Raw genomic sequence first — 141,567 nt, 5'->3', positions numbered from 1 at the left:
AAATTCACATCTATTTCTGCAAAGTTGCATGGGACGGCTGGTAAACGTGCCTGGTGGGACTGCTCTTCCCGCAGTCTTAGTGCGCTGCTCTTGAGTTCGGTCCACTGAACTTTTCTTTCCTCCTCATGAGAGCCTGCAACTGACATCGGGACCTTTCTGGATTCTCCCCCTTCCTTAAATTGTAATTTTTGCAGACTTTTAGGTCTCTGCAATATAGTCTATATACCTGAGATATAAAGTCCTGGGACACGTTATAAAAAACAATATTAAAAATACCCTATATGGGAATAGCTAGAATGGTTTAATTCCATTGAGCCCTTTAGAATTTGATTATTTTGTTTCTAAATATTGTAACTGATACCATTCCTTTTATTACTGGTCAAATACATTGAACCAATAAAGATTTTAACTCATGTTCTTACATATGTCATAAATTGCAGAGTGAATCAAAAGTATCTTGTATGCCTTCTTTAAGGCATTCTGTGCAAAGGTACATAGGAATTGTGGTCACTCTGTTATATGCCTTGTTCACACAGACACTTCTTAATTTAAGCCTTTATTGCCTGAAGTTTGAAACCTCCCCTTCTCTCTACCTTATTAAGTAGCAGCGTAGGGGTGCGTGGCTGGCTCGGTCAGTAGAGCATGCAACTTTTGATCGCCAGGTTGTGAGTTCAAGCCCCACATTAGGCGTGGAGCCTACTTTAAAAAAAAAAACAAAAGCGCTTGTCATCTGATTGACATATGAGCCCTCAGCACTTCTAAGCAGAAAGCCAGCATCCAATATGGAAGAATTTTCCATCTCAGAACTTAGAAGCTCTGACAAGTTTCAGATGATTAATTAAGGATTATATTCCAGCATTTAGTCATTATTTCTTATGTTCTAAAAAGAGATACTGCTGATCTAAATTATTGTACATAGAGAAGGAAAATGTGATTCTGTTATATCAATAGATTTTTTATTTTATTTTTATTTTTTAAGATTTTATTTATTTGTCAGCGAGCGAGCGAGTGAGACAAGCAGGGGGAGAGGCAGAGGGAGAAGCAGGCTCCCCACTGAGCAGGGAGCCCGATGCAGGGCTCCATCCCAGGACCCTGGGACCATGACCTGAGCCGAAAGCAGATGCTTAACGACTGAGCCGAAAGCAGATGCTTAACGACTGAGCCACCCAGGCGCCCCTCAATAGGTTTTTTAAAAAGAATCTTTATACACACACATGCACACAGATTTTTGAACTTGTAATATTCATTTTTGGGAAGTCTCTTAAGGAAACTATATTAAATACAGAGAAAAATCTTACGTAGAAGGATATTCATCCCTTTAGTTATAGTCACCAGTAAATGGAGACAGCCACCCATAGGGGAATCGGATATAATAAAGCTGTTTAAAATGATGTTTCTGTAATTTACATAATAGTAAATTTTTAAAAGGATATAAAATTATATAAATTATACACATTATGTTTGCAGCTATGTCAGAAACACATAGGAAAAGTCTAAAAGGAAATACCCTAAGTATTAGTTGCCTTAGGTGATGGGACTCTAGGCCTTTTTTTTTCTTCCTACTTTTATTTTCCTCGTATCTTATAATGAGCATATATTACCTTTTTGACAGTAAAAAAATAATAATAAACTAAAAAGAAAAAAGTCTGCCATAAGATAATTTATTCTAAAATGATATTTTATGTGAGTCATTTTGAAAAAATTATACTTTTGAATTGTGGAAGAATTATTTTTGCTTGAGTTTTGAAATGAACTAGGAAGCAGCTTTATGAAACTATTACTCTGCTTCAGCTTGAGACCTGAAATGACAAACATGGCTCAGTTCTCATACGTATGGAATACAACTAAGATCGTCACACTGTTCTCTGTTCAGGTGCTGTCAGTCAGCTAAGCAGTGACAGGTGTGCCATCCATTATAAATGCGTTCTCATATATAGAGAGCCTGGTTAGTGCAGCTCTTAAATGCACATGCTAACGGCATAAAATAGGTCTCTAAGTAGACTTCCAGGTCTATAGGTGTCTTAAATAACCACTATAAGGTTGATGGAGTCATTGAAGTATATCTTATGAGTTAGTAGTTGCCTTAAGTTTTAAACTGGCTATATCTTCACCATGTGTCTATATTGTTTCTCATATATAAATATGAATTGCGGTTCTGCCTATGGAAGGCTATACTATAGCTTGTGGAAAACAGTCATTACTATCTTGAAATGCAAAAGTAAACTAAGCAATAAAGTCAGAATATATTATTTCATGAATGGTAATACTTGCTTCCAATACAACAAAGGGAGCTGTGTGAAACGGATTCCATACTTGAAAAATATTTATGAGAAATCGTTTTGACTGACTTTAAGGTGATGACAGCTAGCTTTAATCCTAGTCCTTTTCTTCCCCAAATTAAAAAATAAATGTAAAAAAAAACTTTTAAAAATCCTCCATCAGTGAAGATGCATAAAAATCAGAGAGAGACCAAAGCCGAAGCAGAAGCTCTACTGCCCTTTTAGCCTGTGTTCTCACTTTAAATTCTATGCATCTCTATTGATTTGGAGTTACACACTTTGAAACTCTCATCGTAGGTCTCTGATAGTCCATGAGTTTGGAGTGTTGGACTCAATTTTTTGCAGATGTATGTTTACAGTTGTTGGTAGTCTGCAGTCAGAAGCATCAGTACATTTTGTGACTAATAGTTGTTAGCCTCATTTTGAATGAATACCTATGATCACCACCTACCGTCAGGTACTGTTTAGGGACTGGGTTCCAGGGCTTCTCTTAGTGTTTCAGACCTACCAGGACCAGCCTCGCAGGGATATATAGAGAATGTATATAACAGCCTTAGGTTTTCTTGCCTGGTATGTGAGTGTTTTTAAAAAGTACCCATAGATTTTTTTTTTTTTTTGGAAGTTTGGCAATTTGTTACAGAATACATTTATTTTAAATATAGAAAGCACGAGATGCATCATATTAGGGTGGCAACTCAATTTCTGTGTGGGATGTTTAATTGAGAGATGTTATTTTCAGTCCCCTTCTTTTGTGAGCTCTGCTGTGAACTGCAAACTGTGTGCATGTGTATAAAAGGTTAAGAGCCCGGGTAGCTGAGTGGGGTGCCATGCTGTTAGCCAAGGACGAAGGCAGGATTACTCACCAGGTGCACGCCGTCAGCTCTGTAGAAGATTCTATCTTCATGGAGTCATCCCATGGTCCACTTTGTCTTGAAGCCAGGTAACATTTCCCACAACCAGTGGGTTGGCCTTGTTGGGGTTTTTCCAACTGGAAAAACTGAAACCTACGAATTTTCTTCCCTAACTTGAAATAAATCAATCAATAAAACATTGCCTGTTGGAGGAACTAACTCACAAGGTGGCATGAACCTGTGTTATCACTTTGCTTTTGTAAAATAATATGTCAGGAGTGATTTTTTTTTTTCTTTTTCTTTTCTTTTTTTTTTTAGGAACTGGGGAGAATAAGAAATTGGAGTGCTGTGTGTTGTTTTGCCATGGTGATAAGCATGGAGCACTCTGGCTTGTATTATAGACTTGTTTCTAGGATGGGCAGATCGCATTTTGTGATAACTAATCTGATCGTCACTCTATTACTGAGGCGAAGTCGTTTTGTACAATTGATATTCTTGGCTCTTAACTCTTTTGCATATGTCAGTGTCCTGGTCTTTTAACGATGTCTGACTTTTGCTTCAAATCTCTTTGTTTCTTAGTTGTAAAATAACCTGAACTAGACAGTCTAAGCTCTTAATTCTGTAAGTTTTCTACATCTTCTCAATTGTGCTCATTTAACTAAAACTCCAGTGACACTTGAATAAAATATTCCAACTTTTGCTTTCAAGTGTTATCCTCTTTCTGGTAAGCTGTCATACTTGAGACTCTTGAGGGTGCTTAGCAGTGTCATTAACTGAGCATGCTCACAAACTCAGTTTGTGGTACAGGCTGTCCCTGTTCTTGTCATGAATAATATGGCTTCTTTTATGTCATTTACCTTTCAGTCCATCATGTTACATGATGTCCTTTAGTTCGTACCATTGTCACTGCCTGTCTAATATCAGGGTTGGTTTTTGGGGGGTTTTTTTGTTTGTTTTATTTTTAATTTTCTTTCTTTAACCAGCAGTAACCCAATTAATGTGAACTGGTAAATCTTCCCCATACCCTTTGGGATTTTTTTGGTAAATTTTTATGGGGCTCAGTGTTTCCAAAGTTGATTTTAAGCATTGCTCTTAGAAAAGTATGGTCACTTGTCGCTTAACTGCTTACATGATAGCTTTTGATTCCTGGGCACAGGAGATCACATATTAAGTTCCATGAAATGGACTCTCAAGATTGTAAGATCTTGGTTCTACCTCTCAGTTTGAAGGACCGTGGTGGGATTAAAAAGTAATAGGTTGATTTGTCTATGTTCTCCATTTCCCATGTGAAGAAAATGTCTAAAATTTTAGATGTTGATTACTCCCAAGTAGTAGCTAATTATAAAGACATTCGTCTTTATTAATGTCTTCATTATGTCTTAAGATAATGATTATCTAAGCGATGTACATGTGGCTATATTGATAAATGTTTTTGGTAAGCATTACTGTATGCAATTAGCCTGACAAGTGTGCTAATACTTCCCTAAAAGTAGACTGTTAATATAATTGGTATTTTCATACTAATCATGTTTTGAACATTAATTATATTTTCTGACTACAGGCACGTGACACAAGCTGACCTCAAGAGCTCCACGTTTTGGCTTCGAGCAAGTTTTGGTGCTACTGTTTTTGCAGTTTTGGGTTTTGCTATGTACAAAGCATTGTTGAAACAGCGATGATTTAAAAAAAAAATACTGGCCCTACCAAAAACAAATACTTTTATGTATTTATGTATGCTTTAAATTCTGCTAGAAATATTGAGATATTTATACATGCAGAGTTACTTTATTAATATTTGTAATTCATGCATAAGAGTATTTTAATGATAGTTATAACTGCAGTATTGGCTAGCATATGGAAAGAAAGAGCTTAACAGCCAAACTAAAATGGCTAAATTTCAGAGGCCAAAAGGGAATATTTTGTAAATAATGTACATATTCAGGCAAGATATGGTCTCCCAAACTGAATTCTAGAAATGATGTTTCTAGATGTTTCTACGTGGTATTGTTAGTGTTCGGTTGGCTCACTCTCCTAGATCTAAGTCAGCTCAGAGATTGTATTTACTCATGGATCACTTATTTATTTCACATTTTACTCAGAATGATCCTTTGGGTTCTTTAAAGAACACCAGGCACAATTTGCCATTTTCTCTCCATTTTTAAAAACAGATGCGTCCTGGTCAGCTCACACCTCTCTTTCAGTCACTCGTTGGTAGGCCAGCCTCAAAGCTGTCGTGCCGTGTAGGAAGTTGCATAGCTGAGTGAAGTGCTTCTTGAAGGAAGGGAGTGAGTTAAAGGCAGTTAGCTGGGGCATTACCTATATGATTATGTTGCTTCCTTTGTCTGTATGTGGAATTTTATAGCCCTTTCAATCAAATGAGAAAAAAGATTTGTATATTATCAATGTTTTTAGTTTAAATAAACAGTCACCATTACTACTACTGAATTTCCTCCCCCAGTGTACATCATTCGATAACGGCCGTGTCTATTATAGCGTCTTACAGTGGCTGCACGTGTCATAAAGTGTTCTCTGTCTGGCTAGGATAACCCGGAGGCAGCACTTGTTTAAGTGGTAAAATAAATCTAATGAACATAAACTCTCACGATAAACCTATTTTTTTTCCATCATCAACCTTTTCGAGTATTTAAATAAATAACTGCTGTGTACCATGCTCTTGAGTTTTTTGTCTTACAAAGTAAATATTTCTGTACAGGTGTGAATGGAATCCTCTGGTTTCTATCTTTCTTACCTTGAAAATTATTTTTTGTTCAAGCAGATAATACTCATTAGGAAAGAAGACAAGTACGATTTGTATATAGAAGAGGAAGTCTATTTTAAAGTTGTGGGCAAATCTATTCTTCGAGGAGACCAGTTGTTTTCTCTTGCATATACCTAGCTCATGTGGTTTCTGCTGTGACGTACGTGTTTATCCGCTCCTCTAACATGGTTTTTTTTTTCCTTTTTGCTGTTCTGATGGACGTCTAAAGACCACACTCCCTGAGCAGCTGGAAACAGCATACCTTACGAGCTCTACACTGTAAAATAACCTGTGCCGTGTTTAGCTGCATACTTGCCTGTCCCCCCACTTCCCATTTCCATTCTAAATTTGAGGAAAGGGAAAATTAAGCAAAAATCTGGCGACTGCTCGTTTTCATTTTCTCGGAGTCTCCTACTTAGATGTGTCAGTTACACAGCTTCCAATGACAGTCCATTCTTGCCTTCCAAGTTCTTCCCTGTTGAGACTCAAATGGATACACCTTATAGATTGATGTGTTTGTGAGAAACTGAGGAAGGAAGGTAGTTTGCCAAGATGTGAAAAGTGACGTTAATATATGTAGACTTTTCTCTCTTAATCTTTTCATTTGAAGCGCAGGTGTCCGATTGGCAGGAAGGCCGGCAGCCGCCCTGTCTCACCTGCTCTTGACCCCGTGCCCCCTGCTAAGCCTAGCAGCCTTCCTGGACTGTCAGTGAGTGCAGGTGGGGCAGGTTTGCAGGGGGAATGCTTCCTGGTTTCTCCTCTGTAACCTACCGAGTCACACAGATATTTTCTTCATTTCACATTCACTTTAGGGACCAGTTAATGTGGGGAAATACGTGAATAAATAAAGTAATAGCCTTCTGGCTTTTACAGTTTACTCTCAGAAGATGCAAGCTATAAGAGCACTAAGGGGATATGAGGAAAGTAGGGACTTGAGGATTGGAAAGAAAATCTTTCACTTTGCACCAATTGCATTCTCTCTTAAATGGACGGTTCTGAGGCTGCTTGCTACAACATATTTTTTTTTTTTATAAATTTTTTTTTTTAATTTTATTTATTTATTTGAGAGAGAGAATGAGATAGAGAGAGCATGAGAGGGGGGAGGGTCAGAGGGAGAAGCAGACTCCCTGCTGAGCAGGGAGCCCGATGCGGGACTCGATCCCTGGACTCCAGGATCACGACCTGAGCCGAAGGCAGTCGCTTAACCAACTGAGCCACCCAGGCGCCCTACAACATATTTTTTTTGAAGATTTATTTATTTATTGTGGGGGGGCAGAGAGACAGAGAGAGAAAATCTCAAGCAGACTCCGCTGTGTGCGGAGCCCAAAGCAGGGCTCAAACTCACGGCCTGAGCCAAAATCAAGAGTCGGATGCTTAACCGACTGAGCCACCCAGGTGCCCCGGCTTGCTACAATATTTTAATGAATAGTGAGGCAGTCATGTGAAGAAACATCACTTTGAAGGTTTGTGGTCCTACGGCATAATGTAGTAAACTTAACCTTAGCACATCAGGGGTCTATTGCTTCTTGCCATTCATGTCTTTCTCTTTTACATTTGACCAAAAAATGAGTAATGTCCCACATTGCTGGAGCTTATAAATGCTATAGTAGAGTGGGCAGTGGGTGTTAGGAGTTTGGGGGGCACATAACCATTCTGAAATGACCTGTGAAAGAAGAGGTAGGAGGGCTGTGGGTATCTATGCATATCTGTACATCAGGGGAAAGCACCAAGGAGGAGACATACTGATGAGCCAGTCCTGAATGAAATGAGAATTTTTCTGACCTGACGGAAGGCAACTGAATAATGAATAGCAAAGGGAGAACAGAGGTAAGTGCTCAAACTCTGCGTAGAGTATAAATCTTTCCTAAATAGGCCCTGAGAATTCAACTGGTGTTAGCTTTGGTGCCCCTTTTGTCTGAGTTGTACTAGTAAAAATCAACATAAAGGTGTCTTTAAAATATATATACAAACTGGGGCACCTGGGTGGCTCAGTCGGTTAAGCGGCTGCCTTCGGCTCAGGTCATGGTCCCAGGGTCCTGGGATCGAGCCCCGCATCGGGCTCCCTGCTCAGCGGGAAGCCTGCTTCTCCCTCTCCCACTCCCCCTACTTGTGTTCCCTCTCTCGCTGTCTCTCTCTGTCAAATAAATAAAATCTTTAAAAAAATAAAATATATGTACAAATCTTAAAAATGAGTATGTGACCAAGTTGTCATTAACACATTTATTTGGCATCATCCTTTAAATTTTAATAGTCCATGTGTTTTTAGGAAGCTGATTTGGGACTAGGTACTTTTTGGAAAGTAGGACGTCAAGATGCTAAATTTATTTAATGTTTATGGCATGAGAGTGCTCCACGCAGGTAGCCTGGCTGTTCCAAAAACCCCAGTCTCCAGATTTCACAGCCCCACTTGTTAAAACCTCTACACTTGCAAGTAATTCTTGTCTTTTTAACTCTGTTTATCAAAAGTCCATCTGTGAGAATTAATGTCTGTTAACCTGTTTGAACCTCAGCTCTGTTTCCACTTCCGTCTCTGACCTGTGAGGATCAGAGTGACGAATTTGACATCTCTTTAGTGCATCCCAAATTCAAAAACGCCCATGGCACATGCAAACTATTCAAAACCTTTTTCCCCCAAATTTTTGGCTCAGAAAGTATGGACAGCTTTACCAGAAAGCAAGATTTTGACATCATTAGGAAACACTTCCTAACTTCCTAGTACCTTTCCAGTTTCTGGATGTATCTTCCAGTGGTAGTGTTTTGCTCTGTAGATTTTATCTTCTCCTTTAGCATAGACTTGCAGAAGTCAGACAGTGAGGGCTTGCTATTCGTTCTGGGTTTGAAAGCTGTATGTCGGATATAGACCCACAAGGAGGCATTGCCAGTATTATCTTTATACATATACATTGGAAAAATCAAATTCCACATGATCACTTTTTCCTCTTTCAGGATTTTCCTATTCGTGGTTTATATTTAAATCTTTTATAATCAGACAACCCTTGGAAGTTTTTATTAGAATGATGTGGGTGTACATGGGGTAGAATAACTTACGGGTCACAAACTTTTTCTGTAAAGGGCTAGATAGTAAGTGTTTGAAATTTTTGCTGCTCTCCACTCTGTTATAACAGGAGAGCAGCCACAGACAAAACAAATGGGCATGACTGCATCCCTTTATTATTTATTTTTAAAAGATTTTATTCATTTATTTGAGAGGGAGCATGAGTAGGGCTAGGGGCAGAGAGAGACGGAGAAGTAGACTCCCTGCTGAGCATGGAGCCCGACGTGGGGCTCAATCCCAGGACTCTGGGATCATGACCCGAGCCGAAGGCAGATGCTTAACCAACTGAGCCACCCACGTGCCCCGCATGACTGCATCCTTTTAAAAAAAAGAAAAAAAATTTAGAGAGTGAGCGGGGGAGGGGCAGAGGGAGAGGGGAGAATCTCAAGCAGAATCCCCGAGATGAGCGAGGAGCCAGATGCAGGGCTTGATCTCATGACCCTGAGATCATGACCTGAGCTGAAACCAAGAGTCAGACACTTAACCGACTGAGCCACCCAGGCGCCCCACCATGACTGCATTCTATTTTGTGTTTTTAAAGATTTTATTTATTTATTTGACAGAGAGACAGTGAGAGAGGGAACACAAGCAGGGGGAGTGGGAGAGGGAGGAGCAGGCTTCCCGCTGAGCAGGGAGCCCGATGCGGGACTCAATCCCAGGACCCTGGGATCATGACCTGAGCCGAAGGCGGACGCTTAACGACTGAGCCACCCAGGCGCCCCACCGTGACTACATTCTAATAAAACTTTGTTTATAGGCATGGAAATTTGAATTTCATGTCATTTTCATTTGTCACAAAATATATTTTTAAAAATATTTTAACCACTTAAAAACATAGAACCTATCTTAGTCCAAGGGCTGTATAAAAACAGGGCCGTGGGCCAGATCTGACCAACACCTGGTATAACTGATGAAAGTATAGTAATAAATGCATAGCAGCTTTTACTAGTAGTTAAAAAAAAAATTACCTGATTGTTTTGAAATTTGAAAAGGTATAATACTAGAAAGAACTTAAAGTATTGTAGTCCTGTTTTATTTGTAGGGAAAATAAGATTGGATCTGTAGGAGGTGTTTCATTTGTTTCACTTTTGCCGATGGTATTATTCACCAGAACATAATGCTCCGGCAGGGCTGAGGCTCACCTTGGAGGGCAGTGTGGCTTAAGCAGGTAAAGAGAGTATCAGTTTCACTTCCTTTGAGCAACCCCCTGGAGCTATTCTTTTGGTACTTTATCCATGTTTGTTTTCCATTTGTGCAATTGTGTAATTGTACACCTGGAAAGTAAAAGAATCCTACAAGAGGGACGCCTGGGTGGCTCAGTCGGTTAAGTGTCTGCCTTCAGCTCTGGTCATGATCCCAGGGTCCTGGGATCACCTGTGTTGGGCTCATTGCTCAGCGGGGAGTCTGCTTCTCCCTCTCCTTCTGTCCCCCCCCACCCCACCCCGCTTGTATGTTCACACTCTCTCTCTCTCAAAATCTTTAGGAGAAAAAAAAGAATCCCACAAGAGTATTTAGTTTGACCTCTAGTTTTCTGGGTGATCGGCCCCCTTGTGTGCATGACAGTGTGATAATGCTTCTTATTTATTTAGATATTAAAGTCAAAATATCAGAGCTAAAATAGACCAAGATATCATCTGTCCAACACTATACTTTTATAGGATAAACAGCACAAAGAGTAGAAGTGACTTATTCAGAGCCACACTATTAGTCTGTGCCTGAGCTAGGGCTGGAACCCAGGTCCTGACTCCCAGCTCAGTGCTCCTTCTGCTGTAGGAGCCAGCTCTTGACAACTTGACTTGATTTTTTACTTCTGGTAAATTTGCAGTATGTTCCATTTTAAAAGCCAGGCCTAAGAAGAAAGAAAAAACCAATAGCATTTTGACATTTCAATTACTAAGAAGGGTTAAAGTGGGCAAAGCAAATTTTCTGGAAGACTTTCAGTTCCTCTGAGGCATATTGCCTTCACTTCTGGTAGCTGTCACCAGGTAATTGATGGTATCTATTTAGAGGAGTGCAGGTTTTATTTCAGGGATAGATTACTGAGGGAAGTAGGGCTGTAACTACTCTTTTAAAAACCCTGTTTATGATTTTTGTTTAATTGTTCTTAAATTGTTAATTTAAAAAAAAATGCTTTCTCTTTTTATTTATAAGTAGGAAAGTACCTTGGGACAGAGGCTTTACCAGAGGGGAAGCTCCTAAGAATAACATTTTGTCACTGACTTAACTCTTTTGACGTCTGCTTCTCTGATTTGCCTCTGTGGGATTTCTATGAGTCCAGCCTCCTGCATGCACCCCAGCCACTTCTGGGTACTGTCTAGACCTGAAGCGGCTGAGTGTAACACATCCAGTTACTCTTTTTACCGCTTCCCTCTCAGATCTCTTACTCCCTCCCCGGCCCCCCCGCCCCACAGATTCTCGGAAGTATGGTCACAGTGCTTGGGAACTTGTAAGGAATAGTTTTCAGGCCCCACCCGAGACCAGCTGACTCAGAAACTTGGAAGTTGGGGTCCAGCAAAATGGGTGCTCACAAACACTGCCCCCCCATCCCCCACCCCGGGATTCCAATGCATGCTGAAGTCAGAACTGCTCACTGGACATGGGGGCAAAGTAGTTCAACACACAGTTTTTGCCTTCAAAGAGGTTACAGTGTGCTTGGAAAACTAAGTTAACAGTGGTTAAAATTATAGAGTAATTAAATTATGGGTCTGTTAAAAAGGTTAGCAAACTTAGGTCTTTCTTTTCTATTCATGATAACATTCAAATCGCAAAGTGGTTGACAAGGCCCTGCAGATCTGACCCAGACCTTGTTTGCCCCCAAATTTGCACTCTCCCATCTAACTACACCCCAAAGAGATCTTTCCGTTCTAACAGTGCACCTCACTCGCTTTGTTGGATGCTTTGCAGATGCTCCTTCTTTTTTTTTTTTTTTTTTAAATATTTTATTTATTTATTTGAGACAGAGAGAATGAGAGAGACAGAGCACATGAGAGGGGGGAGGGTCAGAGGGAGAAGCAGGCTCCCCGCCGAGCAGGGAGCCCGACGCGGGACTCGATCCAGGGACTCCAGGATCATGACCTGAGCCGAAGGCAGCCGCCCAACCAACTGAGCCACCCAGGCGCCCTGCAGATGCTCCTTCTAAAACCCTGCCCTCACAGCTCCTTATCCTTTAGGTCTCTGGCCAGGCTGCCAGTGTCCAGGATCTGAGTCTTGCTGTTTAGGATACATCTGTCCACTTCACCCCCGTCTTCGCAGCATGGCTCCCCAGCCCTCACCTGTGTTTTGTCCAGAGACCATCTCTTCTACCCTCTGTAGAGGCTCCATTAAAGGGTTTAAGCAGGGGAGGGATGTATTAGGCAGGTGTCTGCAGATTGCCCTTTCCTCTGCCACTGAAGAACTGAACCTGAAGTAGCTGACCGTCTCCGTTCTGCCGGGCTCTGCCTTGCTGGCCGTGCACTGAGTCTCAGATCTTTGCCCCACTTGCCGAGCACCTGCCTACTCTTAGAGTACCCAGGGGGATACCTGTCCATCTCCTGTGTCTAACTTAATTTTCTTGATTTATGCAACCCTTTCCTGAGAAGCAGCTATACTCAGTCACTGCTGTCCTTGCAGAGACACTGACGAGCAGCTCTAGAAACTAAGTGATCTCTTCATGGTATTGGGAATTCACTGGGTTGCAGGTGCAAGAGTATAAAAGCATGGACTTAAGAGGTAAGGCCTGAGTTTGAATCTCAACTTTGCCACGTTCATTGTGCATTACTTGACTTTTCTGGTTCTGTCTTCCCCTCCCTATAAAATGAAGTTTGGGATCATTGTGTACATTCACTGAGATCTGCCCCTGGTTTTTTCACCTTCCTCTTTCCCCAAGAGAATAGTCCCCACAGCAAGCAGCGCTGGGTAGCAAGGCTCTGCTCCTCCTATGCTTGAGCAGAGCTCAACCATTGCATCTGGGAGAGCTGGGGAGGCCTGGGTGACAGCCAATTTGTTTTCCCTGTGTGTATCTGAGAAATGCCTTGACTAAGTTGTCTTGAGTATTGGGCCCAATAGCCCCCTATTGCCTTGGCAGGTGGCACAAATAGCTGACTTTCCTATCTTGCTGGCTACTTTCTCTTTTTCAGTCTGGCTGGCTGTTGGACCTCTGCCGAACCTCTCAAGTGTTAGTGTTCTCCAAGGTTCTGTCCTGAGTTTTCTTATCCTACCTATACTCTGTCTCTAGGTGATCTCATTGAGCTCCTTGACTATATAGATTTTTAACTTTTTTATTTCAAAATAGTTTGAAACATTTTACAAGTTACAAAAATAATAATAGGGTTTGCCTGTTCTGGGCATTTCAAATAAGAGGAGTCATACAATATGTGGTCTTTTGTGACTGGCTCTTTCATGTACAATAACGTTTTCAAGGTCCGTCTACACTGCGACATATATCACCATTTCATTCCCCTTTTTTGGCTGAATAATATTCCATTGTATGGACATACCACATTTTGTTTATGTTCTCAGTTGAAACACTTAGATTGCTTTTATTTTTTTTAAAACAATTTTTATTTTTTTATTTTTAAGTAAACTCTGCATCCAATGGTCTTGAACTCATGATCCCGAAATCAAGAATTGTGTGCTCCAGCTGAGCCAGCCAGGTGCCCTTTACTTTTTGACTAGTATGAGTCATGCTCCTATGAACATTTGTGTACAGTTTTTGTGAGCAGATATGTTTTCACATTCCCTTGGGTATATACCTGGGTGTGGAATTGCTGGGCCTTCTGTAACTCTGTGTTAATATTTTGAGGAACTGCCAAGTAGTCTTCCAAAGTGGCTGCACCATTTTACATCCTCAGCAGCAATATATGAGGGTTCTAGTTTCGACGCATCTTTGCCAACACTTACCTGTTTTTTATTGTAAACATTCTGGTGAGTGTGAAGTGGTATCTCATTGTGATAGTGGCTAATACTGATCTTGCCCAGAATAGTTATACTTGCCACATTTTCGACTTCTATCATTTCTTCTACTTTTATTAATTGGGATTGTACTGTAATAATTTTTTTTTTAAGTAGGCTCCACACCCAGCATGTAGCCCAAAACAGGGCTTGAACTCACAACCTCACGACCTGAGGTGAGATCAAGAGTCGGATGCTTAGGGGCGCCTGGGTGGCTCAGTTGGTTAAGCGACTGCCTTCGGCTCAGGTCATGATCCTGGAGTCCCTGGATCGAGTCCCGCATCGGGCTCCCTGCTCGGCAGGGAGCCTGCTTCTCCCTCTGACCCTCCCCCATCTCATGTGCTCTCTCTCTCTCTCTCATTCTCTCTGTCTCAAATAAATAAATAAAATCTTAAAAAAAAAAAAAAAAAAAAGAGTCGGATGCTTAACCAGCTGAGCCACCCAGGCACCCCCAATTTCATTCTTTTTTTATGGCTGCATAGTATTCTGTTCTCTGTGTGTGTGTGTGTGTGTGTGTGTGTGTGTGTGTACATCTTCTTTATCAGTTTATCTTTTGGACACTTAGGTTGTTTCCATATCTTGGCTATTATAAATAATGCTGCAGCGAACATGGGGGTGAGTGTATCTTTTTGAGTTAGTGTTTTCATTTTCTTCAGATAAATACCCAGAAGTAGAATTGCTGAATCATACAGTAGTTCCATTTTTAATTCTTTGAGAAACCTCCATACTATTTTCCATAGTGGCTGCACCAGTTTTTTTAAGATTTTTATTTTATTTTTAAGTGATCTCTACAGCCAGTGTGGGGCTTGAACTCACCACCCTGAGATCAGGAGTCACACACTCTACCGACTGAACCAGCCAGGCGCCCCTGTGGCTGCACCAATTTAAATTCCCACCAACAATGCATAAGGATTCCCTTTTTTCCTCATCCTCACCAATACTTGTTGTTTCTTGTCTTGTTGATAATAGCCACTCTAACAGGTATGAGGTGATACCTCATTGTGGTTTTGATGTGCATTTCTCTGATGATGAATGATGTTGAGCATTTTTTCATGTGCCTTTTGGCCAACTGGGTGTCTTTGTTGGAAAAATATCTATTCAGATCTTCTGCCCATTTTTTAACTGGATGGGTTTTGTTTTGTTTTGTTTTGTTTTTTGCCATTGGGTTATATGAGTTCTTTATATGTTTTGGATATTAACCCCTTATCAGATATATTATTTGCAAGTATTTTCTCCTGTGGGCTGCCTTTCCATTTCATTGATGGCTTCTTTTGCAGTGCAGAAGCTTTTAGTTTGATGTAGTCCCATTTAGTTTGATGTTGCCTTTACTTTTAGAGTCAGATTCTAAAAATCATTGCCAAGACCAGTGTCAGGGTGTCTTAAATCATCACTGTGTACTCAGGGCCTAGAACGATAGTTGGCACATAGTGCTCAATAAATATGTTTTGAATGAACAAATGAACAGGCAAATAAACAAGCCAGGCGATTTGCCTTAAAACTCTGTGGAAGTCAGTGAAACATTGGACTGAGTGAGGAAATAAAAACTAAAGGGAAACCTAAACGTTTCCTGCTGAGATGGGCTCTGACAACTGAGCTGTGTGGAGGGGCCCCGGCAGAATCAACTACAGGATGGCAGGGACTCAGATACTTTGGATCCAGTGGCCCCAGGGCTCAGAATTGGGGTTTGGGCTTTTCTTCAAGTCACCTAATCAACGAGGCTCCTTAGCCTGAGCTCAGCAATCTCTCTCCTACTGCAGGAGACAACAGACGTTGGTGAGGATGTGGAGAAAGGGGAACCCTCTTGCACTGTTGGTGGGAATGCAAGCTGGTGCAGCCACTCTGGAAAACTGTATGGAGGTTCCTCAAGACGTTAAAAATAGAGCTACCGTCCGACCTAGCAATTGCGCTACTGGGTATTTACCCAAAGATACAAATGTAGTGATTTGAAGGGGAACATGCACCCTGCTGTTTATAGCAGCATTATCAACAATAGCCAAATTATGGAGAGAGCTCAAATGTCCATCAACTGATGAATGGATAAAGATGTGGGGGCACCTGACTGGGTCAGTCAGTAGAACATAAGACTCTTGATCTCGGGGCTCTAAGTTTGAGACCCACATTGGTGTAGAGATTACTTAAAAATAAAATCTTAAAAAAAAAGAAGACGTGAAATCTTGCCATTTGCAATGACATGGATGAAGCTAGAGGGTATTTTGCAAAGCAAAATAAGTCAGAGAAAGACAAATACCATATAATTTCACTCATGTGGAATTTAAGAAACGAAACAGGTAAACATAGGGGCAGGGAGGAAAAAAAAGAGAGAGGCAAACCATAAGAGACTCTGAACTATAGAGAACAAACTGAGGAGTTGATGGAGGGAGGTGGGCAGGGGATGGGCTAAATGGGTGATGGGGATTAAGGAGGGCATTTGTGATGAGCACAGCCTGTTCTATGTAAGTGATGAATCACTGAATTCTACTCCTGAAACTGATATTACACTATATGTTAAGTAACTAGAATTTAAACAAAAACTTGAAACAAAAATAAATAAATAAAAATAAAGTGCAGGGCCGATTGTGTGAGAAATAAAGATGAAAGAGTTATAGTGGTGGGAGGTGCTATATTGGAAGATTTTTATCTTTAAAGAGGTAATGTGTAAATAAGTGTCTATTGCAGGTAGAAAAATAGTAACTATAGGAGGTAAAATCAAGTGCAGTGGGAATTCAAACAAAGGGGGAATTTCCTCAAGTTGAGGAGCTCCCCAAATTTTTATGGAGGAAGTTTTGTTCCACTTGACCTTGAACAACTTATACATAAAAAGTATGTAAGTATGTATGTATTTATTATTATTATTTTCTTTTCATAAGGAGTACTTAGTTTCACTTGGGCTGGAGGAATTCAAGTGCCTGTGTATCTCATATTTCCGGGGCTGGAGATCAGCAATCACCTCTTTGAAGGGGTTTTTCTCTAGCATGGTCTGTAAAAATGTAGACACACACTTCTGTAAAAAATGTCAAAGTAGCAGCTGAATTTGAAAAATATGCTCTGTAATACTGCACTTGGAACAGAATAGGTGTTTATCTCAAGCAGCATGAAAGCTATGTTAATTTGTTAGGAATAAGTGGCAGCTGAAACTTGTACCAGATTATAAGCCAGGTGCATCTTATGTTGCAATCAGGCTTCTGCCACATTTTAGGATTCACATTTGGGGAGTGAGTTACTACTTGCCAGAAATGTCCTTCAAAGCCCAATGAAGAAGCTCTGCCTGCCCAGTAGTTAGTAAGAAAGAAGGGGGTGCCTAGCTGGCTCAGTTGGTAGAGCATGTGACTCTTGATCTCGGGGTTGTGGCTTCAAGCCCCACATTGGGTGTAGAGCTTATTTAAAAAATAAATATATATTTTTTTAAAGAACGAATTAAGAGAAGCATGTCATCTGCCAGAGAGAGCCTTTCTTATGTAGCCAGCTCTGTGGAGATCCCTGGGAAGTTGGCCAAGGAAGTTTGCCTTTGGATGTCTGCTGGCTGGTTTCTCTGTGTCCATGGGGCCACCCATCTTTAGAGCTCCCTGCTGTACACCGCTGAGTTTATATTTATGCTAGATCAAAATTTTAAACTGATTTTCTCTTTGTGAATCACGAATTTTGAACCGAAAATATATGGTTCTGGAAGTTGTGAGAGACAGGGACAGCTGTGTGTTCCTTTACTGGGTGCTTGCTTAGAGAAGGAAGACACTGTCCTCTGTTGTTCACCCCACCCAATAAGTTTCTGGTCTTTAAGCTGCATTCCTATAAGGATTAACCTCTACCTGCTACCTCCAAGGAAGAGTTCAAGTGCTGCTTACATTGCTTTTTTTTTTTTTAAAGATTTTATTTATTTATTTGAGAGAGAGAATGAGATAGAGCATGAGAGGGGAGATGGTCAGAGAGAGAAGCAGACTCCCTGCTGAGCGGGGAGCCCGATGCGGGACTCGATCCCGGGACTCCAGGATCATGATCTGAGCCGAAGGCAGTCGCTTAACCAACTGAGGCACCCAGGCGCCCCTTACATTGCTTTTTTAACTGAAGATCTCAAAAACAAAAGGAAATCCCTAGATTCTGACACTCCAAGCAAACCTCGGTCTGGGAGAATTGACAGACAATGGTTTAGGTGAATAGGCAGTCCACTGTCATCCTGTCTCACCTTACGTCAGCTCACATGAGCAGGGGTGCTTGGTGGGATGGTATCCACTTATTTCCTCTTTGGGTGATATTTTAAGAGGCGCTTACATTAAGGGAGCACCCAATCTGCATATCTTTACCCACTAATTGAAATGGGTGCTTAAATTCCCAGCTAGCAGGTTGGATCCCATTTATTCTGTAGGCAGGATGGCTCTATTTAGGGATGCCCCTTCTCAAAAAGTAGAAACAAAAAAGGCAACAAATCTTTCTGAGAGCCTGCATGGGGTTATAGCAGACCAGGGTAAAATGCCTATCACAAAAGATAACGTATTTTGCTCATCAGTGAGCCATTTGTCCTTTGACTTCTCAAGGTACTGGAGAAACAGGAGTCCAGCCGGCAGTAAGCTGGGGGCACCCCTAGTGCTTCAAGCAGTAGGTAGTTTAGGGTGAGCGACAAGGTAGCACCCTGTCCCTTCTTGGTTAGGAAATGATTTCTGAGCCCTTGTAGGTGGCAGTACAGCATAGGAAATTATAGGCTGCACGATGGAAAGGTCTGTGCCAGCCTGCTTCTGCCTTCAGGTCTGGGGCCCTGAGGAGGGAGGGCTCCCCAAGCACCCTGACCTCTTGCCAGGACAGAAATGGACAAGTGTTAAGAAGCATCAGAATTTGTTAGGTCTCGAGTTTTTCTACTCTGCCTCCCTGCCCCATGCACAGAAGGAAAGAGCAACTTAGCTCCCTTACCAGCAATACTGAAGAATTGTCTCCACCCCTCATCTCAGGATCACCCACCTCCAGCCTATATGGGAACTCTGAACCTTGGAGAAAAACTGCTGCCCAAGGGAATCACCCCACCCCACCTGGCCCCGGTCTCCTAGGATGCAGCCAGGGCAGAGTTTGGACAGAACTAATGGATCCTTTCTTTGGGATGTGTTCTTCCAGCTTCATTTTCCTTCCCTTGTTGCCTTTATTTCTAGAATTCTGGGAGCTGTACTGATCATTGTTTCTACCCATCATTATTAAGGGAGAGATAGGGAAACATTCCCATGGTAACAGTTTCATCTCAAAATATCTGAATGCTATTAGCTGCTTTCCCCTCCAGGGAAAAGACTAGATTCTTTTTTTTTTTTCATCTTCATCGTCAGAGTACAGTTGACAGGTCCTATCTATACTGCTGGGAGGCCTGCCCAGGTCAGGAACAGAGAGAGAAAAGTCCAGAGAACCAGATTTGTTTCTTAGCTGACTTCACTTTCTGAACAAAGTGAAAACATTTAGAAAAAACTTAAAATTTAGGGGTGCCTGGGTGGCTCAGTCGGTTAAGTGTCTGCCTTCAACTCAGGTCATGATCCCAAGGTCCTGGAATCAAGCCCTGTGTCGGGCTTCCTGCTCAGCAGAGAGTCTGCTTCTCCTTCTCCCTCTGCTGCTCCCCCTGCTTGTGCTCTCTCTCTCTCCCTCTCAAATAAATAAATAAAATCTTCAAAAAAATAAAACTTAAAATACATTAGCCCAGGGAATTGCTGGTGGAAACACAGATGAAAATATCAGCTTCTCCCAGGGAAATCATCACATAAAAACACACTAGATGGGCCAGCACAGACATTGTTCAAAGGCCTACATGCCACACTTACTGCAGAGCACTGTGGTTTGAGCAAGTTCAGATGTATATGCTGATCATCATTGGAAAAGCAGGGGGATGATGGCACAAGAAAGCACTATCCTTTATATTCATGACATATTTTATGGCTGCCAAGGGACTTTTCATATATATATATAATTTTTTTTTTTTGAGAGGGAAAGAGAGTGCGTGCTAGCAGGTGGTGGGGGCGGGAAGAGGGAATCCCAAGCAGTCTCCACACCCAGTGCGTAGCCCGATGTGGGGCTCGATCCCATGACCCTGAGATCATGACCTGAGCTGAAATCAAGAGTCAGATGCTCAACTGACTGAGCCACCTAGGCGCCCCATAATTATACACGTTTAAAACAAATGTGTCCCATCTCCTTTATCATCCCATTTCAATATAAAAAGTCCTGGGGGGGCCTGGGTGGCACAGTCGGTTGAGCGTCCAACTCTTGATTTCAGCTCAGGTCATGATCTCAGGGTCGTGTGATCGGGTCCTGCGTCTGGCTCTGTGCTCAGCGCGGAGTCAGCTTGAGATTCCCTCTCCCTCTGCCCCTCCCCTAGCTTTCTCTCTCAAATAAATAAATAAAATTCTTTAAAAAATATGTATAATTGTTATCTCACAGTTTTGGTGGGTCAGACATTTGGGAGCAGTTTAGTTAGGTGGTTCTGGTTCAGGGTCTCTGATTAGGTTACAAGCTGCCAGCTGGGGCTGCAGTCATTTTTTTTTTTTTCCATGCAGAACGTGCCCTCTTTAATACCCATCACCATGCTAACCCATCCGCCCTCCCCTCTAGAACCCTCAGTTTGTTTTTCAGAGTCCATAGTCTCTCATGGTTCGTCTCCCCTCCGATCCCCCCACCTTCATTTTTCCCTTCCTGCTATCTTCTTTTTTTTTTAACATATAATGTATTATTTGTTTCAGAGGTACAGGTCTGTGATTCAACAGTCTTACACAATTCACAGCACTCACCATAGCACATACCCTCCCCAATGTCTATCACCCAGCCACCCCATCCCTCCCACCCCCAACCACTCCAGCCACCCTCAGTTTCCTGAGATTAAGAATTCCTCATATCAGTGAGATCATGTGATACATGTCTTTCTCTGATTGACTTATTTCGCTCAGCATAAGACCCTCCAGTTCCACCCACGTCGTTGCAAATGGCAAGATCTCATTCCTTTTGATGACTGCATAATATTCCATTGTATATATATACCACATCTTCTTTATCCATTCATCTGTTGATGGACATCTTGGCTCTTTCCATAGTTTGGCTATTGTGGACATTGCTGCTATAAACATCGGGGTGCACGTACCCCTTCGGATCCCTACATTTGTATCTTTGGGGTAAATACCCAGTAGTGCAATTGCTGGATCGTATGGTAGCTCTATTTTCAACTTTTTGAGGAACCTCCATACTGTTTTCCAGAGTGGTGGGGCTGCAGTCATTCTGAAGGCTTGAGTAAGACCTCAGGATCCCTTTCCAAAATGGCTCACTCATCTGGCTGTGGGCAGGAAGCCTTAGTTCCTCACGACCCAGTCCTCTCTCCATGTGGCTGCTTGGGTGTCATGGCAGCTCCCTTTACCCCAGAGCAAGTGATTCAAGAGATAGAGAACCAGGGGGACGCTGCATTGTCCTTTATGACCTAGTCTCAGAGGACACACATTGGTTCTGCCATATTTAGTTCATTAGATGTGAGTCACAAAGTCCAGCCCACACTTAGGAATCGAGCTCCACCTCTTGAAGGAAGGAATATCAAAGACTTTGCAAACATATTTTAAAATTGTCGTATCACAGTAGTTATGAAAAAGAATGAGTCAGTGCTATATGTACTGATATGAAACAATCTCCAAGATACATATTCAGTGAAAACAGCAAGATGCAGAACATTAAGTTTGGATACCACTTGCGGTTTTTAAAAGCAATGAGGGATATATATGCAAATATACATACATATGCTTTCATATACATAGATTATCTCTTGGAAGATATACAGTAAACTGGCCTCCAGGAGGAGGAGTGGGGACAGAGGTAGGAGACTGATTTGCTTTCTGTACCTTTTGAATTTTATTTGTGTAAGAATTACTCTTTAATAATAAAATAAAATTTAATCTTAAAAATGGATTAAAATAACAGAAATAAATAACATTGTGGAAAGAACTCAGAGCAAAAGAATGAACAGCTTGGGGTAGAATTAATTTTTAAAAGCTACTAGGGTAAATGATCTGGGGGAGGGAATTAATGCGCTTGCTTGCTTGTTTATTTTCTTTGAAGCCAGTTTGCTTTCTTTGAAGGCATGTGTTGAGACAAGAGGCTATAAGCAAGAGATTCAAGGAAAACAGACTGAGCTCTCTGAAGGAGGGCACTTGGAAGAGTAATTCCTCAAGCTCCCACACCACCGATACCCACCTACCTGCATTTGTATGTATCTGTTGTGCTCTCTCTTTTCTCTTACTACAGATAAACTATCCACACGGCACCCATTACTTCAGCGCTGGATTCCAACCCCTCTCATCTACTCCAGCAGTTCTCTTTCCCTCTTTCTCTCACTTTCCCCTCTCACCCCCTCCCTCCTTCATTATCAACCTTTTTTCCTCCTTCCTCTCTATACAAACATATTGTTATTTCTGCCATCTGGAAACATTATCTTCTTGTCCCCATTCCTCTGTTTCCCTTTATTGCTTGACAGTTTCTCCCATATCTCCTATTCTCTTTTTAAAACCAGAGATAGGGGCGCTTGGGTGGCTCAGTCAGTTGAGCATCCGACTCTTGATTTCAGCTCAGGTCATGGTCTCAGGGTAGTGAGATCAAGCCCCGTGTTGGGCTCTGCGCTCAGTGTGGAGTCTGCTTGTCCCTCTCCCTCGCTCCTACCCCTGCTTGCACACTCCCTCCCTCTCTCAAATAAATAAATAAACAATCTTTAAAAAAAAAACCCTTGAGATGTAATTCACACACCATAAAATTCACCTGTTTAAAGTGTATGATCCTAATATATATCGGTGGTGTCTAATAGATTCACAAAATTGTAAAACTGTCACTATGACCTAACTTGAGAGCATTTCGTCACCCCAAAAAGAAACCCCATACACATTAGCAGTCACTGCCCCCCAGCCCCTGGCAAACGCTAGTCTACTTTCTGTCTCCATGAATTTGCCTAGTCTGGATCTTTCATATAGATGGAATCATACAGTATGTGACCTTCTGTGTCTAGCTTCTTTCGTTTAGTGTGATTTCATGGTATATCCATGTTACAGTATATATCAGTATTTCATTCCTTTTTATGGCCAAATAATATTCCATTGCATGGATATACTGCATTTCGTTTATCCATTCATCAATTGATGGATTTGGGGGTTATTTCCACCTTTTGGTTATTACAAATAATACTACTGTGAACATTTGTATACAAGTTTTTGGGTAGACATATATTTTCAATGTTCTTGAGTATATATCTAAGATTGGAATTGCTGGGTCATGGTTTAACTCATGTTTAACATTCTGAGTAACTGCCAGACTATTTTCCAAAGTGGCTGCAACATTTTACATTCTCACCGTTCTTTCCCACTGTTCACACTTGTGATTGTCCATCTTTTTTACCATAGCCATCCCAGTAAGTATGAAGTGGTTTTGATTTGCATTTCCCTATTGGCTAGGGATGTTAAGCATCTTTTCAGGTGCTTATTGGTCATTTGTATGTCCACTTTAGAGATTTGTCTATTTGAATCCTTTGCCTATTTAAAAACTATCTTTTTATTAAGTTATAAGTGTTTGTTACATATTCTGATACTAGTCCTTTATCACATATATGATTTTCAAGTATTCTCTCCCATTCTGTGAATTGTCTTTTCATTTTCTTTTCTTTTCTTTTTTTCTTTTTTAAAGATTTTATTTATTTATTTGACAGAGAGATAGAGAGAGAGCACAAGTAGGCAGAGTGGTAGGCAGAGGGAGAGGGAGAAGCAGGCTCTCCGCCGAGCAGGGAGCCGGACGTGGGGCTCGATCCCAGGACCCCAGGATCATGACCCGAGCCGAAGGCAGCCGCTTAACCCACTGAGCCACCCAGGCGCCCCTCATTTTCTTGATAGTAAATTTTGAAGCATATGTTTCTCTTTTTAAGTAATCTCTATGTTCAATATGGGGCTCAAACTCAAGACCTTGAGATCAAGAATCACTGCTCTACTGACAGAGCCAGCCAGGTGCCCCAGCATTTAAGTTTTTAATCTATTTTTTTTTCTATTGTTGCTTATGCTTTTGGTATCATATCCTATCAAGATAACCATTGCCTGGGGCGCCTGGGTGGCTCAGTCGTTAAGCATCTGCCTTCAGCTTGGGTCATGGTCCCAGGGTCCTGGGATCGAGTCCTGCATTGGGCTCCCTGCTCAGCAGGAAGCATGCTTCTCCCTCCCCCACTCCCCCTGCTTGTGTTCCCTCTCTCGCTGTGTCTCTCTCTGTCAAATAAATAAAAAATCTTAAAAAAAAAAAAAAAAGATAACCATTGCCTAACTCAAAGTCACCAAGATTTACATCTGTGTTTTTTTTCTAAGAGTTTTAGCTCTTACATTTAGGTCTTTGGTCCATTTTGAGTTAATTTTATAAGTTCTGTGAGCTAGGGGGCCAACTATATTCTTTTTTTTTTTTTTTTTTTTTTAAAGATTTTTTTTATTTTTTTGAGAGAGAGAATGAGAGAGAGCACATGAGAGGGGGGAGGTCAGAGGGAGAAGCAGACTCCCCGCTGAGCAGGGAGCCCGATGCGGGACTCGATCCCGGGACTCCAGGATCGTGACCTGAGCCGAAGGCAGTCGCTTAACCAACTGAGCCACCCAGGCGCCCCGGGGGCCAACTATATTCTTTTGCAAGTGGATATTCAGTTGTCACAGCACCATTTGTTGAAAAGACTATCTTTCCCCTACTGAATAGTCTTGGCACCCTTGTCAAAAATCAATTGGCCATAAATGTAAGGGTTTATTTTTCAATTCTATTTTATTGATCTATGTGTTTATCCTTATGCCAGTACCCCACAGTCTTTATTACTGTAGCACACAGTAAGTTTTGAAATCTGGAAGTGTGAGTCCTCCAACTTTGTTCTTTTTTTTTTTTTTTTTCCAAGATTATTTTGGCTATTCTGGATCCTTTGCATTTCCATATGAATTTTAGGATCAGCATGTCATATTCTGGGGAGTGAGGGTTGGGAGAAGGCCAGCTGGGATTTTGTTATGGATGGCATTAAATATGTTTATCAACTTGGGATTATTGTCATCTCAGTAATGCTAAATCTTGTAATCAATGAACATGGGATGTCTTTCCATTTATTTAGGCCCTCTTTAGTTTCTTTAACAATATTTTGTACTGGGGCACCTGGGTGGCTCAATTGGTTAGGTGTCTGCCTTCAGCTCAGGTCATGATCTCAGGGTCCTGGGATCGAGCCCCAGTCAGGCTCTCTGCTTTGCAGGGAGTCTGCTTCTCCCTCTCCCTCTGTGCTCTCTCTCTCTCTCAAATAAATAAATAAAATCTTAAAAAAAACCAAAACACCAAAACAATGTTTTGTGCTTTTTAGTGTACAGGTCTTTTACCTCCTTGGTTAAATTTATTTCTAAGTATTTTACTTTTTTTGATGCTATTGTAAATCGTTTTTTTTTTTTTTTTAATTTTCTTTTTAAGTAAACTCTACACTCAATGTGGGGCTTGAACTCACAACCCTGAGATCAAGAGTTTCATGCTCCACCAACTGAGCCAGCCAGGTGCCCCCGGGAATTGTTTTCTTAATTTCATTTTCAGACCATTCACTATTAATGTATAGACATGCAATTGATTTTTATATGTTAATCTTATATCCTATTAGCTCTAATAGTGTGTGTGTGTGTGTGTTCCTTAAGATCTTCTATATATAAGATCATGTCATCTGTGTATAGAGATAGTTTTACTTCTTCCTTTTCAACCTAGATTTCTTCCATTTATTTTTCTTTCTTAATTGTCCTGGCTAGAACCCCAGTACAATATATATTTTTTTTTTTAAGATTTTATTTATTTATTTGAGAAAGAGAGAATGAGAGACAGAGAGCACGAGAGGGAAGAGGGTCAGAGGGAGAAGCAGACCCCCCGCTGAGCAGGGAGCCCGATGTGGGACTCGATCCCGGGACTCCAGGATCATGACCTGAGCCGAAGGCAGTCGCTTAACCAACTGAGCCACCCAGGCGCCCCACCCCAGTACAATATTAAATAAAAATGATGAGAATGGACATCTTTGTCTTATTCCTGGCCTTAGGGGGAAAATATTCCATCCTTTCAGCATTAAGTAAGTTGTTAGCTATGGGTTCTTTATAGATGTCCTTTATCAGATTAAGTAAATTCCCTTCTATTCTTGTTTGTTGAGTGTTTTCATTATGAAAAGGTGTTGGGTTTTGTCAAGTGCTTTTTTCTTATCTATTAAATGATCTCTTTATCCTAAAAAGGTTTTTATCCTTTATTCTGTTAATATGATGTATTACATTGTTTTTGTAGGTTGAACCAATCTTGCAATTCTGGGATAAATCCCACTTGTTTCTGGTGAGATTTGTATATAAAAAGGACTTTAGGATGGATTCAGTTTGCTAGTATTTTGTTGAGGGTGTTTGTATCAATAGCATAAAGCATTATTGATCAGTAGTTTTCTTACAATGTCTTTGTCTGGTTTTAGTACCAGAGTAATACTGGCCTCATAGAATAATTTGGAAAGTGTTCCCTCCTGTATTATTTTTTGGAACACTTTGTGAAGGATTGGTTTCCTAGTTTGTCTTGAACCCACTCTAATCAGGCTTTTTGCCTGTGCTATTATGCTGAAACTGCTCTTGACAAGATTTCCAGTGACCTCCACATTGCCAGTTCAATGGTCCATTCTCAGCCATCATCTTATACTCATCAGCAGCATTTGACACAATATTTTCTTCCTTCTTGAATCTTTTCTTGGCTTCCACACTTTCCTGGTTTTCTTTCTGCTTCATTCACCACTCTTCATGAATCTCCTTTGCTGGACTTTCCTCCTTTAGCAGATCTTTTAATAAAAGGGCCACAGCCTGGGGTGCCTGGGTGGCTCAGTCGGTTAAGCATCTGCCTCAAGCTCAGGTCATGATCCAGGGTTCTGGGGTCAGGCTCCCTGCTCAGTGGGGAGTCTGCTTCTCCCTCTCCCTCTGCCCCTCCCCCTGCTTGTGCCCTCTCTTCCTGTCTCTCTCAAATAAATAAATAAAATCTCTAAAAATAAAGGGCCACAGGCCTTGACATTTTTTTCTATCTTTTCTCAGACTTTTGGTGATTTCATCTGCTCTACTGAATTTAAACACCAATCATATGCTGAAGACTCCCAAATTTGGAGCCCATATGTGATATCTCTCTGTCTCTGGATTTATAGGTCTACTGCCTAGTAGACATCTTAATATGGATTTGAACATACATCTCAAACTTACCACATCCAAAATAAAACTTTTGATTTGTCCTACCAAAACCACCAAACCCCACCATCTTCCCCATCACTGTTCACTGCAAGTTTATCCTTCCTGTTGATCAGACCAAAAATCTTGGAGTCATCCTTCTTGGTTCCTTTCTTTCTCTTACTCCCTACCCATTCCATTAGCAAATCCTGTTTGGACTACCTTCAGAATAACCAGAGTCTGACCACCACCTCTCACTACCTCTGTGATTAGATTATCACCCTGGTCTTTCTCCAGCTGGGATTGTTGTAATAGACTTCTAAATGGTTTCCCTGCTTCTTCCTTTGCTCATCTTCAGTCTGTTCTCAACATAGAAACCACCCCAAGAGTTTTTATCATGAAGAGATGTTGAATTTTGTCAGATGATTTTCTGCATCAATTGAGATTATCGTTGTGTTGTTGTTGTCTGAGTTTTTTGTTTTGTTTTGTTTTGGGGGGTCTGTTAATGTGGTAAATTACATTGATTTTCAAATGTTAAACCAACTTTGCATTCCTAAGATTAACCCCATTTGGTCATGGTGTATTGTCCTTTACATATATGTTGCAGTTGATTTGCCAAAATTGTAAAAAGGTTTGAGTCTATGTTCGTAATGGATATGGGTGTGTTATTTCCTTTCCTTATAATGTCTTTTTTTGGTTTTGGTGTCTGGGTACTGCTGGCCTCATAGAATTAGTTGAAGAGCGTTCCCTCCTCTTAAGTTATCTGGAAAAATTGTGCAGAATCAGTATTTACTTGTAACCTATCTTTTATTTAAAGTAAGTTTCTTGTAGATAGCCTATAATTAGATTGTGATTTTTTTATCCAATTTAGCAATAACTTTAGTGCTTGCTTTAGAATTTATAGTATATATCTTTAGCTTATCTCCATCTACCTTCAAGTGATATTATACCACTTTACATACTCTATTAAAATCTTGTGGATGAGGGGCGCCTGGGTGGCTCAGTCGTTAAGCGTCTGCCTTCAGCTTACATGATCCCGGGGTCCTGGGATCGAGCCCTGCATCAGGCTCCTTGCTCAGCGGGAAGCCTGCTTCTCCCTCTCCCACTCCCCCCTGCTTGTGTTCCCTCTCTCGCTATCTCTCTCTCTGTCAAATAAATAAATAAAATCTTTAAAAATAAATAAATAAAATAAAATCTTGTGGATGAAATAGTTAAAGGGGATTAAGAAGTACTAACTTCCTGGTATAAATAAGTCACAGCGATGATAAATACAGCATAGGGAATATAGTGAATAAGATTGTAGAAACAACGTGACAGATGATGACTGCACTTACCATGGTGAGCACTGAGTAATGTACAGAATTGTTGAATGTTGTACACCTGAAACTAATAGAACACTCTGTTAATTATACTTCAATACTAAAAAAAAGAAACAACAAAAAAAACCTTGTAACTGTATACTTCCGTTTCTCCTGTCCTGGCCTTAGGGTTACCATTGTCACATATTTTATTTTCACATATGTTATAAACCCCATGATTCAGTATTACTGTTTTTGCTTTAAGAAATTGATTATCAGGGCACCTAGGTGGCTCAGTCAGTTAAGCATCTGCCTTCAGCTCAGGTCATGATCCCGGGTTCCTGGGATTGAGCCCCAGGACAGGCTCCCTGCTCAGCGGGGAGTCTGCTTCTCCCTCTCCCTATGCCCCTCCCCCTGCTCATGCTCTCCCTCAAATAAATAAATAAAATCTTAGAAAAGAAATTGATTATCTGTGGGGCACATGGGTGGCACAGTTGTTTGGGTGTCAGACTCTTGGTTTTGGCTCGGGTCGAGATCTTAGGGTTGTGAGATCAAGCCCCATGTTGCACTCCATGCTCAGCGCAGAGTCTGCTGAGGTTTCTCTCTCCCCCACCCTCCGCCCCTCCCCACCTCGCTGTCTCTCTCTCTCAAATGACTGAATAAATCTTAAAAAAAAAAAAAAGAAATTGATTATCTCTTAAAGACATTTATTTATTTATTTAAAACATATTTTATTTTTAAGTAATCTCCACACCCAATGTGGGGGCCTGAGCTCACAGCCCGGAGACCAAGCGTCACATGCTCCACCGACTGAGCCAGCCCAGGTGACCCTCTTAAAGACATTTAAATTAAAAAAAAAAAAAAAAAAAAACATAATTCAGTACCCATCTATTTTTTTCTGGTGTTCTTTGTAACTCTGTATAGAGCCAGATTTCTCTTTGATATCATTTTCCTTCTGATTGAAGGTCTTCTTTTAACATATATCCTATAGTGCAAATCTGCTCGTGGTGAATTCTTTCAGCTTTTATGTCTGAACAGTCTTTATTTCACCTTCATTTTTAAAAGACATTTCCACTGGGTAAAGAATTCCAGGGTCACAGTATTTTTCTGTCAGCGTTTTAAAGATCTTGCTCCACTGCCTTCTGGCTTGCATTGTGGGTGGCAATAAATATGCTGTCATCTTATCTTTGTTTCCATGTGTATAATGGGTCTTTTCCCTCAGGCTGCTTTTATGATTTTTCTCGTTATCACTGGTTTTAATCAATTTGATTAGGAAGTGCTTTTGCGTATTTTCTTCATATTTCTTGCACTTGGGGTTCATTGAGGTTCTTGTATCTGTGCGTTTATAGATTTCATCAAATTGATGACCATTATTCCTTCAAATATTTTTTTCTGCTCCCTGCTTTTCCTGGGACTTCAAACACACATTAGCATAAACATATTAGGCTGCTTGATGTTGTCCCACTGCTCACTGATACTCCATTAATTTTTTAGTCCTTTTTCTCTCTATGTATCTAATTTTAGTAGATCCTATTACTGTGTCTTCAAGTTCACTAATCTTTTCTTTTCCTTCTGTTAATTTTATCCAGTGTATTATTCATCTAGACATGCCTGGGATTTTTAATCTCTACACATTCAATTTTGGTCTTTTTTATATCTTCAAAGCTTCCCTGCTTCTACCTTTGCCTGTCTTCAGGCTTTTGTCAACATGTTAAAATGTTAACATTGCTACCCGTTGGCTCAGAACTTTCCAGTGGCTTCCCATCTTATTCAGATAAGAAGTCATAATTTTTAAAATGACTGACAAGGTCCTACATGACTTAATCTGACTTCATCCATTACCTCTCTGACTTTGTCTCCTTCCCTCACTCCTCTCCATCTGCTCTGCAATATATGAGCCATGCTTCTACCCCAGGGTTTTTGCACTTGCTTTTAACTCTGCCAGAAATGCTTATCTCCCATATGTCCACATACCTTTTCCCTCACCTCCTTCAGGGTCCTACTCAAATGTCACCTCAGTAAGATCTTCCCCTCCACCCCATTTTAAAAACTTCAGTGTCTGCTCATATAGGCATTTCCTGAATCCTTGCTTTGCTCTTCTCTATAGCTCTTATCAACATCTTACATACTGTACTCTTTTATCTAATTAATTTTGCTAGTCCCCCCACTGTTAGCTCTGAGGGGGCAGAATTTTCATCTGTTTTGTTCACTGGTTCACTCTCAGCTCCTAGCACCGTAGGACCTGGCACATAGCGAACACTCAGATATCTGTTAAGTGAATGAAATGAGATTTGTTAAGTGAATAAATGAGAGCCTGTTGGCACAGGGGGTCAAGGGAGCGTTTAATAAAAAAGGTGGAAAAATTAACATATATTATGGAGCTTTTTCCAAAGTCCTTTTTCCATATCATTTAATTCTCATAACCAAGAGGCATAGTCCCCATTATAAATATACCAGAACTGCCACTAAAGGAGTTTGAATCACCAGTCTCAGACCAGCTAAGTAGCAGGACTGGGACTTGAACCAGCGCCCTCTGCCAGGTGCCATGATTGAGGTGAGTACCCAGTTAGCAACAGCCTTAAGGGAAAGGTCTTAAGCTCCTTTCAACTTTGATAGTCCTTTCCCCAAAGAAGGACTAGAGCTTCTACCCCAGACTTGGTAGAAGCAATTCCCTGTTTCTGAGTTACAGCAACCCAGGAAAACTCCAGCATGGCAGAGCGAGCACACCACCTGCGGATACCCATGAGAGCCTGGGACTTATTTTTAGCCCGAATAGGAAAAGTGCCGAATGTCTTCTAGGAGAATTGGCAGCTGACAGGCTGCTGATACAGCTGTGTTGATGTAAGCTGATGGCAGAGGGGAGGATGAGGGTTAGCGAGAAGGCAGGAGGTGCTGGATCCGCCCGTACACTCGCTGATGCTCTGATGTCCAGTTCCTTGTGTTGGAAAGCTGTGGGTCAAAAGTTACTGCGAGGGAGAGAGGGTCACGTAGATCATCTGGAGATTGCAGAGAGCGTGGGAGCGCGTGGCTCCCCCAAGTCAGAGCACTGGTTGAAGCGTCCCCGGGTTCTTGGCCTCTTCCTACTCTATTACCCAGGAGTAAATAAAAGAACAGAAGTGCATCTAGAAAGCATGGCATCTGATTTGGACCGTAGTGCTCAGACATGCCAGGTGAAAGCAATCTCTAACACCTCATGATACAGAAGTTGTCAAATAACGGGCTCCTGTTTTCTCAGAGAGGCAGCAGAATAAAGCTTTTAAAGGAGTCACCTGTGGACTCTTTTTTAAAAGACTTTATTTATTGGGGTGCTTGGGTGGCTCAGTCATTAAGCATTTGCCTTCGGCTCAGGTCATGATCCCAGCATCCTGGGAGCGAGGCACCCGTCCCTGCTCAGCGGGAAGCCCGCTTCTCCCTCTCCCACTCCCCCTGCTTGTGTTCCCTCTCTCGCTGTGTCTCTCTGTCAAATAAGAGCGCCCCACCTGTGGACTCTCTTGAGGAGAATCAAGGTTGAAATGTTTTCTAGTAGGGTTTTTTTTTACGTTTAGTTATGAAAATTTTCACATATAAACAAAAGTAAAGCAAACAGTGTAATGAACCCTCGTGTACCCCTCACCCAGCTTTAGCAGTTAACATGGCCACAGCCTTGTTTCATCTCTTCCCCCACCCACTCCGAAATTATTTCCAACAAATCCCAGACAGCACATCATTTCATCTGAAAATATTTCAGTGTATACCTCTAAAATATAGGGAATCTTGGAACGCCTGGGTGGCTCAGTCGGTTAAGCATCTGCCTTCAGCTCGGGTCATGATCTCGGGGTCCTGGGATCAAGTCCCTCCTCGGGCTCCCTACTCAGCAAGGAGTCTTCCTTTCTCTCTCTCTACCTGCTGCTCCCCCTGCTTGTGCTTTCTCTCTCTCTGGCAAATAAATAAATAAAATATTAAAAAAATAAAATAAAATATAGGGAATCTATAAAAAATGAACAACCACAATTCTATCTTCATACTTTAAAAACAATGAACAATTTCTTAAGATCAACTATACAGGGCGCCTGGGTGGCTCAGTTGTTAAGTGTCTGCCTTCGGCTCAGGTCATTGTCCCAAGGTCCTGGGATCGAGTCCCACATAGGGCTCCCTGCTCAGCAGGAAGCCTGCTTCTCCCTCTCCCACTCCACCCTGCTTACGTTCCCTCTCTCACTGTGTCTCTCTCTGTGAAATAAATAAATAAAATCTTTAAAAAAAAAAAAAGATCAACTATACAGTGTTCAGGTTTCCCAAATTGTCTGAACAAGCTTCCCCCCCTTCACTTTGTTTAAATCAAGATCTCAAAAAAGGTTCATCTCTTTCTGCTCCTCTTTGCAATTTATTGCTGAGGAAAGCAGGTCATTTTTCCTGTACAGTCTTCCACAGTCTGGATTTTTCTGATCGCATTTCCCATGGTGCCGTTCAACATATTCCTCTGTAAATTTATTAATTTGTTAACTGCCAATTTGTTTCCTGTAAATTGGTGGTTAGATCTAGAGACTTGATCAGGTTCAGGTTCAATTCTTTTTTTCTTTTCTTTTTCTTTTTTGTTCTTGAGAGAGAGAGTGCACACCAGCAGTGGGGGAGGGACACGAGGAGAGGGAGAGAGAGAATCTTAAGCAGACTCCCTGCTGAGCCTGGAGCCTGACACTGGGCTCGATCTCACGACCCTGAGACCATGATTGGAGCCGAATCAGGAGTCAGATGCTTAACTGATTGAGCCACCCAGGTGCCCCGGCTCAGGTTCAATTCTGTGGCAAAACATATATCATAGGTTGGTGCGCCTGGCTGGCTCAGTTGGTAGAGCTTGCATCTCTTGATCTCGGGGTTGTGAGTTTGAGCAACATGTTGGGTGTATAGATTACTTTTTTTTTTTAAGATTTTATTTATTTGAGGGGCACCTGGGTGGCTCAGTCATTGAGCGTCTGCCTTCGGCTCAGGTCATGATCCCAGGGTCCTGGAATCGAGCCCCACATTGGGCTCCCCGCTCAGTGGGAAGCCTGCTTCTCCCTCTCCCACTCCCCCTGCTTGTGTTCCTGCTCTTGCTATCTTTCTCTGTCAAATAAATAAAATCTTTAAAAAAAAAAACAAAACCCAAGATTTTGTTTATTTGAGAGAGAACGAGCACGCACATGCATGACTGGGGGGAGGGTCAGAGAGAGAGGGAGAAGCAAACTCTCTGCTGAGCAGGGAGCCTGGTGTGGGGCTTGATCGCAGGACCCCGGGATCACGATCTGAGCCCAAGGCAGACACCCAACCCACTGAGCCACCTGGGCACCCCTAGAGACTACTTTTAAAAATACGTCAAAGACGATGCTATGTACTTCCATTGGAGGCAGCAAATGTCTGGTTTCTTTTTGTGATGTTAGCAGCCTAGAATCATTGCCTAGACCCCCCTAATTGATGCCTAATGAATTTTAAGGGACAAATGTGGCTGTGATGGCTGTCTCTGAGTAATGCGTTCAGGAGAGCATTTCCTGGAGAATGTGTTGTTTGCTATTTCCGAGTCATGAAGCCAGCCTGGAAGCCTGTCCTGGTGGCTGCACTATGGGGCTGGCTGATCCTGGGCCCTTTAGGGAACCTGGGGCTTCGTGTGTCTGGGTCAGCCCTGTGGGGGGGGTGTTATGACGGTCTTCCCCACTAGAGGACACTGTGGCTCCATGTGGTTCCCAGTCAGTGTTGCAACTTGGAGGCCTCTCAGAAGACCGAACCTTTGGTGTGCATTTATTAGGCACCAACTGTGTGCCTGTTGTGTCAAAGGGAGAGATGAAAGAGGTCAGACACAAAGTCCTGTGGCATTGTTTCTCAAGGCAGGTTCGTTGTATTTTCCTTTTAAAAAGAAACAGAGGTATTTCTACCTCTGTCGGAAACCACTTTCGCCCCCCACAGGGGTAGCTGCCTTGGGCTGTAAACTGCAAACCAAATTTGGTTACTTGGTGTTGGATTTTTTTTTTTTTTTAACAACTGCGATCTATGGGCTTTTTGGAATGTGAATGTATCCAAGAAAGATGCCAAAGTGTATTTATCTCCGAAATAATTTATTCATTGATTCAACACCATGTATTGAGTATCCAGGGGGAAAAGGGAGGGAGAAATGACGCTTGCTTACTGAAAGCTCCTTCATGCCAGGCACTGCCCCATCCTTTTTATCTACATCCTAGCAAGATGTGTCACATTAGCCTCGTTTAAATCCAAGGCAACTGAGTCCCGTTGAGCCTCGTGAACTCACTTGGCGAAGGTTATCCTGCCAGGCGCAAATGGAGGTCTGTGAATAAGTATGTCTGTATTCCACTAACCCCCTAGACGCCAGGCTGACAGCATGATTACTAGAGGACAGAGAAATCATGGCAATTACAAAGGCATCCTGTCCTTATGGAGGTCATGATGTAACACGGATGTTACGGCAAACAGACACATGATCACAGGTCCCCTACCACATAGGCATCCTCACCACAGGGATGCTGTCCTTCTGCAGGGAGGAGCCCACTGACCACCAGCGATAGGGCATCCCCGGGGCTCTGCAGGACGGCTACCTTCGTGGTGACTGCCCACTTGCCCTCACCCCATCTGCCCTGTGACCCAGGCTTTGGGGGGGCATCTGCGTGACTCAGACCAGGACCACCAGCCCACCTGGAATGTTTAGCAAAACCAAGACAGAGATGGCTTCTACTGCTCACGGAGGGGGGCACAGGGAGACATATGCATGATCAAGCAAAAGCAAGGGTTCTTGAAAATTCTGTGCTAATGTAGCAAATAATTTAAGATGCCCTTCCCGTTCTTCATATTTTCAAACCCACTTAACCATTCCCCAGCCTTGTCACTATGGCCTCACAGTTCGGCCCTGGCAGCACCACTGAACTCACATCATAAGAGCCCAAGCTGTGGAATTGACTAAATGCAGTCAGATACATTAAGGAGAGAGGATGACAGCCGGCCGCTGGGAAAACGAACTAACGGGCTTCAGCTGGGAAAGAAGATACAGGTGGCAGGTGTCTAAAGAAACACAGGAGTGCTTGGAGAGGCCCAATCCCGATCGCCACTTCAACCTCAGGCAATCACAGCTGCATGGTTCTGGGGAGAGGACAAGCGTGGGTGTGCTTTAAGCCAGCACCCTCCTCCGAACGAGCCCCAGGATAATGAATGAGCCATCAGCCGGCGCCTTTGCTCTCCGAGGAAAGGACCTCCCTCTGCAGACCGTCCCTCTGCAAAAACAATTGTGCCTCAGGAACCATCTGGCAAATGTGTCCGTTCCTTCAGCGGTTCTGGTATTTCCCTGACTTGCAGCCCCTTTTTCTTGGCTATAAATTGTTGCAGCAAGCCAAGCCAGCAGAATGCTTACAGTGCCTCATAGGCTTTCCCCGAGCCTGGTTAACCCCATGGTTCGCAGCCTAGGAGGCTGCTCACAGCTAATGGATGTCTTGGAGGCATGCATTTTCCTCCTCGCTGTTCTTATGTATTGTGGAGTATGCAGAGCAGGCACGTGAGCCGCAGACCATAGCTGCAGCAACCAGACTGAGCGCATTTCCGTTGCAGGACGTCCTTCATGGAGAAGGGACAGGTTAACTCCAGCTCTCTGCAGAGGACTTGGACAGCTCCCCAAGGAGCCACAACAGGCTGCCACAGCGGTAGGACCGATCACGTGCTCTGGCCACACACGGGAGGACGCCCAGCAACCCTGACTGCCAGCCGCCGGGCCCCATTTTGCACAGAGCCACGTTCCTCTTCTGACCCGGCCTGATGGTGTGCGAAGCTGGAAAATTTTGGGTCACCTTGGACCATCCCCCTATTTCCAGCCTGCTTCACTGCTTCTAGTTCAGAGAACAGATAAAGGCAGGAGATGGAAGGGGAGACTCTTGTTAGTCTCTCATATCCTTGGGTGATGTGCCTCATGGACCGGGGGGCCAAGGTGAGCCATCAATCATAAGCCCCCTCTCCCCAACTCGGGGAGTACTGGATTGTTCTAACGCGGTGGGAGAGAAAGCAGTCAGTGCTAAGACTCCCAGAATGTCCCCATCACCTAACAACGAGTAGGCAGTTTCTATGTGGATTTACACCTTCCTGTCTTAGTACATGCAGTTCCCTCTGTCTTGAACGCATCAAGCCCTCATCCACTTGGCAAACTGCTACTTGGTCTTTTAAGATCCAGCTCTAGCATCACCTCCTTGGACCCCCTTTCTGCCACCCCATGCTTTGCATACATCTCTACTCAGCACCGATAGCATTGTGCCGGAAGGATTTTTTAGCATGTCGTCTCTACCTGTCCTAGAGCTCACGGTAGGCAGAAGCTTGGTCTCATTCATCTCCGTGTCCAGAGCCTTAGTCTGCAAAGGTGTTTATAGGCACTGTTTTGGAATGGAAAGTCAGAGATTGTGGGATTTTGAGATGGATTCTTCTACTGCAATCTCTTAGTCCCCAGGGTCGCATGGCTAAAGAGTGACAGGGCTTGGACCAGAACGCAGGTCTGCTGACTCCTGGGCCTGCTCGCAAGTACTAAGGAATCACATCCTGATCTGTATTTCCCCCATCCGGCCTGGGTGGGAGGGGTGATGGGAAGTGAACAGGCTTCTGGGCAAGCAGCAGGAGGGAGAAGGGTCCAAGGGACCCAGCTGTGTTTCAGGGCCAGGGGAGAGGTCACAGCCCATCTAGTCTGATGTCTACGTTTACCGATGAGAAAATGGAGGCTCACGGGGTTTAGGTGCTTTGGTCAAGGTCACACAGCAAGCTGATGGCAGAGTGTGGAGAAGAATGTGTGCCTTCTAATCCCCCGAAGAGTTGAGATGGCCCAGCCCTCCTGACCAGCTGCTCTCCGAGGGGCAGGTCCCTGGAGTCCTCGACTCTTCTGGGCTTTTCTTTCCCTCTCCTGGTGGCACAAGCACTTAAGTAGGGTGCGTTCTGCATAAATAATAAAGAACGCTCTCCTTCCAGGGAGGAAGGCTGCGTCTCGGCAGGCAGCATGACAGATGGTATTTACAACGTGCGCCGAGAAGTTCTCACACCGCCTCACTTGGGCCGCAGCTGAGAGATGGAGGAAGCAGATCTGAGTGCCCACCGTCTCACTCCCCTGCCCGCCGTTCGCAGGCGGCTGTGTCCCCATCATCAGAAAGCCTGCCTCATGGGCCCCGAGGCATTCTTCACTGCAGCCCCTCACCAGAGTAGGTGTGGGATGGATGACATTCTTTCCCAGAGGAGGCCCAGAAAGCCCTCTGAGGCCAGATGCCGGGCAGACTTCCTAGGAATTCTGACCTCTGGGATGCCTTCCTTCGGCCTGGAGAAGTAGCAATGGGGCAGGTTTATTCCTGAGCAAAGACTTTTTGAGAGCTTTCTAGGTGCCAGGAATTGTTCCCGGGTTCACGGCCACTGTTGTAAGTCCTTGTTCTCATGGAGTGTATAGTCAGTGGAAAGGCTGACCCTGGGCCTCGGGGCCGGGTCCCTTCCTCACAGCTGGCCGGACACCCTCATCGGGGCCCGCACTGTGCAGGGGTGAATGAAGGCAAACCGTCCCCCTCCTTCTGGGAGGAGACTACACAGGCAGCTTAAGAGAAACAAAGCAGAGGGGCACCTGGTCGGCTCAGTCATTAAGCATTTGTCTTCGGCTCAGGTCGTGATCCCAGCGTCCTGGGATCGAGCCCCGCATCGGGCTCCCTGCTGGACGGGAAGCCTGCTTCTCCCTCTCCCTCTCCCCCTACTTGTGTTCCCTCTCTCGCTGTCTCTCTCTCTGTCAAATAAATAAAATCTTTAAAAATAAAAGAGAGAAACAGACCGATGGCTTTTTCCCTAAAGCTGAAGCCATCCCCTGGCACATACCAGCCTGGGACGGGACGAGCCGGCGCTTGGGCACCCTGATGTAGCTCTGCCTGGTTGCCCTGGGGGAAGCTCGGTAGTTGGGGCCAAGGGCACTTACCACATCACTTCCACCCCCTCACCCCCACATCCCCCCGCTTTCACTCTTAAAATAAGAAATTTGGTGAGAGGAATGGAGACTCAGACCTCCTCTGGGCCCAGGGGTTTGTGTGTCCCCATTAGTAAAATGGAGGCAACTGGACTCATTCTGCTTACCTCAAAAAAGCCAGCTTTGGGGTGACGACATGGAATGACAGACCTAGAAGCGCTTTGACACAAAGACAGCAGGCATACAATTGTATTTTTATTATGCAGAAGGATCTTTTCTCCGTAACATCAAACTCGGTTGCTTGTTGGGGGCTGAGAGTAATAACTCTGTAATTAGACTTCATGTCCTATCAACAGCCATGCTCTGTTTTTCATTAACCAGACATTTGCTCGGCTCCTACGGTGCGCAGCGTTGCATATTGTGATGGATGCAAAACCGAACAGGCCATAATATCCTCTCCTTCAAGGCACAGACAATCTTGGATAAAGAAGATAAAACTTGGCTAGAGGAAGGCATGGTCCGTTTGGGCCAGAGGGTTAAGGGAAGGCTGTGGGAAGGAGGGGCGTGCTCAGAGAGGTGCATGTGATCCCACGAGGAGACACGACCTACCTCTTGCATAACCAAAGGTCCCACAGAGTATTGGAGGCCCAAAGAGAGTCCAGAAGTGGCACCCTGGGGACCAGCCACGCCCCAAGGAGATGGCAGAGAAGGAAGCCGAGAGCCAGCAAAGCAGCTGACCATTGCCCAGAACGTGTGGCTGGCTACATTTTGGAACTGGGAGAGTCTCCTCTGTGCCCTTCTGAGATCCGCTTTTGGGAGCCCACGCCTCTCTTTGAAAGGGCTTGGTGTCTGTGAACCTAGACATCCTTCCGTAATGATTTAAGTGTCTCGGCAAATTGGGGGCCCTGGAGGGAGTGAGAAAGGAAGAGACGAAAGCAAAGCAGCGTTGGGCCTTGTGCCGTTTGATCTCCAAGACAGCGGGCAATAAGAGAAGAATGTGGGAGCTGGGACAGAGGGTGGTTGGATTCCAAGTGGCAGTCTCCTCCCTGAGCGGCGTCCGCTGTTCGGACTTGCAGGCTTCAAACATGACTGGGGGATTCCTGGAAGACAAAAGAATTCAGGGCTGGGGCTTGGATCTCAGTCAAAAATAACTCATGTCTTCATCTCAGGCAGATCCACGGTGGGCCGCTCGGGGCTGTTTGTAGGTTTCTCAGAATATCGGAGCTCCACGTGGTGAGAGGGGCCTGTAAGGGTCAGTTTGGGTTTGCTTTAGGGAGAGAAAGGGCCTTGAGGGGCTCATGCCTGACCGAAGGAGACCTCAGAATGGGAAGCTATTGTTGGAAAAGAGGCCCAAGCCGGAGAAGTTCTGGAGAAAATCACCCCCCCCCTTCACCCCCTGCTCTGCCCTGCCATTTGCTTTGGGCGGTAATTATAGCCCTTAATGTTCCTTCCCTGGCTTCTCATTAGCTCATGTGGTCCACAAACTCCTTGGCTCCCCTCACTCCGCTTCCCCCTCCCAGGGGCTCCCCCTGGCTTTCCCGGCTCACCACTGGCCAGTGTTTTAGCCTCCAGGTTCAGAGCATCAGATCCTTAAGAACTCCGCCCTCTCTTGGCCCCCAAACAGCTCTTCCTCTTCCCTCCTTCCTTTTCTCCCTGAGCTGTAATCAGAGGATTATCTGATTTTCTCCCGGGAGGCCAGGGCCTGGGTCTTACTCTCTTTGCATTCTCAGCACCTCGGCCAGGGTCTGGTGAATAATGGACACTTGCAATAGTGTTCTTTGAATTGCACTCTTGAGCTGGGGCCAACTTGATCTTCCTAAAATGCTGCTCAAGTTAGAAGCTATCCCTGCTTCTCCATCGCCCCCTGAGCAAGGTCCCACCTCCTCAGCCTGGCACTCAAGGACTTTCGAGACATGGTTCTCACCACCTGGCCACTTGGAGCTCACCCTCTGAGCTGCTCTCAACGCCGTCAGTGGCTTTCCTACCTCTGTGCCTTTGCTGCGGTGGTTCCTTCCACCCAGACACCCTTCCACGTGGTCTCCCCTAAAGCTGCCCCAACTTTCGAGGCTCATCTCTGAACTGAGTGTGACTCTTCGGAGCTCAAACTGCTCTCCCCCCAGGCTCTGATCCTGTGCTGCAGCCGCTAAGAGCCTCTTGTTAGGAACTTTAAGAGAGATCATGGGTGTGGAGCACTGACAAAATGAAGAGCACGATATCAGTCAAAGCCAATCAGCCCGTGTTTGCTGTCACCTCCCAGCAGACCTAGGGTTCTCTGAGGACTGGGCCCGTGTACAGTCGTCTAACAAGTGCCTGACCCACGGCAGCCACTCGGTGAAAGTGAGCAGGCACCAACGCCCATTCCCTCCTCTGTCCCCAGTGTGGCACTGAATGTGCCAGTCCTCAGGTCATCCTAGTCTGGAGTGGCCTGAAAGCTACCAGACAGCCTGGCCACTCCCATTCCTCAGAGGGGTCCCACTGCCTGCTGGGGGGCGCGGTATCCTGAGCTGCCGATTGCCTGGGTCCGAGGGGTGAAACAGGCTGGCTGGTGAGGCAGAGGCTACCCTGAAGGCTAATGGAGGTTCACGGAGGAGGTTGGATAAGGCCAGACGGCCATTCTCCTTCCAGCGAGGGCCAGGGAAAGGAAGCTTTGGTGAGCGGTTGGGAATTCTTTCCTAGGATGCTTTTGGTGCAGGTGAAATGTTCCTAGGGCAGACAGAAAAAAGATGCCCTCCTGGAGACTTCTCGGATCCTCCCTCTCCCCTAATTGCTGCTGAGCTCACGACCTCTTCCTTGGATGGCATCTCCCATCTTCCTATGCTCAGGCCAACCTCCTCCTGTCTATTTTCCATATTACAGCCGAAGGATTTTTTTTTAAAGATTTATTTATTTATTTATTTGAGAGAGAGCGAGAGCGAGAGAGAGAGCGCAAGAGTGAGCACGCAGGGGGGAGGGGCAGAGGGGGGAGGGAGAATATTAAGCAGATTCCCAGCTGAGCACAGAGGCCAACACAAGGCTGATCCGGGGACCCTGAGATCATGACCTGAGCCGAAACCAAGAGTTGGTTGCTCAACTGATTGTGCCATCCAGGTGCCCCTGGAAGGATCTTTTTATTATTTATAGTTGAGAGAGACAGAGAGAGCGCATGCGCTCGAGTGGGGGAGGAGCAGAAAGAGAGGGAAAGAGAATCTTAAGCAACATGCGGCTGGATCTCATGACCTAAGCCACAATCAAGAGCCAGACACCTAACCGACTGAGCCACCCACGTGCCCCCAGAAGGATCTTTTTAAATATTACTCTGCTGCTCACAGTCCTTCGATGCCTCCCCAATGGCCTTCGGTAAAGTTGAAGCTCCTTTCTCAGGAAACTCACAGCCCTTCAAACCGTCGCTTGCAGGCTGAGCTCTTCACGGGAAGCAGCCTGCTCCCATGGGCAGCCATGCCAGGTTGCTCGTAGCTCCCTGCCATACCATACTGTTTCCCATGCCTGGCCTCTGCCTGTGCTGGAAGTTCCCTCTGCCTAAAATGCCTTCCCTTCAGGTTTCTCACTTTGCCTGGTTCTGGGGGCATACCCTTTACGAAGCCTTCTTGGACCCTCAAGAACCCTGTCCTTTGGGTTTCTATGCCCCCTGGACTTCCCTGGCTGTCTCCAGTTGAACAGTTTCTGGAGGGCAGGGTCCAGATCCTATTTATCTCTGTATTCCCAAAGCTCTGTCACACGCACTCAGTAGGAGCTCAGTGTTCAGAGAACTGAGCCTGCTGGGGCTCCTTCTACCTGAGGGGATGACAGAGTTGGACTGTTGATAAGAGATGTGCTGGGCTAAAGAAACCAAAGGGCAGCTGGGGTCAGAACACCGCCCAGGGCTGCTGGGCATCACGGCAGAGTGGCTGATGCCTCTCTGAGCCCTTCTTCCCCTCACCCCACTCCAGGCTTCCTGGACGACTGGTCCAGTCCCAGAGATCTGAGTCTCCCACAGCCAGCACCAAGACAGGTCAAGTAAATGATATCGGGAGGGTGGGGAGGAGGCAGTGATACTGACCTCAGGGCCCCATGCTTCCTTTTGTCCTTCCAGGCGGGGCGTCTTTCCACAAAGAAGTAGGCCTCTCTTCTGTCCCCCTGAAGGCTGTTTTCAAAATCACACCCTATGCAGACAGTTTTATTTACAAGGAAATCTTGGCAGGATCTTGACTTGTTAGTAGAGTAGGGATGGGGGAGGGTGGTGAGAAACAAAAATAGTTGAAATGATCACACTTTCTGAAACCGAGATGAAAATTGGTGTCTGTAGCAAACTCACCTAATTAGAACGGAGTTAATTTCCTCCTCTGTGTTTAAGGGGAATAGTCATTGTCGGGTGAGATGGTCACAGGTTGGATTCTGGGGCCGGGGTTGTGTGTCTGCTTTATGATGATGGGACATTAATTGCCAACTTTCACTGTTGGAAAAGTCTCCCTTTCTTTCTTTCTTTCTTTTTTTTTTTTAAGGATTTTATTTATTTATTTGACAGAGAGAGACACAGTGAGAGAGGGAACACAAGCAGGGGGAGTGGGAGAGGGAGAAGCAGACTCCCCGCGGAGCAGGGAGCCCGATGTGAGGCTCTATCCCAGAACCCCGGGATCATGACCTGAGCCGAAGGCAGACGCTTAACTGACTGAGCCACCCAGGCACCCTAAGAGTCTCCCTTTCTGACAGGGAGAGAGAGAGGAGCAAAGACCAGTGAGTGGGTGGGTGTTGGGTGGTGGGAGGAGGACTAGAAGGGTACTGACTGGCCAGGACTGAGTCCCTGGGCCTCTTGGGAGAGGTAGCATTTGTCCCAGCCGACCACTGGGCCAGTTGGCAGGCAGAGCCTCTGCTTCTGGGAGACAATCTCCTGGGAGGGCTTTCCCGCAGGGAAACAACACCCATTTTTTATAAGATCCCCTCTTCCTCTGGTCTAACTTAAGTACTACTTGCTTTAGTTTCTTTACCTCCCTTCTCCCAGTTGGGGCACCTCTCTGGTCTTGCCTCTGTCAACCTGGTCAGATGAAGCCAGGGCACGGTCACATAGCTCTTTTGTGGGGTGGGGGGACAAGATTTAGGATTTGGGGTCCCGACCGTCCCTATCTGACTTCTCCCATCCCTGAATTACTGGGCGTATCTGGACCTCCCAGAATCTGAGACCCAAGGGAAGGGAAGAGAGATAGAAGGGTGTTCAGGATCCTGTCCTCCCAGCATCCCGCCCCCAATTCACTCCCAGTTAACCCCGACGTTGCCAACTTAGGGAAAGCCTCGCCCCTGCCTCCTTCACGCATCGGCAGCCTCCAAGTGAACGTTAACCCGGTGGGTCTCGGGGAGTGGGCACTGCACCCCTCCCCCCCCCCCGGCCCCGAGACCAACCCGGGCCCGGCGTGGAGGCTGGCGGTAACGGGGCCAGGGACAGTGCAGCGCTCCCCTCCGCAGCCCGCCCCCCGCCCCGGGCGGTGCAGCCCCTTCCCCGCCGACCCCGCCGCAGCTCTGCGCCCTCCCCTCCCGGGGCCGCGCGGCTCTGACCGATTTGCCTCTGGTGGTGGCGCCCGGGGGCGGGGGACGGCGGTCCCCGGGAGCAGCCCCGCCCCCGCCCGCGCGCCGCCCCCGAGGAGTCCGCGGGGAGGAGGAGACTCCGGCGCAGAGCGGGGGCCGCGGGAAGCGGGAGGGGAGCGCGGGGAGCCGCGGGGGCCGGGGCCGGCCCAAGGGCGCCCTCGCCTCGGAGCCGAGCGTGGAGGCCGGGGCGCAGGCGGAGGCCGGCGGGGCGGCGAGCGCAGAGAAGTTTGGCGGCGAGGGGCCGGGCGTCCCGGGGCGGCTGGGCGGCGAGGCGGCGGCGGCGCGGGGGCCGGGGCCATGGGGGCGGGCGCGGGCGGCGGGGCTGGCGCGGAGGCGGCGCGGCGCGCACAGAGCCCCCGGAGCTGCGCGGCCGGCGCGGCGCAAAGTTAGCCCGGCGCCCCGGGACGAGCCCCGCAGCCGCCCGCCGGCCCTGGACCCCGCGTCGGCATGGGCGAGCACCCCAGCCCGGGCCCCGCAGTGGCCGCCTGCGCCGAGGCGGAGCGCATCGAGGAGCTGGAACCCGAGGCCGAGGAGCGGCCGCCGGCGGCGCCGGAAGACGTGAGTGCCCCCTCCCCCGCCCGGGCAAACTTTCTGGGGGGCACTAAGGGGGAGCTGCCCCCGTCTCGCCCCCGCGGGGCAACTTCGAGGTTTCAAGGTGACGCGGGAGCGCCCCGGATTGGCCGGGTCCCCGCGGGCGGGAGGGGGCGGAGGGACCGGTCTCCCCCAAACGCGCGCGCGCCACCCCCCGCTCGGGCTCCGCGGCTTCCATGCGGGACGCAGCCCCGCCGCTGCGCTGGGGACTGGTCGGCCGCGGGAGCCCCCTCCCCGCGGCTGGTGCAGTGGCCGGGACACGGCGTTTTCCCGCAGAGGCGGCCGCGTCACAGCCGTGACTACCCCTCCCCTCCCGCTCGCGACCTGCGGGCTCTCTGAGCCCGGGGAAGGAGCGGGCGCCGCAGAGTCCCCGGAACCCGGCCGCGCCGACCGCTCTGGCGACCCCCTTCTTCGCTTCCGGATTAGCTCCCTCCCGGCACCTGCCCTGTCGCCACACTGATTGAAATTCAAGCCGGCCCGGGTCCCTGAACCCGGCCGGAGGAGGGAGAGGCGGAGTGCTGGGAGCAGTGTCGCTTCCAGAAGAGAGCCCAGGAGTCCCAGACCGAGTCGATGCCAGCGACGGTCCCCCGGGCGAGGATGGGGAGGGGCTGCTCCAGAGGGCTTCCCTGCCATCTGCTGCTGGAGTCTCCTTCCCTCTGGTCTGGGGAGCCATCGGCGGAGCGGGCACTGGGGAGTCCTGGGAACTGGGATTTCTTAAGCTACTCCCTCCTGAGGTTAACCTGCATATAGAGGTGAAAAACTGGAGAGACATTCTGCCCTGCCCTAGCCCTCTCTCAGGGTAGGGAAATGGAGAAGCCAGGACCCCTAACCTACCGGGGAATGTGCCCCAGGAGAGCTTAACCACTTCCCTCCCCTTTGGCTCCCTTGGTTAAACCTCTCACCTGCTTCTGGCTCCCAAGCCCTGTACTCACCAGGCTCATGTACTCAGCACTTAGATTCAGCCTTGGAGAGACTGTTTAGATTTCAGTGCATTCCGGAGACCCCTCCTCCCAAACTGCAGCAACGGTTAGTGTTTATTCAGGGCTGAGTTTTCCTGAGTAGGGGGGGGTTCTCTGACCCCCAGCAGGTGGAGACTGTTGCAGCAGGGTGGGTTCCCAGGTGTGGGAGTAGACATGGACATGAGCCTTAGGCAGAAGTTATTAGAGGCCCTTGTATAGAGTTGGATGCCTTTATTTAGTAATTGCTGAGAATCACCCTTGCTCAGCGTATCCCTCCTCCCGCCGGACTCCAAGAGAGGGACAACCCCCCCTCCCCCAACCTGAGTTCCCTGTCTTTGCTTAGTGCAGACTCATTTGGGGAGCTCCCCCCAGGTTTCCCCTGGTGTCTTGTGGCGGGTTCCTGAGTCTGGGCAGCAGCTGGGAAGCTATGTCAGAAATATCAGGGGCTAGAGAGTCCTTGGTGATAAGTGTGTGTTTCTTTCTCTCTCTTCTCTTCCTCCTCTTCTGCATGGCCTCCCTCTCTACCAGCACTGGAAAGTCCTGTTTGATCAGGTATGTGAGCGGTTAAATGACCCCACTTCCTTCCAGCCCTCCCCACAATCAGTCTCCCTGCTTGCGTGGGCTTCCCAAGCTCTGCACTCCTGAGACGGTGCGGTGTGGTGGGGGCGTGGCTTAGTGCATCTCCGAGACTGATCGACAGTGCTCTCCACTGCTCTCCAGGTTTCAGGAGTAGGCGGTGGGCTCGCCTGAGAGATCCTTCGCTCCCTCCTCTTCCCAACTCTGCCTTCTAAATACCATGTAGAAATTGCACAATAGGTATCAAAAGCCTGGGACATTCCCTATATGCGGGGATGGGGGGGGTGATTGCAGTCGGGACTGAGGAGGTGGGGGAAGGGCTTAGATTAATATACCCTCTCCTTTTTTACCTCCACCTTCAAAGATCCATGGCCACCACTGAAGTCAACTCTCTGCTGTCCTTGGAGAGTGACTCACAGTATGGGCTCTTTTGAAAGCTGACTCTAACTTTGCGGCAGGGATGAGAGTTATGGGAAATAGTATGTGATTGTTTGCAACTCCTAGCGTCTAGATGTGGGGAATGGAGTTGGGAATGCCAACTTTGGAATCTCTTGATGGACATTTGACCTTCAGCAAGGAAACAGTTTCTTGGTTGCTTAGTACCGGTGTTGAGAGCTTTTGTGTATTTCCCTCTCTGTCTCCATTCCCGGATGCAGAGGAGAGGAGGCAAGGGATGTTCCAGCGCAGGGGGACTAGTGAGCGCTCTGGTCCTGCAGTAGGCATGATTGTGCCATGAAGTTTGCACAACTTTAAGAGCCCAGTCTGGTTGGGCCAGAGGGAACCTGTTGGGTTGGATGAGGAGATGAAGCTGACAAAGTAGCTTGGACCAGACCTTATCCTGTTGTAGGCAGGGAAAGCCTTTGAAAGTTTTTTCAGCAGGGATCCAAGCAATGCTTTGGAAAGGTCCTGTGTGCTAGTGGGGAGGAGGTAAGGTGGATGGCAGGCATGAGAGAAAGTAGGCAGGGACCTGCTGCAGTGAATGAACATGGAGGATGGCAAGAACAGAAAGGAAGAGGGACGTGGCAATGGGGGAATTGGAAGATGTCACTGGACCCGCGTAGATGAGCGAAATGCATAGATAACTTTGGGATTCTGAACCTGGAAGGAAAAAGGGGAAGTCGGGGTGAGGGGGTGGGGTGTTGGCAAAAATGACAGCTTTGGTGACAGACCAGTTCAATGCGAAGAACCCACCAAATGCAGGTGCCCGAGTGGGACCGAGACCCGGAATTACAGCTGGAAAGTCGTGCTGGCAGGGGTTGGGGGGTGCTTGCGGGCACCCCCCACATTAGAATGAGGCCTGGCTGTGGTTTGGGGAGCATCCGCTGGCTCCCGGCTCCCGTCCCAGCGGGGTGGCGCATCTCTCCCTCTGCTCCCACTCGCCACCCACTCTCCCTTCAGTTCCTGGGAGCACAGCGGCCGCCCTGAGGCAGGAGGGGCCTCCTGCTGCCACCGACACCACGACCAGCAAGCTGTCAGCCCTTCACACCTCCTGCCAGATTTAGAATCAGAACCTAGAACAAAGTGTATCATTCTTTCTCCCTCTGTGTCTGTCTTCCTCATTTGATTAATTTTCTGTGTATGTTTACATTTTAAAAGGAACTATTTGGGTGAATGGAGGAAAACAGTAGGAAGAATTTGGAGCAGAGAGAGGAGAGCAGAGAGAATGTATAGCAACTAATACTCGAGGGTGGTCTGTGAAATCCATTTTCTCCCACCGGAGGGAGGTCCCTCGTGTCACAGGGAGCATCCCCCTGCTTCTGGGAAGGCCCACCCGGAAACAATGCTAGACAGACAAAATTAATTATAGGAAAGAAACTCCCAAAATACTCCGGGCAAACCATTGTTTTCTCACAGTAAGTTCTGCCTTATGCCTATTCCCCGTCCATCACGTGGTGTTAGAAGCCCATTTCTGGGGGCACCTGGGGTGGGGGGCGCAGTCGGTTAAGCATCTGACTCTTGGTTTTGGCTGAGGTCATGATCTTGGGGTCATGGGATCGAGCCCCACGTCTGGCTCTGCTCAGTGAGGAGTCTGCTTGTCCCTCTCCCTCTAAAATAATAAATCTTTTTTTTTTTTAAGAATTTATTTGTCAGAGAGAGAGAGAGAGAGCTTGCACAAGCAGGGGGAGTGGCAGGCAGAGAGAGAAGCAGGCTTCCCGCTGAGCAAGGAACCCGATGCGGGGCTCGATCCCAGGACCCTGGGATCATGACCCCAGCCAAAGGCAGCCACTTAACTGACTGAGCCACCTAGGTCCCCCTAAAATAATAAATCTATAAAAAAAAAAAAGAAGCCCATTTCTGTTACCTTCCTTCCTGTGGGTGATTTGTGTTTAAGGAGAGCTGCTCCTGAGCAGGACTTGACCTCTGGCAGAGATCCAGTCCCTCTGTGTTCCTTGCCCCTACTTCGTGAAGCTGCCCCTGGACCATTCCCCAGTGGCGCTAACTGGAGAATACCTATGAAGCTTCACAAAGGGGTGTACAGCTTCAGGATGTGAGGTTATTCAGAATTTGGAAGGGTTTTCCCCTTTGCCTTTCCTGTGGGCCTGCTTAACGGTAGGACTTGAGGATTGTGGACCTTGGTGCACTTAGGAAAGAGCATTTCACTGGAGGTTGAGGCAGCCCCACCCCCAACCACCTTATCCAGAAATGGACAGCCCTGACCAAACTGTGGTCAGTGGGGGGTTCATGACACCTGTCAGAGTCTCTGCAAGCTGATGTGTTCACCTTCCAGAGGTTGATGGGATGAGAAGCTGGCCAAAGTTGGTCCTCCTTTCCTTTCTTGGTCAAGGGAACACCAGCGATCACCCAGTTTCGAACTGGGACCTGCTGGGACTTCTCCCCCTGGTTTTAGGGATATTTGGCATTGCACCAGTTCCCTCTGTGCTGTCTGGTTCTTTAGCACATGGAGTAGCTTTGACCCAGCATGAAGCTAATTAAACCCCAAGAACTAGAAGCCACGACCTTGGCCTGTTGGTCCTGTGTGGTCACCCCTCAAATAATTGGTCAGGATGCCTTTTGTGGGAGTTGGAAGTGAAGAAAACAGATGACCCCAGTCATCTGGGAATTTGGCTGGCTTGCTCAAGCAGGAGAGTAGCATGCCAGCCCTCCTTACCCCACCCCTGACTTCTTCCCCGTGGGTCCTGGAAGTTATAGTAGGCGGGAAACCAGGAGGTCATCACTTCAACCCCTAGACGGTCCATCATATGTTTTGTTTCTTATTTCCACTTCTGCTTGAGGGAATTATCTTTTCATGTGCCTGGGACCTAAACGGTTTTCCTAAATATTAGATTTTTTTTTAAATTTTTTTATTTTATGTTAATCCCCATACATTACATCATTAGTTTTAGATATAGTGTTCCATGATTCATTGTTTGTGCATAACACCCAGTGCTCCATGCAGAACGTGCCCTCAATACCCATCACCAGGCTAACCCATCCTCCCACCCCCCTCCCCTCTAGAACCCTCAGTTTGTTTTTCAGAGTCCATCGTCTCTCATGGTTCGTCTACCCCTCCGATTTCCCCCCCTTCATTCTTCCCCTCCTGCTACATTCTTCTTCTTTTTTTTTTTCTTTCTTAACATATATTGCATTATTTGTTTCAGAGGTACAGATCTGAGATTCAACAGTCTTGCACAATTCACAGCGCTTACCAGAGCACATACCCTCCCCAGTGTCCATCACCCAGTCACCCCATCCCTCCCACCCCACCCCCCACTCCAGCAACCCTCAGTTTGTTTCCTGAGATTAAGAATTCCTCATATCAGTGAGGTCATATGATACATGTCTTTCTCTGTTTGACTTATTTCGCTCAGCATAATACCCTCCAGTTCCATCCACGTCGTTGCAAATGGCAAGATCTCATTCCTTTTGATGGCTGCATAATATTCCATTGTATATATATACCACATCTTCTTTATCCATTCATCTGTTGATGGACATCTTGGCTCTTTCCACAGTTTGGCTACTAAATATTAGATTTTAAAGTTACCTAAATACGAATCTGTTGTCATAGTGTAGTATTGTGCAAAATGTCTTATTTTTCTGTAGTTGAATCTGTTGAGATTTTCCATCATGATTCCTTCTGTTGCTTTAGACCTGAGACAGTCTTCATCCTTCTTCATTTTTTTTAAAGTTTATTTATTAAGCAATTTCTACACCCCACATGGGGCTCAAACTCACAACCCTGAGACCAAGAGTCGCATGCTCTTCCAACTGAACCTGCCAAGCACCCCAGTCTTCATCCCTCTTTAGATCTTATAAATATGCATTTCTATTTCCTACTACAGTTTCTGTGACTAACGAAATCATCCAGCCCTTTACTCCATCCAGACCTTGTTTCTATCCAGTTATGCCAGCACTTATTAAGAAACACTTCCTTTATTTTTTTTTTTTTAAGATTTTATTTATTTGAGAGGGAGAGAAAGTGCATGAGCACAAGCAGGGGGGAAGGGCAGAGGGGCAGGAAGAGGGAGAAGCAGACTCCCCGCTGAGCAGGGAGCCCGATGCGGGGCTCGATCCCAGGACCCTGAGATCATGACCTGAGCTGAAGGCAGATGCTTAACCGACTGAGCCACCCAGGCGCCCCAAGGAACACTTCCTTTAATGTGTTTAGAAAATTTTATCACTTGGTAAATTTTTATATGTGTGGGGCCAGTTTATTCTTTGTCTCATCTATCGTGCTGATGTTTGTAATTTTGCGCAGGTAATGTGCCCTTCAGTTCTTGCTTTATGTTGTTCCATAGGCTCCTCTTTTTCAGGTTATGTTTCGGCAGTCTCAGGCCCTTCCCGAACTCTAGGGAGGTGCCAACTCTAGGGAGGTGCCGTCAGGGATCCAAGGTCAAAGAGTGGGTCCATGGCAGATACTGGACCCGAATGCACTTAACCCCTAAAGGACTTCCAGGGTGGGAAAGTCATTTCCAGGTTCACCCTTAAAATACCTTCAAGATCTACCTTCAATATATGCAAATGTTTAATGAGCAAAAGTGTTTGGAGCAGAGTTCTGTTGAGTCAACAAAGCACAGTTGCTTTTGAGCTCAGATGAGTGAGAAGGAAAAGGAAGGATTGGAAGTAATTTGGGGTTTTTTCCCCCCTTCCACTGGGAGCATACATTTCTCAGGCCCCCATAAGAGCCCCAACTTTGCTAATCTCCCAGAAGGAGAGCAGACAAGTTGTGGCTGTCCCACCACTGAAATTATAAACGTGCTACAACCAGCACGCAGAGCAACTGAGATGACCTGCTGGGTGCAAGAGCCTGGATTTGGAGTCAGATGGACCTGGCTTCAAGCCTTATGCTTTTGTCACTGGGGCCAAGTGGCATTAGCTCTCTGAGCCTCGATTTCCTCATTTGTAAAACAAGGACAGTGATCTTGAACTCCAGGAACAATAGTAGGAATTAGATGGAAGTGGAGACTCTTTACAATGTCTGATATCCAGTGGACATTCAACAGCTGTCTCTTAACTGGGAATCAGAATTTGCTGGAAGATGCACGGGGCTGCTTCTGAGATCCAGCCCCCCCCCCCCCCAGGGAAGGCAGCGGCCTCTCTAAACCAGCTCCTGCCCAATCCAGGCTCCTGGAAAGAGAGCCACTTCTGAGCCTGGAGGATTTTCCTGCTGGCTTTCCCTAAGTGTCTCCCCTGCTCGGCCCCCTTCTCTCCAGCCTGGGGTCTTCCCTTGGCCTGACCCTGAAGTCATCCTCATTTGCAGTTCTCCCGCAAGCTGCCTTAAGTTCTGGGAGCTGAAAAGAGGTTCATATGGGGCCACCGAATGGATTAGCAAGGGGCCACAGCGAAAACACCTGCCCCGGAGGCAGGGCATTGATGGCGGCCCCCTGGAACACACGATTAGCCGGCAGAAAGAGGTTCCCAGAGAAGGACAAAGCCACGAGTTTGCTCAGGCTCTGCACCTCCAACCCCTTATCAGGTGGCCTCCAGGGCGCTTGAGGCTGTGGACGTGCCTCCACCAGCACAAAGCGAGCTTTCCTATCCTGCTCCTGCCCCAGTGACCTTGGCAGCCATGCTGAATTAACCCTTTTATCCCTGACCTCTCACAGAACTACATTTGGTGGCAGTTGAGCGGTGGGGCCCAGGGACCTGAGACTGCATGCTGCCTGCCCACATAATGGGCACACATGCGTTCAAGCAGACGACACATCAGACTGCAGCCCCGAGTGTGTCGTCGTGGGTCCAAGCATCTCCTCCCCATGCAGGCCCTGACTGGGTGGGGCTGCCTTGTTCACGCCGGCCCCTCCGGGGCTGCTCCCACCTCAAGGACCATAGGTCAGAAGGCTGGTGGAAGCACCTTGTCCGATCTGCTCCTTTTGCCAGGGCGGAAGCAGAGCTCAGCGCCCTCTGAGACCGCTTGGTGCAGTCGTGTCAGAGCTGGGACTCGAGCCCCGTTGTGCTCCCCTCTGACCTGTGTTCCCAGGCGTCCATTTTCTTACTTGGCGTCCTGAGTGACTAGGGCAGCGGTGAGGACAGGTGTGTATCTGGCTCAGGTCCCAGTCTGCTCCCAGCTGTGGGGCAGTGGGCAGGCCAGGGGACCTCTCCAAGCCTCCGTTGTCTCACCTGGGAGCTGCCTAGAACACTTCCCTTCCCTCAGGGTTGGCGTGCGGCCCGGGACGTGGCATGCGGGTAGCACTTGCCACAGCACCAAGTGAGCGCCTGATAAACATGGCCGTCATGTCCTGTCCCTGGAACTTAGGGAAATGGATGCTGTTCTCAGAAGAACCTCTGACACGTAATAGTTCTAGGTGGCGAATCTTAGTGTCCAGATCCCCAGTCTGGGGTTCTTCTGCCCTATCGAGCTGGCTTCTTCCACATGTGTCCTGAACTTTCTGCAGGGAAAGGAGGGAAGCTTTGGGACAAAGGCTGCCTGGGATGGGGGTGGCGCCCAAGTGTCCCCTCTGCTCACTGGCTGCATGCCTGCACGGCTGAGGGTGAAGGGTCCGGCCATCAGGCGACCAGAGCCCGGAGCCAGCCTCCTCTGCCTGGTGTCCCATTGGGCAGTTCCTGGTGGCCTCCCGTGAGAATAGGGCACTCTTCTGTGTTACGGAAATGAGTCCATGTGTATCTTGAGTTGTGAACAACTAGGGGTAGCCACCACCTCTGTCCCGCCAGCTTTTCTGAAGCAAGTTACAGGTTGGAGTCGGGAAATATTTCTTTGAGGGAGCAACTATTGAATGACTACTGCATGCACATAGGTCCTCATCTCATTTTGATCTTTCAACAGCCCTGTGAGGTGAGTGGTGCTATCCCCTCTTTACAGAGGAGGACACTGAGGCCCAAAAGGGAAGGGCTTGCCCAGAGACCCAAAGCAAATAAGGGTCCTCTGCAGAAGGGGCTGTATGTCTTTGTCCACATGGCTTCAGGTGGCTTTTGAAACAGGGTGGAGGGCCCCCAGGAGGTGAAAGTGTTTGGTGACCGTTTATCCTACCTGCCCGGCTCCCACTCCCCTCCTCCCTGGATCTCTCAGCCCTCTCATTTCTGGGGAACAAGGGACCCTTCGGTGGCTTCCAGGAGAAGCAGCGGGAGGAAATGGGTTTAGGCTGAAAGGAGGGATGGGGCAGGTGTCAGCCCCCTGCCCCCTGGTTGCACCCAATCCCACCCCTCCCTGCCAGTGGCTGCCCCCCTGGGCCTGGATGCCTGCCTTCGTGGCTATGACTCAGCTTTGGTCCCCAGGCGGCTGTGATGGTTGTGCCTAGATGAGTCAGCCCGGGCAGTGCGTCTGCTCCTGGGGACCCAAGGGACCTGCCTCTGAGTCACAGCCCCCAGCTGCCCTCTCAGAGTCTTCAAGGCCTTCTTTGGGGGGCTCTGAGAAAAGGAGAAGCAAGGTCTTCCAAGAGGCTGTGAGGCTGGAAAGAGACAAAGCCTGGAGGAAGGAGCCGGCCCCCACCCCTCATTGCCCTCCTAACCCCAGCTTCCTATATGGGGGTGGGTAGTCTGGGAGTTCTTCCCCTCCAGCCCAGGTGTTGAGAGAGTTGGGTGGTTTCTGGAAACATGCCCATTATCCAGCAACTCAGCCTGGATTCAGGCCAGGATGCCCGCTTCTCTGCTGAGGGAAGGGCGTTCTAGCTCCCTAACCAGGCTGCCAACCTCAGAGCCGGGTTCAGCTGTTTGACTTATGGGGAGCAAGGATGCTCAGGAGCCCGTCTTGGGGCTTAAGGGAGAAACCTCCTGAGAGGGACGAGCTGCCTCCCCCCAGACCCCTTCCATGGCAGCTGAAAGAACAGAAATAATACAGCTGGGAATCCTAGAATCACAGAAGCTTCTCCAGCTGTCAGAGGCCTTGGCCTGGCCAAATCCCAGGGGAGCACAAGGGTCCCTCGTGCCTCCATGTGGGGAGACCCAAGGACAGGAGGGTCAGAACCTGGTTTTCAGGAACTGGTCTCTCTTCTGCCCAGGGAGGCTTGAGGTTTGAAAATCCACTCCAGCCCCAGTTTGAGCAAGCCAGATGGTGCCCTGCTCCACTCACTGGGAGGGCCTCTGGGCAAACTGTTCATCTCTGTGAACCTCAGTTTCCATATCTGTTAAACAGGACTAATCACACTCACTCTAGGGTTGGTGTGAGAATAAAAGTAATAAGATATTTGTGAAAAATCAGTATTTCAGAATCAGGGGACTGGCGTGAGGTGGTTTTCTCTATGGGGAGAATTAGCATCCTCATTTGCGAGGAAGGAGAACTGGAAGAGAAAGCTGCTATTCCCATAACCTCACCTCCTGACCTCAGCAGCTGCAGGCCTGGACCTAATTTATGGGGCAGTAAATATCCATAATGGGCCAGAGTTCCCTGGTGGGCTCTGGCTGTTGGGTGGGGACAGCTCTGCTGAGCCCTAAGCCCCTGGGTAGCCTCGTTAATTCATCTCTGTTCAGAAGCCGGGTAATGATGCAAGGACCCAGCAGATGAGGCTTGCTAACCGTCCCCAAAGTGGAGAGGGGCAACTGCCTGTGCTTTGCCCCGCCCCCTGCATGCATGCCATGTGGTCACTTCCCCGGGCTCCTTCTGTCTTGGAGGACAGAGAGAGGACACTGGGGCCAGGGATGGGAGCCTTCCTTAGATCCCAGGTCCCGACCTTCTGGACTGGAGAGGTCTCCACCAGGATGGCACTCCACGTGCTTCCTTCGGGGTCCTTGAAGGTACTCACACCCTTCACTGAGATCCTGGGCCTCTCTACATCCAGGAGAGGGAGAGGGTCAGCCTGGGACAGGAAGGGAGTTCGAGTGTTGGGAACAGGGATCAGACGTGCAATTGTCTTGGAAATGCAGTTTGTCCAATTCACACATACGTAATAGATATAAAATAAGTGTGTTCCTTTCTTCTTTTTCTTATGCTTCACTGCTGCTGGGTAAACTCTGAAGCTTGGCCTGGCTCCCTGGCTGGCGGCAGGAGGGGGCGGGCTGGGGAACATGGCGCCGCTGTCCTGGGTGCTGAGCAGGCAGATCCCGGCTCCCGCAGGGCTGTTCTCTGTGAGCTCAGCCCAGCCTTTCCCTTAGGCCAGTCCCTGATTCTTCAGCCTCTCCGGGGCAGCATCCCCCTCACCCCTTGGGCTGCGGCCTGGGCCCGGCAGATTTCTAACTGTGGCAGGCCTCCAGACAAAGTGTCGATGGACTTGAGGGCCTTTGCCACTCAGGAAATGAAGGTGAAAGGCTGGTTTGGAACCATGGGCAGAGGGGCCGGGTTCCACAAAAGGAAGAAATGACTCTATGGACTCATGCATTTTTCCCAAAGAGTGTTCTATGGCATGTTGCTGTGGAAAGTATGATGCCCAAAGGTCCAATAAGTTTGGAAAATACTGGGCTGAACAAAATCAGACACGTCTCTTCACTGTGAGAACTTGCAGAGCCCTTAGTATGGTTTTATGCATCAGGCCCTTCCAGAAGGGTTTCCCAAACTTATGGGACCTTGGAAACCTTATGTGTGTTTTACACATGGGGAAACTCTGAGCCAGGGGCCATATTTCATACACAAGACAGGACAAAGAAAGACGAGGAAGGGCAAGACTGGGGCAGGTTCCCATGGAGGGACCCAGAACCTTTCCCATCTTGACCACTAACTCGAGCTGTAATCTTGGGCTAGTTTCTTTTGCTCTCTGCACCTGTTGCCCTGTCCAGAAAATGAGGTGCGATGCCTGGCACATGGCCGATCCTTGGTAAATATTTGTGACATGAACAAAGGACTGGATTGGACTGGGGTCTTTCAAACCGTTTTTAGCCACATGGTCCTTATGATAGGAGGGGGCAGGCCGCAGGCCCCTCTGCCTGGATGTGAATCCATCTGCACCGACTGCTGGCTGTTCCAACGTGGCCAACTCAGCTTTCCGGGCCTTGTTTCCCCCCCTGCAAAATGGAGCTCATAATGGCATCTACCTCAGAGTTTTGTTGTGAGGGTTAAATGGGGGACCACCTAATTTATCATCCAACTCGGGACCATTTTTGAGGGGGAAAGGGGTGCTGGTAATAATCATGCTCAGACAGTAGGTCTCCGGCAAACTAGGACATGGGGTGAGCTGAGGTTTCAGTCAGGTAATACCTGAGACCTAGAAGCCATTCTGCATATATGTAGCTTCTATCATGTTGTTCAACTGAGTACTATGCAGAAAGCCAGTACATGAAACAACTCCAGAATGGGGTCTGCTCAGCGACCCCCTCCCACCCTCTCGGGGTGTCAGAGCCCCTAAAACTCTGCAGAGCAGTTTGAGAACCATAGAGATTCCTGTCAGCTCTCCTGGACCATGAATTCCGATTCCCTGGCCTGCTGCCCCTCTTGCCACGGACACCGGATCCCTCTGACAGCACACCCCCGATGCGAGTTGCCTCATCCTGATCCCAAATGTCCCATCAGCCCTTTGACCAAGGAGAGAAGATTGGCTGCCCCCATGGGCTGTATAGGTTGTGGATTTCTTTTTAAAAAGTATTTTATTTATTGGGGCACCTGGGTGGCTTAGTCATTAAGCATCTGCCTTCGGCTCAGGTCATGATCCCGGGGTCCTGGGATCGAGCCCCGCGTCGGGTTCCCTGCTCGGCGGGGAGCCTGCTTCTCCCTCTCCCACTCCCCCTGCTTGTGTTCCCTCTCTCTCAAATAAATAAATAAAATATATTTTTTAAAGATTTTATTTATTTATTTGACAGAGAGAGAGACAGTGAGAGAGGAAACACAAGCAGGGGGAGTGGGGGAGGGAGAAGCAGGCTTCCCGCGGAGCAGGGAGCCCGATGCGGGGCTGGATCCCAGGATCCTGGGACCATGACCCGAGCAAAGGCAGACGCTTAACCAACTGAGCCACCCAGGGGCCCCTTGGTTGTGGATTTCTTTCCCCAACCCCCATTTGCATATGGTGTGCTTGTGTGTGCAGGGATGGGGATGGACACCCTTACATCACCCTGAGAAGGGACAGTTCCTACCATATGATTGGAAGAGAAACCGAGGCAGCGTGGTTAAGCAGCTGGGAGCAGGGTCCCTTCTGAAACCCTCCCACTGCTCCTTGCCCCAGAGAAGGGAAGCAGCCCTAGGTGGCAGCAGTCCGAATGTGGCGGCTTCTTGCCCCAGTCTAGGTCACGAGTGCACCAGGAAGGGGTCCAGGCTGGGAGATGCGGTCCGGGACAGGGCGTTTGTGGGGCCCCAGGCTGGGGAAAACTGGCGACCTGGAGGATTAAGGGGCCAGAGGGCTGGATGGTGCTGGGATTAAACGTCCCTTGAGAGCCTCTGGCAGCTCTTTTCATGGCGGAGGCAGGTGGGCGGGAGCCGAGGGAGGGTCAGCCCTCACTCTGCGTCTTCTCCCCCTGAGGCCAGCATCCTCCGCTCAGGCTGAATGTGGGCTTGGCCTGCCCCCTCCCTCCACAGTGCTGGGCCCTAGTCAGGAGGCAGCTGCGAGGATGCTCCTGACTCCTGGCTCCCCGCTGGGCCCCTGCCTGTGGCCCTTTCACAGCCCACTGTCCCCAACTCCCCCCCCCCCACACACACACCCCAGCCCTCGTCAGGCTGCCTGGAACCCGCCCAGACCTCATCCCAAGAGCGACCCACTGCTAAAACTGGATGAATCCAGGGCTTGGGGGGAGCTTTGGGGCCTTCAGCACATTATTAATGAGGAAAATTGCATTTGTAGGGTTTCTTTTCCCAAAAGCTCCAAACCACGGATCTTATCCCCTATACCTGGCCTCGAAGGAGTCCCAAAGGCAGGAAGTGTGCCCAAAGGGCCAGCCAAGCCCCTGTTACAGGGTTGCTCCCTGCTTTGCTTTGAATGAGGCAAGAAGAGCCGGACACTGAGTCTCCGCCCTGGCCCTGCTGCCCTGCGTTTGCTCTAACCCGCTGCAACCTGAGGGGACGCGAGGCACGCTTGATAGATGAGGCAGTTATGGCTTGAGATGTTTACTCTGAATTATACAAACTCGTTAGTGGCTGAAACAAGAATGGGATTTTGCCTTGCTCCGTGCAGCCTCCTTTTGAAGCTCTCAGTTTTCTTCTGGGGCAAGGGACCTACCTCTGTCCACCTTCTGCTCGCGTCCTCTCTCTCTGATTCTTTCTCCCTTTGTCTCCCTCTGCTCCCCCCCACCCCACCCCGCCGTGCCCCATGCCCACAGTCTGCCTCTGCTCCGGCCCTCATCCTCCCAGGTGGTGGGGGTCCCGGGGGGGTGTAGAAGGCGTCCTGTGTGGAGCCAGCCCCTTCCCTGCCTCTCCCTCCCCGCTAGGCACCCTCCGTCATCCCTGAGGCCTCATTATTAGGGTAGCGATGACCCCCATTGTCTGGCTTGTCTGGCCCTGGCACGAAAGGTAGAGTTTTGGCAGCGAAGGGAGACTTGGCCTGTTCCCAGCTCATTCTCCATAGTCTGGAGCCTGTAATGTGCTGGGGGCAGGACTGGCAGGGGGGTGGGGGGCTCCTGGAGCCACAGGGCAGCCCCTGTCACTAGGACAACAGCAGGGAGCCCTGGAGGGGGGGAGGGAGAGCTGGGGAGCAGGTGGTTCTTTGTCTGGAGCTAGAACAAGGGGAGAGGGGCCCTTGCCTGATCCCAGTCCCCCACCCCACTGCCCTCCCAAGCCTCTGAGGCAGCCCCTGGGAGGGGATTGGTGTCCCTGCTCTTGAATGAGAGGCCACTGGGCTTCCTCCCCCAGACCCGGTCAGAAGAGACTCCGTGCTGCGGGTATATCACTGCCCCCCTGCAGTGCTCATAGGGGGTGGGTGGCATTGGGGGGAAAGTGGATTTCCCCGGGACTCGGGGCTGCTTCTCCATCTCCACCCCTCACCCCCACCCTCAGCCCACCCAGCACAAGGGGCCATGTGAGGCCAGGCCGGTGAGTCAGGGGGACTGTGTCAGCCTGTGGGGATGCAAGGGGGGGTCCCAGGTACCAGGAGACCCTCACTGGCTGTCATTGCCACTTTCCCATCCAGGCCTCACTTTCCTATCTAAGCATCGGGGGGTCAGAACTGTGGCTGTGTGCGGCTCTTTCCCGCTTTCAAAATCTGTGTAGGGTGGGCCCATGAGCCCCCCTCCTCTCCCTCCCCTCGCCTCTTTGATCCTTCACTTTTGCTTCAGAGCCCCAGAGCAGCCCCTGGAGGCTGAAGGTCAGTGGCCACCAGTGCTAAGCCGCCGGGGTGCAGCATGCTGTTTGCCAGGCATGTCCCCTACCTCTCAGTGCTCCTTTCCCTGTGCCTCGATTTCCTCATCTGTAATATGGGGCTAGTTAAATAGGACCTGCTTCTGGAAGTTGTTGTCGGGGGTCAGAGAAATTACAGACATAAAGGGCTTAGAAAAGTGTTTGGCCCCATGAAAACAGCAGATTTTTATTCTTAAAGATCTTTACGGTGCAGGGAGTCACTGCGTTTCCTGAAATACTCAGTGGTGTGAACCAAATGGGTGTCATCCCTGGAACCTGGTATTTGGAATGGAGGGTGGGGACACATGCCGATTTTTAAACAAGCCTCTTTAGGGATGTCGTCCCTCGTTGAGTTCTGGGAAGAATTTAAATAGCCCAAGACTTGTGACTCTTGGCTATTTCTTTTGGGTTGTCTTAGAGGTACTGCACACCGAATCAGCCTTCCTAAAATAGTCTCCATTGACCTTCTCTAGAAAAGGGGGGAAACGTGGGCTTGGTCATCTGGGCTCCCCTATCCTGCACACAAGGACATCCACAGTGTGTTTGCCTTTTGAAATCTCAGCCGCCGTCTGGAGGCACAGCAACATTGTGTGGGGAGGCTCTTGGTGGACAGGACAGCTGCTGACATCGGCGAGAGACGGTTCTCGTCATTCTCTGGCAGGGCGTGTGCTGGGGGGGGCTCTGTGAGGAAGAAGGGCCTGCAGAAGAGGCACGGAAAGGCTGGGGACTTTTCTGGGAGAGATGAATGAGATCCTTTTCTACCTGAACCGATGATACTTTCCCTGGAAGATTAGTACCCTTCTGTTCATCCAACACCCACTATGTATCTGCCCAGGAAATGTTTACAAGTGCCAGTCATGCCAGGCTCCTGCTAAATCCTGGGGTACCCCTGTGCCACCAGCCCAGTGAGGAGGCCCAGGTAGGAGATGAGGGGGCCGGGCAGGCTGGTGGCCAGAGGTCTGTCTGATGTGCGGGGGAGGGGGGTCCAGCCCGAGCAGCCTGTGTCCCGAGGAGTCCTGAGACTGCACAGAGTTGCTGGGCTGGGTAAGTCGGAGTCTCCCTGGGAGACGAGGGGGCAAGGGGCCCCCAGGCTGAGGGACGCAGGTGTGCAAAGCTGCACAGTATCTCTGAGGAGCCCCACCCAGGCCCGTGTGCATGGCTGTGGGTGTATGTGAGTGTGGGTGTGAGAGGCGCCGGCAGCCAGGTGCGGCCGGATTTGCAAGGCTGGGCCCCTGCTCCCTGCGGCCCCGGGGCCTCAGCATCCCCCACTGGAGTCCCTCTGGCCCGAGTCTCAGAAGTTCCTCATCTTCCTCCCCTCGTTGCCTTTTCCTTCCTGCTCTTCCTCTTGTCCAGGGTTAGGATTAGGGGTGGACAGGAGGGAGCTTAACCTCTCTGAGCCTCAGTTTCCCTATCCACGCACAAGTTGGTTGGATTGGGCGATCTCAAAGGGCTCCAGGGCCTTCTAGGTCTTTAAGTGGTTGTCCATGCCCTATTTGGATGTCTCCCATGGGGGCCTTGGACACATCCCAGACGAGTCCTGGGCCTCTTGGTAGAGGGGCTGGGGACAGGAGCCGGTGAGTGGTGATGGAGACGGGTACCTGCAGGGCCCCACTGACCCCCATGCTGTCTGTGCTTCCCCCTCAGTTCGACCCTGGGAACACGGGCTACATCAGCACAGGCAGGTTCCGGAGCCTCCTGGAGAGCCACGGCTCCAAGCTGGACCCGCACAAAAGGGAGGTGCTCCTGGCTCTCGCCGACAGCCATGCAGACGGGCAGATCTGCTACCAGGATTTTGTCAACCTGGTGAGCACTCTGGGGCCCTGACCTCTGGGAGGGGTCTGTTCGGGGGTTATGGCTAAGAAGTCCTCTTTATGCGATTAAAGGGATCGGTTGGCTTGCAGCGTTGAAGGAGTCCAGGCCTCAGAAGGACCCGGTTTCTCTTTGTCTTTTGGTTCTGCCTCTGTAGTGTCAGCACATACCCAAAGAAGCCCCTGGCAGGTCCACACTCGCCCATGTGACAGCAAAGTGGCTGCAGCTTTTCCAGCCCTTACACCCTCAGGCCTCACCATGCTGGGCAAGAGAGGGTCTCCTCTGTGGTAGTTCCCACACAAAGCTTGGGATTTCCTCTCTCCCCTTGGCCTAGATTGGGTCAGTGGGATGTGTTGATTGACTCAAGCCCACCCCATGGAGCTGGGGGTGGGGCCAGTTCCACTGAGAGGGAGGCTGGGAGGAGGAGGTGGGAAGGAGGGGAGCTGGGGAGTGGATGTTGGGAGCACTGGGCACATGGGTGAAGGCCAGAGCTCCTCAGATCTGCTGGCTGATGTCCTGGTTTGTTGGAGGGGCTGAAGACAGTAGGCCTGTGAACCAGGGTTTTGGAACAGGGACTTCCTCCTCACTGGGGGCTACTGCTGTGCTGTTATGGGGGCCACTGTGGCGAGATGGGAGTGGGGTTCAGCAGGAAGCATCCCACCATGGAAGGCTGGGACATGAGTAGAAGCTGGATGAACTAGCAAGATGAATACAAGGCCAGAAGTTTCCTCTCGGTTTCCCTGTTGGTGAAGTGGAGATAGTCACCCCTTTTCTTGTCACCCATGGAGGGATAAAAGTGAAATGACTTGCATGAGGTTCCCCAGGCTCCTAGAATTCAAAGGCACCGGTGATGGGGGGGCCCAGGTGCCAAGTGCCGAGTGAGCTCTCTGATCTGGGTGTCCAGGCTTTGGAAATGTTCTCATTGCCTCTTGATGGAAGCCTTCCTTTGCCCAGAGACTAGCATGATTGCAGGGAACAGCTGTAGCGCTTTTAGGGGTAAAGAAATCTGTTTGGAGTGGACCCAGAAAGCAGACCTCCTAGAGGGTGGGGGACAGAGCTGAGCTAAATGGGGGAGTGGGGACAGTCAGGATTCATGGGAGGAGGGGCAATGGAGGTGAGCCTGTAACTTGGAGCCCAGCAGTGCCACCAAAGACCAGGCCACGGGTTTGAGCCTGCATCGGCTCTTCACAGCCCAGCATGCTTGCTACATGCCCTGCTCAGGCTCAGGGCAGAGTGAGGGCTTCGCTGGGCCAGTGGGATGCTTCTGTCCAGCTGCGGGTCTGTGGGGTCTCCCGTGTGAACTCCAGCAGTAGATGGCTTGTTCCTGTTGGGATGTCTGGATTCATGTTCTAAGCTGGAGCAGCCAGCCAGAGCCTGGATTCTTGTGAGTGGGGCTGCCCTGGAGACCAGGACTAAGGAGGGGCTCTCCGGGAGGGAAGCTCTCAGGAAGGCAGAGTGCCCAGGGGCTGGAGTCAGGCAGACCTGGGTCCTGCTTCTGCCTCTGCCTCTGCCTTTCACAGAGAAAGATCTCCTGAGCCTGGGTTTTCTCATTTGTTGTTGTTGTTTTTTTTAAGATTTTATTTATTTATTTGACAGAGAGAGACACAGCGAGAGAGGGAACACAAAGCAGGGGGAGTGGGAGAGGGAGAAGCAGGCTTCCCACTGAGCAGGGAGCCTGATGCGGGGCTCGATCCCAGGACCCTGGGATCATGACCTGAGCCGAAGGCAGACGCTTAATGACTGAGCCACCCAAGTGTCCCTGGGTTTTCTCATTTTTTTTTTTTTTAAGTTTTTTATTTATTTGACAGAGAGAGACACAGCGATAGAGGGAACACAAGCAGGGGGAGTAGGAGAGGGAGAAGCAGGCTTCCCGCTGAGCAGGGAGCCTGATGCAGGGCTCGATCCCAGGATCCTGAGATCATGACCTGAGCCGAAGGCAGACGCTTAACGACTGAGCCACCTAGGCGCCCCTGGGTTTTCTCATTTGTAAAATGAAGCCAAAGGATACCCTCTTCGGGGTTGTCGCAAGGATTAAATAAGATGGAGTATTTGAAAGATTTTGTCATCTCTAATGTTCTTCCCCCAGGTAAACTCCCCTGCATCCTTTGTGAGCCCTTTCCCAACCCATCCCGGGCCGAATGAACCAACCTTATCCAGAGCCCCCACAATGCATTGCCCAGGCCTCTCTTAGAGCACAGACCACATTGTATTACAGCTGGGTGGCCAGGGTCGTCATGTACAGGCATGCAGCTTGTGCACTGTGCAAGGGTGCCTGTCAGTAAGATGAATGGGGACTGAAATCTGGCATGGGCTTTGTTCACCAAGGCCTAGAATGGGTGCATCCACCTGCAAGAAAAGACTCCCTTATCTAGTGGCACAAGAGTACCCTACAGGCTGGCATGGGCTTTGGAGTCAGATGTATCTGGATTTGAATCCTGACTCTTTGGGTCCCTTTTTTTTTTTTTTTTTTAAATGAAAGATCTTATTTATTCATTCGAGACACAGAGATACAGAGAAAGAGAGAGGACAAGCAGGGGTAGAGGCAGAGGGAGAGGGAGAAGCAGCCTCCCCTCTGAGCCAGGAGCTGGACATGGGGCTCGATCCCAGGACCCTGGGATCATGACCTGAGCCGAAGGCAGACGCTCCACCAACTGAGCCACCCAGGCGCCCCTCTTTGGGTCCTTGAGAAAATTACTCACCTTCTCCAAGCTTTAGTCCCCATCTTTATTTTTTATTTATTTGTTTTTAAAAGTTTATTTATTTACTTAAGTAATCTGTATGCCCAATATGGGGCTCGAACTCACGACCCCAAGATCAAGAGTCGCGTGCTCTACCAACTGAGCCGGCCAGGCGCCCCTAGTCCCCATCTTTATAATGTGAGGATAGTGCTGTGCACCCAATAACTAGCATTCGCCTCTCCTTGTAAACCCCATGAGGCCTGAGACCCGGCTCGGTTCTGGGCACATCAGGGTGCAGGCAAATGGTGTGTGTGCACATTGCTTCCCCTGTCCTCGTGGCAAGCCCACCCCCGGCGTCAGTCTTCAGGGTGTGGCCAGGGTGTGTTGTGAGTATGCTGTGCATATTCGGGGACTGGGAGAGAGGATGGTAAGAGTGGCCGCAAAAGACTTTGACAGGGGCGGGGTGCCTGGGTGGCTCAGTCGTTAAGCATCTGCTTTCGGCTCAGGTCATGATCCCAGGGTCCTGGGATTGAGCCCCGCATCGGGCTCCCCGCTCCGCGGGAAGCCTGCTTCTCCCTCTCCCACTCCCCCTGCTTGTGTTCCCTCTCTCGCTGTCTCTCTCTGTCAAATAAATAGAATCTTTAAAAAAAAAAAAATAAGACTTTGACAGGGGCACCTGGGCAGCTCAGTCAGTTAAGTGTTTGACTCTTGATTTCAGCTCGGGCCATGATCTCAGGGTTGTGAGATCGAGCCTCATGTCGGACTCTGCTCTAAGCGCGGAACCTGCTTAGGATTCTCTCTCTCTCTCTCTCCCTTTGTCCCTCCTGCCTGTGTGCTCTCTTTCTCTAAAAATAAATTTTAAAAAATAGTTTGTAAAAAAGAAAAAAGATAACAGTTTGATAACATGATCCTTTCTTTTTTTTTTTAATTTTTTTTATTGTTATGTTAATCCATGATCCTTTCTTGAGCTTGCAGTGAATGAACATGGAGCCCCAAGCTCTGCCCACGTTTCCAGAACTCCTCCTGTGCCACCAAGAACCAGATCCAAGCTTTGTAGGCATGGAGAGGATGAGAATAGGGATCAATGGAAGGGGTTCATCTGGGAAGGCCTACTGGAGGGGGTGAGCGTTAAGCCATATTTTGAAGGCAAAAGACCATAGAACCCAGGAACAGAGAAGGGGGACTGCAGACAAAGGCTCATTCTACCTGGCCTGCTCTGAACTCAGGTCCTCTCCTGTTACTCCCTCCTGACACGGCTTCAAACCCCTGTGCCTTGGCCTAGTTCACCTGGCCAGCCCTGTCTGGACTTCTGCCTAGGTTTAGCCAAATGTCCCCTGCTAAGGCCACAGTCCCAGGAATATGTGGATAGTCCCCGCCTCAGCTCCCCAGGCAGCCCTGTGGGCTCTGGGGTTGGGAGAGCTCTATCTCCTCATAAGAAGGGTCTAGAGTGTGGTCGTGGAGGGCAGGTGGGAGGCGACAGAGGTCCCAGGAGGCTGGAAGTTAGCAGGACTGGCCACCTGGTTTCTAGGAATCAGGCTGACCACAGCGTGGCAGCCAGGACTGCAGTGAGGATTCATCATGGCAACATTAGGCTGCCGAGGGTAGGACCAGTCCACAGACAAGGCTTGAGAACCAGTTCCTGGGCTCACCAGGCATTGCAGTTCCCTTAAAGGCCCTCAGGAGTGATGGCCTCCCACAAGCACAGTTTTGGGTTCTAGTCCTAGAGACCTCTCTACAAACTCGCCCATCTAACCAAGGTCTGCCCACCTCTTCCCAAGCGAGGATGTCTCAGGACACGAACTCCTCATCATCCTTCAGTTCTCACTCATGATTCTTTCTTGAGCTTGCAGTGAGTGAACATGGAGCCCTAAGCTCTGCCCACATTTCCAGAACTCCTCCTGAGCCACCAAGAACCAGATCCAAGGGGCGCCTGAGTGGCTCAGCCATTAAGCGTCTGCCTTCGGCTCAGGTCATGATCCCGAGGTCCTGGGATCGAGCCCCGCATCGGGCTCCCTGCTCCGTGGGAAGCCTGCTTCTCCCTCTCCCACTCCCCCTGCTTGTGTTCCCTCTCTCGCTGTGTCTCTCTCTGTCAAATAAATAAAATCTTAAAAAAAAAAAAAAAAGAACCAGATCCAAGCTTTGTAGGCATGGAGAGGATGAGAATGGGGATCAATGGAAGGCCCTCCCTGACCACCGTGGGACCAGGCTGGGCCCCTGCCTGCTTGCTCCCCTCAGCAGCCTTCACTTGGAACCATGATTGCTGCTTAGTTATTTGCCCTGAGCACCGTTGCATTCCCCTATGTCTGGCAATGTGCTGACACTTAGTAGTTGCTCAGTAAATTGTGATGGACGGCTGACGGATAGGTGAATAGAAGGAAAGAACGGTGAACATCAGTATAGGTTCTGGAGCCATACTGTGTTTGAACTTGGTGGGTTCCTAAAACCCTCTGTGATTTGGTAGAGTGGGGTATTCCTAGTCCTTACCTAACAAGTAGACTAGTTAAGAGTATCCAGTGAGCCCAACACACGTGAAGAGCTTAGAACCACCTCGGCCACAGAAGAGCTCAGTGAATATTGCTTCTTGTTAACTATTATAGAAGAAAGAGGAAGGGGGGATGAGGCCTGTTTAGTCCAAGGAATGTGCTGGCTGGGGAAACGGGTCAGGGCTCCCCGAGACTCCCGTTCTGACCCTTTGCCGCACCATGTGTCCCACGCAGATGAGCAACAAGCGGTCCAACAGCTTCCGCCAGGCCATCCTGCAGGGGAACCGCAGGCTGTGCAGCAAAGCCCTACTGGAGGAGAAAGGGCTGAACCTCTCCCAGCGGCTGATCCGCCACGTGGCCTACGAGACCCTGCCCCGGGAGATTGATCGGAAGTGGTACTACGACAGTTACACCTGCTGCCCCCCGCCCTGGTTCATGATCACAGTCACACTGCTGGAGGCAAGGACTGGGGGAGGGGGGGCTGGGGGGAGCTGCTCAGCCTTGGGGAGGGGGCGGGGGCAGGGGAGCAGGAGACTAGCTGAGATCCAGAGGGGAAGGACAACATCTTCTCCCCGAAAAGGCAGTGGTTGAGGATCAGTTGTCATTTGCCAGTCCGGTCCCATGACAGTGCCTACAAGTGTGATTCCAGCCCCTGGACCGCAAGGCTACCCCGAGGATTATTATCAAGCGATCCTCCCCACAGCAAAATCCCCATATTTCCACCCCTACCAAAACCACAGCAACACAAGCAATGTAATAAGCTTGTTGATTTGGGGGTAGTTAACTCATTAAAAACCGAGTGATTTTAGTTATTTTAGTTCCTCCCTGAGTGAGTAACTTGGGTAAGTAGTTTGCTCCCCTGGGACTCCATCACCCACCTGTAAAGCAGGGATAACCAGACCTGCTCCCCTCCCGTAGGACTCCTCTATTCTAGAGCAAGAGTGGCTGGTGGTGCTTTCTGAACGCAAAAGCATTACAAATGCATATGGGAGGGGGTGTTTATGAACAGGTAAATGTGGGCTTAACATTTTGAAAGAACCTTCTCCCCTTAGGGAATCATCCATACCTATTGTTATTCTAACCGTCTTCTGCTTATGCAACAGAATCCAAAGGGACGAATTTCTGAATCAGTGCCCATGTGTGAGAAACTCTGAATTCTTTTGGCTGTTCAGCCTAGAACCTTGTGGGCTCCCAGCCCCAGCTCCTGAACCGTGTGCTAGAGTCTGTAAAGGTTTCTCTTCCAGAGCCATGGGCCTAATTACCACACCCTCCCCCTCCCCAAGCATATGTTCTTTTATTTTTTATTTTTATTTATTTATTTTTTTAAAAGATTTTATTTATTTATTTGACAGAGAGAGGCACAGCGAGAGAGGGAATACAAGCAGGGGGAGTGGGAGAGGGAGAAGCAGGCTTCCCACGGAGCAGGGAGCCTGATGTGGGACTCGATCCCAGAACCCTGGGATCATGACCTGAGCCAAAGGCAGATGCCTAACCATCTGAGCCACTCAGGAGCCCGCTCCTGCTACCTCTTAAGGTGCAGGCATTTCTTCAGGCTTAAGGGCAGTTGGAGGTGTTATTTATTTATTTATTTATTTATTTATTTATTTATTTATTTAACACAGACACAGCGAAGGAGGGAACACCAGCAGGGGGAGCAGGAGAGGGAGAAGCAGGCTTCCCGCCGAGCAGGGAGCCCGATGTGGGGCTCGATCCCAGGGCCCTGGGATCATGACCTGAGCCGAAGGCAGACGCTTAACGACTGAGCCACCCAGGCGCCCCCAAGCATATGTTCTTTTAAAGTTGATGCCGAATCCAATAGCAGGATCATTAAGCTCCGTGACATCCTCCTTCTTTTCTCCTAAATCAGACTAGCCGGTCTGTACCCCCCACTCCTCCATTTGTTGTTATGTCTTCATCCAAGTCCATGTTGAAGATGCGATTTTTCTGAGATATTCTTGGAATCGTTTTCCAAATGCTTTCTGTGTTGGTCTATTTATTAAGTTCTATTTGAGGACCAGTAATAATGAGCTGCCTTGGGAGCTGTATTTGCTGCCAGGCCACCCACATTGTGAAAGATGGACAGAGAGGTTCCCCTTGAAGCCCAGGGGAGTCCTGCTGGGGGGCCTGAACCCCACACTAATTATAGCTTCATTTGCTGCGTGCGTGACGGGCACCCAGCTGGCTCTTCATGTACTTTACCCCCTTCAAACCTCATGACCGTCTTGGAAGGGTAGGCATGGGCATCCCCATTTCCAGATGAGGAAACCAAGGACCAGAGATTTCAAATAATTTATCCAAGGTCATCCAGAGAGGCCAGATTGAGCGTCCAGATTGGTTTCATGTTTCCAGAAACTTCAGCCATGTAAACTCAAACCGCCAATCTGGAAGAAAATACAGAAATAACTCTTTCCAAATACTTGTACTAAAGCCCAAAGCTTTTGTTTTACATACAGTTTTTAGAAACTTGGTTTTCTGGTTCCATAACAGGGAATGGAAGGGACATGGTAAGAAGCTACTAGAAGGGGCTCACGACCAGCCAGCAACAGGGAATAAGAACCTGATTGTAGTACCTGGTTAATAACCTGCTGCCAACCGGGCAGTATGGGAGAGAACGAAAAATTTAGAAGCAGACCTGAGTCTTAAAGAAACACAGGAATTTAGGGCCGTTTTCTGTAGGAGTGAAAACCCCATCAGTTGCTGGAGAAGACTTTACTCTAACAGCCCAGATCAATACCTGAGACAGCTTTAAGACTATGCATACACCCTGAGGAGGAACACAGGAAAATGAATGAGCATTTATCTTATTTTATTTTATTATTTTTTAAAAAGTTTATTTAAGTAATCTCTACACCCAACATGGGGCTTGAACTCACAACCTCGACATCAAGAGTCACGTTCTCTTCCAACTGAGCCAGCCAGGTGCCCCTGAATGATGAATTTTATTTTTATTTTTTTTAAGATTTTATTTATTTGTTTAAAAGAGAGAGAATAGGGAGAGAGAGAGAACAGGGTGAGAGAGAACCCCAAGCAGACTCCAGGTTGAGTCCTAATGCGGGGCTCGATCTCATGACCCCGAGACCATGACCCGAGCCAAAATCAAGAGTTGGATGCTTAACTGACTGAGCCACCCAAGCGCCCCTGAATGATGCATTTTAGAAAGAGTCTAGAGGGCGCCTGGGTGGCTCAGTCGTTAAGTGTCTGCCTTCGGCTCAGGTCATGATCCCAGGGTCCTGGGATCGAGTCCCACATCGGGCTCCCTGCTCGGTGGGAAGCCTGCTTCTCCCTCTCCCACTCTCCCTGCTTGTGTTCCCTCTCTCACTGTCTCTCTCTCTGTTTAAAAATAAATAAAAAATCTTAAAAAAAAAAAAAGAAAGAAAAAGTCTAGGAAAAAAAATACCTTTTTGGGGTAAACAAGGATGCTTCAGTCATCTGCAAAAATCAGCTCCTGTGGAGTGTTGGCGAGGAGGCAGAGAAATGGGAGCCCTGGTGCACTGTGGGTGGGAATGCAAACTGGTGCAGCCACTACTGGAAACAGTATGGAGGTTCCTCAGAAAATTAAACAGAACTACCGTGTGATCCAGCAACCCCACTTCTGGGTATATACCTGAAAAAAATCAAAAGCAGGGACTCAAAGAGATATTGGTATACCTGTCTCCATGGCATTATTCACAATAGCTAAAATGTGGAAGCAACCCAAGTGTTGAATGAATGGATGGATGGGTAACAAACTGTGCTCTGTATATTCAGTGGAATAGTATTCAGCCTGAAAAAGGAAGGAGATCCGGGTACGTGCTATAACACGAGTGGAGCTTGAGGACACGATGCTAAGTGAAATAAGCCAGCCACAAAAAGATAGACACTGTATGAGTCCTCTTAGATGAGGCGCCCAGGGGAGTCAAGTTCATAGAGACAGGAAGTAGAATGGTGGTTGCCAGGGCTGGGGGAGAGGAGAGTGGGGAGTTGGTGTTGAATGGAGACAGAGTTTCAGTTTTACAAGATGAGAAGACTTCTGTAGCTGGTGCAACAACATAAATATACTGAATGTCACTGAGCTGTACATTTAAAACTGATACAAATGGGAAATTTTATCTTATGTGTATTTTGCCACAATTTAAAAAAATCTACTTCTGTGGCATTGCCTCTTCTCCCAAATGAGTATGTAAGTTATTACTCCAATTCGTTGTTGTTTTTTTTTTTTTAATATTTTATTTATTTATTTGAGAGCAAGGGAGAGCAGAGAGAGAGACGGCAAGCGCGGGGAGGGAGAGGGAGAGAGAATCTGAAGCAGACTCTCCGCTGAGCACAGAGCCCGACGTGGGGCTCGATCCCATGACCATGAGACCATGACCTGAGCCGAAACCAAGAGTCTGACGCTCAACCGACTGAGTCACCCAGGCGCCCCACTGCAATTAGTTTAAAACCCTCTGAGCCCTTCCTGCCTAGCACTGAGGAGGTGTGGGCAGAACCCCTGTGACCATGCTGTGACCATTTAATACAAAATAACCAAACAGAGGGACGCCTGGGTGGCTCAGTCAGTTAAGCATTTTCTTCCGCTCAGGTCATGACCCCAGGGTCCTGGGATCGAGCCCTGAATCGGGCTCAGCAGGAAGCCTGCTTCTCCCTCTGCCTCTCCTTCTGCCTGCTGCTCCCCCTGCCTCCCTGCTTGTGCTCTCTGTCAAATAAATAAATACAATCTTAAAAAAAAACAAAAAACAAAACCAAAATAATCAAAGAGAAGTGCGGGGAGAGGTGGTTGAAAGCTAGGCTGGACGCTGGCCATGCAGGTGTCCCTCATTCTCTGAGGAGGAAAGGGGACACCTTCCAGTAGGTATCCCGAGGGTTAGCGCCAGAGGCTCGCAGGCAGTCTTGCATCCGTAACAGGCCCTCGCCGTCCCGTGTTTTCATCCAGGTTGCCTTTTTCCTCTACAATGGAGTGTCGCTGGACCAATTCGTGCTGCAGGTAACCCATCCGCGGTACCTGAAGAACTCCCTGGTTTACCACCCGCAGCTCCGAGTGCAGGCGTGGCGCTACCTGACGTACATCTTCATGCACGCGGGGTGAGTACCTGCCTTCTTTCGCTCTGGCCAGAGTCCCTGTGGGAAAATAGGAGGTCCAGAGAGCCTAGATTGAAATACGTGTTGTTTTAGTTTATTTTTATCTGCCCGGACACAGCATTTGAGGTGGCTCCTTGAAACTTATCTAATACCAAAATATATGAGTTACTTATTGACAGTGTGTGGGAAGGGGGAAATGGATGGATGAAAATGCTCAATTTAAGCCCATAGTGAGAGCAGTATAAATGTAGGTTATAAGTTTGCTCTGAGCTTCCTAGTGGCCAAGGCAAAAAGGGAAGTGTGGTTAGCAACCAAGTTCATTGTCCACAAACTCGTGTGTGTGTGTGTGTGTGTGTGTGTGTGTGTGTGTGTGTCTCAAGTGAAACAAAGGACAAATTTCTTTCTTTTTTTTTTTTAAGATTTTATTTATTTATTTGAGAGAGAGAGAAGCCACATGAGAGGGGGGAGGGTCAGAGGGCGAAGCAGACTCCCTGCCAAGCAGGGAGCCCGATGCGGGACTTGATCCAGGGACACCAGGATCATGACCTGAGCCGAAGGCAGTCGCTTAACCAACTGAGCTACCCAGGCGCCCACAAAGGACAAATTTCTTTTGAAAGTGCCTTTTTTCCAAGGTGGTCTCCATAGGTGGTGAGAGTCTTTTTGAGGAATTCTAGCAATACTGGTAGTTTCTGTTGACAGATATGTGGCCTCTTTTGGGGCTGGAATACAGTCAGTTCTCATGGGTGCCTCCTACCCCATGATAAGGACCTACTGTCTGGCCAGGTGACCACCCGGGTCCCAGTCCCCTCTGGACTGGAGACTGTTTTTACACAGTAAAAGCACTGAGTTGGGAAAGCTGAGTAGCCAGACACCCAGACCTTTGTTGTGTCTTCTATGGCCTCTGCAGAGAGAAGCGAAAGGGCTCACCGTTCGCCTGGGAAAAGTCTGGGGGTGCTTGTCCCTGGCGTTGGAAATGGGAAGAGGATCACTCTGGTCCCCGTGGCTCCATTATTCCCATTCCTTAGCAGAAAGACCCACAATGGCCAAGAGGGAGCCACACTGTGAGCCTCCCCTCCTGCTGAGGAGTCTCCAAAGCAGCACAGGTGCCAATCCCTAATTGGTTACACTTACTGAAGAGGAGTTTTGGGGTGACCAGGCACGTCAGTGGTTACCAATGGCTGTCTCCACTCTGAGCCAGAAGAGGGGATGGTTCGCGCAGGCTGGCGCTTTGCCTGCCATGTCTCAGGCTTTGCTCTCATAGGACCAAGGAGCAGAACGAGGAGGGTGCATCATGCATTGGTCTTCTTGTGAACCAAGGAACTGGGGTTGGGGAGGGAGGCTTCCCTGCCCAGGCTGCCCAGCCTCTGACTGCACATGGGATGGAACTTGTACATGTGTTGTCTTGTTTCTGGGACTGCCCTCTGGCCTTCCCTGAGCCTCTGGGGTGAGGATCAAGCATGCACAAAGCCTCCAAAGCCTCCTTGTCCACTCCCTGCCTCTGGGAACTAAAAGCCTCGAAGCCAAAGTGGACAGGGCACAGAGGCTCTTAGCCGAGGACCATAGGGGTGGCCTCCGGCCTTTCTCTGGCTGGTGCTTCTGATGGGGCAGTGCCTGCCTGGGGGAACCCTGGGAGGAGCTTCCTGGTGTGTGATTTTGAGGGAGGGGCTCTTGGACAGGAGGTAGGGATGGTTGGCCAGCATGTGGGGCGAGCCCAGCAAGGTGACCTATGACCGAGAGGCCCACTGTGGACTGGTGAATCCAGAAATCAGTGTGGTAGAGAGGAAGGAGCTCGGCTTGGGAGGTAGAGCCCTGGGTCCCTCTCCTGGCATCTTCTAGTCTCGGGCTCTCATCTGTAAACCAAGGACTGAGTCTGATGCTACCGTCCGACTCCTTTCCAGGGCATTTGTCTGACGCTTCTAACCCTTTGGCTGGCACAGTTGGTGTGGGCTAGAAAACTCCAGGCATGGTGGGAGTTTAGGACAGAGCCCCATCTGTCTGAGCTACCTTGCAGGTGCTCTCCTGGGCAGGCAGGTGCCCACGTGGACCCAAGCGGCACAGCAGTTGGCCTCCAGGCCGGGCCCTGCCGACCAGGGCCAGGGCTGTGACCCAGCCAGGGCCCCCCCATGATGTGCTCTGTTACCCTATAACTTAACCATCCCCAGGAAGCTGTGCAGATGCTGTAGGCTCAGTTTAAATGAGATAATGGATGTTAAAGTGTTTTGTAAATTTGAAAGCACATATTTGATGTAGTGATAGTAATGTTACAGTTTTTTCTAGTAACAGGTGCACTCAGCTAGACACCATTTAGCAACAAGATCTGGTCACAGGTGTATGATAGTATAAAAAGGGAAGTATTCACAGAGTAAGAAAAGCCATCCCTGGGAGTTTGGGAGTAGAGAGTGTTCCTTCTCACACCAGGAGGGAGAAGCTTCCCCTATGAGATCTTAAGGGATAACTTTGAATTATTAAGTTCTAGGGGCACCTGGGTGGCTCAGTCAGTTAAGTGTCTGCTTTCAACTCAGGTCATGATCGCAGGGTCCTGGGATTGAGCCCAGCGTCGGGCTCCCTGCTCAGCGGGGAGCCTGCTTCTCCCTCTCCTGCTCCCCCTGCTTGTGCTTGCTCCCTCTCTCTCTTTCTCTGTCAAATAAATAAAATCTTAAAAAACAAAGGAATTATTCAGTTCTAAGAGATATCTCTAATGCTTGCTTTTGTTTTGAAAACATCTTTCCTTTTTTTTAAGACTTTATTTGAGAGAGAGAGAGCGAGAGAGCACAAAGCAGGGGGAGGGGCAAACGGAGAGGGAGAAGCAGGCTCCCCGCGGAGCAGAGAGCCTGACGCTGGGCTTGATCCCAGGACCCTGGGATCATGATCTGAGCCGAAGGCAGACGCTTAACCGACTGAGCCACCCAGGAGCCCTGAAAACATTTTTCTCTTACACATACAATAGTGAGCCCCAGAGCACCTTTGTAGCCTGGTGAGTGGAGCAGATTCTGCACATCAGGAGCCGGAGCTGTGTGACTTTAAGCCAGGCAGTGCCCCTCTCCAAGCCTTGGCTTCTCATGTGTCAGCCGATGGATTTGCTGGATCTCTACCATGGTTACCTGCCCTCTTCACTATGGCAGGTGCAGACATTGCCAAACACTGCCCAGGCCCTGCACCGTTCCTGTCCCAGGTGGCAGGCAAGGTATGCTCTTTCCAAGATGGTCTGTCTGCATTGTAATTCCTTCCCCCACCCCCAACCCAGACCATGAGCTCCTCAAAGCAGGTATAATTCACTGCTGGATCCCTGCATCTTGGCATACAGTGTTTGCTGAATGAATGAATGAATGAATGATGGAGTGTGGTCTTTCTATACAGGATAGAACACCTGGGACTCAACGTGGTGCTGCAGCTCCTTGTGGGGGTGCCCTTGGAGATGGTGCATGGAGCAACCCGTATTGGGCTTGTCTACGTGGCTGGTGTTGTGGCAGGTAGGCAGGTGGGCCACGAATCCACAGAGGTAAACTTCCCCAAGGCGGCGAGGAGACCCCACGGGATTGGGCAAGTCCCAGGCTTCCAGGGACACCGGACCCCATCCCCAAGGCTCCTAACTATTAGGGTTGTCCTCCAGGCCAATCTCCCCACCGCCCCAGGGGGGCTGGAAAGGGGCCTGCCATCCACAGGGAGAGGCATGTGATGGCAAGGGGAGGAGACTTTCCATCTTTATGCTGCCATGTTGAAGCTGTGTGAGCTTGGGGAAATTCCTTAACCTCTCTTGGCCCCATTAAGTTTTAGGAAGGAACTAATCAGATTTGCCTGTAGGGTGTTAGGAGGGCAGAGGGAGGTGACAAGTGGAATAAGAGGGCCGTGTAAACCGTGCTGGGCACAGTGAGATTGCTGCAGGGACATCCAAGGTGTGGGTGAGCCCAGGTCCCTCCCCAGCCAGGCCAGCACCTGCCCTCCTGATTGACCCACTGCTGACAGGAAACAGTCTGGCCTGAGACATGGTGAGCACCCATGCCAGCTGAAGGAGACTGGGGCCCCGCTGACTCCGCTCACATGGCGGAGGACCATGACCTTGAGGATGGGGAGGGTACCCTATAGCCAGCGGGACTCCCCCTCTCCCTCCCCAGTGGAGGTGAGGCGGGCTGGGGTGAGCTGAGGAGAGCAGGCTGCATTTCTGCAGGAAAAGTCTGCACCAACCAGGTTTCTGAACAGAGGGATCTCCCTCGTGATGTTTCCAACTTTATAGCTGGATTTTTTTTTTTTTTTACAAGGTTTGCCGCCTCAGCTCTTCACCTTGACAGCTGTGCCCAAGGGAGCTTTGTGTGTATGTTTAAGTAAGATCTTAATCCTTTCTGAGTGGCATTAAAATTGTCATCAGGAGGGCAGGGCACCATTGACCTTGTAAACAACAGGCACACAGGGACCCTGGGAGTAACTGATGTGGCTTCAAGAGTCCGAGAGGGAAGGGTCCCACCCCACCCACCCATGAGAGGCTGGTCTGCTAGTTCAGGAACCCTCAGCGTGGTAGATTGGCCCCACAGCTTCTTCATTACTCTGTGTGCTGAGGGTTGAAAACTTGGCCACCTTGGACAGCACCCCCACGAGCTTCTCCCGGCATCCAGTACCTTCCACATCCTTGAACAAAAGGTCTAATGAGAGCTCTGTGCCAGACTTACTCAGCCACCCACGCACCCCCCCAATCTTGACATCTGGAGATTTATAGCCACATTTTCTCTACCTAGATACCCAGAGACCCAGATGGTTAATAGCGAGGAGCAGGAAAGACACTCATAACACTTGCAGTTAGTAGTCAATTGGAAGGGAGGGCCAATAACCCAGAAGACAAAAATCAGATTCAAGATGACTCAGGCCTCACCCAAACCAGATGACACCCAGCAGGGAGGCTGCACTGGTGACACTTCCCAGTGACACCAGTGCAGAGGGGGATGGTGCACCGATGGAAGGGGGGGGCTTGCCAACTAACCAGCAGGGTGTGGGGCTGTATCATAAAGCAAATGATGCGTACTATTCTGTCGGAGGCATTGATTTAGAGAGGGCACTCTGGTCACTGTATATCATGTCATTGCTCTCCAGGATCGAGTTGATGGATCTGCCTGTACCCCTTCCTCCCTCTCTACTCCGTGTGCATCCCAAGTCCGAGAAGGGGCCCCATTCATAGACAGCCGGGTCCTGACTGGATACCCAGTAGTTAGGAAGGGCCTGCCTTCCTAAGGCAGGTACTAACACTTTCCACTTGTCACAGGTACGGAACCCGAGCCTTAGCGTGCCTCAGCGACTGCCCAGGGAGACTCAGTTGTACGTGGTGGAGCTGGCCCCAGACCCAGGCCGCCTGACCCAAAGGCTTGCTTCAAACCACTGCCATATGCAATGAGAACCAAAAGGCAGGCCTTTTCCTTTGTGCAGATAATTTATTATCAGAAACCCAGGGAGGTCTTTTTTTTTAAAGATTTTATTTATTTATTTGAGAGAGCGAGAATGAGAGAGAGAGAGAGCATATGAGAGGGAGGAGGGTCAGAGGGAGAAGCAGACTCCCCGCTGAGCAGGAAGCCCGATGCGGGACTCGATCCCGGGACTCCAGGATCATGACCTGAGCCGAAGGCAGTCGCTTAACCAACTGAGCCACCCAGGCGCCCCCAGGGAGGTCTTAATAGACATCAGGCCCTGCCCTTTAGTTCCTGCCCAGTGAAAATGCTCCAAAGGCAGGGCCGTCACAATCTGTAGCAATGGCGGCTAATGTCTGCCAGGTGCCATAGGGGATTCTCGCACATTGTGTCCTGAATTCACCAAGTCTTACGAGGTGGGCACTGTCACCTCCATTTTATAAGAGGTTCTGAGAGGTGAAATGACTTGCTCAATTTTCTCAGAAGGACTAAGAAGTACTAGAAGTGAATGGAAATCCTTCCTCTGCCCAGTGCTTGAGGCCAATGCGTCTCTCGCTTCTAGCTAACAAATCCATGGCTGAAATTTTAGATACTGTAAAAGCCAGTATTTTAAGCGCTTCGGCAAGCTCTTCTTATAGATTATGTAGATTATAAGCCACGTGTGCCTCCCCAGAGCCTAATGCAGGGTTTGGCATATGTTAAGCAACAAATATTTGTAGAACAAATGGAAGAATACATACATAAATAAAGTTATATTGCTTAAAGGTAGATGTTCTGCTGATTTTTATTGGGATTTTTTTTTTTCTTTAATGGCCAAGGGAGACGTTGGAAAACACCTGCTTTAAATATTTCAGGCTAAAATTATTGCAGCTGTGCATGATGATAAAGTCTCCAATTTATCTGCGTGCTGGTGTGGACCCAGACTTTTTTTTGAGAAAGTTCACAGCCCCGACTAGAGCTAGTCCTTGGGCCTGCTGCTGCAGAGATGTGTGTGTCCCTCCAGCTTGCCATTCTGTCCCCATCCTCTGTCCCCATGACCTCTGGGGAATTCATACTGGCCTTATGGAGCTGTCATCCGTTAGGTTAGCTTCCAAACAGCTTGTCAGGAATCCTGCTTGGCCCAGGCTTCTTGCCCCCAGGGGTGGCCTTTATTACTCTATTTATGGGCACACATGCCCATGCTTGTATTTGACCTTTCCCACTCCCTCTAGTCCAGGGCTAAACTGCAGCTTCTTGAGGGAAGTCTTTCCACCACACATGGAGGACCGGTGAATCCAGATTGTTACCTCCAGGATTGTAGAACCAGGATCCAAACCTCAGATCTTGGATCTCAGGCCAAGATTCAGGTGATTGAATCTGTGATCTGGAAGGAACTCTCGAGGTCCCCTCTGGTGGGTGGCAAATTTGACTCCCCAGGCCCCACTCCTTTAGCCATAGGCTCCCTGTGCTCTGCTCCATGGGGTAGGGGTGTGGGTAAAGTTTCCTTTGAAAAGAGGGTTTTGCTGCTTAGAAGTTGAAAAGCCTTAGATCTCTTGATTTCACAGATGTGAAAGCTGAAGCCCAAAGAATTCAGGGGCTGTGCCCAAGGTCACACGACTAGCCAGTCACGCCCCCATTCCAGACTCCCGCCACAATCCCAGCCTGACCCCTGACTCTGGGGTCAGGGACTTCTACCCATGGGTAGGGCGAGAGAAGGGTCAGTGTGGGGAGGCTGGACCCTGGACCATGCGTGGATCCCATCGCATCGGGGAGGCCGGGGGAGCAGAAGCTGGGCAGGTTTGGTGGGACCTGCAAGAGGAAAGAGGCCAGCCCGAGGAGGCTGGGGCTTCCTCTGTCCACGCGGTAATTAATGAGCTGCTCTTAATGAGCTGCTCGGTTAGCCAGCCCTCCGCAGCCCTGCAATGCAGCTTTCCTTGCTGTACGGGCCTCCGGGAGAGCGTGGGAATCCTTTGTCATGCAGATCCCACCGCCGGCCTGTTTGCCATCCTGGGATTTTTTTTTTTTTTTCCTGTTATATATGGCTGACCCCTTGGCTAGGCAGTTAAAAAAAAAAAAGTTATCTGACAATAGATCAATACCTAATTAAAGCCGGAGGGAAGGCATGAAAGGGGAGAAGAAAGATTTATAGTTACCCTGGGAGGGGAGAAGGACTTGGGAGCTCCCCGTTCATGACAGTGCTTTTTCCTGGGAGATCACATCCCCCTTGAGACCCAGAATTTGCTGTGGGGATCTCTTACTTGAAGGATCTCAGTGAGCCACGAAGCCTTGAGAGAAGTCCAAGGGGGCTGGTAGGGGAGAGAAGGTGGATGATGTTATGGGGGTTCTCCATGCTCAGGGGTGTCAGGCGCTCTGGCTCCTGGCCTGGGCCCAGCCTCCGCCTAAGTAGCAGACCCCCCACCTCTGTAGAACCTGCAGAGTTTGGCCTTGGGCCGGTCCCTCCTGTCTCCACCCAGGCAGCGGCTAATTGGCTCTCGAGCCTGCGGACATTTTCCAGTGGTGGTTTCTGCACACTCACCCAGGCCGGCCACCTCTCAGCCTCAGAGCCCTGGGCTCTACCTCCCAGTTATTTTTAGTCTCCTGTGTCCTTCCCTGGAAGCCAAAGCATTGATCACACTTAAATGAGACCAGAACAATACATTTCCCTTCTCCTCTCTGCCCGGCTTTCCTTCCAGCACAAAAGTTTGTCATCCCCCAGACCAAGAGTCTACACCCTTCTTTTCCCCCAGAGGGTATGACATCATCTCTCTCTCTTCCCTGGGACTTTTCAAGGACATTTTTCCTCCAGAGAACACCCCCGACCCTGCTCCGGAGATCCTGTTGGCCTTTGGTAATTTCACTCTTTCACTCAGCTGGAGGGAGGTTGGAGGGGATGCCAAGCAGGTTTCTAGATGCCGTTGAGCAGAGCGAGCGATGGTAGAGGATGGACGTTGACCTCTGTACCAGTTTGGGGAGTGGCTGCTGTCGAGGCCAAGAGCACGGGCCTTGTGCCACAAAGCTGGACTCACATCCTGGTTCCAGCCCTTCCTACTGAGTGACTCTGGGCTCAGTCTCCTCACCTCTGTGGTATGGCCACTGTCGCCGTCCTCAAAGGATTAAAGGAGGGACCATGTACATAAAGCACGTGGCCAGTGTGTGATGTGTGGTGCCCATGCACTACTTCTGCTTCTGCTACTTTTTCTTTCTCTTTATTTATTTATTTTTAATTTTTTTTATTTTTTAAAGATTTTATTTATTTATTTGATAGAGACACAGCGAGAGAGGGAACACAATCGGGGGAGTGGGAGAGAGAGAGAAGCAGGCTTCCCGCTGAGCAGGGAGCCCGATGTGGGGCTCGATCCCAGGACCCTGAGACCATGACCTGAGCCGAAGGCAGACGCTTAACGACTGAGCCACCCAGGCGCCCCTCTTTCTCTTTTTTTAAAGATTTTATTTATTTATTTGAGAGAGAGAGCGCACAAGCAGGGGGAGTGGCAGGCAGAGGGAGAAGCGGCTCTCCGCTGAGCAGGGAGCCTGATGTGGGGCTCGATCCCAGGACCCCGGGATCATGACCTGAGCCGGAAGCAGCTGCTTAGCCATCTGAGCTACCCAGGCGCCCCTCTGCTACTATTTCTTATTGCCCTAAACCCCCAGGTGACACCAGGTGAGGCAGAGGCTGCCCTGACAGGCAGGTGATCCCTCCCCTCCCCTGGGTCTCCTATAAAAGAAGTTTGAATCAAAGGGTTCTTTCAGACATAAATTAGGCCTCTAGGGGGCTCCAGGACAACATGGGATGAAGGCAAGAGGAGATGGATCCTTTTGCTCCAGGGTCTTACCCCCAAGGCTGCTGGCTGCTAGGGCCTGGGACGGGCGGGGAGCTCACTCCAGCACCCTTGAATTCCCGCTCTCTCTCTGTCCCAGGGTCCTTGGCGGTGTCCGTGGCTGACATGACTGCGCCGGTCGTGGGCTCCTCTGGAGGGGTGTATGCGCTCGTCTCCGCCCATCTGGCCAACATCGTGATGGTGAGCACCTCCTGTCCCAGCATGCCTATCTTGGCGTCCCCTCTGCGCCTCAGTCCTTGTCTACTCCCCAGCTCAGACCCGGAAATGCCAGGCAGACCTGGCTGATAGGAGGGTTCACAGATGCTCCTCACTTTCCGTAGGCTCATTTCAAATGGGACTCTTCCATATATGATTCTTGTTTTTTTCTTCTTGGCTATGAAGTTACCCATTTCCCTAATTCTATCCCTTTCCCACTTGACTTTAGAAAATGTTACAATAGGGTCTCCTGGCTGGCTCAGTTGGAAGAACACATGACTCTTGATCTTGGGGTCATGAGTTCAAGCCCCACTTTGGGCCTAGAGTTTACTTTAAAAAAAAAAAAAAAAGGAGATGGGGATGCCTGCAACTCTTTTTTTTTTTTTTTTCTATAAGATTTTATTTATTTGAGAGAGAGAGCACAAGCGGGGACAAGAGGGAGAGGGAGAAGCAGACTCCCCGCTGAGCAGGGAGCCCGACGCAGGGCTTGATCCCAGAGGCCAGATCCCAGGACCCTGAGATCGTGACCTGAGCCGAAGGCAGATGCTCAACTGACTGAGCCACCCAGGCACCCCTAAGCGTCCAACACTTGATCTCAGCTCAGATCTTGATCTCGGGGTCATGAATTCAAGTTCCGCATTGGGCTCCATGCTGGGCGTGGAGCCTACTTAAAAAAAAAAAAACTTTAAAAAATGTTACAATCCTTGACCCCTAGTGGCAAAATCGGGACTTGAACCCACAGCTCCTGACAATGATTCAAGCGTCATTTCCTTACACCAACCTCTTACAGTGGTGGGACACTGCCCTTCCTTTCCCATGTTCTTCTTTGCCTTTTCCTGAAAGGCATTCTAGGGTAATGGTTAAGAGCACAGGCTCTGGAGCCAGTTAGCCTAGATCTGAATCCTGGCTACCTGCTTCCTAAAGAGGGATCTTGGGCAAATTACTTAACTGTGCTATACCTCAGTTTCTACATCTATGAAATGGGATGATATGTGATAAAGGAGATAAAGTGAAGATATAACCACTCCATATAAATGTTAACTCCCTACTCCTCCCAGAAGAGGCCAGGGTGGACTCAGAATAAAGAGAGAGTCTGCAAGGCAAGAAATTGGAATCAGTTTAGTAGTCTCAGAGGAGGCCAAAGTCCTTGTTTTAGAGGCCATTGGAAGGAGGGGGCCTCTAGGCGGGGTCCAGGTCTTTTACTCATCCCCAGTGCCTGGCACAAGGCTGGACAAATGGCAGCTGGTGCCGACTAAATTTTTTTATTTTAAACAATCTCTACAACCAGCATGGGGCTCGAACTCACAACCCCGAGATCAAGAGTCACATGCTCCACCGACTGAACCAGCCGGGTGCCCCCTCCCCCCAACCTGCCAACTAAATTTTGAATGAAGGAAGGAAGGAAGAAATGAACAGTGTCTAGAAAAGGCGTAGCTTCCCGCCAGGGTCCTCCTGTTCTCACCTCCCTCCTCCGTCACTGTCTTCACCCACGTGGCGGATGTGTGAATGCTCAGTTACAACAGTCTGGAGTTCCTAAATTCTCCTGTTTCTTCTTTATTATTGCCACTGTCACCTGCCGGCTCAACACACCATCCCTTTTCTTTTCATCAAAGTCCCCTTTGTACATCGAGAGCGAGAGAGAGAGAGAGAGAGAGAGAGAGAGAGCGAGCGAGCACAGGACAGAGGGAAAGAAAAGAAGGGGGGAGGGGAGAGACGGACAGACAGACACTGACAGCACTTGCTACTTGTCTGAATTTTGGCAACTTCGTGTGAGCACCTGAGAGAGCCAGCAGGTGTGGGAAAGCTCGTGTGGGTGTGCACGCACACGTGCACTTACACACGCGTGTGCGCACATAGGCGGCCCATCTGCTGAGGAACCTGGCAGCACGGGGCTGCCTCGCATGGCCCTTTTAAATGGGTCATTCTGTATCAGTGCTACAGCCTTCCCCAGACACAGCTCTTTCCCTGAATTCCATCTCCGCCACCCCCCCCCCCCCCTGCCCCAGTTCCTTTCTGTAGGGGCCGAACTGCTAACAAACCCTCCTTCCCCCTAAGATATGTGTGTGTGTGTGTGTGTGTGTGTGTGTGTGTGTGTGTACGAACAGCACAACGGAGAGAAACAGACGCGAGTTCATAAGATGCCCGGTTTCCACGCCCTTCCCTGCCGCATGGGAAACAGCCCCGAGGCCCCCCAAGTTCCCGCGGTGAGGCCAGAGCACCCCAAGAACCGTGGGGTGTGGGGTGGCGGTTGAGGAGGGAGGGGTGAACGCCGTTTTGTTCCAGTTTACGCTTCTTTCTGGCAAGTAGCCCATGGCCTGTGGCGGTGGAGATGAGCAGTCCCACCGGAGAGCCCATTGCCCTTCTAGAAGGACACGGCTCTCCCTGGCCCCCTGGGAGCTTTGCAGTCCCCGGAGCATGACATCCGTGGTAGCCTTTCCCTAGAGAGTTGTGTGGTGCTTATTTGATGGGGAAAAAAATACCTCATGTTCTCATTAGAAAGATTGGTTTCCTTTCAACAAGAGGCCGCCTTTACCCACAGTAGCTCAGAGCGCAGCACTTCAGAGATGCATGAGGACAAACCCTATAAGATGGCCATTTCGGCGGGCCGGAAGCAGACATTGGCAGTTTCATGTAGTTCCGTCTGCTAGATATGCTAGTATTTTAAATTGCCAAACGAAGATTTGCTCTGTGTGTGTGTGTGTGCGCGCGCACACGCGTGCACAATAAAGTGCCTTGTCAGAACGGATAGGAGAAGAGAGCAAGACAGTCAGAAAATCTGGATTTGAGTCCTGGTGTCACCACCTTAAGAGCCTCCGCTCCCTCATCAGCAGCCCCTTCTCCACAAGCTGGTTGTGAGAAATACAGGAAAAGGATGGATGGAAAAATGCTTTCCATGTGGCGAATCACCACACAGCTGGGGGATCCAGTGTGTGCACACTTGTGTATGTGTGTATATGTGTGAGTGTGTTTGTATATCCTCAAATACATGTAATTTTTTATATTTATCCATTTTGCCTGTTATCTGCAGAGAACAATGAGGAAAATGCGTCCTTTTTACTTCAGATACAAAATAGAAAAGTGTTAAACACTTCTATTCTCAGGACTATTTAAGTGAGAGATTCTGCCTTAAATGAAAGCATGTCTTATTTTTCATAAAAATATTCTGAGTTCCAGGGATACTTGGCTGGCTCAGTCTGTGGAGCATGCCACCTTTGATCTCGGGCTTGTGAGTTTGAGCCCCACGTTGGGTGTAGAGATTACTTAAAAATAAAATCTTAAAAAAAAAAACCCCAAACCACTTTGAGTTCCAAAAAGCTTGCAGTTTATATCGAGGGATTAAGTTCAGAAAATATTTCAACAAAAAAACTGGATGGCATAGAAGACCTGCGATCAAGACTTGTTAGGTTAGGGACGCCTGGGTGGCTCAGTAGGTTAAGCGTCTGCCTTTGGCTCAGGGCATGATCCCAGGGTCTTGGGATCGAGTCCTGCATCGAGTCCTGCATCAGGCTCCTTGCTCAGCGGGGAGCCTGCTTCTCCCTCTGCCCCTCCCCCTGCTTGTGTGCTCGCTCTCTCTCGCTGGCTTTCTCTCGCTCACTCGCTCTCTCTGACAAATACATAAATTTAAAAAAATCTTAAAAAAAAAAAAAGACTTGTTAATTTAAATGCTAGAAGTAGGGGCACCTGGGTGGCTCAGTAAGTTAAGTGTCTGCCTTCGGCTCAGTGCATGATCCCAGGGTCCTGAGATCGAGCCCCACATTGGGCTCCCTGCTCAGCGGAGAGTCTGCTTCTCCCTCTCCCTCTGCCCATGACCCCCCACTCCCACCCGTGCTCATGCTGTCTCTTAAATAAATAAATAAAATCTTAAAAAAAATAAATGCTAGAAGTATAAAGAAGAATAATTTATAAATTGCTTTTTGCTGGGGCCCACAGGCCAGCGTTCCATTATTAAATATACAAGATGTTTACTTACACTTTACTCCGTACAATGGATGTTTCCCTAAAAAATGTTTGAGATCTCAGTTTTTGCAACAGGACCATATTGTCAAAGCACAAAGAAAGACTATTGTCTAAAAGACACCCGAGATCCCTATGTTGTAAGGCTCACTTTATTAATAAAAATCCTCTCGTAGGACAAGTAATCGCTCCCTAATTTATCTGTGTCATGCTCTCCCTTCCCTTGTGCTGGGTTTTCAGGAAGTTGTTTCTACCAGGATATGTAAAACCATCAAGCTCCCACCTGGGTTTCAACCTCTGTGCTCTTAACTGAGCATGAATGAGATGCTGAGGGTACTGGTCACCACCTTGTTTGCTGAGGGTGGGTTCTTTCTCACCCTGCAAGGCTCTGGGAGAGAAAAACACGAAAAGGGCCTGCAAAAGATGTGTGTTCCCTGGGTCTGCAGGTGTTTCCACATTTATAGCAGCAGTGCTGGCTATAGGGAGATTCTTTCTCTTTTCTCTTATGTTTCACTGCAGCGCATTTTATTGGAGGGAATAATGGGTCGGGAAAACGAAGCAGCTGGTGGGAAGGGGTGACTGTAGTTGAACCCCTCAGTGCTGTGAGACAGGTCATTGACCCATGTTCGCTAAGCTCTGGGGGCAACTGGAGCGGCCAGCAGGGACAGACAGAATGTGACCCTGTCTCCGAAGCGGGGCAGACAGAGCCCTGGACTCATTGTTAACTTACTCTGACCTTGAACCAGCCCTCCCGGACTGATTCTCAGTTTCTTCTTCCCCAAAGTGTAGGGTTGGAGATGTAACTGGATCAACCTGGCCAGTTCCAGTGCCTTCAGGGCCCAGGCAGTGATTCTAAAGGGAGCTGGCCTGGGGAGGCTGGGGAGGCTGGGGAGGCCAGAGCTGCCCGGCTAGTCCAAGGTCATTCAGAAGTTTTAAAGGTGCTGTGCAGGGCAAACCCACTGTCTTTGCCTCAGGTCTCGATGATCATATCAGACACTTACATGATGCTTACCACATGCCAGGCAGTGTTCTTAGTGCTTTACGCATATGAATTCATTTTACTTTCACAACCCAGTGAGGTAGGTAATTGAGATAGGCACTAATGGTACTCCAGATTTACAAATGAAGACACCAGCCAAAAAGGAGTTCTGAGTCACCTCACCAATGGCTTTGCCAGACCAAAGGTATGGAGTGTACTTTTGAAGACAGACCCCAGATAGGGCCTGAAAGGGGCATGCATGGACCTCAGCTGAAGGACAGAGTGGCCAATATATTCTAGACTGACTTTACCTGATATTATCACTCAGAACACAGTGAAAGAGACACTGTCTTTAGGTAAGAGGTTCATTCGGAGGGGTTTTATGAGGAAAAGGAATATTGGAAGTGTTCTGTATCACGTTTGTTTTTAATGGTGGTAAAATATACCATAGCATAAAATTTACCGTCTTAACCATTTTTTAAAAATTTTATTTATTTATTTGACAGAGAGAGACACAGCGAGACAGGGAACACAAGCAGGGGGAGTGGGAGAAGGAGAAGCAGGCTCCCCGCTGAGCAGGGAGCCCGACTCAGGGCTCGATCCCAGGACCCCGGGATCATGACCTGAGCTAAAGGCAGACGCTTAACCACAGAGCCACCCAGGTGCCCCCTGTCTTAACCATTTTTAAGTATCCAGTTTAGTAGTGTCAAGTACATTCTCGCTGGTTGGGCAATCATCACTACCGTCTATCTCTAGAATTCTCATCTTGCAAAACTGAAGCTCTGTATCTACTAAACAACTCCCCATTCCTCCCTCCCCCAGCCCCTGGCAAACACCGTTCCACTTATTTTCTCTATGAATTCGACCACTCTAGGTGTCTCATAGAAGTGGGCTCATACAGACAGTATTTGTCCTTTTGGGACTGGCTTATTTCACTTAGCATAATGTCTTCAAGGTTCGTTCATAACAACATGTCAGAATGTCCTTCCTTTTAAAGTGCATGATATTCCCTTGTAGCTCCATTCACCCGTGCATGGACACTGGTTTGCTTCCACCTCTTTTGGTTATTGTGAATCATGCGGCTGTGAACATGGGTGTCACTTTGAGGGGAGACTTAGGATCCGTGGGTGGACATCACAGGGAGGCAAAGCCTGGCTAGACGGTAGCAGGAAGAATTTTTCAGTGGTTAGAGCCCCTTCACAGGGCTGCCCCAGGGGTGTCCCAGTGGTGGGAGGGCCATTTTGTCAGCAGGGGGGCAGTAGGTGTTGCCCTTTGGGAGGAGACGGTCTGTCAGGTGACTCCTAAGCACCTGCCCATCCCAGGGTTTCCTCCCGGAAGACCATCAGCCAGCCGAGCTGGGTTCCATTGGGTTGCCAGATCCAATGGAGGCCACCAACCCCTGTTTTGCTCCCTGTCTTCTGGTGGGGCTTCTCTGTGGGCAGCCACCAGCAGGTGACAACGTTGCCCACCATCTGCTTCTTAGCACAGAACATGTCAGCAAGCAAAGATGAGACTTCCTCACCTGAAGAGGGGCTGTGTGTTGCCCACCTCACCTTTTGTGACAAGGGCTTGCCTGTCAGTGGCGAATACTAGGGGAAAGGGAGGCGATGTGCGGGACGCCGACTGCCTTCTGCAGGATTTTACCCTCTTTTTGGCAGTTGCCCTGCATCTTGCTCACTCCACCGAAGCTTCATAAACATTATTGTATGTGCCAGGGCTCAGGGCCCCTGGTAACATTCAACACATGTGTTCCCCCAAAGGAGTGCAAGATGTGCCCTCAGCTGGGCCTGGGCCAGGCGGCAAAGGCAGAGTAGGTGGGTGGGAGGCAACAGAAGCCCCTGGCTGTACACGGTTGCCTCCTTCCCTAGGGCTGATGTGTTCCAGGAAGATTCCAGACTCGTTTCTGTGTGTGCATGTATCTGTATAAATGGAATGGTGCTTTGAATGCGCCGTGGGAGAGCCCCTCAAAGGAACCCCATGGCGAAGTCTTTTGTAAAGTGAAAAATCCTTTTGTAAGGTGAATAATTGTACTCTGTTTATCTGCTTTGGAGGTTCAGAGTGTTCTGAGATTCTCAGGGGAAAGAGGGATTTGTTTGGAGGCCCCCTTTTCCAATGCCTCATTCTGTAGAGCATCCCCTCCAAGTGATGTCAAGCCCCTGTTTGAACCTCTCAGTGATGGGAAACTCACGATCCCGCAAGATGGAATGTTCTGACTTATTAGAAATGGAAACATCTGGAACTTAAAAAAATCCCTGAAGTTTTAATCTATGGAGTCTTCCGATTACAGATTACACTGAATGTGCCCTGTCCTTACCGTGACTCATTTGATACTTGACAACAGTGAACTTGACCCCCGGGTCTTCTCTCCATCCGTTTCTCATAGGCTGGATTTTGATTTCTTTTATTATCCTGACGGTTCTGCTTTGACTTTGCTTGGTTTGCTGCCCTGCATCCCTTCTGCAAACGTGGGATCCAGCAATCACTGCAGTTCTCAGGGGTTGTCTGCCCAAGTAGAGGGGACAGGGCCCTCATCTCCCTAGATCTGGATTCTCTTCCTCCTTTACTCCAGCTCAAGCGCTTTTATGACAGTAATAAATTCACCATTGTCTGAATCTCATGCTGGTGTGATCTGCTCACAACTGCCTCATTCAAGACTTAATGGAGACTATTTTTTTTAAGATTGATTTATTTATTTGAGAGAGCGAGAGAAAGAGCGCAAGCACGAGCCAAGGGAGGGGCAGAGGGAGAGAATCTTTAATCAGACTCCCCACTGAGCTGGGAGCCCTGACAGGGGGCTTGATCTCAAGACCATTGAGGTCATGACCTGAGCCCCGAAGCCAAGAGTCAGACTGAGCCACCCAGGCACCCCAGTGTTAGGTTTTCTGAAGTGAGATACATCCGTAGAAGAGTGGTCAGATCTGGAACTAATGGCACTTTCTCCTTTTCCCTTAGAACTGGTCAGGCATGAAGTGTCAATTCAAGCTGCTGCGGATGGCTGTGGCCTTGATCTGTAGTAAGTGTGGGCAGGGCAGGCTGGGTGGGATGGAGCCCTGCCCGAGGCCTGGAGGACATAAAGATGGCGCAGTCCCTGCCCTGGAGGCCTTTGTGGTCAAAAAAAAAGGGAAACATGTCATCAGAGTGTGACAAAGTAGGGATGTTATGAGAGAAGACTGGCCCACTCTTCTGCCGCTTAACCTTTCTTAAACTTTGTATTGACGTATAGTATACACCCAGAAAAATACAGGATGAGTGTCCAGCTCAGTGACCAGCACCCAGATCAAGAAAAATAACTTCTTTTTAAAACATTTTATTTAAATTCAATTATTTAACATACAGTGTATTATTGGTTTCAGAGGTAGAGGTCAGTGATTCATCAGTCTTATTTGACACCCAAGTGCTCTCCTTAATGTCCATCACCCAGTGACCCCATCCCGCCACCCCCCTCCCCTCCAGCAACCCTCAGTTTGTTCCCTAGAGTTAAGAGTCTCTTATGGTTTGTCTCAAGAAAAATAGCTTCTTCATAACCTTTTGGGTCATGGAGTCGATCCTTTGAGATCTCCTATTAGAAGCTAGAGACTCTTTCCCCAGGATAACTCACGTATACACACGCATGTACACACACACACACACACACACACACTTGCAGTTTAGCAGGTGAACAGACTGTAACTAATCCACGAAGCCCTGTGTACAGCATGTGGTGGGGCCATAGTCGGGAGAAGTCAGTTCTGCCTGCAGAGGTCATTTTGAGTGTCAAAGACAGCTCGGCGTTCACCGCGGAGACAGGGTACAAGAGGACGACAGGGTACAAGAGGACGTTTCGGGCAGAGATGCAGCGCGAACGTAGACACAGGTGTGGGGGAAGGGCCACGGCCGTCAGGGCAGTTGACGAGACTGACAGCTTTGGGACTGCGTGTGTTAGTGATCAGAGATAATAGGAGTCGGGTCACGAGGGCTTTAAAGGCAAAGAGAAAGGTTGGACTTCATCCTGGATGCACTGGGAGGCCGCTGGAGGGCTGTAAACAGGAGAGTTACTGGCAGATTTGAGTTCACGAGACTATTCGTGAGACCAGAGTCCTCATAAGAGGCTCATTCTGAGGTGGAAAGAGGTAAGATGCGATGCAGGCAGAAAGAGAGACGAGGGGACACACGGTCTCTCATTCAGTCTTCGGGCCACGGTTGTAGAAGAGGGTATTTTCTATAAGGCTAGATTTGTAGGTAGACACTGGAGCTCATGTTCCTTGCCCACGGCCACCCAGCTGGAGGTGATAGAGGCAGAATGTGGAGCCGGCCTGTGCCGTTGCTAATGCCCGCACTTTCGCCAGGCTGGGTGGGAGCACCTGAGCTGTCTGCCTGGATCCACCTGTGACCTGGGGAAGAGGAAGATGAACCAGAACAGACAGGGGCAGGAGGATGGGCCTATGCAGACCGCACTTCCGTCCACTTCCACATCCCTTGCTCTAAAGCCCACAGACTCTTTGAGCCAGGGCAGTGGGGGGCAGTGGGGTGCAGTGAGTGGGGGCGGGGTGAGCATAGCTTCCCTGTCTGCTCAGACTCTGAGTTTGTGTGCAGGGAAGGGAGGAGAAGCCTGCGTCTTGATGTTTAAAAAAATCCAACTCATAAAAACTAGAATGCTGTTTTGGAGCAGAGGGGGAGGTGGGGGGGGGGAAACCAATGTCTTTCAGACCTCCTTTGTGGCACCCAGGGCCTGCTAAGCAAAGGCAGAAGGATGCCCCAGGGCCTGGGGAGGGCTTGGGGAGGACTCAGTGTCGGTCCCTGGCTGCTCCTCTCCTGCCATCTATTGGCCGTCCTTGGACTTGCAGGGCCCCGGCCAGAAGATTAGGCGATCCCCAGGGAATGAACATCCCTGGAGGTCCTGGGTGCCCCCGCAGTGGCGACGGTGGAGAGAGGCACACTGGTTAACTAAATGGTAACTGAACAAGTACAGAATTCCCCGCAAAGGACTTTCTTTCACTCATCAAATTTGCCTTGGTTTCCTCATCTGCAAAATGGGGATAAGAATGCCTGCCCTTAGTGCTCTTTGGTGGTGGGCCGTGAAATGGCCATTTCCCAGCACCTATCCTTTGGAGAGAGTGCATCCCATGGGATTGGCTGACCCAACAAGTTCAGGCAAGAAGAGTCAACTGGAGGATGGGATGGGGGCATTTGAGCATCTGTTAGGAGGGAGACTCCAGCACTGTGTTGGGGCCGTGTATCCCCATTCTTTCTTTGCCCTTTTCTCCCTCCATCCCTTCCTTCCAATCACAAAAATTCTGAGGGAAAGGTTTCTAAGGGTTTTGAAACAGCACATGAAAACACTTTCTAAACTATAACGTGCTAGCACATATTAAAGTTATTATTAATGTTCCAGCAGTGTAGCCTGGAACTCTGCAGATGGGGAAACTGAGCCTCCCGGACTCATGAACGTGGGGCTGCAAGGCTCTTTGGGTTTCTGCACAAGCTCTCCCCTCTGCCTGGACTGCTCTTCTTAGGGTCTCCTCTTGATAGTCACGTCTCTCTGCACATTTCACGTCTTTAGGGAGATCTTGCCTGATTCCCCAAACTAACGAATCCCCCCCTCCTTACACCCATCGTTGATTTAAAATTACCTATTTTTTTTTTTTTTACCCCCTAGAATTTTTCTTACTGGAATTATCTGATGTATGTAATTGATGCTGGTCGATTCCCAGATCTGTAAGCCCTGGGAGAACAGGGGTTCGTCTGTCTTTCACTTCTCTATCTGCAGGGCAGAGAACAAACAGTGCTCGGCCTAGTGGGCAGTGAGTGAACTCACGGGTGGATGGGTGAGTGGGTGGCCGGGTGGCCGGATGGCGTGCAAGGCCTCTCCCTCCGCCCCTGCCCAGCGGCCCTCCTGTGACTTCTCTGTGCTTCCTCCCCTTGCAGTGAGCATGGAGTTCGGGCGGGCCGTGTGGCTCCGGTTCCACCCATCGGCCTACCCCCCGTGCCCTCACCCCAGCTTTGTGGCACACTTGGGCGGCGTGGCTGTGGGCATCACCTTGGGCGTGGTGGTCTTGAGGAACTACGAGCAGAGGCTGCAGGACCAGTCGCTGTGGTGGATCTTTGTGGCCATGTACACGGTCTTTGTGCTGTTCGCTGTCTTCTGGAACATCTTCGCCTACACCCTGCTGGACTTAAAGCTGCCACCCCCGCCTTAAGGCGCTGGGGGACCTAGGTCAGGGGTGGGAGGGCCTAGCAGCAGCAGGAAGGAACATGGACTTTCTTGTTCTCGGCACCAGCTCTGAGAGGCCAGGGAGGAGAGGACGAGATGCTGGGCCACAGTGATGTTGGTGTTCAGGTTTGGACAATGGGGCCTCTTTTTCTGAAAGGCGCCTGCTGGATGAGTTGGATGCTGCTACCATTGTTTTTCTAGACTGTTCTGAGGACATCGAGCCAGGGCGAAGGCCTGGGGTGGGGTAAAAGCAGCCCTCCCCTCGGGCTGGGCTTGTTCTGTGTGTTCAGGCAACGCTTCCCTCGTCACAGACTGAGCGGCAGCCTCCTCCCTCATCCCCACCCCGAGATGTCAGGAAGACCCGAGGGTGGGGTAGCCAGGCAGGCCCTTGTCCAGCCCAGAGATACAGTTACAGGCCAGGAAATGTTCGCTCTACAGCTGTTGGGTTTGGAGCTCTGGAGTGGAGGAGGGCCTGGCGGTGGACATGTTGGGTTTTGGTGTAGGAGAGCCCAGGGTGCGCTCCTGGTGGTGGGCACTGGGGCAGGCAGAGGAGGGAGATGCTGTAACTCTAGGCCTCACTCTTGCCCTGGGGGTATCCAGTAAGAGAAACCCAAGTAGGAGGGAAAAAACTTGATCCCAAGCACTACCCTTGGCAAGGCCCAGTACCAGCTTTGGGTTTCTCCCTCCCTGTCTCCCAGAATGCTGACAACTCATATTGGTGCCCCAGCATCCCATGCCCTGCCTTGTTTTTAGAGCCTTTTCCTTCCCTTCCATTGCCCTGACCCTACATTGTGCCTCCCCTTTGGTCATGGGGATGTGTGTGTGTGTGTGTGTGTGTGTGTGTGTGTGGTTCGGTGGGTGAGGACATCCATGGGATGGTAAGAGATGCCATGGGAAGAACGTGAGGGAAGTCAGAGGCTGCAGAGGAAGCCCGTGAGGGGCGTGGGGGTGTGTGAAAGGGTCTGCGTGAGAGGAAAAAAGGTGCTGAGAAGTGGGAGAGTGTGACCCCTGAGGATCTGGCTTTCGGCAAAGCTAGCCCCTTCTTTCCCATTCCTCATCCTTTCCAGGCATCTCCCTGAAAACCACTGACCAGTGGGAGACTTGTCCTCAGTGGAGGGAGACCTTGGGCCCTCCTAGGGATGCTCAGGATGCCGCAGTTGGCCTTTGCCAAGCTCCCTTCTTGTTCCCCTCTGGAATGACCTTCACATCTGAGATGGTTCTGTTCTGTTTTCCTTAAGAGGGAAGGAACTTTGGGGGTGTCAGAGAGGCTGGGGCAGGAATATTGAAGCCATGTGTCCATTGAGTAGGGGGGACAGGAGGCTGCGGTACAAGAAATTCCAATTTAGGGGAAACCTGCTTCTGGACAATTGTTGGGTTTTTGGATGAGGGTCAGAGGTGAGGGCAGCCCATAGACGCAGATGCTCAGAGCTTGGAGGGAACTTGGCTATTGTCAGGTCCATCCCCACCCCAAGGCACAAGTGGGAAAACGAGGCTAAGGGAATGACTCCCGAGCAGGAGCTGATACGGGCCCTGAGGAGAGGGGGAGGGGAGGATGGCTTTTGACAAAATATGTGATTCCCTGTATACTGCTCTTGGAATTCCAACCACTGACAACCCAGAAGGACAAAGAACTCCAGTCCGGGAGGCAGAGGGACTGGGTCCATGCAGGGGTGAGGGCAGGAGCTTAGTCTGGAGTCAGCCGGGCCAGGCAGTTGGGGGTCTTGGGCCGCTGTGGCTTCCTGTCCTCAGTGATCACATGTGAATGGACAGGGTCTCCATGCAGCCCCAGCCTATGCCAAGCCCTTCCCCCTCTTTGCCCGGTGCTTGATAGATTGTCCGGGTCCCCACGTGTGGCTCCTGAGGTCATGCTGCCCTCGTGCTGGTACAGTACTGAGGACTGCCAGGCCCAGTTGGCACAGGCCCAGATCGGGGGCTGGGCCACGTCACCCTGAGGCATCTTGTCTGTGTCCTGCCAGCCTGTCTCTGCCCCACTGAGGGAAGGGTGTAGCTGGGAGAGTCAGCTTCCTAGGAGAGGAGAGTAAGTTGGAACTGGGGCTGAGAGGACTTGGGTAAGGATGGAGAGGGGGGCCCTGGCCATGGGCTGCAGCCCCCTAAACCTGAGTGGTGCTGTCCCTCCCTGGAGGAACGGAGGCAGCCGGTGCCCTGCGGGGAGGCAGGGTGTCCCACCAGGCACCCCCATATTCTGGGTAGTGGGTGGAGGGAGTGGAGAGTCCCCCCCCCGCCTTCGTCTGGTGCGGCCTGGAGAGGGGTCTACCTCTCGCAGGGGTGAGAAGAAGACTCTAGAAAGGCCTCAGAGAAGCACCCAGTTCCCTCAGGGCCGCAGATAGGAGCTTGCTACCAAGAAGGACTGCCTGAGGTGAAAATCCCATTTGCCATCCTGTCTCAGACCACCAAGGGAGCCTCATCTAGCCTCAGGCCACAGGCCCCAGCTGTTCCCTGTCAGCAGGGTCCAAAAGGAACCCCAAAGTTCTTTGGTCAGCTTCACACCCCCCTCCCCACCCTCGCCCAACCATCAGCTCCAAGCAGGGCCACCCAGTGGGGTCCACGGTCACTCCATACAACCCAGGTCTCCAAACCAGGACCAGAGATCATTGTCTGGTAAGAAAGGTTTCTGTTTTGGTGTCTGGCTTTCTCCTCAGCCAGTCCGCGCACCCTCATCCCCGGCACCCTGCTGGCGACCCGTCCCTATCATCCCTCCTTCCTGAGCTCGTACAGCCACCGGCCCAGTGTGCCTCTTCTTGGGACTGTGGAGGGTAGCTGGCCTTCCATCCACGGGACACGGAAACTGAAAGCTGGGGATTCCCCAAAAAGCAGCCATAGATTTGCTCGCTCGTTAAACGGAAGCGGAATCACAGAAACTAGGGAAGGGAAAACAAATCTTCAAAGGAGAAATTTGGCTTTAATGACACCATTAGTCATTCATTTTTTTAATTAGGAAAAGCTCCCTAATGAGGTGTTTTTGCCAGCTAATAGGACTCTCCATTTCCACGAGGACCCTTCTTACTCAGAGGATTAGGGGAGTCATTGCTCACCAAACCCAGATCTTCCCCCAGGGTCCAATTTCGTTTTCAAAGAATGCAGATTCCCGGGTGCAGTGGAAGCCCTTTCCTGGCATCCTTCATGTTGCTCCCAGGGCTGGCCAAAAAGCACCGATACTCCTCTGCCTTAAAAAAAAAACAGTGCCCAACGCTGAATTTCCACACCCCCCCCAAAGGACTTGAGTAAGTGGGAAACAAAAGGAAACACAAGCTGCAATGTTTGTTTCTAAATATTTTTGTATTGTGTACATTCTGTATATTTTTGTTGTAACATATTATTTGAACACAGATTCCATTAAAGATTTTTTTTTTTTTAAAGCCATCGGTGACTCAGGAAGTGACCTGAAGGGCTAGCACCGGAGCCTGTTTTGTCTCTGTCTGGGGCAGGGAGGTGGGAGGCGGCACATACAACACTGCTCCGGGGGTCGGTGCTTGGTGCTGGTGCTTCCAGCTGGGTGGTTCTTAACCGTTCTTGAATTACTGAACTCTTTTGAGTGGTTGATGGAAGCTGTGTTTTCTCTTGCTCTAAAAATGCATGGAGAGACAATGTGGAGGGGGGAGGTGGTGTGTGAATAAGGAAACTGGTCCGTGGTTTCAGGTCAAGAACTTCTGTGCCCGCTGTCCTGCCTGGCACCCCGTCTTCCTCTTCTCCTCTTACCCTATACTCTGACGGGAGATTAATATTTTGACTACTACTATTGGAGTGATCTTTGAAATATCTAGGCGCTTCCTTCTTTACCCCAATAGTCTATTCTTTAGGTCTTTCTAGGGGCAGTCAACACCTGGATCTTGAGGAAGGGATAGGAATTTTCTCAGGGTGAGAGGACATGGTTCACATACAGAAGGGGAGAGCGAGAGGGGCATTAATGGTAAAGTGTAGTGCTGGGTAAGTTTAATAATCACATGGGCTTTGAATGGATGCAGTCTGAGAATTCAGTGAAGTGTTTTCTCCAGCTTTTCTAAACCGATGCAGTATACAGATTTGCCATTCATAACTGTTAAATTTTGTTGGGGGATTAAACGACCCTGTTAAATTCAGCATGGGAGCTGTTTCCCATAATGTTCTGTCACATCAGTTTCCTGTGGGTCATTGAAAAACATTTCTAAAAGCTGCAGAAGGCATCCCAGAACAAATTTGAGAGTACAGCTCAGACTCAAGGTCAAAGAACTCATTTCTGTTTCATGTGTGGATAAGTAACTGCCCTGGAGGGAAAATCAGGACACTGTCTGAGCCCCAGTGTACCCCCCGGTCAGTTCCAGGCTCCATAGCCGGGGCGCTTACTGGCAAGCCCCCTGGACAGCCAGAAGCTGTTTAGCTTTGGTCTCCTATCACTTCCCCCTTGACTTTTCTGGTTCCTCCCTCCTACCAGAGTCTCATTCTTCCAATAACTTCGTGGGACATCTACCGGTGATAAGGTAACTATGAAGACAGTTTACTGATGACTTAGTATGTGCTGGGCACTGCACGAGCCATTTTCCACAGATTATCCTCATTTAGTGCACAGCTACTCGGTGTGAAGTGGGTATCAATATGCTCATATTTATATGAGGGGCAGGCTTAGGGAAGTGTGGTGACTCCCGGGTACCTTATGGCATAGATGGATTCGCACTGTGGTTCCCGAGTTCATGCTCTCACTCCTCGGCTGTTTGTGTGGGACTTTAAGGGCACGAAACCCGGTGGAAGGGCCAGGGCGTTCGTTTCAAGATCCAGTCTCACTGCATTAGTCACAGTAATGGACCTTGGAATATTCATTCCATGCTCACTTGACAGGATTTCTGCTTTATCAGCCATCCTCAAATAGTTTACAAGAAAATCCACAGCTATGAATTCATTGTCACTCCCTATCACCGCCGACTTCCGGAATCTAGCATTTATGCAAGCTCAGAATGATTTGAAGTCTGTGACACATTCAGGAAGTTTAGCAGTTGCAGAGCTCTCCAGCTCTCTTAGCCCTCCAAGTGGAAAGACTTCATCAATGCCGGGCTTTGGGGGGGGGTGGGGGGGTGGGAATCTCCATGACTGAGAAGACACATGGCTGGGAAAATGTGGTCCTCATCTTACTTCCCAGATGCCAGCAGGCTTCCCTAGCATCTGGTATAGTGCGCCTCTGGTAAAGGACAGGCATTCTGTCACGGTTAATAATGAATGAGAGTGAAGGGAAGGGACTTGGGTTATTGAGTTCTATGGGTGTAACTTCCCTGGACAATGAATAAAACATTGTGATGGAAATTGCCCTCACACCCTGCCTGATGCCTCCTGCAAGGTGCAGAAAGGTGTATTCCAGCAGGTGATGTGACTCTCTTCAACAAATTCCTTACGCAAGTATAATCTCCCCCTAAACTTGTTGCGCCTTAATAAAAATGTCAGACTTGAGAATGGAGCTAGTTAAATAAAAATGACTCTGCTGATGAGAAGCTAAGTTGGGTTATTATTATTATTACAAATATAATTACAATTAAACAGGCCATTTTTGATACATGACAAACATATTTCCTGTGTGTAGAGCACACAAGCAATACATAAATGTATTCCACACGTGAACAAATCCTTTTTAAAACTTTAAAAATGAATACATTAGCTTATTAAAATTTGAATACAGTACATGTTTCTGGTCATGAGCTCTTTGGGTTTCTTCTCATGGCCAACAAGATACTTGATTCCATGTCACCATTTTCCTTGCCTAGAATAGTGATAGTTTGTCATAGGCTTGTAAAATAAGACAGTATGGCACACAACTGTGTACTGTAGTGACCCTGCATCACACAATATATATATAGAAGTACACATAAGGAATAGCTAACTATACCTTGACTATATCCATAAATGGCTTGAAGCAGGTAATACATTTACTTTAAAATGCCATTTACATCATGGACTGTTGAACGATACGTGAATCTGAAAACGAAAAATATGTTTTTTAGACTCCAAATGTTGGTGTCCTAATGTTGTCTATAAAAAAAATGATTTCTAAATGAGTAACCAAGTACATTAGAAAAAGCCAGGTTCAAGGGCAGGTTCAATAAGCCTTCGACTTGCTTATTTCCCATAGTCATCCTGAATTTAATGCTATAAAAAATGCTATTTGGATTTTGTTTTCTACATTGCCTACAATCCAAGTTATTAAAATTTAAAACCATATGAGAGCCTTTATGAAGATCTTGAGAGTACAGCTGAATTGTATTTCTCATTAAAGGAAAAGAAATGGCTTGGTGAGTCATGTCCCCAGACTTCTGTAGAAGAGAAAGCATCAGGCCATTGTCAGTCATTACTTATGTCAGAACTTATGTATGAGTTTGGGAGAGGATTTTTATGGGCTTGTGTTCCTCTGAGCATCCTGAAGGCAGTGAGAATAAGACTTCTGATCTTCTAACCAAAAATCATTATTAAATGGATTTATTAAAGAGCTTTGCAGAACAAACTGCCATCATGTGTGTAGCTACAATTGGCTTCCATGGGAATTATAAATGGCTCCATTTTCAATTGATTCGGAGTAAAACAATATGAGGCTTATGACAAATATACAAAAAACTAAAATCAATAAGTAACTCTGATATGAAGAATCTGTTTGCATTCTTTATGTTACAGTTTGCTTGTAGAATTTGTGTACTTTGCTTCTTTTTTAACACTGTTGGAAAACTCCAGCATTTTCAACAGAAAAACAGAAAAGAAAATACAGGCTCTTGGCAGGTACCTGTGAACAAATGAATGAAGAAAGGGGCTGGCGGCCACTTCTGCAGTAGCTTTCTGTCAGAGATGATGTTTTGTCTTGAAGCTAGTGTATTTTTAAAGCTCATTTAATTTCTTAAACAGTCATGATTTGTGTACTGACTTAAAAGCTGGCTTTGTCATCCATGCCATAATCAGACAAAAAAAATCTATCCAAGCACCCACAGGATGCACAGATCTGTCTCTGAAATGGTGTCGCAGCGCTAATCTGTCCTGAGACTAGGAGGACATTTTTTTTTTTTAAAGAAGTTATAGTACATTGAGAAAGGAGTATCACAATTTTTCTGGGAGGAAAAATTGCTAAATACTGCAGCCAACTCCTCAGAGAAGCCACAAAATTACCTTTCAAGATTTTTGAGCATCAACCCCCCGAGGCCTAGAATTTATGGGGCCAGCAGTGTCCTAAAATTCCACGACTCTAACACACATCTAAGACTCAGTGAAAATGGTCCTCGGATTTTTAGGTCTAAGTAATAAATTTTAAAAGTACGAAATGAAGAAATCTAGAATGTGTCTGAAGTAATCTTCAGTAGCAATCCTATGACAGTTACAACAACCGCAGTTTCAAACACCAAGGCTGGTATGTACAACTTCACAACACAATGATCTCAAAACACGTGATCAAAAACTTTGGACAAGAGCTTCTTTCATAAATTCTTCAAGGACAGCCACCACGTTTTTGGCTTCAGGCATTTCTTCGTGTTCCACTTTAACAATCTTCAAAAGGATATCTCCACTACCACAGTTCTTCAGGAACATGTAACATTTAAACAAAGCGTAATGATTCATTTCTGCCTGTCGGATAAATCTCTTCAAATTATTTGTGTCTTGTATGGCCTAGAAAAAGATTATCCAGTTAAGTATGTGTTTAGTGAGATAATAACGAAGCCTGAGAAATATCTCCTATCCAGCTGAGAGCTTGACATATGTTGCCGAGATGTTTGCTTTTTATTTTAAATATTTCCATCGTTCTTATTGCTAATATGCTTTGCCCTTGGGAGAACACAATTTCTTACATAAAGTAAAAATATTTTTAAAATCTGCAAAATAAAGTAACAATGCTCCTCCCCATCAGAATTTTGAAACCTTAGTCACTGAACCATTTTTTTTGGTGCTTTCCAACTAAAATACATCACAAATTAGACAACTGATGTCCCTGAGATACAAGCAAGCACTCAACCCAATTAATTGGAACTGCAATGATATATATGCAGAAGCTCCTGGAAAATATAAATAAAGTAAATGCCTTCTGGGGATTCTAGTTTTGAGAACGTCCTATTTAATAGACATCACAGCTGTAAAGCAGATTTGTTACTCTGTCACTGGTATGAACTAAAATTCAGACAAAAATGATATGATGATATTTGGCACATAGCCAATTAATTACCTTTAGTTTAAAGTTCTCCAGTACTTGTCGAAAAAGAAAAGGGTTACCTCCTTCAGTGCCGTTCAAAAAAGCCTGCATCCAGTCCTCACAAAACCGGTTGCTTCCTATGAAGTATTTTAGAAAAAAAAAAATAAAACCGAAATCCTACAAAGCATAAGACATGTATTCTTTCTATTCATTATTTATTTATTTTTAACTGAAGTGTAATTGACACTTCATAGTTTGTTAGTTTCAGGTATACATCACCTGTATCCATTGTGATTTTCCTTCTTGGTCAAAACACTTATAGTGAATTATTTTCAAGATTTATTTATTTAGGGGTGCCTGGGTGGCTCAGTCGTTAAGCGTCTGCTTTCAGTTCAGGTCATGATCCCAGGGTCCTGGGATTGAGCCCTGCATCGGGCTCCCTGCTCCGCGGGAAGCCTGCTTCTCCCTCTCCCACTCCCCCTGCTTGTGTTCCCTCTCTCGCTGTCTCTCTCTCTCTGTCAAATAAATAAATAATAAAAAAAAGATTTACTTGAGAGAGAGACAGAGAAAGAGCAAGCATGCACAAGTGGGGGGAGGGGCAGAGCGAGAGGAAGAGAATCTCAAGCGGACTCCCCACTGAGCGAGGAGCCAGACACGGGGCTTGATCTCACGACCCTGAGATCATGCCCTGAGCCAAAATCAAGCGTCGGATGCTCAGCCGACTGAGCTACCCAAGCGCCCCACGTGTAGTGAATTATTTAAGACTTTCTATAATGGTCTAAAAAAATAGTCGGCTCACCACCTGGCTAAGAAATACCAAATGGCTGAAGCCCTGAGTACGTCTTCCCCATCACATCCCCCTCCTTTCCCATCAGAAAGGATTATCGTTCCCACGTATTTCTTTCAACTTTTGTCACATACTTTTCTTTTTTAATCTCTAAGGCCTATATAGTATTACTTTACATATGTTAAAACTTTGTTTTTCTTTAATGGCTTTTCCACTAAATAGTATGGTTCTGAGCTAGTTCGTGCATTTTCACTGCTATGTAGGACTCCACTGTATGAATATAGCAGTTTTTCAGTTTTCCTGATAGACATTTGCTTCCATTCTTTGCTATTTCAAACAATGCCTTTATGAATATTTCTGTACTTGTCTCCTTATGTACACATACAAGAATTTCTCTATATACATAGGAGTGGAATTGCTAGGCATGATGGGATTTCCATGGTTCTAGAATTGATACTATTTTTGGTGAGTGTGAGATAAACAGGGACAAGTGTACAAGGCTGGAAGGCTAACTTTGTCTCATGTGTTCTCGGTGCAAAAATAGAGACTCCCACCAGGAAGGCTGCCTCGGGCTGTGGCTCACCTGCATTGTAGAACTGAGGCTGGGAGCCGCTGCAATCGATGACCACGGATTTATGTGGCTCCTCGGTCATGGCCATGCACAAGGACGTCATGGTGCCTTCGTGAATAAGGCCTTGAAGACTGGCCACACTCAGAAACCTGCCACACACACAGGTTCTTTTCCACAAACAGTATTGCAGGGTAGGAGGGAGAAAGCAAATTCATTCTGCACTGGGTGGGGGGTTTGAAAACATAGTATCAGGTTTGCTGTGAAAAAGGAAAACTCTTCTTTACCTGTTAATGTCTCTCTTTGTTTTTTCATCTGATTCTTTAACTTCAACAGGAGTATAACTCAGAGCCTATGAGAGAAAAATAAAGCCTAATCGATACAGGGATTCTAGTTTTCCTTATTGAGCAGATACTCAACAGTAAACGTCAGCTTCCCCAATAACCACCACACTGGACCATTCTAGATGGGCACTACCCAGGAGCTCTCCAGAGCCTTGTTCATCAGGTGCCCACTGACAGCCTAAAACCTGGCTTTACCACCCGGGTCTCATGGGACCATCCAGTTACAGCTGAATTTACCCACCACATATTTAAATAAAAGCCTGGCCATATACTCTAGGTTTCCCCCATTGTCTGGGTATTTTCGTGAATTTTTCATTTTTTATCTGGACTTTTTTTTAAAAGTAGTCTCTACCCGCAATGTGGGGCTTGAATTTACGACCCCAAGATCAAGAGTTGCATGCTTTACAGACTGGGCCAGCCAGGTGCCCCTATCTGGACTTTTTATATAGTGAAAAATCACTTTGGGATTTTTGTTTTCCTTCTCAAATTGTTTTGGAAATTGTGCCTCTCCCAGATCACTTCAAAAATATTATTTTAAAATGTCTTATCCTGGGGTGCCTGGCTGGCTCAGTCAGTTAAGGGTCAGACTCTTGATCTTAGCTCAGGTCTTGATCTCAGGGTTATGAGTTTAAGCCCCACTCAAGCTGGGCGTAGAACCTACTTAAAAAAATAATAATGTTTTATCCTATTAGGAAGATTTAGTATTTGCAATTCTACCTGAGTAGTGGAACTTTCTAGATCTCAGTAAACAGAGTGTGGTCTACTCTGATTGCAAGCATAGTTTGAATGAATATTCAGCAGGGGAGTGGGGAGTAGTGTTCAGAGAAAGTGAGTATGTCTTTAAATAATCCAAACTCTGCCAAAGTGACTCTCAATTAAAGAAATGCTTTTGTTTGGGCAATACTTACAGCATGTAGCAGAAAGGTAAGCTTCTCCTGAAAGAGAAGAACCACCCTTTGGATTGGGCATACAACATCCTCAAACCAGCTGCTCAGGTAGGATTTTATGTGGTTCTCCAGGCCCCTTTCCTAGATCAAGAAAGAATGTCACCTGCTTTAATATAAGCCTTCTCTTTAGTGGACTTAACATTTTCTTCATGATACTCTTGACAGTGCAAAGAACTCAGGATAGGGGTGCCTGGGTGGCTCAGTTGGTTGAGCGTCTGCCTTAGGCTCAGGTCATGATCCCAGGGTCCTGGGATCTCGCCCCTCGTTGGGCTCCCTGCTCAGTGGGGAGTTTGCTTCTCCCTCTGCCTCTGCCTCTGCTCGTGCTCTGTCTCTCTCAAATAAATAAATAAAATCTTAAAAAAAAAAAAACTGAGGATAGATACCTCCTTTTTTTAAGCTAACACCACCAACTCAAATAAGGAATTGTGATACAACTTTCCTGAGCAGAGTGGGGAATAATTCTGTACTGAATTTCTTTTTTTTTTTTTAAAGATTTTATTTATTTATTTGACAGAGAGAGACAGCAAGAGAGGCAACACAAGCAGGGGGAGTGGGAGTGGGAGAAGCAGGCTTCCCGCTGAGCAGGGAGCCTAACGCGGGGCTTGATTCCAGGACCCTGGGATCATGACCTGAGCCGAAGGCAGACGCTTAACCGACTGAGCCACCCAGGCGCCCCTGTATGGAATTTCTTAAAAAAACACTTAGAAATGTATTACATAAAATAAAGAGACCGAATTAGTAGGGTTCCATGCTATTTCTTTGCTGGGAGAAGTTGGGCATTTACATGTCCATCTTCTCCTACCATACTGTGTATACTCAGAGATTTTTTCTTTAAGTTTTTTTTTTTTTTAAGATTTTATTTATTTGACAGAGAGAGACAGTGAGAGAGGGAACACAAGCAGGGGGAGCGGGAGAGGGAGAAGCAGGCTTCCTGCCGAGCAGGGAGCCCGATGCGGGGCTCGATCCCAGGACCCTGAGATCATGACCCGAGCCGAAGGCAGATGCTTAACGACTGAGCCACCCAGGCACCCCAAGATTTTCTTTTTAAGTGATCTTTACCCTTAAAGTGGGGATCAAACTCACAACCCCGAGATCAAGAGTTGTACGCTCTACCAACTGAGCCAGCCAGGTGCCCCAGGAGACATTCTCTTAATAATCCTTGTCACCCCCGCACTTGGCAGTGCCTGAAACATCCACGCGTGAGCTTATAGAGCACCTGCTGAACGGCTGAGGAGTGAGACAGCTCACTCACATTCAGATAGGATCAGAGAAGGACACACACTAATTCATCAAAGCCCTCCAGCCCACTCCAGCTGTCAGACTGCTGCCATGAGCGCTGGCCATGAGCACATCTGGCTTTCTAGACTGTGCTGCTCACTGGGGACTACTGCAAGAGCTCCGCTCTGGGAGAGCAGCTCCCCCTAGACCCATTTCCTTGGCTTACTAGGCTTGCTAGCCTTTCCTCTCCTGCAGGATCTTGTAAGCATATGACAAGTAAAAGGAATTGGTACCACATGTAATGGGTAGTAAAGTTAGAAGAGTTATAACTTTAACAACTACTACACAGTGAAGTGTAGTTTTTTAAAGGTATAGATAATCAATATGGATATATCTAGTTCGTGAAAGATCGACTAATAAAAAATGGAATTTTTCGGGGCGCCTGGGTGACTCAGTCATTAAGTGTCTGCCTTCGGCTCGGGTCATGATCCCAGGGTCCTGGGATCGAGCCCCGTGTCAGGCTCCCTGCTCAGCGGGGAGTCTGCTTCTCCCTCTCCCACTCCCCCTGCTTGTGTTCCCTCTCTGGCTGTGTCTCTCTGTCAAATAAATAAATAAAATCTTTAAAAAATAAAAAAAAGGGGGCGCCTGGGTGGCTCAGTCGTTGAGCATCTGCCTTTGGCTCAGGTCATGATCTCGGGGTCCTAGGATCGAGCCCCGCATCAGGCTCCCTGCTTGGCGGGAGGCCTGCTTCTCCCTTTCCCACTCCCCCTGCTTGTGTTCCTTCTCTCGCTGTGTCTCTCTCTGTCAAATAAATAAATAAAATCTTTAAAAAATAAATAAATAAAAAATAAAAAAAGATTAAAAAAATAAAAAATGTGAATTTTTCTACAAATCTTTGATGTTGAGTTCAAGGACAGTCATACCATTGTATAGCATGTCTTTGGTGCCAGAGGCTTCATGGACATTAGTTCTGACCAGCACATAAGTCTTATGTGCCTAGAAATCTGGAAAAGAGTATCTTCTTCCTCACTTGGCATATTACCATATACCCTGAATTCAATGGATTCAATTTTTCATGGATACAAAACATCAGAAGCAGTCTTGTGAAACTTAGAGCACTTATAGGACTATGTTCCCTGCTTCCCTTAACAGGCACCTTCCTATTAGCCCACAAAGCAGTATTTTTAGCATTTGGGTGTCTTTGTGTCTACCTGTGTGATTTCATAAGCATAGCAATTACAGTGTGTTTATCATCTCAGTCTTACCAATTAAATCGATCATCTTACCTCACAGCTCATGTTATTTTTCAGCCCTTGAATATACTTGTCCAATTCAAGCCTGAAAGTACATTCTTAAGGAAGCAATAAAGGATGCATCAAGATAGTGTTTTATCTCTCAATAGGAAACATAAAATCTCTCAGATGCAAACTTTAAATTAAGACATGCCAGGACAAACTGGTTGTATGAAGGTATGAAATGAAGTAAATATAGAAGGGGTAGAAAAGCTCTTTGGAGGTCGGTAGTAATAGTCCTCCACTTAGCATCCCATGGTTTCCTTCCTGATATCGTCGAAGATCAAAGAAAGGATATAGCTCAAGTCCTTTTTCAGACCCTCCTAAAAAACAGACCACATACTCTGAAGCGTTATGTTCAGAGTCCACTGTTGCTGCTTCAGGAAGCAGTTTTTCTTGTTGGAAAAGACAGTAATAACAACCGACCCGGGATTCTGGAATCCTAGAAAAGACAAGACAGTAAAATGTATTATTTTGCTAAGTCATGCATCTAGTTTTATGGACTGCTGCAAACCTTGGTCATCTTCATCTGACAATACTGTTAGATTGCAAACTAGGTCAGAACTTCCTAGACTTCTCCTTGGTTTACTTGTAATAGCAGAGGAAAATTACCATGTACCGTTATGGGCTTTTGCAAAAGCAGCACCTAGAATTTCAAACGTGGCATTTCTTTGAGTTCTCTTCTCTTATGTGAAAAACTCATGCAAATTTTATTCTTGTTCATAGTATATCCACGTTTACATAAATATAAACATGTTCTCTTTCTCCCCCCAAAACTTCACGAATCACTGAAGCTCCAGGCAGATGTGACATGTTAATCCTGGGGCTTTATCTTTGGGCTGTGGCTTCATACTCCTGAGGGGACTTGATGGCAAAATCATAGTCTAAAGTGAACTACAATTAAGGGGTGTAATGGAAAGATGGCTGGAAGTCAACAGAGGACACCTATGATTAAGCCTGCACTCCATCAATATGACCAGCTGTGTGACCTCAATGTCTTTGAGTTTATTTGCTCATCTGAAAATGGAAGTAAGAGTATCTGCTCTATTGCCCCTTTGTAGAGAGCAGTTTGGGAAAGCACTTTACAAACTGTATACACTTTTAGTTTTGGTAATTAACTCTTTTCTTCCAAGTACAAGACCAAAGAAGTACTCTTAGGTGGTAGCGTCTGCCATTCACTTAATTCCATCCCACAAGTGTGTGTGTGTGTGTGTGTGTGTGTGTGTGTGTGTGTGTGTGTGAGACCCAGGGCTCAGGCTGCCAGAGAACAAAGACCAACTTTGCAAGTCCGGTAGGAGCTGATCTTTTGCAATTTCTCCACACTTCTCATATTCAGCTCAAAAATAAAAATCCAGGACACAGCACATTTTACACTTACCTCAGCTCCACAGATGCAACATTACCCAGCCCTTCAAATACTGCTCCCTTAGCAAGACGCTTAGCAATGAAACCACGCAGGTCTGGCTCCACTTCCGATGGCAGATTAGTACCCACCAAGGAGAGGCTGGACAAATAAAAGACACACATCCCTTACCAGTGGACTACTACATTCACACCTCATAAATCAGAATATTACTAAAAACCAGAATCTCTTTAAGGATTTGACAAAGCTTTTTATAGGACTCCTGCTGGGGAGGCTTCTAGGTGTGTATGTCACCAAGTATGATCTACCTCATCAAATGGTTTAAAATAGTCCTATCTTTCCAGCTCATTCTCTCTAGTATACTCCACCGGGACCCCTAATCCACTGACCTTACCTCCTTTTCACAATACCATAATGCTATTACAACACCTAAAAAATTCCTTAAATCATCCATCATCCTGTCAGTGAACATATTGTTGTATTATCCCCTACTTCGCATCAAGTGCTAAGATTCAGTCATTCATTCATTTACAAAATATGTCTTAAATGTTTACCCTGGTACCACTCAGGGTGCCAGGTAGGGAGACATCAATGAACCAAAGAGACAACAATCTATTCTGTCCTAGAGTTTACATTCCAGTGTGTAGCAATGGAGCTCTGAAAGGGTATTGAAGGTGGGGAAAAGGAGCATTTTAGATTTCTTTATACTCATATGACCTTGAATATTTAATGCAGTTCCAATCAAGGAACTAAGATGGATTGCCTCTGGCTTAATCACCAGGGGCACTCCAGTATTTGGATCTGCCCAGCCTTGAATGAATGGACTAATGAGGAAATCCAGATGAGGTTCCTAGGGGATAGGTGGGCTTGGTGGTTTGACTCGGGGAAAGCTGAAGTGAAATAGGGTACCCACTGATATCTACAGGACAGAGATGCAGAGAAGATGAAAGCACACCCGTGGGTTAGGGTCGAGCTGCTTTTACCTGAAATCATCACCAGAGGGCGTTTCTGCATTTGTGCCGCTTGGGCTTCCATCATCACTGTCCCCTCGCTGTTGTGCCAATCTGCACACCACAAAAGCAATACAGCTATCAGTTATGGGCTCTAACTCAAACGCAGTATGGCCCCCTCCCCGCCGGCAAGCAGGGTGGGGGTGAACAGTCAACTGAAAATGCTGCAAGTTAGAAGTGCGTGGATCCTCCACTGCCTACGAAGCCTCATGACAGGGAAAACCCATGAAACGGTGCGGACAAGAGCCCCTTCTCCAGGCCGTCTAAGAGGTGGAGGAAAAGCTAAATTAAACATCCACAAGAGTCGAGGAAATTTCCTCTAAAAACCAGACTTTCCAGGGCCAAGAGAGCCCCAGGAATGTCTGCCCCGACCGAGGAAAAGGAGGCAGCGAGAACGGAGGATAATCAGAGGGTGGGGTGGAGGTGTGAATGCGTGGGGCTAATGGGAGAAAGTGGGGCGGTAATGACAGGAAGGACGGGGTGGAAATTGACATTAATGAGTGTACGAGGCGCTGCGCCAAACAAAGGGCAGGGGCGACAGGAAGGGGCTGAAAAGTCGAGAGGGACAGTTGGAGCGCAGAGGATTAGGAGGGGCGCCAAAGTCCAGGACGGTGGCCCGGAAGAACGGCGTGAGGCGAGGAGGGTCCTTAGGGCCAGAGACTATATAGCTGGGAGAGGGGAAGAAGGGCTTTGTGAGCGGCCAGGGGTGGGATGCGGGGCCGGGACGCGGGGCCGGGGCGGGGCCACAGGGACGGTGGGCGCTGCACCTGCTTCCGCGGTAGCTGTAGAGACAGTAGTGGCTGCTGGGCGGCGGCTCGAGTCTCCGCTCCTCCGCGGAGCCTCCCTCCTCGCTGCTCTCTAGCTCCTTTTCATCCCCATCCAGAGATTCCTGCAAGGAGGGGAGCATCGCGGCGCCGGCCTCCGAGCGGCCCTGTGTTCCCGCCAAACCGCTCCCCCGCTGCCGTACAGTCCTCCGAGGCCGGGCTCGTGCGGCTCCCAGCCCTCGCGCACCTGCGTTCCGCCTGTTTCCCGGAGTCGCAGACCAGGAAGCCGCTGTCGGGGGCGGGGGCCTTTACTGCCGGTAGGGGCTGGTGGGTGCGCCGAATTACCTCCTGCAGAATCTTTTACCATTTCTCTCTTGACTCCCTTTTGTCCTCTGGCTATCGTCTAAGACGTCTAGGAGACGTAATAAACATGGTACTATTAGCTAGCCACCTGGAAAAGGATGAATGGGCCCTCCTACCACCCTTCAAGAGCGTGGACACGCACTCACGTGCATCAGTTTGATAAAAGATATAAAAATTTATTTATTTGAAAGAGAGAGAGCACGCACAGGCGGGGGAGGAACAGAAGGAGAGGGAGACAAGCAGGCTCCCTGACCAGTGGGGAGCCTGACCCCGGGCTTGACCCTAGGACCCCGAGATCATGACTTGAGCCAAAATCAAGAGTAGGAGGCCCAACTGACTGAGCCACCTAGGCGCCCCAAAATATATAAGAATTTAAAATGCCCCCTCCCAGGTGAAAACATGGAAGAATTTTGAAGATTCTTGAAGAAGGCCTTTCTAAATATTTAAAACACTTAGAAACCACATGGGAAAAGATTAATAAATCTGACCAGGGAAAGACTAAACTTCTGTGTTGCCCAAAGTCAAAACACAAATGACCAACTAGGAAAAATATTTGCAACATATATAATAGATGAAGGGCTGTCATTCATCAATAAAAAAGAAAGACAATAGGCAGTTCGCAGAAGAAATAAGAATGAAGAATATGTAAGTAAATAAACTGTTCAATTTCAAATGAAATTGGTAGTATATAGTACTGCTTTTCACCTGTTAGATTAGCAAACATTTGAAAGTTTGGTAATACCTTGCGTTGGGGTGTGTAAAGAAGCAGTCACTCTCCTAAACAGTTGATAGGAATAAAATTAATGCACGTGGTTAATTTTATTTTATTTGTTTTTTAGATTTTATTTTTTAAAGTAATCTCTACATCCAATGTGGGGATTGAACTCATAACCCTGAGATCAAGAGTTACATGCTCTACCAATTGAGCCAGCTGGGTGCCCTCAATGCACATGGTTTAGAAAGGAATTTGAAAACGTCTATCAATATTTTAAATTCATATACCCTTTGACTATCAATGCAACACCAGGACATCATCAAATGGATACATTTATGTAAGTGTGAAAATACAAGTCCAAAAATATTCCTTGCAACATGGTTTATAATGATAAAAAACTAGATACAATCTGAATGTTGGTCAATAGAGTACTGATTATGTAAGTTTTTGGTACATGCAGTGGCCGGCAGAATAATAACCCCCCACACTCCCCAACGAAGATGTCCACGTCCTAATCTCTGGAACCTGAGAATATTTTACCTCACATAGCAAAAGGGACTCTGCAGTTGTGATTATATTAAGGAACTTGAAATTGGACGATTATCTTGGATTATCCAAGTAGGCCCAGTGTAACCCTAAGAGTCTCTGTAAGAAGGAGACGGGAAATCAGAAAGGAGAAGGCAATTGTGATATATAGAGACGGAAGTGATTTGGGACCACAAATTGCGCATTCTCTTGAGGCTAGAAAAGGCAATACGTGATTCTCCCCTAGAGGCTGCAGAAGGAATGCAGGCCTGCCATTTCAGACTTCTGATCTCCAGGACTGTAATATAATAAATTCGTGTTGTTTTAAGCCACTAAATTTGTGGTTAATTTTGTTACAGCAGCAATAGGAAACTAATACACATGTGTACCTGAAGACTATGCAGCTATTAAAAAGAATGAACTAGAATATGTGCACATATAGAAAAACAATCCAGTATTTAAGTTTTTATTCTGGCAACACAATTGAAGGAGACAAGGTATACACATGGGGAAGGGCAGAATGTAATTACTGCCAAGAAAGTAATGCAGACAGGGTGATCTTATGGAATCTCATTACTGGCTTCTTTTTTTTTTCTCCCATATTTTTTTGTTTGTTTTTTAAAGATTTTATTTATTTACTTGACAGCGCGCGCACGAGCACACAAGCAGGATGAGTGGCAGAGGGAGAGGGAGAAGCACACTCCCTGCTGAGCATAAAGCCCAACTCCGGCTCCATCCAGGACCCTGGGATCATGACCTGAGGCAAAGGCAGATACTTAACCTACTGAGCCACCCAGGCACCCTGATCAATCTATAATCTTAACTGTTATTTTATATTGTATTCTCCTGCTTGGGTCTTAGAATTCTAAGAAAAAGTCTCTGTGTGATGCACATAATTCATAATTTAGCCTCTACCACCTGCTCTGACTTCATTTCCTATCATTCTCTCCCTTGCTCAGTCTGTTCTGGTCACATTTCCTGGTGTTTTTCAAACCCTTCAATTTTTTTTTCCCCCAATGTAACAGTCTTTTAACTTGTGCTTCTGTCTGGAATGCCCCTAAATATCTGCATGGCCTTTTTCTTTCATATCATTCAATTTTCTGCACAAATGTCACCTCCTCAGATACTCAGAAAATGCCCTATACAAAACACATCCCACACAAACCTCTGCTGTCATCCCAGCAAGTCTCTATCCTGTCCCCTTATATTGTTTAGTTCTTTTTCAGTGCACTTATCACTCCTGACATTATACATTTGTTTATTGTCTGTTTCCTCTACTAGAGTGTCAGCTTGCTCACCGCTAAAAGTCTCATTCTGAAGTACTGGGGGTTAGGACTTAATTTTTCTTTGTGGGTGATTGCGTGGTGTGGGGGACACACACACAATGACACAGTCCAACTCATAAGATTATGCTATCTGTGAACACGGTTTTACTTCTTCCTTTCCAGCTTGCATTCCCTCCCCCCGCTTTTTTTTCCTCCCTAAGATTATCTCTTGCCACCAGCCCCATCACTGTAAGCTCCAGCCCTAACACCATTAGTGTTTTTCAGGTGCTCAGCCTCAAAGACTTGCATTTTTTGCTCCTTCAATGAGATTCTCTCTCTTCCACTTCCCTTGCTCCCACGGACCCTTCAGAAAACCTTTCTTGACACCCCAATGACCGCCAAGACCCTTGTTGGTGTTCCCTCCAGAGGTCTGCAGCACCTTGTATTTCCCCCATCACCGCGCTGACCACACTGCCTTGATTACTCATCTGCCACCAATCTGTGTATTACAAGGCAGAGACTGCCACTTCTTTAACTTAACATGTAATAAGCAAATGCCCAACACGTACTACATAAAGGATTAATCCGGGCAACGAAAAATTAAAAGTTGGGCGCTGTCTCATTATTATTTGTAGTCTGTCCTTAATTACAATGATACTCTTTCCAGGTTTTTTTTTTTCCTTCAATTAGCGAGCGTCTCGGGGTACCTCGGTAGCCAGCTTCCTTAAAAAAGGAAACCGGAGGGATCAGCAAGCACGACCAACGAGGGCCGAGACAGCTTAAAGGGACAAGATGGCGGCCACACCTCAGCGGCCACGAGTCTCCCCCCACTCAGGAAGGAGGCCTGCGTCATGTGACCCTTCCCTGCCTGGCACCGCCTCCGGCCGCAGTGCCTGATGGTAGCAGAGCGGGGAACGAGGGCGTCAGCCATTTTGTGTCTGTTTCCTGTGAGACGCGGTGGTGGCCGTTGGGTCGGAAGAGTGAGCGATTTTTGCCTCGTTTTTCCTGCTTGGTTTCCCCCCCCTTTTACTTTGTCGGTAGAGCGCAGTTATGGGTCGCAAGAAGAAGAAGCAGCTGAAGCCGTGGTGCTGATATCCTTTATCGGTTTGAAGTCGAGGCCGAGCGGGGGCGCCGGTTGGTGGTGACTGGGACTGGGAGGCCTTGCTCTGGCCTGTGGCAGAGAGCGTCTGGGATCTAGGCCTCGAGGTGGGCGGCTTGGTGGCCGGAGCCGGATTTGGGAATGCTTTGCAGAAAATGAAGTCCCCAGGCGGGAGGCTCTGGCAGTTGGGGGTCGTGGGACTCCGTGACTCAGGAGGTTCTTGCTTTGGTGCGAGCGTTGACTCAACCGCTGGGAGGCGGCTTGGACCCCTCCACCAAGGACAGTGTCCCCTAAGGATATTCTGCCACACTCCGTTGTTTTGGTGACGATTCAACAAAGGGACTTTCTTCGAGTATAATACGCTGATTGAGTCTTTGGAGGATTAGGGGAGAGCTTCCGGAGTCTGTCACCCACTTTTTTCCGTTTTATTGTAGGTTCGGTGGTTTAGTAAAGGCTTGTGTTAGTCGACCCTGGTTTCGGAACCCCCCCCCCCCGCCTTTTTTTTTGGCCGGGGTGGGGGAGAACTAGCTTCCGCGTCTCACCCGCTGGCGCCTTAATCTTCAAGAAGCATTCTCTTAGAGGGTGGAGTTTCTTGTGTCTATTACCTGGCTTTGTAAGACTAAAAAAAATGCTTCTTGTTGCTTACTAAAACGTGGCGTCTTTTTAACACTTTTTCCGGAAGCGCTAATACACTTTACGTTAAAATTGGTTTTACTTAATTGTCTTGTACTTAAAAACGGTTTGTTACAGAATTACATTTATTTACATGCTAAGTTGAAAAAGTCACTAATTTTTTTTAATGTGCTTTTAGAAAAATCTGACGAGATAAAAATTCTCAGTTTTATTAATGTAACTTATCTGTGAGTTTCGATACATTCCATGGCAACATATATTTGTAAGGAGTTGCAGACAACTATGGATTGTTCATATGGATATGTTCTTATTCATTATGAGCTTATTTTTGGATCTAAATAATATAAATATTTTTAAATTCCAGATATTAGGTAGATTTTTAACATTTCGATTATTTTTTGTTTTCTATTTAATGAATTCTATTTTGAAATTCAGTCTTGACATAAACTTGGGGATTTTTTAACATTGAACTGTCCAGTCCACAGTATGCATTTTAAATGTTTTAAATGTTGAAATATTGAATAAAAAAGTTAGTTTCACTTAAATATTTGTTAAATGTAGGGATTTGACAAAACTATATTGCTGATTACTGAGATGTGTTCATTTAGAGGTCGTGAAGAGAGATTATGGGTTTTCCAGGAAACTTAGTAGAATTACATGGCAAGATAATTCCAAATTGTATAGTAAATAGCAGAAGCAAAGTTTGTATAAATTACATTTTTGGTTTTAACTGTTTTTATTTTTTAATGTTCTTCTTCCTGTTCTCTTATATGACAGTTTTTTTTATAAGCAGTGTCATTATTATGCTGGTTTTGTACCTTAACAACATTGATCAGGTATTGTAATAGAGATTTTGATGATGAGAAGATTCTTATACAACACCAAAAAGCAAAACATTTTAAATGCCATATATGTCATAAGAAGTTGTACACAGGACCTGGTTTAGCTATTCATTGCATGCAGGTAAGGATTTTTTTTTTCTGTAATTATTACCCCTTTGTTTGGAAACCATATGGAAAAAATTTTTGAATTTCTCTTTGACAGCTGTAGGGTTTTGTTTATTGCAGAAGATTAGATGTGGTCAGTCAACTTTAAAAGAAAACAAACCTGTTTTTAGCCATTAAGATAAATAATTGATTTTTTTAATGTTCAGAGAAAATTTATGTTTATTTTTGAATTATTGATAATCTTTTTTATCCTAGGTTAGATTGGTGACAACTAAGTTGAGGTCCTGAAGTATCTCCTCTGTACTTGGGTTAGAGAACAAGTATCAGTGATTTAAATTTTGTAGTCAGGCTGACCAGTTCTAATCCCATGAGAATTAATACATAATTAGCTACCATTACTCACTGCCATTGAAGGATTTGTTATAATCTGTTGCCTGGGGATAGGCTTACTTCTGTTATTCCATGGACCTCTTTTGGAATGGTAACATCGCGTTTCATTTGATAATTTTTGGGTTTCTGGAGTTTTTTCTCCCTACTAGGTAGGAAGAGCTTTGCAATTTATATTTTTAATGATCTAGTAAGTGCCTTTATGTCTTATTCAACATTATTTCTTCTACTTTTGCCAATCCTAGAGCTGCCTGAATTTTTGCCTAATTGGACCCTAGAGGGATGAGAGATGAGCAAATCCCTATTCATTGGAAACTACTGTTGGTAGGAGGCAGGGAGGTAAATTAAAATAAGATGTTGTTTCCCCGAGTTTAAAAATAAGTTTATAAAAGAAAATAAGTTTATATAGATCCTTTTTACTCCAATTATATAACTATAACAATAATGTAATATCCATTCAAAAATATTTTAGATCCTGCTACATGCTAGACCCACAGTTTTCCACTGTGGCAATCACTAGTTACATGTGGCTACTTAAAGGAAGCTTAGGGGCGCCTGGGTGGCTCAGTTGGTTAAGTGCCTACCTTCTCTCAGGTCATGATCCCAGGGTCCTGGGATTCAAGCCCCATATCAGGCTCCCTACTCAGTGGAGCCTGCTTCTCCTTTTCCCGCTGCCCCCCCCCCCCCCCGCTTTCTCACTCTCTCTGAAATCTTTAAAAAAAAAAAAAAAAAAAAGCTTAATTTAAAAATTAAAAATTTAACGTCAGTCACGTTATAGCCACATTTCCAGTGCTCAGTCACATGTGGCTGGTGGATAACTATTGGGTAGTTTAGATACAGAATATTACTATTTATCACAAAAAGTTCCTATGAGAGGGTATTGTGCTAGACAGTGTTTTAAGCACTAAGTATACAGCTGTGAAGAAGTCACCATTGTGGAGTTTAGATTCATATGGTAGAAGAAAATAAACTATTTAGGTTTTTGGTGATAAGTGATAGGGAAAACTAAAACTAGGTAGGGGGCATAGGGAGGGCCACAAGATAGGAAAGGCCTGAATGAGAAACTGACATCTGAACAGAGATGTGAAAGGAAGTGAGAGAGAGCTTCTAGGGAATAGCAGATGAAAGACCCTCGTGTTACAGGAGCATTCTCCTATATTGAAGGAAAAAGGAAAGGGTAGCAATGTGCTTTATATAGGAGGGCTTACTTACTGTAGGCCATTCTCTTTAATTCTGAATGAAATGGGAAGTTTGAGTAGAGGTAGAGCATGCTCTGATGACTTTTTTTTTTTTTTTTTTAAGACTTGTCCTGGCTGTAGGCTTGAGATAGACAGGCTGCAGAGTGCAGTGAGAACACTTAAGATGACTAGAGTATTCCAGGCGAGGTGATGGTGACAGACATCAGAATTTGCTGGTGGATTAGATGTGGAGTAAAATGAGGTGAGGAGTTACAGATGATCTGAAGGTTTTTGGTCTGAGGAGTGTGACATGAGTTAACCATACATTGAGATGTAGAAAGCTGCAGAAAGAATTGGTTTAGAGATGAGGATATCAAGGTTGTGTTATGTTAATTTTGAGTATGGGTATTTAATTTTGAAAAGGTCTACTGAATATCCAGATGGAGATGTCTTATGAGCAGTTGTATTTACAAGCCTGGAGTTCAGAGAAGTGGGAGCTGGAGATAGAAATTTGGAAGGATACCGTGTAAGGACAGCTGTTTTAACTCATTATACTAGATGTTCTCTCTTCTTAGGGAGTAGAATATAGATAAAAAAGAAGTGCAGGGACTCTACCTTAGGCCACTCCCAGCATTTAAAGGTTGGAAGATTAAAATAAACCATTCAAGGACATTGAAAAGGTAGGAAATCCAAGAGAATAGTGCCCTGGAAACCAAATGAAATGTTTCAAGGAGTGAGTTATTTAACTGAGTCAAATGCTGGTGGTAGGTCAAGGAAGAAGAGGACTGAGATTGGATTAATCAAAGTGGAGGTCATTGGTCGCTTGCCAAGAGTGATTTCCTAGAATGATGAGGATGAAAGCCTGTTTGGAGTGCTTTCAAGAGAAAATAAGGAAGTAGAGGCACTCCTTGAAGAAGAAGTGCTATAGAGAAGGGCAGAGAAATGGAATGGAACTAGAAGATTAGTTGAGAAATTATTTCAGTAACATCTTTAATTGATTAAGTGCTTCTATTTCTATAGTCCTAGTGTAGTTTCACAGCAACCTGTGAGATAGGCATGGCAGTTAAATCAGATACATCCTCCAATTTTATAGATGGTAAGCCTAGGACATTAATAATTTAGATGGTTCACATCAGTGCTTGCTCCTGTCTTTTCAGCCAAGACCCTACCAACTTCTAGGCAAGATTGTAAGAAATCTAATTCTGGCTGGGATATTGTGAGGTAGTTAGGTAAATCATGTTGTTTTTCCTTCCTTTTGAACAGCTTTTGATATGTTTATTCTTGGCCTTATCATTTAGAAATATAACAAAGACTAATGTGTACGTGAATATAATTTTATTTCTTTGGAAAACATGAATTACTTAATCTGCATTTGTCAAGAATAGTAACATTCCAAAAAACTTAGAAAACAGGGTGATTAAGCTTGTTGAGTAGCTTTATTCATGGATCTTTGAATCACAATAAGGAACAGTGGTTAAAGATTAATCAAAAACTGTGGTAATTTTTGAATTTGATTTGCATGTTGCTGTTTAAAATCTTTGAGATACATACCTAAGAAGAAAATACTTAGCTTCCTTTAATTACCTTTCTATTCTTACATGAAAGTGTCTTGGGAGGAAAGAAAAATTGAGTATTGGACAAATATGTCCAAGTCATTACTAACCTAAATCAGTGGTTCTCAAGCTTGAGCATGCCTCAGAATCACCTGGAGGGCTTGTTAAGGCACAGATTGCTAGCCTTACCCAAGGGTTTCTGATGGGGTGGGGCTATCCTGAGAATTTGCATTTCTAATAAGCTTTCAGGTGATGCTGATAGCCTAGGCAAAATACTTTGACATTTTTTAGCCTAAGTTTAATGCAAGTTGCTGAAGAAACCAAGATGAGTAGGAATTTTACCTTATTGGCAAAAGAGACCCATGTTTGAGGGTTAGAAACATTTGTTCTAGCAAAAACAATACAGTGAAAAAAATTGTAGATTTCAGAGAACTTTCTCCTCTTCGTGATCTAACAAATATAGGGTAATGACAGGATCACTGCTGTGCAGTGTTAAGTGCCTCAGGTAACTCATTAGTTATGGGTAACGCTAATTGTAAAAGTCACTTTTATAGTTTGTAACTATAGGCTTGTCTCAAGATCCATTCTTGGGGGGCACCTGGGTGGCTCAGTTGGTTAAGCAACTGCCTTCGGCTCAGGTCATGATCCCGGAGTCCTGGGATCGAGTCCCACATCTGGCTCCTGGCTCAGCGGGGAGCCTGCTTCTCCCTCTGACCCTCTCCCCTCTCATGCTGTTTCTCTGTCTCTCTCTCTTTCTCTCAAATAAATAAATAAATAAAATCTTAAAAAAAATCCATTCTTGGAAATTTTATTTTAATTCTTAATATAATAAGACTGTTTCATAAGCTTTGTAGTAAACTTGAATTAATGTTTATTGAGCCCTTACTATGTGTTAGATGTACTACCAAGTGCTTTTTATATTCCTTATATTTTATTTAATCCTTAGAATGATCCTAGATGTTAGGTACTATGGGTGGAGTAATCTTAAATGATTTGCCTAATGTACATACCTAGTTAGTAAGCAGCAAAACTGAGGAAGGATTGAATCCAGACAGTCTCACTAGAACCAAATATACTTAACCATTATACTAAGTGTTCCCTAAGTAATTTCAAATTACTCTTAAAGGACTTTATGAGGCACTTTAGTCTATCTAATGGAAGTTTATTTTAATGTTAGGTGCATAAAGAGACAATAGATGCTGTACCAAATGCAATACCTGGGAGAACAGACATAGAATTGGAAATATATGGTATGGAAGGAATTCCAGAAAAAGACATGGATGAAAGAAGACGACTTCTTGAACAGAAGACACAAGGTAAATGCTAAGATCTATGCTTTTTCTTAATACAGCTTCACTGGTGAGAGTATTATAATACTTTTGACGTATAAATTAAATAGTGGATGTTAGATTTATTCAAAATTCCAATTTTGAGTGTTGTTTTTATGTCTTTTGATGTTTGAAGTTGTATATTTAACTTGTGTATATGTAATACCACGTGGATCATTCCACTTTATTATGTTTTGTTCCTAACTGAATTCTAAATGGAATTAGCAAGTGTTGAGGTTTTTGAAAATGAAGGTTGCTTGTTTTGATTTAATTGTATAACCACTAACAGTAAAAATTTTTTTTAGTGCTGTTATTTGACTTGGAATTTGCGATCACTATCCAGAGGGTAGAAGTTATTAATCACCTATCAAATTTTTTTCTTTTTAAGATTTTACTTAACTGTGAGAGCACGTTCAAGCGATGGGGGGTAGGGGGGAAAATAGAGAATCTCAAGCAGACTCTGCGCTGAGCCCAGGCTCAGTCTCACAACCCTGAGATCATGACCTGAGCTGAAACCAAGAGTTGGATGCTTAACCGACTGAGCCACCCAGGCACCCCTTTATTTTATTTTATGTTCTTAAGGTTTACTTTTTTGTTTTTTGAGAGGGAGGGAGTGAACAAGCGAGCTTGGGGGGGAGGGGCAGAGGGAGAGAGACTCTCAAGCGGACTCCGCAGTGAGTGGGGAGCCTAGACCTAGGGCTCAATCCCAGGACCCTGGGATCATGACCTAAGCTGAAATCAAGAGTCAGACACTCAACTGACTGAGCCACCCCGCAGGCGCCCCATGAGATTTTTCTTAAAGATTATATTTACTTGACAGAGCACAAGTAGGCATAGCAGGAGGGAGAGGGAGAAGCAGGCTCCTGTTGAGCAAGGAGCCTGGCGTGGGGCTCGATTCCAAGACCCTGGGATCATGACCCAAACAAAGGCAGCCACTTAACCGACTGAGCCACTCAGGTGCCCCCCAATTTTTTTTTTTTTTTAAGTAAGCTCTACACCCAATGTGGAGCTTGAACTCAAGACCCCAAGATCTGGAGTCACATGCTCTACCGACTGAGCCAGCCAGGTGCCCTGAAACTTCTGCTTTGAAAAGCATTGCAGAGAGGTCAGACCTCTTTGTCATAGTTTACCTTTTGGGATGGAATAGAAAGCTATTTTTTAAAATAAAACTGACTTAGGAAAATTACTTTTATCTGTCATAAAATAGGGAAAGTATGTTAATCTTGCTTAATATAGATTGAAAACCCATTTGAAGAGTAAAAAGAACGGTATTTTTTTTTTTTAAGACTTTATTTATTTATTTGACAGAGAGAGAGACAGCGAGAGCAGGAACACAAGCAGGGGGAGTGGGAGAAGGAGAAGCAGGTTTCCTGGCGAGCAGGGAGCCCGATGTGGGGCTCGATCCCAGGACCCTGGGACCATGACCTGAGCCGAAGGCAGACGCTTAACGACTGAGCCACCCAGGCGCCCCGCTTTTTTTTTAAATTTTTTTTAAAGATTTTATTTATTTAAAAAGAACAGTATTGACTGATTTTTTTTTGTAAGAAAAATCTCATGAGCTAATTGCACTGAAATAATCATTATTTTTTAAAGATTTTATTTATTTATTTGAGAGAGAGTAAGCAGGAGGGGCGGGCAGAGGGAGAGGGAGAAGCAGACTCCCTGCTGAGCAGGGAGCCCAGTGCGAGGCTCGATCTCAGGACCCTGTGATCATGACCTGAGATGAAGGCAGATGCTTAACGACTGAGCCACCCAGGCGCCCTGAAATAGTTTTTTTTAAATGTTGAATGTCCAACTTGCTGAGTTTTTTTTTACTGTATGGGAAAAACTAATTAAAACTTTTTTAGCAGAGAGTCAAAAAAAGAAGCAACAAGATGATTCTGATGAATATGATGATGATGACTCTGCAGCTTCAACTTCATTTCAGCCACAGCCTGTTCAACCTCAACAAGGTTATATCCCCCCAATGGCACAGCCAGGACTGCCACCAGTTCCGGGAGCACCAGGAATGCCTCCAGGTATTACATAAGGTTTCTTAAAATTTAACATTTTAAGGACTTTATTGATACGGTGTAAAAGTATTAAAATTTTCTCTTACTCTAATATATTTTGTGGTTGTTGTTGAAATTCTTACAGGCATACCTCCATTAATGCCAGGTGTTCCTCCTCTGATGCCAGGAATGCCACCAGTTATGCCAGGCATGCCACCTGGGTAAGAGAACTTTTAATTGACTTGTGGGCTTGTGCCTAGTAATGATCTTTTTCAACTTGGGTGTTATATGAATTTTAAAATGTTACTTTGCCTTTTTTTTTTTTTTTCTTCTAAAAGGTATGGGCTCCATAAATATTAAACTTGTCTAATAAAGGGGTCTACCAACAAATTAAATGAATATAAATTTGCCTCTGAAGAGAATAGATTTTTGGGCTTTAGGATGTCTGTAGGCAGCCATCTGCTTCAATTGCATCTGATGTAATTAAAGTAGTTGGTTATAGATTGGTGTTTCTGAGATTCAGAACTGTCCATGACACTTTGTAGTTGTGACAAGAAGCAAACTCTGTAAATGATTTTATTTGTCAAATCCTCAAGAACTAAAATGGATATGAGGTGCTCGTGCCTATCACTTTTACTTAAATATTGTTGGATGTGAGAGGTATACAATACACTTTCCCACTGTATTTTGAAAATCACAGTTAGATTTTGATTTTGTCATACATTTTCACAGATTGCATCATCAGAGAAAATACACCCAGTCATTTTGCGGTGAAAACATGTAAGCATCTCATTCATAATGTAATTCAGGAGGTATAATCATAATGTCATTTTTTTGTGTGTTTAATGGTATCTATTCAGTTGACTTCAGAAATTTTCTAACCTTCCTCACTAAAACTTCTAAAATGTGCAAGCTGGTTGACACAGATCTCTTAATGGAGGGAAATAAAACATCTGTGAGGAAATTATAATAGACCCATATAAATAAAGCATTTTCTAAATGCAGCTGTTTTTCCCCAAACTGCTAAAGTAATGGAATTTAGTAAAAAGGTTGTTATTTAAGAAAGAATAGATATTCTTTTGCCAAATTACATGCTTTATTACTTATAGAAGGTAATTCGGTTTTCTTGTAATGGAAACTATATATATACATATATATATATATGTAGAAGTTTATCTTTTGATAAAGTCCTCAGTTAAGAATTCACAAACTTTTAACTGTTTTAAGTGAATTGGACACTGATATTTGAAGGTGAGCTCTTTTAGGGGAAGGAAAATAAATATGGGTTATGTTTTTAAGTCATGGTTTAGTGTAAGGTAGCTATTACAAATAGAAATTAGGCAATTGTGTGAGTTTACTTTTGACTGTCTTTAATTTTGGTGGTAGTGGTTTTTTTTTTTTTTTTGTAACCCTCCAAAAAAAATCTTTACTCCACAGTGTATATTCAGTACTTTCCTTTTTAAAAGTCTGATGATTCTGAAATAGTTTTTCTTTCTTATTTACATTCTGTGTGGATATTTTCAAGTGAGACAGAAGGTGATTTTGATTTCCAATTACACATATTTTAGATGAGGCCTCTTATATATATTAAGGAGGGTATAATTGTTTTTAGTGACTTTAAATTTATGAAAATGTTTTGTCAACAAAGACCGATTTTTTTTTTTATTTTACTGGTAAACCCAAGAGTTTGCTGATATTTAGAGAGCTTATTTTGATAGAATTGTTTTAGTGTTGTGTGTTCTTTCAGGTTGATTGATTCCAATATTAGGGGTCAAATTCAAGTCTTTTATCTGTTGTTTCAGGCTTTAGCCACAATATTTTCTAATGGTTTATACTGTTCATTAACTTGGTTTGTTTCTTGAAATTTGCTTTCCAATAGAATGATGCCAATGGGTGGAATGATGCCACCTGGACCAGGAATACCACCTCTGATGCCTGGTATGCCACCAGGTATGAAACATTAGATAATTTCCTTTTTAATGTGACTGGCATGCTTTATTCTTATCTATTTTGGACAATAGGTTTGTGGATTTTAGTGCAGTTGTAATGTATAATTTCCGTAGGTTGCTGAATTCTTTTTTAAATTACTTGAAGTGTCAGAATGGACCGTGGGGTTTTTTTTTTGAGTTCTGAAATAGGTAATAAACAGGTTTCAAAGCAGTCAAAATGAGTTATAGAACCTATGCACCAAAGCTCATATACCTAAGAGGGGTTGTATTTGTGGGTTTGTTGTTTTAAAGATTTTATTTATTCATTTGAGAGAGAGAGAGCATAAGCACGGAGAGCAGCACAGGGAGAGGGAGAAGCAGATTCCCTGCCAAGCTGGGAGCCCAACGCTGGGCTCGATTCCAGGACCCTGGGATCATGACCTGAGCTGAAGGCAGGTGTTTAACCAACTGAGCCACCCAGGCACCCTGAGGGGTTGTATTTGTTAGGAATATTTTAGGTGAGTAATGGAGACTCTTTTGGCAAGTAATGGAGAAACCCATCAAACCATATTTAAAAATGTAGGCATTTATTGTCTTACTCAACAGAAAGAAAAGTGGTAGCCTCAGTGGCTGGTAATGTCAAGAACCCATGTGTTTTTAAATTTTCTTCTTTGCTAGCCTTAGCTTTTCTCCCTCAGACACATCACTCAGTTGTTACAAGATAATGCAGGCAACAAAGAGTGTCAACAGCAAAGTGTTCTTTTTTTTTTCCATTAGGGAGCAAAGTAACTCTCCCAAAAGCTTCCTAGCCTCCTGTTGTTGGCTAGAAACAGTTCTAATGGACCCTCTAGCTGCAAGGGAGTCGTAAAAAAACAAAACAAAACCCTGTCTTGACTTTGTAGCCTATAACGTGGGGTTTTCCACATTAAAGTAAGGCAGCAGTAAAATTTGCATCATTGCCGGTGCAACCATTCATTTATAGGCAGTAGCTCCACATATGTTATGTTCTGAGATAATTTTAGGCAAAGTAATGTTGAGGAAGTTTGAAGAATGCATTAGTGATGGATTTTAGGAAAATTTATTTCAAGTGCTTAAAGGAGGGGCGCCTGGCTGGCTCAGCCTGTAGAGCATGCAACCTTTGATCTCAGGTTTTAAGTTTGAGCCCCATGTTGGGTGTAGAGTTTACTTAAGAAAAATACAATCTTTAGGGGCGCCTGGGTGGCTCAGTCATTAAGCATCTGCCTTTGGCTCGGGTCATGATCCCAGGGTCCTGGGATCGAGCCCCACATCAGGCTCCCTGATGCTTCTCCCTCTCCCACTTACCCTGCTTGTGTTCCCTCTCTTGCTCTGTTTCTGTGAAATAAATAAGTAAAATCTTAAAAAAAAAGGAAAAGAAAAAAATACAATCTTTAACGTGTTTACAGGAATAACTTAGTTTTCTGGAAAAAAAATTTTTAAGATTTTATTCATTTATTAGAGAGTGAGAGAGAATGATCGGGGAGGAGAGGGAGAAGCAGACTCCCACCGAGCAGGGAGCCCGATGCGGGACTTGATCCCAGGACCCTGGGATCATGACCTGAGCCGAAGGCAGACGCTTAACCAACTGAGCCACCCAGGCGCCCCTGGAAAAATTTTTATGGGTATATGACGTATCAAAGTTTTTACAGTAATTTGAATTAGAGTTCAGAGAGCGTCCAGCTGTTGGAAGATTGCTTTAATTCACTACGTGTTTCAAAAAGTTTGCCAGTCACTAAAATTGGTAAGCTTAATTGCTATTTTCCCCATGTATAGACTCTCTAGTGGTATCTTTCACTTCCCAAAATTCTGAAAAGACACAAAGGAATAGAAAGGTTGAGGCAAGATTGTTCCAATGGGCAAATGCCTAAGTTATTTGGACTTCATTGAATTAAACAGTTCATCAGTAATTTGGTAGCATAGAAGCATTATTTATTTATTTATTTTTGTTTTTCAAGATTTTATTGATTTATTTGAGAGAGAGCGTGCGCGCAAGCAGGGAGGAAGGGAGGGAGAAGCAGATACCCTGGTGAGCAGGGAGCCTGACCCGGGGCTCAATCCCAAGGACCCTGAGATCAGGACCTGAGCTGAAGGCAGATGCTTAACCGACTGAGCCGCCCAGGCGCCCCTTTATTTTATTTTTTATTTTTATTTTTATTTTTTTAAAGATTTTATTTATTTGACAGAGACACAGTGAGAGAGGGAACACAAACGGGGAGTGGGAGAGGGAGAAGCAGGCTTCCTGCTGAGCAGGGAGCCCGATGCGGGGCTCGATCCCAGGACTCTGTGATCATGACCTGAGCCGAAGGCAGACGCTTAATGACTGAGCCACCCAAGCGCCCCTTATTTTTTATTTTTATTTTTTTTTAAAGAGAGCATGTGAGTGAGGGGTTGCAGAGAGAGAGGGAGAGAGAATCTTAAGCAGTCTCCATACCCAGCATGGAGCCTAACGTGGGGCTTGATCCCATGATCTGAATAGAAATCAAGGGTCAGAGGCCCAACCAACTGAGCCACCTAAGGAGCCCCTAGAAGCATTTTTAATATGGTATATTTTAACAGTTTTGGGAAAAATTTTTTCTGAGCTAAATGTTTCAACACCCCCCCCCCCCCCCCAATCCTTCCAACATTTCTTCTCTATAGGTATGCCCCCTCCTGTTCCCCGTCCTGGAATTCCTCCAATGACTCAAGCGCAGGCTGTTTCAGCACCAGGCATTCTTAATAGACCACCTGCACCAACAGCAACAGTTCCTGCTCCACAGCCTCCAGTTACTAAGCCTCTTTTCCCCAGTGCTGGACAGGTAAGGTGAAATTCCTGAAAAGGAGTGAACACTTATATTTAAAGGTAAAGTGTAGCTGTTTATAGAAATCCTTGAAATTGTCATAGGTCAATTTTTTGTTTATAATCTTTTTAATATAATTTATTAAATACAAAGAAGTGTCCTATTCTCTTGCATGTTTGCAAACATTGACTAGAGCCAGATAGTATTTTATTTTTTTCATAGCTGTGAACTCTGGTTAGAAATGAAAGTTTAATTTCTGGGGACTTAAATACATGATAATGTTTAGAGGTCCTCTTTTACCGCTTGAACTGTGAGTGGAATGAAACGTTGGACTCTTTAATCTAGAACAGTGACAAATGACAATGCTACACTTTTGCAGGAAGGGCATCATTTGACCTAGACTTAATCTTTCCTACTGAACTTGTCTTTTTTCAGAACTCAGAAGCTAAAGATGCTTTTGTTATATATATCGTATGTGTATAATGGTTGTTTACTTTTGCTGTTTTTTCCCAGTTATATTCAAAATTAAACAGATATATTTAATTCATTCAGAATTAAGATCAGGATGTGTGTTCTTTTTTTCACTTTAACATTATCCCATAGAAGTTTTCTTTTCTCAATTTTTTTCTGTTTATGGTTGCTAAATTAAAAGCATTACTTTTTAAGTCCTCTGTAAGCACATATCTTATGTTTTTGAGGTGGGTGGGGATTTTGTTTATTGAGAGATGTCAAACTTTTGGCAAAAATCTTGTGGAGTCATTGATAGAGAATTGGATTGAAGTGTCAGTAGTAATGCATCTTTATTCTCAATTGAAGGTATCATTTTTGGAAAATCACAGTGCAAAAGCACATCCAGTTTTAGAAAAGAAACTGGTTAACTAGGTTTATTGGTGTAGAATTAAAGATTTTTTTTGAGGCTCATACTGTCACTTTGTTTATTGTAAATGCATCAACTGCCTGCCTCTTTAAATAAATCAGATTTGATTGCATTATATTTTGCGTTTATAAAAATGCAATCTATACTAAAAAAAAGTCTACCACATGGCTTATTTTCACCCATTTGTTTGGAGACTTTTCATTGTTTCCTTTCTTTTATGCTACAGATGGGGACACCTGTAACAAGCTCAAGTACAGCTTCATCCAATTCAGAAAGTCTGTCTGCATCTTCTAAAGCTCTGTTTCCTAGCACAGCACAAGTACGCAGGAAGTTGCAGTTTAAAATTGTTAAAATGGCTTTATAAACTTAACCCTTTGGACCCTACTTTAAAACTAAATCTTTTCCCAAAAAATATACATGTTTAATTTTTTTAAAGTTAATGGTATAAAAATCAATGGTATTTGAAAATTTGAACTCATACTAATAGAAAAAAATGTACCCCAAACTCCTATGGTTCTAAAGGGTTAAAAGCATGTAAGCAGTAAATGCATTATAGTGGCCAATGGTTAGCCTGATGCATGATTAAGCTTTTTTGATTTATGCTGTTTAATGCATCACATATAATGTAAGGAAATTTAGTACTTTGCATTTGGTTCTAAAGTTGGCCTAGTTTTCATGTTTCAGATGTTTGGTATTATGAAAAGTAACACATATATTACTATTACTGGTAACTTTACGCTTAAAAGATCCTACTAAGCCCTCTTGTCCATGATAATCATCTAGCCATTGTTAATTGGGAGGACATTGTATTATCTATATAAAGATATCTCTGAAGGGACATCTTTAATGTGTCACCACTGATACTGTTCATGCTATGCTTAGTAACTAAAATTTATCCAACATTTGTATTTTGTAATTTCTAACCTTTTCTTTTTTTTTTTTTGAGGTGCTTGGTAGATTGATTAAACAACTAATTTAGAATAGTAAACGTAGAACATGCTATTCTGATACAGTGTAATTCATCAGTCTGAAATAACTACAAAGCTTTTGTAAAGCAAGTAAATTTTGGTGAGAAGGTAGATAACATCTTAGAAGTTACATATGCAGTCTTTGTTTCCACTGCTGAGTTTTGGATGTGACTTTGACCCAGCATCTTTTGATATTCTTGTGTATCATCTTGATTTTTTGTGGAGTTTTAGTTATGTTAACTTTGTTTTAATTTCATTGGAAGTTTGGTCCTTTATTGAATGTTGGTATCTCACTTTTAAGTTAATTATAATAGGTATATTCAGTTTTGGCTTTTGAAGTTTCCTTAATGAAAGATTGTGTTTTCCAGGCTCAGGCAGCTGTCCAAGGACCTGTTGGTACAGATTTCAAGCCCTTAAATAGTACCCCTGCAACAACTACAGAACCCCCAAAGCCTACATTCCCTGCTTATACACAGTCTACAGCTTCAACTACTAGTACAACAAATAGCACTGCAGCTAAACCAGCGGCTTCAATAACAAGTAAGCCTGCTACACTTACGACAACCAGTGCAACCAGTAAGTTGATCCACCCAGATGAGGATATATCACTGGTAAGTTCTTTACAGGTTTTTACTAGCGTAGTTTGAATACCGTTGTAGTAACTTTTCCTCTTAAAGTATTAATTTGTACACCAGTGATCTTATAATCTGATCTAATGCTTACTGTGTGGTTTTTATTCTGATTATTAAGAACCACAAAATAAAGGGAATGTTGCGTGTTTTGATCTTAGACACACTCTTTCCCCTACTCCCAGATTGTGTTTAAAAGAAGACAGTAAGTTGGGTTCTTAACTCTCAAAAATCATTTTGGTTACACATAAATTTGTAAATGATGAAACAGTTAAGTGGTGAGGTAGAATATACAGATCCTTTGAAGCGACTTTCTTCACTAGACACTTTCTTGCTGAGGCAGTGTATAATTCCTGGGAAGTTATTAGCCATTTTTCAAATATAAAAATAGGTGGGGTTTTCTTGAGGCATTGAGATTTTAAGCAGTTGGACTGGTTTGTGGAGCAAAAATTGTGGTTGGGAAGTAAGGGTACATTTTTAAAAAGTTACTCTGTAAGATTTTGGATGTTTGTCTTTTATGCTTAATGACTGCTCTCTGCATTCAAGTGTTTAACATTGTGTTCATTTTTATTTGTAGGAAGAGAGAAGGGCACAGTTACCTAAATATCAACGTAATCTTCCTCGACCAGGACAGGCTCCCATTGGTAATCCACCAGTTGGACCTATTGGAGGTATGATGCCACCACAGCCAGGCATCCCACAGCAACAAGGAATGAGACCCCCAATGCCGCCTCATGGTATTTCTTTTTATGTTTACTGTATTTGTTTATTGTATTTAGTGGATTTTCTGAGTATACACATAAATTTATCTGCAAAATACATTGCATTTAAAAGTATAACGCACAGACCAACTCAATCTATTTTTTGTGTTTTAAATGTGTTTTTTAGGTCAGTATGGTGGTCATCATCAAGGCATGCCAGGTTACCTTCCTGGTGCTATGCCACCTTATGGGCAGGGACCGCCGATGGTGCCCCCTTATCAAGGTGGGCCTCCTCGACCTCCGATGGGAATGAGACCTCCTGTAATGTCGCAAGGTGGCCGTTACTGATCTTACTTCATCCAATCTAATAGGTTTGGAGATTAAACCTTTTCTCAACTTGTGCTGTTTATATAGCCAAGCTTCCGTCAATAAGGCTTCATTGTGACTTTAACAAACATTATCTTCCCACATACCAGGAACTATTGGACATTTATTTTACATGGGAAAAATTATTTGGAATAATAAAGCAGGAACTTTTCCTGAAGTTGCAATTTATACTGTATGGCTTCTTTTTCATGTTTCATCTAGGTTTTTAGAAGTGAAGTATAGTAAATTTGGTTCGTTATATTGTGAAGGCGCTGGAATTACATGAACATACCACCTTAATAAAGGCAAGTTCTGTAAGCTTACATTGCTATTTGTAAAGTTATGCCTTCACAGCATTTCAGATGCTGTTGGACTTCATGTCCCCAACCTAGCTTGGTGAGGGCTGTAACTGTTTCCAAGACCTGTACATTGGAAGTCTGAATGTATAACAATATTTAATGTATTTAGAGTTCCTCATGTTGCAGGGTTTAAGAAATCTGACCCACCAAGGTCGTGTGACTTTTCTGTACTGTTAAACTTCATTGTAATAAAATGAGAGAAAAACTTATGCCTTTTTATTCATAACCCAGCTGTGGACCACTGCCTGAAAGGTTTGTACAGATGCATGCCACAGTAGATGTCCACATAATAAAATTCATAGTTACCAATACAGTTTTGATATATCATTGGATTCTGTCTTTGAATTGTAGGTTGTTCCTTAGCTGCATGTTTTAAACTGGACAATATATATAGAATTGTATGTTAGTGCTTAAGTTGACGGAAAAACTTAGATACATACGAGTCATTACATAGTGGGTATGAAATCTTTATATTGTGTCATCTTTCCACGCCCTTGTTGTCACTACATGTTAGATGTCGTAGATATTTAAAATGTAAACCTTAGTATGCCCTCTCCTACTGATGAAGTTTAGAGCCTAGTGCCAGACCCACTCATTTCCTTCTGATTATTTTTGAGACTGCAGTACTGCGTGGACCTCAGAAGCTTTTCAGGTGCAGACTTCTAGAAGCTTAGGTGCATGCAGTAATAGCTTTTTGCTGTTAATGGATTGGAATCTTTTCTAAGTGTAATTACACCAAAATAATCTAAATGTGCCTCTGTTAGGACAGTTAACAGATGGATTCAAAATTTATTATGTTCCTGGAAAATGACATTATTTCTTTGATTAAGATGGCTACCTTTTGTTATTATAAAGCCTAAATGGCTTTCCTGTTAACCTTTTCATTCTTGGAAATTTGAATGTTACTGTGTCCTGTGAAGTAGTTTTCTGTAGAGGTGACACTGCTATTAGTATCTTGTGTTGCAAGTCTCCTACAATAATAGCTCTTGTTGACCTTTTTTGGTACCCATTTTTTCGATCTTTATTTTGGCAAGGTACTTTTATGATTATTTAAGTATCAAATGACTTGTACAAAGCATAATTATTAATATAATGAACTCAAGTTGAGTTTTTCTCAACATAAAGATTTGTAAGAAAATGGTGATAATTTTTTATAACCTATATGTGAAGGTGTAGATATGACATGAAATCTGAGTTTTTGTCTTTGAAAAGAAAACTTTTAATCATCATAAAAGAGTCTGTATTTAGGTGACAAGTAAAAGTCATTCATTTAAACAAAACATACAAATATTTACAAAGTTGAGTGCTGTTTTAAATCGGATATTTTGCTCCAGTGAAATGTTTCATAGCTCTTTTCTTGTACCATCGAGGTTCAAAAAACTCCATAGTTTGAAAAGGCAACATCTGTGTATCACCAAGAACGCGTTTCCTTCTGCCAGTGGCTAAGCCCCGTACCGCTACCCTTTCCCTCACCAAACACCTGCCTACTAAGTAGTTTTGGAATTAACATATATTTAGATTTGGCAGCACATTTATCAGACTGCCAAAGAAGAGCCTGTGTTGAAAATCTGTAAGGTAAAAATGGCATGATTAAATTTAGAACGATTAAATAGGAAATGTTTTCCCAAACCAAATGTCTTTCAAGCATTTCATGTACAGGCTTATCAACAAAATACAAATGGGTTAGTAATGTTTCAGAACTTATGCAAAGCTTATTTACATTTAATGCAAAGATAACTGATATTTTATATCAAGGTTTGTTTTCTGAAGTCTGAAGGGAGAAAATACTACTTTTAAATAAGTTGTAGAATTTTAATTTTAATTAAAAAGTTAATCCAAAGTGTTATGCATGACTCTTAAGCACACCATCTCCTGTTGTGTTAGGTATATGGCTCAGGTGGTGCCCATTTGGTATATTTAAAGTTGTTTGTGCATGCATCAGCATAATTAAGCTTCTAGAAAATACCTTTTACCTAACTGCTTCTGGGGTCCATAGTGTGGTTAAATTATGAGAGGAACAAACCATGTTGAAATAATGAACTCTTACTTTGACTTATGCTTCCTTAAAATAATAGATGGAGTTGAGTTGAAGTAAACTTCTGTTTGCCCTCACAGAAGACATCCTTTAGGACTTGCTATATTCAGGCAGGCATTGTGATTGCCATAATTTAGGAAGTTGTAAGATTAATGGGACTGCCAACTTTGGCTCTCCCTTAGTCCACTCCTATGTTACCTTTTTTAAAAAAACAAAAAAGTGACTTAACGTTTTGTCTGGCACTAGTTTCTATCACGTATAGATTTTACCTGCTGTATGACAAGACCAGCAGGTGAGGATCAACTTTTGAGTGGCTGCTGGAATTATCATTTAATTTGAATACTTATATTTTGGTAATAATCGCACACACTTACCATTAGGAATGGGGAAAATACTCCTAGTGTACTCTATTCCACTGATCAAGTTCAGCTTAAACTAATTGAACTTAGTTATTTGGGGGGAGATCCCCAACAAAAATAAGTATGGGTTCAGAGTGGAATTACAGCAGACAATCGTTTTTTTAAAAAAGCTGCTCTTTTTTCCTTTGCTTGCTTGATCATTGGGATTTTTTTTTTTTAATGCATGTCTTTTAAATTAATTGGGTAATGTTTTTCTAAAATCAAAATTTTCTTCTTCCTATAGCCCTGCCATAGGACAGGCTGAGGCTGAGTCTCAGTGTTGCCCTGTTCAGTCTGAGGCAAGTGGGATTTATTTTATTCCTTATAGGGGCTTTCACAGCTTTATGGCTGTTGGATATTTATGTCCCCAAACTTGCAGCAAGTTTGGTGAAGGCCCCTAAATTTAATTAAACTTAGGATTTTTATACTCTTTTGGGCAGAGAAGGCTCTATATTAATATTCACGTTTGACTGTGGTGTTAATAAACATAAATAAAAAGTATTTGATACATGTAATTTTATGTAATTTACTTTGTGTTAACAGCCTCAGTAAAGCTGGTATTGCTATATTGATCTTTATTAGTAAATTGACAAAATTTGATGTTCTTGATTTGGAGGCATGAAATGTTTTGTCAAATTTTCCACTTTCACTTTTAGGAAAAAGTTACTGGTCCTCAAACTATTAAATTTAACTTCATGGATAAGTTTGATCATTGGAAATGCCACAGGATACTGAAATCTGCATTCTTAATCCCAAAGTTATGCATTGAACATTAAGGTTGGAGGGTCATGTGGAAATGCTTGTGATTTTTTTTAATATTTACAAACTTCACCACATTAGAGCAAATGTTAATGTAGAGCCCTTGTGAAGAGTGGGAAGGTGGTGTGTGTGTGGTATGTATGCGAATACACTACACATTTGATAAAAGGATAATAAAAGAGTTTGGGTATTACAGACCTGTCAGTATGGATAGATTACTAATTTTCAGGTAGCCAAACTGAAATTGAATCGTGGTAAACTTAGTACATTGAATTGTTGTGGTTTTGGAACATTTTTGAGGTTCTTTTTCAGCTGTACTGAACATTGTTTTATGCAATATGCACACACGAAAAGTATCCACATTTGATTCCAACTAAAATTTGCTTTTACTTGGTGAGAAACATGTTTATGTGTGTATGTTGTGAGGAGTAAAGAAAGAAATGGAAGAGAGGCCAAAACATAAACCTGTATTACTTTTGTTCCTTCCTGTGTTTAAGCGACACATCTGTTCTATCCAGATTGCATTTTCTTTTGAACAGGAACAACATATAGTACAGTGTTTAGCTAACCCAGGATAATGTTTTCTATATGGTTTTAATTCTTGGAAGCATAAAGAAAAAATATACATTAAATGAATTCCAAATTTTCACCTGTGCAATTAAAACATACGATTTTCTCTGTAACTGAATCATGGAAAAAAAGATTTTAGCGTTTGAAAAAAAATTTTGTCACAACAAAAGAATACATTTATAACCTGTTCGGTAATTACACCTCTTTAAGTCTCCTTAATTGGAGCTATTTTCTGTTGCATCCACCATCCCCCAGTTTAGGGAAATATTCAAGAGTGAGGCTGCTTGTCTTAATTCTAATAGTGATAGTTGAAATAATTGAAATAGGCTCTTACATACTTCACTACTGGGTGTTGGAGGGATTTTCTAAAGGTGGCATAATTTGTTGAAGTTAATTTTCTTGATATCTCTGAAGTAGTATGGTTTTGAGAATTACATAACTTTCAGGTATCTATTCCTTCCACTGGTAATACTTGGTAAATGAAATGTTGAACTAGTTACTTTACAGAGATAAAATTTGTTTTGAGTAAACTGATACTTGTATTGGTTAGCGATAAGTAGTATTTAAAATATAAAAATTTTGTGTTAATTAGGTATGTCTTTTTAAAGAGGCAGTATTTATCTCCCTAATATTAAGTAACCTTTGTATGTTATTCCAAAACAAAGTCGGTTTTCTTGTACTGTAACTTTTATGGAAAACTCTTCTAAAAGGAGGGATTCATTTATAAGACTATTGACTCTAAGGCAGTTTTGTAAGTAAACATTCCCCCTAGTTACACTTCTGCTTGCTGTCTCATGACTTGAATATTAGTGAAGGTTACTTTTTTTTTTTTAACCCTTTCTCAATATTTTGTTTTCTGTCATCTGAATCATTTTAATAAATGACTTTTTGTTTTTCTAGCATAGAAATCCTCTAACTTCTGTGTGATATTTCTTGGCAAAATGAGAAGGAGTTACTTTAATGATGTTGTACATAGTGTTATGCACATAGTGATTATTCATAATTTTGTATTAATGTTAAATTTTTAGAACAATACTTTTAATATTTTGCTGTTAGGCATTCCCTGTTATGGGATCTAAATCAAACTAGTAGGAAATGCGGGACTTGAGTTTGAGCTCCCTAATACTTGAAATATCTCCAGCTTTTCCCCAGTGTCTTCATGTTCTTACTTGGTATTTTTGTTGAGAAATAGTAAGTTTGAAAGTAGCATTTAAAAAAAATATGAATAAAGCTCAGAAGAGAATTGCTTTTTATAAGAATTGTTTCTGCGCTGAGCTCTGTATACATTCTTGTATAATAATTTGGCCATAAAGGGCAGAGCCTTTCATTTTCTTCCTAACTCTGGAAAAATAATAGCTTGAAACTATATTAATTTGAATTTTTAAACCTTGTCTCTTTAAATCTGTTCAGTTCAGCTCATGTATCCTCAGGGGAAATATCTTTATTTTACTAATAAGCAGGATGTAGAAGTCCTATTAAGGCAGGAATTGAAGACCTAAAGGAGCTCTTCACTGAAGCTAATTTGAATTATTGCTATTTGAAGCAAATTGAATCCTGTATTATAAGTCAAGACTGTTCATGGTTAGGTTTTTTAGGAGGCATATAATCAGCTATATTAGAATATGTTTGTATATATGTTTTAATCTTGATCAAATTAACTACAGAGAAGATACATGTGAGTAAATTATTTTAATGATTGATAACTTGGACCCCATCCATTCTAAATGCTGTGTAAGGTTGTGTTACGGCACAGCTTCAGTAATGTGTGCTGTGTGTTTGGTCAGGGGTTTGTGTAATGCTGTATAGAGAGGGAGAAGGCCTTTTTTTGGAATTCTCCTGGCCCTTTGGCATTCTTACCGTGTCTGGGTTTTTATGGGTTTTTTTTTTTGTTGTTGATTTTTTTTTTAAACCATCATTATTGATAAAGAATCTGTATGCCTTCACCTTTGGTTAAATTTGAGGAGCTGGCAGTGAAATTATTGATGCCCAATTTGGATAAAAATGAAGAATGACGTTTCCCCAGTTTACTACACACAGACCGTTACTATTTGAGAGGTCATTATATAATGTTGTTAGGCTTAGGAACCTTAAATGTAGTGAAAGGTAACATTCCTGCTTCTGGTTTGCATTTGTGATTAAGGTTTCACCAAATCATTTATTATAATGTAACTTACTCTTAACATTTTGCTCATAAATATTTGGGCAATCAGATGAAAATAAAATTTGCAGCATCATTTCCTTTCTCTACTGATAAAGCTGCTTAACACCCAAGTGAGCCAAGGGAAGTTCTTGAAGTTTCTGTAGGTTTGAGTTAGAATAGTATGGGGCATAGATTTATTGAGCAAAGCCTCTGTTTTTGTTATTAGTTTATTAGTGTATTTCCAGGAGAAACAGATTTACTTTTCAGTCCATGTTTTAACTCTGATAAAATCGAGTATTTTGAAAATTGAATTTTAAACTATTAAAAGTTGGCTTTCCTCTGTGGAGTATGTCTGCACACACTTAAATTTAGAAATTACCTTTTCCCCCAGATACATGCTCCCCCCATTTTTTTAGAGGAACCAAAATTTCCACATAATACACATGTTGGAATACATAGTTTATTAAAAGTAGGTGTGTCCAAGAGATAGTGTTTTTAAGTCTCAAAAGGTCACTTTAAGAGCCAATGCAAGGTAACTTTTGTAAGACTTAGGGAAAAAGTTTAAAATGTATTAATGTCAGGTTCTGAGGAAATTTAATGCACATTGACTTTTTAAACTATGGATTGAACTCCTCAGTTTAATACAATTTGTGTTTTTGTTAACTAGCAGCAGAATTTCAGCATTTGCTACTTACTGGTAGAGAAGAAAAATCCCACAGCCCTGCCAGTACAGGTTAGTTTAATCTGTAAGTACCTGATGTTCCTATTTTTTTCAAACATATCCATATAACCCACACAAGGAAGAAAGCTGTGCAGTTACTTAAATGTGAGTATAACTAATAATAGATCCATTGGACACTTTTTAAACACTCAGTACTTGGGCCAAAGTAGCTAGGTTTGCTAACCTCCGTTGTGAGAAAGGTGTAATACTGCTCCTTTATTATCTGGTTGTGGTTGACCCTAAGTAGATATGTTGTACATAAAAGGAAAACACAGTGAAAGTTTCGATTGGCTATATGTACATGTTGGTATCTGAAAACAGAGTGCAGGGCTTTGGGTCCAGGCTCTTTTACTTAAGCCTCTCCCATGGTGGTACTCATATTTTACCTTTTAACTTTTTACAGTATGAATCAACCCAAGAAAGTCAAGTTTCCTCACCTCTAGTAGTGATAAATGGTGTGCAGTCATAAACTAGAAAATGTTTTCATACTGCTTTTTTGTTAAATGTTTTTAGTAACTCTTGCTGTAAATAGTACTAATTTTATTAATCTTTTTTGTAAACTATAACGTATTTTGGTGGTGCTCCACCACTGTGGGCTCGTTTTACCTTGAATTAAGAATAACAAAACTGACTTTTTAATACTCAAATGAAAACTGACCACCCACCATGAAACCTAGACAGATTCCTTGTGTATTCCTTTTGAGGGGCAGTGAGGGTATAATGGCTTGTAAAAGATCTGTTAAGGGTTTTATTACTGTCATTGGTTCTACCAGAATTCATTGTTTTCTTCAACCATCTTTGAGACCTTTCCTTTAACCTTTAAATATTATGCTCTTATGTTGATAAACATTTTAAATACCAAGGAAAAAAGAATAAAGCTTACAATTTGGTTTGTACAAGCCTGAACCATCCTTCCATTCTGTAGCATTGATGAGGATGCATGGCTACCTCCTCTACGCCCTAAGTGTAATGATGTCTAATTTGAGACAGTCCATAAAACTAGCTGATCTTGTATTCTATTAAATGGGGATGGTGATTAGCCACTGAAAACAGACCATCTTAATGTTATTTTATATGAAAGTCGTGCACTTAGTTAATTAAAAATCTCGATATATCAGCTGATAATATATTTTATAAGATATCCACTTGTTTTTTAATATAAAATTGCCTAAGGGCTTAAGTTTCATTGCCTTTCACAGTTTAATCTGTATAAGAAATGGCGTAGATACAGTGGAAATGGTTTTCCTTAAAACCATCTCTATAAAGCTGCCTTTCTGGTGAGTATTATTTTATACTTCTATGTCACGATTTTTCCTTTTAAGTTTAATTGAAATGGGATACTGATCAAAGAAGTGAGCAGCCTGAATTTTGACACTCTTTAGATAATACCTGAATTGGGAATGTATTTTATTTTATTTTATTTTTTTTTATTTTTTTTAAAGATTTTATTTATTTTCTTGACAGAGAGAGACATAGCGAGAGCAGGAACACAAGCAGGGGGAGTGGGAGAGGGAGAAGCAGGCTTCCCGCAGAGCGGGGAGCCCAATGTGGGACTCGATCCCAGGACCCTGGGATCATGACCTGAGCCGAAGGCAGACGCTTAACGACTGAGCCACCCAGGCGCCCGGGAATGTATTTTAAAAGTTGATTATTTTCACTTCCTGACATTTCCCTAACAATCCAGATCATTTTTCTGACTTCCACTTTTAACATGCAATTTTTTTCTTTTGGTAAGATAGAAAAAATGTTTTTACTCAAAACTAGTGCTTTTAAAAAATGTTTTTAAGCTTAAGATTTTCCTTTTAGCTGACAACCAAAAGTTTTGTCTCAAATGCTTTTGGTTCCTGCACTGCACAGGTGTAAAATTTAAACATCAGAATTTATGTCTTCTCTGTGAATCTGTTGTTGCAGTGATTCGTGAGCAATTAAAGCTGAGGGTAGGCTTGAAGAAGGACTTAAGCTGAAATGCTCCTGCAGACTATTGCTTATAGGATTCTCTGTGAATGAGGCTTGAAAATTTCAAGTGTATCTTTAAATCTTTCTAACCTTGCATGGAAAACTTAGGTTAGAAATACGGTTTCTGGGACTGTGTATACCAGTGGAAATTAACCTCTGGGTGTATTTCTAATCACTTTATGCCCTGTTTAGTACTTTCCTTCAGAGTGACACATGGATTTTTTTCTCTCTAGTCTTTAGCCACATCCTAGCTGATGTCAACATAAGCTAAGGATGTTTTCACATTGTATTTCTTGCTGTAATGTAAAGCACCAATGAACAGGAAGCTGCTCCTAATGCATTTTAGTATGGAAAATGATAGTCTTCTAAAATAAATCTGAAAATTGATATTTTGAGTATGTGATAATGGTGATGTATTCTTCTAGATAAGCACTAAACAAAGTATGGACCCTCAATTTATGTCTTTAAGATTTAAAGTGAAGTAAATTTCTAAGGAACTCTCTCCTTTCCTAGCAAGGATAAGCAGACATTGAAAATGTGGTAAGTATGTAACTCTAAATGCATGTAATAGTGGTGAGAGTAAGTAGCCAAATTTCCATAGTTTAAAAATTTAGACATGAACAAGAATTCTTGAATTTCCTTTGCGACTTCATGTATGTGTGTCTAGCATTTTTACAAATTTGTGTGCACAATGATTAAATTGAAATGTATCTTAACTCCTTTGTCTGGTTTGTTTTCTTTTTATTTGGTATGGTGCTTTAAACACTAATTGTATTTCAAGATTTTTTCAGTAGAAATAAGTGGCTGATAAAATACCTTCAAGAAGAATTATTTAAATGTTTCTATTTAAAATAGAAAATAGTGATGACTTCTCAGTTTATTTGAAGCCTTCTGTTTTTCAGTTCCAGTTAAAACTGACAATAGACAGCTGATAAGAAACGGGGGGCGGGGGGGGGGGTGGAACCAACCTTGTCCTCTTTCTGGAATATTGTAGGAATCATTGTCTAATAGTAAAATGTTACGAAGCTGGTATTTGATTTTCATGGAAGCAGTGCTTTTTAAATTAAGAGAAAAGGTGATGAAATTGGAAATCTCCCCTGTTCTCCCTGGGATGTTGTATTTAATAATAAGATAGTAAATGGAACTTTTAAGTGAAAACATTTAATTGCTACACCAGGGAAGGTCATTTATTTCTGAGTAATAATGTCCATTTCCTTCCTAACCTAGGATAGCATTATTTTGTGAAGCTGTTCAAGATCCCAAAGGGTTGTAGGAAAGAGGGGGCCCTTCTCAGTTCAGTCTACAGGCTTCACTCTAGCATTGTACTGGCAAGAGGGGAATGGAAAAGCAAGTTATACACAGAATATATGATGGTAAGGAGGACCTGAGCAAGCAAGAGAGAATAAAGGACTAGTCCCTTTGTATGGTTAAATGATCCAGCTAAACAAAAAAAATTTGACTAGTAGCATAAATTTTCTTACGGGGCACCTGGGTGGCTCAGTTGGTAAAGTGTCTGACTCTTGATTTTGGCTCAGGTCATGATCTCAGGGTTGTGAGAACAAGCCCCAAGTCAGGCTCCATACTAGGCATGGAGCCTGCTTAAGATTTACCCTCCCCCACCATTAAATAAAATTTTTTTGCACAAGTATTAGTAGTGTATTTTCTCACTATGATGTATCACCTGAAAGCTAATGCAAGAGAAAAACGAAGTGGATGACCACAATTATGGTGTTTACCAGTGTTGAATTTTAGTCTGTTCTTAGGGTTTGGAGGAAGAGATGTTCCTTAATCTATAGCCATACACTAAGACAAACTCCAAAAGGCACTGAAGATTTGTTTCTCTTTGAGGTAGTTGGGGGGGGGGGGGGGGGCGGTGTTTGCTAGGCTTTAAGAAAGCTAAAAGTACCATTTGAGAGGTGGTGTTTTATTTTCATAGCTGAAGCAGTTTTCAGTTTGTGTTTTCATCTAAAAGTTGAAGGATTTTTGCTTCTGCATTATTAAAAGTAAGCCTCTTTGTCCTCTGATTATGGTTAACCATTAATATTTGAGCACCTGTTATTTATAAAGATGAATAAAATCTTTCATTTATTATTTATGATACTTATTTGAGCCCATTTTATTAAGTGTATCCAGAACAGTTTGTATTGAGCTGTCCTGAGCAGTTTTTGGTGTGGAAAAGAAAGGCAGTTATTTTTATTAAAAATGGAAATGTCTCTTGGGAGAAAGAAGTAAATGAGGATGTTTAGGCTGTGGATATATGGGGTATGTGATCAAGTGTTGAGGTTGAACAGGTGGAATGAACCAGATGTAGCATAGTGGTTTAGATTAAGCATAAGCTGAGATCCTGCAGTCAAATCCTTGTCCATTTATTTACTAGTTTTATGATCTTAAGTTATTTCTCTAAAATGATGTAATTACAAACTTCCTAGGCTTGTGAGAAGTAGTTACTATATGTAAAGGAACTTAGCCTTGTCACACCAGTGGAGATTACAGGGGTGGAGTGGGGGCAGGCGGTTACTAAAAATTTTTATTTAGGAAATGCATCTGAAAAGGGACCTTGGCGCTGAGGATTTAAGAAGCCAACCCTTGCAAAAAGTCTTGCTGGGTAACCATATGCCAGACTGAAGGGATAGTTAGGTGCAGAAACCGGAGAGCATAGCCTTTTTTTGGAAGAACAGAAAAATGAAGTAAGAGTGGATGGGAGGGGTTATGTGTGTCATATGAGGAGATTGGACAGGTTAGATGGAGCAGATCACACTGGACTGTGATTTGAATCTTATTCCAGTGGAAGTCATTCAAAGACTGAGCTGGTGAGTAATACATAGTTTGATTTTTAAAAGTTAACTGTTGGGTGGGGGTGGGCAGTATAGGGACTAGTTAGCAAGAAGAACCCTTTGGTCAAAACAGAACTCAAGAGGAACTGGTGTTATGAATTACTGTGACTGGATGATCATTTGAGAAGTTAGGTGATGCCAATCCTCTTAAGCACTTTGCAAAGAGCAAAAAGATTTGGAATTTAAACTGTTTTTACTCATGGTTTGATCCACACCGCATCTGCAAGATTTTCCTTTAGGAAATGTTTATTGAGGATCTAGTAAGACATTGAGAGGTAAAAACCAAACCAAAACTTGGTCTTAGAGTCTAAGAAGGATCGATGCTAACGTAAGAAACCGAAAATGCCCCCAGTGGAAGTTAAGTTTGGAGAAAGGTAATTCCACCTGCATTGTGTCAGGGAAAAGGTGGACATTTGAACTAGGTCTTCAAGGATTGTTAGGATTTGGACAAATTGAAAAGTGTTTGGAGAAAGACTGGAAAATCTAACAGTAGAGGGAGTTATGTGAATGAAAGTTGGAGAGAAGGGGATACAGTAATTTGAGGCTAACATGTAAAGGTTCTTGAATACCACATTCGGAATATACATTTATTTTTAAGATATTATTTATTTGACAGCACAAGTAGGGTGAGCGGCAGGCAGAGGGAGAGGGAGAAGCAGGCTCCCCGCCGAGCAGGGAGCCTGATGTGGGGTTCGATCCCAGGACCCCGGGATCATAACCCAAGCCAAAGGCAGACGCTGAACGACTGAGCCACCCAGGTGCTCCCGGGATATACATTTCCTATATGAATTGGAATGATTTTGATTTTTGGTATTAAAAAACAATGGCCAGGGGCATTTGGCTGACACGGTAGGGTCTTGATCTTGGGGTTGTGAGTTCAAGCCCCACCTTAGGTGTAGAGATTAAGTAACTAACACTGACTAGAGCTGTGGTTTTGGACTTTACATCTCTTCAGAAGTGCCCCAAGGCTGTACTCCTACATTACCCGAGGCTGCCACCGTTTCCTCATTACTATTGTCCTGGTGATGGGGGGGTAGTAGGATCTATAGGAAC

General features: G+C 45.7%; 4 protein-coding genes across 19 annotated transcripts in view; 3 read left to right on the top strand and 1 right to left on the bottom strand.

Annotated features, from left to right (window-relative positions):
* The window catches only part of RHOT1 (ras homolog family member T1), a 61,266-nt gene extending 55,691 nt beyond the window's left edge, over positions 1-5,575 (top strand). For 5 of the 6 annotated variants that reach the window (XM_032428464.1, XM_032428460.1, XM_032428466.1 and 2 more), the window contains one exon: positions 4,692-5,575. In XM_032428464.1, coding sequence (XP_032284355.1) covers positions 4,692-4,809 — 118 coding nt within the window. In that variant the 3' untranslated portion in view covers positions 4,810-5,575. Of the gene's footprint in view, positions 1-3,448 lie in introns of all 6 variants that reach the window. The other variant, XM_032428463.1, reaches the window with a different exon arrangement.
* Positions 5,576-44,214: 38,639 nt separating this feature from the next.
* On the top strand, positions 44,215-97,085 carry RHBDL3 (rhomboid like 3). 2 transcript variants are annotated; one of them, XM_032428969.1, is made up of 9 exons: positions 44,215-44,366; positions 45,887-45,910; positions 61,158-61,316; positions 66,718-66,942; positions 71,393-71,541; positions 74,896-75,008; positions 80,823-80,923; positions 88,824-88,884; positions 91,776-97,085. In XM_032428969.1, exons 1-9 carry the CDS (start codon positions 44,256-44,258, stop codon positions 92,045-92,047), a joined length of 1,215 nt encoding a protein of 404 aa, XP_032284860.1. In that variant the 5' UTR covers positions 44,215-44,255; the 3' UTR covers positions 92,048-97,085. The 2 variants fall into 2 exon arrangements, with proteins under 2 accessions (XP_032284860.1, XP_032284861.1); XM_032428970.1 differs by lacking the exon at positions 45,887-45,910.
* Positions 97,086-97,162: 77 nt separating this feature from the next.
* CUNH17orf75 (chromosome unknown C17orf75 homolog) lies at positions 97,163-108,769 on the bottom strand. Of its 3 annotated transcripts, none has more exons than XM_032429055.1 (10): positions 108,498-108,764; positions 107,704-107,784; positions 106,736-106,861; positions 105,656-105,799; positions 105,352-105,409; positions 102,809-102,928; positions 101,844-101,908; positions 101,572-101,726; positions 100,235-100,338; positions 97,163-99,684 (listed from the first exon to the last, which is right to left on the bottom strand). In XM_032429055.1, the coding sequence occupies exons 1-10, from the start codon at positions 108,635-108,637 to the stop codon at positions 99,469-99,471; spliced, it is 1,209 nt and encodes a 402-aa protein (XP_032284946.1). In that variant the 5' UTR covers positions 108,638-108,764; the 3' UTR covers positions 97,163-99,468. The 3 variants fall into 3 exon arrangements, with proteins under 3 accessions (XP_032284946.1, XP_032284947.1, XP_032284948.1); XM_032429056.1 differs by having other exon boundaries at positions 97,164-99,684; positions 101,572-101,708; positions 108,498-108,760; XM_032429057.1 differs by having other exon boundaries at positions 99,570-99,684; positions 100,282-100,338; positions 108,498-108,769.
* A 3,473-nt stretch (positions 108,770-112,242) lies between these two features.
* ZNF207 (zinc finger protein 207) lies at positions 112,243-137,198 on the top strand. 8 transcript variants are annotated; one of them, XM_032428604.1, is made up of 13 exons: positions 112,243-112,453; positions 113,931-114,057; positions 118,337-118,475; positions 120,335-120,505; positions 120,624-120,699; positions 121,211-121,258; positions 122,358-122,428; positions 125,062-125,219; positions 126,305-126,397; positions 127,415-127,657; positions 128,253-128,412; positions 128,564-128,747; positions 131,779-137,198. In XM_032428604.1, the coding sequence occupies exons 1-12, from the start codon at positions 112,413-112,415 to the stop codon at positions 128,722-128,724; spliced, it is 1,488 nt and encodes a 495-aa protein (XP_032284495.1). In that variant the 5' UTR covers positions 112,243-112,412; the 3' UTR covers positions 128,725-128,747; positions 131,779-137,198. The 8 variants fall into 8 exon arrangements, with proteins under 8 accessions (XP_032284495.1, XP_032284494.1, XP_032284496.1 ...); XM_032428603.1 differs by lacking the exon at positions 131,779-137,198 and adding an exon at positions 128,965-129,306; XM_032428605.1 differs by lacking the exon at positions 131,779-137,198 and having other exon boundaries at positions 120,338-120,505; positions 128,564-129,306.
* Positions 137,199-141,567: the final 4,369 nt, after the last annotated feature.

This window comes from Phoca vitulina, unplaced genomic scaffold (assembly GCF_004348235.1).
Source record: "Phoca vitulina isolate PV1807 unplaced genomic scaffold, GSC_HSeal_1.0 scaffold40, whole genome shotgun sequence".
NCBI lineage: Eukaryota > Metazoa > Chordata > Mammalia > Carnivora > Phocidae > Phoca > Phoca vitulina.
This window is presented reverse-complemented; position numbering and strand designations above follow the sequence as displayed.

Bases quoted from the DNA above. Each gene is read 5' to 3' on its own strand.
- CUNH17orf75 (XM_032429055.1), bottom strand. From the start codon at position 108,637: ATGCTCCCCTCCTTGCAGGAATCTCTGGATGGGGATGAAAAGGAGCTA. The intron at 105,410-105,655 runs ATATCCTTTCTT...TTAAGAATGTAC, and splicing joins TCTGAAAAAGGACTTGAGCT to TTTCAGGCTTGAATTGGACA. The intron at 99,685-100,234 runs GTAATTAATTGG...ATCTTTTTCTAG, and splicing joins TGGAGAACTTTAAACTAAAG to GCCATACAAGACACAAATAA.
- ZNF207 (XM_032428604.1), top strand. From the start codon at position 112,413: ATGGGTCGCAAGAAGAAGAAGCAGCTGAAGCCGTGGTGCTG. The intron at 120,700-121,210 runs GTAAGAGAACTT...ACATTTTCACAG, and splicing joins ATGCCAGGCATGCCACCTGG to ATTGCATCATCAGAGAAAAT. The intron at 127,658-128,252 runs GTAAGTTCTTTA...TTTTATTTGTAG, and splicing joins CAGATGAGGATATATCACTG to GAAGAGAGAAGGGCACAGTT.
- RHBDL3 (XM_032428969.1), top strand. From the start codon at position 44,256: ATGGGCGAGCACCCCAGCCCGGGCCCCGCAGTGGCCGCCTGCGCCGAG. The intron at 61,317-66,717 runs GTGAGCACTCTG...TGTCCCACGCAG, and splicing joins ACCAGGATTTTGTCAACCTG to ATGAGCAACAAGCGGTCCAA. The intron at 80,924-88,823 runs GTGAGCACCTCC...CTTTTCCCTTAG, and splicing joins ATCTGGCCAACATCGTGATG to AACTGGTCAGGCATGAAGTG.